The following is a 128,277-nucleotide window of genomic DNA, read 5'->3' as shown; positions in this document are numbered from 1 at the left end:
TAATCCATACTTAAAAGCTTTATAATATAATTTAATCCACTAAACTCCCAACATATTTCTCAAAGACACTTTAAGAAAAAGGTTAAACGTTGTTTGTGCTAATTAGGAGCCAAGCATGAAACAATTGTAAGTACCTCATGGTAGTTTTGTTGTGATCAACCAAATCAAGTTAGGTCATGTTATGTTTTCACCCTTGTGTCTAAGTGTGCAGGAACTTAGGAGCACAGGAAGTCGAGTGAAAGACCTAACTAGCGAGAATGATGGCACAGGAGAGAGTTGATGGGCTCGATGCGTCCAAAAAACGAGGTGCTGCAAAAGAGTACGCTAGCGGACGAGAAGGAGGTGCGCAGCGTTTCCAAGAGACGAGAAGTCGAAGCGGAAGGTTGCTCAAGAAGGCCGAAAAATAGTTTCGGGTGAGCCCTATTCTGATGGCTAAAATTACCCAAGCAAGCGGAGTAGGAGCGGAAGAACTACACCTAAGTGAGTAGAACCGGAGCGGAAGACCCAGACTTTTGGATCTGGGCGCCCGGATCACCTGGGCGCCTCGCTCAAGGGGGGTTGTGCCAACCTAGTCCGAGCCCCCGGACTAGAAACTTTATAGAAACGTGATGTGGTGCGATCCATTGCAACAGGGATAAAATTTTATCCTCCTCCAGACGCCTGGAGGCTGGAGCTCTTCCAGACACCCCGATCAGGGCTATAAATACAACTCTAATCCCAGTAGCTTAGAACAATCACTTGTAATTAATTCCTTTGTTTGTTTTACTACTGTGTGAGCTGTCAATGTTGTAAGAGACTTCTCCACTTGAAGGAGACTTTGATAGTGAGTTTTAACTGCCTTGGATTAGCAATCATCTGCAAACCAAGTAACCTCTCTGTGCCTCTTCTTTCTTTCTAATCAGTTTGCTAATTACTTTTTATACAAGTGTTAGTTTAATAAAGCTGTAAATTTCGTGAAGAATTTTTGTTTCTTTTATTTTTATGCAGGGTTATTCACCCCTTCTAGTCGGCCGCCAGGGGACTAACAACAATTGAATTTTGATGTCATAAATTGTATGTGTGCAAAAGTTCGGTTAAACCGAATAATCAAACCGATAGAATTTAAAATTTTGGTTCGATTTATTCAAAAATTCAGTTTTTTTCCCAAAAAAATTGGTTAATTTAGTTTGGATTGAGTTTTAAAATTTCTTATTTGGTTAAATAAAATAGACCAAAATTTTAAATCGAATCAAATTTTTAGACCCTACATTTTTAAACTGAACCAAATTTTTATTAAGCCAAATCAAATTTTTAAAAAAATGATTTGTTCGATTTTATTGAAAATTCAGTTCGATTTTTTTTTTTTATTATTATCAAAAGTCGGTTTGGTTTGGTTTGATTAAAAAAATTTGTTGATTCGATTCGATTTTAGCCGAATACTCATCCTAATGTGCAATCACAATGTCTTGAATGCAATTATCATTGTAGCCCTTATAATGAGCATATGATAACAAGGATCGTCCTATCTTATCCAAAACATATGGTGGTTCTTAGTTTATTTGCTTTGATTTAGAATACAGTTCTTTCAAAAAAAGGAAACTTTTAGCAAGTCATGACCTATAAACCATATTTGAAAACTAAATTTGTCTCAATTTGGATTGTACATGTTCAGATTTTTGGTCATAAAGTTGATAATTTGACAACAATAGGAACAATGCTTGTCAATTCTGTGATGGTTTTATTTATTTTATATTGTATTGAATGGATTATTATTACAATGATTGTAAAGAGAATGGTGGTTATTGTTTGTTGATGTAATATCTAATATATTAACATTTGAAAGTTTGTACCTTCTATACTAACTTTTTAGCTTCTAATTTTTAATTATATATATATATATATTTTAATTTACCCCTTATATGTGTATGGATCCCACCATCAGCTCTGGTCCTTCTACAGAGGAGATCCGAGGTCGAAAAAAAAGATCCAAAATAAATTTGGATCCCAACTACTCAAGACCCTAATTACATACTTAAAAAGATAAAAGTAAAAGACAATATCAAAAAATTCTGAAATATGAATTTGGGTTCAACTATTCAAGGCCCCAATTACATACCTATAATACATAATACTAAAAAAAAAAATTGGGCCCTCTCAAATCATGGGCCCAAGGCCATCGCACAGTGCTGCCCTCCTCCTGGGCCGGCCCTGCCCACCGTGTTGTTTTGCTTAGTTCACCAACTTAGTTTAACTTAGTTTTACCAAAGGTATATTATGTGATTGAATTCTACAAAGTTGGATTGTTGTATTGTTATATTGTAGGAAATTCTTAAATTTACGTTAACATCGACAAAAACCATCGAGTTATCACCTTTAGAGCAAAAGTCATTTGGGGTTTCAAAGTCATTTGGGGTTTCTCCATCTGCATTGAGTGGATCTATTATACCTGTAATAACCTGTTTGATTTGATAACTGATTAAAATTATTCTTGTTGTAATTTTGTAGTATGATAATTGTAAATTTTTGCTCTTTATAGTATAACATATGTAATTTTATTGGATGATTGTCATTGTTGAAATATTGTAGTGTATCTTTATAAATTGATATTCGATATGTTAAAAATTATCTCATTCTTTATTAGGAAATTTTTTTAGCTTGATCTATGTTAGAATTGAATTCATGTTAAGATTTTATGAGACGAGTACAGTTGTAAAATGATATCTTCAGAAAGATCATCTAGATTGCCTCCAACAAGTTAATACATGTATTAGTACGTTCTTTTGTGTTAGTGTTCAATTTTTGTATGTATTTGACACACAAAATTATAGATGTAAAAAATATCATTTGATGAATGACACATATGTGGTATCAGCCAATGATGTTTGAGGGCATGATTATGTTGTCTATGTTTTGTTTCTATATTCATATGTCTTTTATATAGAGATATCAATTGTGTGGGTTGGTATGTGTAATAAGACTGTTTTGAATGCAACCAAAATGTTTGAAAAATGGATAATGGCACCTCAAGGAAAGAGAGTAGATCAAGCATCTTAAATATGGTGTTTTTCCAGTGATTATCATCGTCGTATCATTCAGTGAGTTTCTAACATTTCTCGTGCCTGAATCATGTTCAAAAAATTACTGCTATCAATACATTGTATCACAATGATATTTGAGGGCAAGGTTACCTTCAGGACATTTGCTTGAACACATGGGATATTAGCCAATGTCAATTCGAGATCATTTGGTTCATCAGCCGATTTTAACCAAAACCAACTGATAGACCTTAGCAATTCAAAAAAAAAAAAATCAAAATTTCATATCTTCAGAAAGATGACACCCCAAGGATCTCGAATATAGTGTTCTTCAGTGATCATCATCGGTATATCATTCATATTGAGCTTCTGACATCATTTCTTGTGCCCGAATCTTGTTCAAAAATTTATTGCTCTCAATACATTGTATCACAATGATATTTGAGGGCATGGATACATTCAGGAGATCCGTCCGAACACAAAGGATATGGTTTCAGGTCAATCTAAGGTCGTTTGATCCATCAATCGATTTTGTACAAAACCGACTAATGGAGCTTAGCAATTATAAAAATATAAAATTTAACAACCTCAGAAAGAGGAAAGCTCAAGGATCTCAAATATGATGTAGTTAAGTGATTATCATCTTCATATCATTTAAATTAAGCTTATGATATCATTTCTCATGCCCGAATAATGTTCTAAAAATCACTACTCTCAATACAGTATGTCATGATGATGTTGAGGGCATAGAAACATTTAGGAGACCAACTCGAACACACAGGAACTGGTCTTATGTCAATCAAAAGTTATTTGATCCATCAGTCAATTTTACCCAAAACCAGCCGATGAATCTTAGCAATTCTAAAATTTAATATCCTCATAAAGAGGGAGACTTAAGGATCTCAAATATGGCGTGGTTATGTAATTATCATCTTTATATCATTTAAATTGAGTTTACGACATCATTTCTCATGCTTGAATCATGTTTAAAAAATCACTACTCTCAATATGGTATATCGTAATGATATTTGAGGGCATGAATACATTCAGGAGACTAGCCCAAATATATGGAAGAAACTGGTGTTGGAATGTATACTAAAAGCCTAGCTTTTGTATAAACATTTACTTAGAAATAAGAATCACATTGGTAAAAAATATCTACATTTATGCTAAGTGTAGTTGTTCAATTAATTTATATTGTAGATAATATGGTGTGTGGTGTCACACACAGAAGATCATGTTATCGGTTCTTTATAAATTATAAACGGTAGCTCGCAACTAAGATGGAAAGGAACAAACCATTGGAATAGTCGTAGTGTAATTAGGTATTAGTTTATCTTGACTGATAAATTACACTAGTACACTTTGAGTGTACTGAGCAGAACCATTTAAGGTAAGTTTTTTTTATACTGATTTGATAAAAGAACAACACCTTAGTTATTATGGAAGTGTGTGCTCTTAATCCTAATATAATAACAAGCACATATATTTAGTATTCATTTCTTTGACTTATCAAAGGGTGAGATTTAGCTCGATAAATCAATAGGCCCGATAAGTTGGGAAATGATATTACTTATAGTGTGCGTCGTTGATTATAGAAGGAAACTGTGTCCTAGTAATCTAGGTTGATAATGTCCCCAAGGGGAGCTCATAAGGATTGTCATGTTAAACCCTGCAGGTGGACTTAGTCCGACATGACGATAAAGTTGAGTGGTACTGCTCTTGGATTGAGATATTAATTAAGTGAGTTGTCAGTGACTCATTTAATTAGTGGACATTCGATATCTTAAACACAGGGAGACTAACACACTCATAATAAAAAGGAGCCATAAACCCTAAACCCTAATTTGGGATTGGTGCGGTAGTTCAATAATAATTCTTTAGTGGAATGAATTATTATTGATGAAATTAAGTTGGGTGTTCGGGGTGAACACGGGAAGCTTAATTTCATCGGAAGACCAAAACCAATTCCTCCTCTCGGTCCCTATCGTAGCCTCTTATTTATAAAGTATTATACCTACCTATACCCACCTTTATACTCATCCTAAGGTGGCCGGCCAAGCCTTGCTTGGAGCCCAAGCAAGGGGTCAGCCAAGTTAATCCTTGGATGAACCAAGTGGTGGTTGGCCCTAGCTTGAGTCCAAGTTTAGGTGGCCGGCCACATCATATTAAAAGGATTTTATTTTTAAAAATTTTCTTATGTGGATTCCATGGTTTTAAAAGAGAGTTTAAAATTTAAATCTTTCCTTTTTATAGCTTTCTACAAAAGATTAAGAAAAGATATGATATATTTCCTTATTTGTAGATTGAAAGGAAGATTTTAATTTTGAGAAAACTTTCCTTTTTTGTAACCATGTTCATGATTTAAAAGAGAGTTTTAAAATTATAAATTTTCTTTTATAAGTTTCTACAAAGGATTAAGAAAAGATTTGATATTTTTCCTTATTTGTAAATTGAAAGGAGATTTTAATTTTAAAGATAACTTTCCTTTTTGGAAATCATCCACATGTTTAAAAGAAAGATTTTAATTTATAAAATTTCCTTTTATAACCAACCATGAAGGGAAAAATTATTAGAGAAATTTTTATTAAAATTTCCGGAAATAAATTAGGAAGTTTTAATTCTTGTGTTGTTAAAACTTTCCTTGTTTGGAGCTTTAAGGTGGCCGACCATATGATTTAAGAAAAGGAATTTGATTTTAATTAATTAAATTTTCCTTTTCATGGCAAAGAAATTAAGGAAGGTTTTATTTAAATTTTCCTTATTTGTCAAGACCAAGGATTATAAAAGAGAGGGTAGGGGTGCCTTCATGGCTAACAACTCTATTCTATTTTCCTTCCTCTCTTCCTTGGTGATGGCCGACCCTTGCTTCTTGCTCTTCTCCTTTTCTCTTCCTCCTTTGTGGTCGACGACATCAACACAAGAGGAGTCCTTGGTGGCCGGTTCTAGCTAGGAGAAGAAGGAGAGAAAGGAGACTTTGTTTCTTGCATTCCTTGGAGCTTGGTGGTGGTGGCCGAACGTCACATCTCTTGGAGTTTTTGTGGTGGTCGAAACTAGCTTGGAGAAGAAGGAGCTTGGGTGGTTCTCATCTTGGTAGATCGTTGCTCACACAACGTCCGAGATAAGAAGAGGAATACGGTAGAAGATCAAGAGGTCGTTGCGTACAAAGAAAGGTATAACTAGTAATTATTTTTCGCATCATACTAGTTTTTCTTTGTATGAATTCCAAACACAAGAGGCATATGATTCTAGATTTTCGTATTAGATATTCGAAGTTGTGTTTTTTTTTTGTTTTTTGAATTTGTGATTCGATTGTTCTTTTTGGTTAAACCTAATGTTATTTTAGAAAATTAAATATTGAATTTCTATAAAAGGCTTTGTCGAGATAGTGATGGATGATCCCATACCCAAAAAGGTCAAGTGTCTCGCCATGTTTGATCTGGGAGCCGATTTTAGAAACAAATATTTAATCAATTTTGTAATATGAGTTGGACTTGGATCAATAGTGTTAAGTTCCGATTGCGATCTAAGTCTAAACCATTAAGAACAGATAAGTTAAATTTGAAATCAATAATGTTAAGTTCCGTTTGCGATTCCAAATTTAATTTCTAAAGAACACAATAGGTTGTTAGGAAAGGTTCAACACTTGTACAAAATTTTTGTACAATGGAACCGGTACGATCTTTCTAGGACCAACCAACAACTGGTCCTATGTCAATTTTAGGTCTTTTGATCCATCAACCTATTGTGTATTAACATCAACCAATTTTACATAAAATTGGCTCATGGACCTTAGTAATTATTAAAATTGAAACTTTAACATTCTCAAAAAGAGAGAAACTTAAAGATCTCAAATATGATGTGGTTGAGTGATTATCATCTTCATATCATTTAAATTGAGCTTACAATATTATTTCTCGTGTCTAAATCATGTTCAAAAAATAACTACTCTTAATGCAGTATATCGTAATGATATTTGAGGGTATTGACACATTCAAGAGACTAGCCCGAATACTTATCAGCAAGAACCTGAAAAACCAAAGCAAAGACAAGTGTCGTAGTTAATGAACAGTGACGTAAGAATTTCCATGAGACGCTGTTAATCATATAAATTATTAGTTACACATACAAGGATTTTTTTTTGGGAAAGAAAAGTAAATAATTTGGAAAATAAGCAAACATTACAAAATTTCCTATATTTGATATTAAGATGGTCCATTAACAAGACCAAGCCTATACAACAACATAGAAATTTACAGCTGATTGTCTTTCTGCTATAAGCTTACAACATAGTAGATATATAGATATCTAAAATTAAGTTATCCTTACAAGAACAACATAATCTATTATGATACTGGCTTTCTGTAATTAGTTCACTGGTAATCCATCACCTTAATTTTGGTAATTGTTATTCATTTTCCTCTTCCCAGTAACTTTACTCCTGTCGTTATGAATCTGTAAACTTTGTGACTAAGAATACATTAATACAGCGTTTTTTTATGAAATAATTGCCCTAACATAACAAAAAATGAAATTATGATAAGAAAAAAGGTTCCAACTTGAGGTTAACGATAGTCTATGAGAACATAAAAGAAAATAATGGAGAAATATGTGTGCCTTTTACCAAAGAGAACTGGTTTTAGAATTTGCTCATGGCCTCAGTTGTGTCATATAGATAAGTGAATTTAGTTTAAGATTTTTTATGGTTGAGGCATCAGCTAACTTAGTATAAACCACAGATACTGGTTGAGGCACTTAGCATAAACCACTGATCAGCTTGGTAGAACTCACTGATTTCTCATTCTATTGCTCAAAAAATTGTTCATGGAATTCCTTGAATTCACTAATATGGTGTTGTTAATTCTTTGATTCCATTGTGGGATACCGGTTAGAGCTCTACCGGGTTGTGATTATTGTCCTCATCTTCTCCTTTTTAATCACAAAGCTAATCTTCATCATGATCTCCTTTAGAACAGCCTCAAGATCGTCCATGAGAGTGATCTGACCCTTGACTCCTTAGGTGCCCAATGATGTGCCAGTGATTGTGAGTTGAGTGGCAGTAGCAAGGTGTTTGGTTAAATAAAAGGGTAAGGGATATATCTGCCATTTGGTTTTCGTTTCTATCCTGCTCCATCCTCTCTTTCCTATATCTCAAGTAGACAAGTTTTTGCTCCCATCTTTCCTCTCCCTCCCCCTCCCCCTTCCATTCCGACCTTCACCTCCCTTCCATTCAATTAGACTCCCTTCGAGCAAACATAGCCTTATACATTAAAACAACCACATTGTGTGGGATTAAAAGTTCAAATACCAAATAAGTGTTTGTATAAAAGCAGCAATAAACCCAATGTGGTATGACCCTTTATTGGAATCTCATATTGACGAAAGCTTCGTGCACCAGACTATCTTTTACAAAGGTAAATAGTGAACTGCACAAAAAAAAGACAGTTAGCATCGAACTTTCAGAAAATAGATCCACAATTGCTGGCATGACAATTTAATATTCAATAACTTTATTCCACCAAATAAACTTTTTTGACCTTTGGAAGGAAGAAGAATAGGAACTAGAATTCATTTCGTCACATTAAGCATATAGAGTACCTGTAGTAACTTCACAAACTCCTCTGGTTCTTTACTAGGCGCATTCCACGGCCTCCTCCACCTGCAGTTGCCTTCCAGAAAGTAGAAAGAAAGCGTATGAAACCACATCAAAGAATTCAAAATTTTTTAAGAAGATGAAAGGGTTTAATTTAGTTCTTCAAATATTCTTGGCAGATTATAACACAGTGAGCAACTGAGCCCAAGGATCAATATCACCATATGCTATGAGTTCTTTACGAGGCCTTCTATACCAAACAACATCATGATATAAAAGCTAAGAAACTTACAATGCTGATAAGGAAAACAATGGAACAGAGTGAACTTGAGAAGAACGAAAAGAGAAACTCATTTTCTATACCCTAGATGGGTTCATCAGGTGTTGGACTATGTTGGACCATGTGTTCAATCTTCAATGTGTATTTTCATATCATCAATAGTAAAACCAAAGAAACCATGCTCAGAATCATTTTCACATGAATTATCAAACACGAGTAATGATATAATGGTTTCTCTAGTAAAGTACTTTGCATGAAACAACTAGACCCTAAGATTAAAAAAGTTGTGGAATCTTGCACATACAATAGCAACTCCATGACCACCAACCTCCAACACGTGTGCCAAAAGATACGAAATGATTTTCTAAACATAATATTCCTTCACATATTAAGAAGTTGAGCAATGGGTAGAAATATCCACAAGAAAACTAAGTGTAGAGTTGTATTCCATTGCACAACAGTTTTCTAATAAAAGTACTCAGGCAACTCATAACTACTGTAAGCCCATCCCATCAGTCTCCCAAGATACAAGCACAGAGCTATTCAACAAAGGGATATGATCCATGCCTGAAATCCTCAGTCCATGTTATACAGAAAATCAAGTTATTGAAAAGTTAGTAGAGGACTTAGTTTTCACATTTGCTTTGCGAGAATTAGCATAAACCTAAGGATGCATTTGGAGAACAAAGTACCAAGAGTCATGTATCTGACCTAGCAAGACAAGGTGGATTGGACTACCCTGTCCTACCTACATCTATTCCAAAAGGAATACTTCTTAAACTTTCACTAGAAAACTACATTGACATTTAGGTGTATCCTTTCTTCAAGTTCATCATAATTAGATGTTACATCACTTTCAAATGTGAAATACTATTTTTGATCAATGCACTTGGCAGTTACAGCCATAAGTCCATAACCAGCTTATTATAAGAAACAGAGGTAGTAAGTATAACCAATGATGCAATCAAAAAATGTAGGTATTAAAATAATAAAACATGTCTCGTCTATATGAACCATCACAAGTTTTTATGAAGTTTCTTGATAGGAAGAGGAAATGTGATGAGAATTACAAATCAACATGTCTCATCTATATGTACACCAGAAAATAATGCCAAGTTACTGCAGTGGAGTATCTTGATCATGACTGGAAAGCCAATTTCATTGGCAAGCTTCACAGCTTCCTCTGTTGACTATAATGCTCAAAAGGATGCTAGGGATTAGTTCACCAAGTCAAAAAGGATTGTTCTTACAGATTACAGTCCACTAGCAATGCCAGCTACATTTCTAAAGCAAACTAACGTCCACGAAATGATGCTTTAATACCTTCTAGGAACACATGCATTCTTCATTGTTCACCTAATAGGAGATTTATCCCCCATTACTCTAATGCTGTCAGGCTGGAAAAAATTGCAGTATCACAGATCACTCAGTCAACAGCAAAACTTCCTAAGAGATTGATCAAGATAAGAGGTTGTGATTAATCTCAAACAAATAACCAAGAAAAATATCTTGATTATGAAACAAGCAGTCCCATAGGCGAACACTGTTCTCAGAGTTGCATCCTAGTATCCTTATATCTCTATAGAGCCAGTGAATGCATAAGAAATTGGAACATGATGATTGGAAAAGATCATTATACACTATGTAACTGATTCTGAATATGTGGATGAAAAGTACTGGTAAAATTCTTCATTCACAATAAAGACAACCCAATAAAATCATCATTTAACCAATGTAAATTTACAGACACCATCTTTCTAAAGACTTCATTGCACTCACATGGGAAATGATATCATATAATGTCAAATGTATGAAGTTGACACTCTTGATGCAAAATTATTTAAAAGAAAAATTAATCAAACAAACAATGTATATGTTTTTTCTAGGGTATAGATATCACAGAAAATTTTAATAATTTATAATGTCTAACATCTTAAACCCAATAGTTCACCCATCATCATAAAGGATTCTTACATTGGGGCCAATGAAGTTGATGGCATACTGTTTGCAGGTGTCAACAAAAGTAGCATTCTCGGACAGGAAGCCATAACTAGGATGTAACATAGTACATCCACGATTGATGGCAGCAGATAGGACCTTTTCAACCGCCAAGTACCTATCAAACAGTTAACAACATAGACAAAATAGAAGTGTGAGATTCTTTTACTGCACCAAATTAGTAGCACAGACCTTACAATGAATGGTTGCATCACTATTACAGCTACAAACCGCCATTTGAGCTACTTATTAAGATTTTTTTTCACAAAACTGCATGGAAACAACACTCACGATTGACTGCTTGGACCTTCACCAATGCAGATAGCTTCATCAGCTAGCCTCACATGAAGAGCTTCCTGATCTATTGTGGAATGTACAGCAACACAAGGTATTCCCATTTCATGTGCAGTTTGAATCACTCTAACAGCTATTTCTCCTCTATTAGCTACCAGAATCTTCTCAGCCTGACAAGTTGCACAAAAAGCTTCACCATGATTGTTTGATCTCCTGGTCACGCAAACAGTTCTTCTAGAAGACATATATTGCTGAAATTTGAAGCCCATCCCAGATTAAATCTGCAGCTCTTTTTTATTCCTCCAGAAAATCTTGGAAACAAACCCTTCAGATAGAGGCATCATGAATTAGGTGATAATAGGCCAAAATGTCATACCTTACAGACATGAGAGTTTCACAAGATTGTATTTTCATGTGGAACCGTCACATCAGCGGCCCCCCTAGAGCCGGTCCCACGGATATGGAGGGAGGTAAATGCAGGTACACAGGTGGAAAGTGCATGGCGGAGACGTTAACCTCAGACAGTGACACCCCGGGGATCGACCCCTGGACCTTTCAGCCACAGAACCATGTATTCCCCATCTGTGCTACGCCCTGGGGACCACAAGATTGTATTTTCATGGTCTATCTATAGATGCAGATGACTCTGGAAGATTGTAAACCAAGGTTTCAACTTTTATTCAAAACACAAAACAAGGAAAGGTGCAGCAAAAAAGTATGAACGATAAGCAGAATATACCTAAACAAACTAAGATGCATAGTTACTTAATTTTGTGGTGACTTTACATGTGTTAGAGTTTGGTGATCCGAATTCTACTTTGGATCGGCCCAGAAGTTTCGCGGTGTGACATTATGGATTTACAACCCATTAAATGGATCTGATTTTTCAATCCATATTTACACTTACTTAGCGCATCTGCAGTGGGAGATTTATAGGATGCAATTTATGCTATAAATCTCTTAATATAAACCCCTCCCCCACTACATAGGTGGGGTTTATAGTTTTTTTTTATAAATCTATATCAAAATCTTGGGACTAGGTTTATAAAAAAAATAGTGGAGAGAGGATAGAGAGAGAATTTTAAAAGAAGTGGAGTTTTTAAAAGAAAGAGGTTTTATGATAATAGAGAGTGATTTTTAAAAAAAGTAAGATTTTTAATTTTTGATGTGACAATGATGTGGCAGAGCATAAACCTCTTTAAGAGGTTTACGACTACGGATGCCCTTATAAAGTGTATTTTTAGGGTACAACAACATAACCTTCTTTAGCCATTGTTTTTCCCTTTTCTTTGATAATTGTACCAAAACTTGTTTGACAACAAAATATTCTCTTCTTTCTTCCTATGGTTTTTCCTTGTCAAGGGTTTTCCACGTAAATGTGCGTGTTCAAAATTTTGTTTCTTTTTGTGCTTCATTTTTCGTTTATTGTCATAAATTTCTAACAAATTGGTATAAGAGCCTGGTTTATTTTCGGAGTTATGTCGACCATGAAGTACGATATCCCACTATTGGATTGAAACACCATATTTTCATTGTGGCAAGTCAAGATGCGAGTTGTTCTAGCACAGATGGATTTGGATGATGCTTTGTTCGGGTTTAAAAAGATGTCATCTTCATGGACTAATGAGGAAAAGCCTTATCTTAGATTTATCTGCATTTGTCGAATCAAATTCTCCGAGATTGTTTGAAAGAAAAATCCATTGCGGTGTTGTGGTTGAGATTGGAGCAATTGTGTATGACAAAAAGTCTAACTAGCAAACTGCACTTAAAGTAACGTCTATATTCTCATCATATGGCTAAAGGTATATCTTTAGAAGATTATTAGACTATTTTTAAAGAAATTATCTTTGATTTGGAATCCTTGGAAGTTAAATATGACGAAGAGGATTTAGGTCTGATATTGTTGTGTTCGCTGCCTATCACATATGCTATTTTCAGATATACTATTTTATACAGTCATAACTCCCTAACTCTGGATGAGGTTTATGATGCTTTATTCTCTAAGGAGAAGATGGATAAGCTTGTCGGTGGATCTGAGGCCAAAGGTGAGGGTCTTGTTGCACGAGGGAGACTGCAAGAAAGAAATTCTAGTGGTAATAACAGAGGTAGGTCAAAATCCAGGAGTAATAAGGTTAAGGCGTGTTGATATTGCAAGAAAAAGGGTCATATTATGGCAGAGTGTTACAAGCTAGTGAATAAGAACAATGAGGCTGACGAAAATCAAAAGGGAAAACAACCTAAGAAATCTGGTGAAGCTAATGTTGCTAAAGATCAAGTGATGGGAAACTTCTAGTTGCGTCTGATGGTGGTTCTAAATAGAACGGCGAGCGGATTCTTGATTCTAGCTGTACGTTTCGTATGTGTTCCAATCGAGACTAGTTTCCAACATATGAAACTGATTCTAGAGGTACTGTTTTGATGGGTAATAATGCATCTTGTAGAATTGCAAGCATTGGAATAGTCAAAATTAAGATGTTTGATGGAGTTGTTCGGACACTAGGTGACGTGAGGCATGTCCCTGATATGAAGAGAAATTTGATCTCTCTAAGTACTCCTGACTCAAAAGGGTACAAGTACACTAATGAAGGTGGAGTTGTGAAGGTCAACAAAGGTTCTCTTTTGGTAATTAAGGGATATAGAAAAATTGCAGTTTGTATGTTCTATAGGGTTCTATAGTTATGGGTGATGCTGCTGCTGCTAGTCCTTTGTTATCTGATAATGACATCACGAGGCTTTGGCATATGCGTCTAGGTCACATGAGTGAGAACGATATGATTGAATTGAGTAAGAGAGGACTTCTTGGTGGGCAAAGTATTACGAAATTGAAATTCTGTGAGCATTGTGTTTTTGGTAAGCAGAAAAAAGTCAAGTTCTCGGTAGGCATCCACAACATGAAGGGAACACTAGACTACATTCACTCTGATCTTTGGGGACCGTCCAGGGTGCCTTCAAAGGGAGGTGCATTGTATATGCTCACTATTATTGATGATTTCTCTAGAAAGGTGTGAGCATTCTTTCTAAAGTAGAAGAGTGATGTGTTTCCTACTTTCAAGGAGTGAAAAATTATGATTGAAAAGCATACTGGAAGGCGAGTCAAGCGTCTTCGAACAAATAATGGTTTGGAGTTTTGTTATGATGAGTTTAATGTCTCATAACACAGTTCGACGTAACCCTTAACAAAACGGTGTGGCAGAGAGGATGAATAGGACTTTAATGGAGAAGGTTCGATGTATGCTCCTCAATGTTGGTTTACCAAAGTATTTTTGGGCCGAAACTGCTAGTTATGTTTGTTATCTCGTCAATCGCTCTCCGTCAACCGCTATTAACAACAGAACTCCACAAGAGGTATGGTTTGATACTCCTGCTAGTTATTTTGATTTGAGAATTTTTTGATGTTCTGCATATGCTCGTGTTGATAATGGAAAGTTGGAGCCCTGGTCTATAAAGTGTATTTTTATAGGTTTTAAGTCTAGTGTGAAGGGATACAAGCTTTAGTGTCCAGAGACTAGTAAAGTCGTCATCAATCGAGATGTTGTTTTTGATGAGACTAGCATGTTTGATAATCTCTCTTCCCTACATATTTCTGAAAGAGATAAACAAAAGTTGAACACACTGGTGGAGCATCAGATAGGATCTACACCTACTCTGGAGTCTAATTCAGATTTAGTGGATACTAGTAGCTCCTCACATGCATCTCCATAATATTCCATTGTGAAAGATAGGTCTTATAGAGATATTAGGCGTTCTTAGAGATATGCAGAGGTTGATTTAGTTGCTTATGCGCTAAATGTAGCTGAAGAGATTGATTCCAATGAGGAACCTGTAACATTCTCAGAGGCGGTTAGCTACGATGACTCTAGTAAATGGATGATAGCGATGCAGGAGATGAAATCACTTCACATGAATAACACATGGAACCTAGTGAAACTACCTAAGAGTAAGCAGGTTGTTCGGTGCAAATGGGTGTATAAGAGAAGAGAAGGTACACCAGGAGTTGAAGAAGGTACAAGGCAAGGCTTGTTGCAAAGGGCTACAGTCAAACTCCTGGTGTTGATTTTACTGATGTACTCTCTCCGGTTGTGAAACACAATTCCATTCGGGCTTTACTTGGTGTCATGGCATTACACGATCTTGAGCTTGAGCAGTTAGATGTGAAGACCACGTTCCTGCACAGAGAACTTGAAGAAGATATTTATATGCAACAACTAGAAGGTTCTGTAGTCTTAAGAAAGGAGGACTACGTTTGTCAACTGAAAAAGTCACTTTATGGTTTGAATGTAGAAATCTAAATGCATGAATCAAAACATAAACAGTAAACACTTATAACGATCTCCTGTAGATCTGCAATCGGCGACGGTGTGATCTTCAAACTTGTTGTCGGAAGAACAATTACAAAATTGAAAGTTCTCCGCAATTTCACAAATCAAATCCTGCAGCCTCGGATGCTACAACTCCTCAACTCTTCCACATCCCATCGATGAAAGACTTGGACGCCTTATATAATGGGAATACCAAAGGGTATATTAGTAAATTGCCCCTTGGAAATATGGACAACGTGGATACCATGGGTAGCCCACATTCCCACGTTCCGATTACCAACATCTCCCACTCGTCCAAGTCAAGCTATAATGACCAAATTAGAATCAAGTTACAAAGACTAAATAAGTCACATAGACTATATAAGAGTTTAGTTACAAAGACCATATCAGAGCATCCAACTCATTGGTTATAAAAGAGACCTTGATAACAGAAGATATGCTATGACACAAAATTAAACAAAAAATTAAAACTTTTATAAAATAAAATTTTAAACACAAAATTAAAACTTCCTAATTTGTTTCCGGAATTTTTTTAAAATAAAATTTCTCTTTTTAAAAATTCCCTTCATGGTTGGTTATAAAAGGAAACTTTTATAAATTAAAATCTCTCTATTAAAACATGTGGATGATTATAAAAAGGAAAGTTTTCTCCAAAATTAAAATATTTATTTTAACTACAAATAAGGAAAGATATCAAACCTTTCTCTTAATCTTTTAGAGAAACTATAAAAGGAAAGATTTAATTTTAAAACTCTCTTTTAAATCATGGCTTCCACATAAGGAAAGATTTTAAAAATAAAATCTTTTTTATTTTTATTGTGGCCGACCACCTAAGCTTGGGCTCCAAGCTAGGCCGGCCACACCTCAACCCATCCAAGCTTTATCTTGGCCGGCCCTTGCTTGGGCTCCAAGCTTGGCTTGGCCGACCACCTTGGGATGGGTTAAAAGGTGGGTTTAGGTGGGTATAAGACTTTATAAATAAGAGGCTACGACAAGGACCGAGAGGAGAATTGGTTTTGGTCTCCCGATGAACTTGAGCTTCCCGTGTTCGCCCCGAACACCTAACTCGAGTTCATCAATAATATCTCATTCCACTAAAGAGTTATTATTGCACTACCGCACCAATCCCATAATACTATGTGGGCTCCTTCTTATCACGAGTATGTTAGTCTCCCTGTGTTTAAGATATAGAATGCCCACTAATTAAATGAGTTACTGACAACTCACTTAATTAATATCTAGCTCCAAGAGTAGTACCACTCAACTTCATCGTCATGTCGAACTAAGTCCACCTGCAGGGTTTAACATGACAATTCTTATGAGTTCCTCTTGGGGACATCATCAGCCTAGATTACTAGGACACAGTTTCATTCTATAATCAACAACACACCATATAAATAATATCATTTCCCAACTTATCGGCCCTATTGATTTATCGAACTAAATTACACCCTTTTGATTTCGTAGAACAATAGCAAAGAATCATAACAATTTCGTAGAACGATTTGTCAACACAGAGGTAAGTTTTAGGGATTTCTCATGCTTGAACAGAGAATATAAACCTCATCATATAATTCAAACATGCATCATCATGCTTTAGAATGCATACTGCTCTAATACCATTATAGCAATCTAAATGCATGAATCAAAACATAAACGGTAAACACTTACAACGATCTCCCGCAGATCTACAATCGGTGACTGTGTGATATTCAGACTTGCTGTTGGAAGAGCAATTACAAAATTGAAAAGCTCCCCGTAATTTCACAAACCAAATCTCGCAGCCTCGGATGCGACAACTACAACTCCTCAACTCTTCCACACCCTGTCGATGAAAGACTCAGACGCCTTATATAATGGGAATACCAAGAGGTATATTAGTAAATTGCCCCTTGAAAATATGGACAATGTGGGTATCATGGGTAGCCCACATTCCCACGTTCCCATTACCAACATTGAAGCAGTCACTGAAGCAGTGGTATAAGAGATTTGATGCATTTATGACCACTCATGACTTTAGGAGAAGTAGTTATGATAGTTGTGTAGGAACTTTCAAGCCGCAAAAACCGCTTTTTACGTTGCGGAAAATCTCGAAGTTCTTGCCACAGATCCGTGCGAAGATAAAAATTTACATATACTTAGTTTTCTCCTAGATCTACACTAGATCTACATGGTAGAGATTATACCTTTGTAGCGAAGCCCTTCGCTTATCCCGCTCATCCAAAAGTTGCCGGATCTCGTAGAGTGTCAAGTGAACATTCCTCTATAAGTATCCACACGGACAAAAGGTGGAGAAAAATCACTTAGAGTGTGCTAGCACTCTTGGTGGTCACGACAATGGAGGATAGGGAGAGAGGAGTAGAGAGGAAGAAGAAGAGAGAATTAAAGTTAGCACACACTTGCACTTATTCCCCTTTTAAGTGGTTGGCCACTCATGGAATACCAAGAGTCATGACTCTTGGTCTTCCTAATGAGGTGGCACACACTTGATGTAGCCTTGATGATGTGAAATATCATCATTGGCCGGCCCCATGCCAAGTCACAAATGATGTGACATTTGGTCAAGTCAAACTTGACCCTTCATCTTCCCCCTCAAGTCAAGTCAAACTTGACCTCTTATCTCCCATGGTTGATCAAATCTAACATTTGATTCAAGTTAATGAATCTCTATTCATTGAATTAAATTAACTCAATGAATCCAAGTCTAAATTAGACTCATTTGACACATCAATCAAATTGAGTCCAACTCAATTAGTTTAATTTGGATTACTCTTAATCCAATTTGGTTCATCATATGAACCTAATCCTCTTGGTCCATCATATGAACCTAATCTCCATCTAATTGCCCTTTGTGTGTGACCCTATAGGTTCTTGTAACGTTGGCAATGCTCCTAAACCCATTTAGAAACATAAGTAATGAGCGGTATCTAGCAACACATCATTACTACCCAAGTTACAAGAATGTTGAGATCCAACATCACCTTTGTGACTACTAATTGTGACTCTCACAATATATGATAATGTCCTTTTATCATTGACATCTAGATTGATTAAATTGAGGCATAGACCGTGTCATCCTCTAATTAATGTATGTCTTGAACTCCAAGTAGACTCACTCTAATCAAATAAGCTCAATATCTTATATTGACTCATTTGGGCATGACCATGCACTTAGTGGTCTCACTCTATCAAGAATCATGATGTCACTCCCGTCATATAGGAGGGATAGATCACATCTACATCACTCACATCCCTCCACATAATTTGTTGCACACCCAGTAATCACCTTTATAGTCCACCCAGTTACGGGTGGCGTTTGACGAAACCAAAGTATGCAACTCCTTATGTAGGGAACCATAGTGACTTTAAGTCCAAGGACTCATAGTCATACTAATAGTCACATGAGAAAGTATATGACACTCATATAACGATTCATGATACTTTCTTATGGCGGGTCATTCAGTATACATTCTCCAATGCATGTCCATGTGTCAACTTGATATCTTTATATTCATGACTTGTGAGATCAAGTAATCGAGTTGACCTATATGCTACTCTCATCGCATTAACATTGTCCATAAATGTTAATACTTGACTAGAAATGATTAAGAGTAGTGTTCTCTATATCATCTCACTATCAATTCAACCAATCGATTGATATAGATAAGAACCTTCTACTCAAGGACGCTATTATACTTAGCTATTTGGCACCAATACAAGTAAGTATAATAACCATAAAGAAATGTCTTTATTAGTATATAGGAATATGATACATCGAGTTCATACAACAATCATCATATGATTGACTCTAGGACTCTAACTAACAATTTCCCACTAGCACTAGTGCCAATCAGTGTAGGCTTTATGACCCAATGACCTAGTGTGACCATCATACTTTCTCTGTGCCAAAGCCTTGGTCAAGGTATCAATGACGTTAGCCTCTGTAGATACTCTGCAAATCTTCACATCTCCTCTATCGATGATCTCTCGAATGAGATGGAAGCGCCATAGTATGTGTTTGGTCCGCTGGTGTGAGCGAGGTTCCTTATTTGTGCAATTGCTCCATTGTCGTCACAATAGAGCTCTATAGGATCGACTATGCTAGGAACCACCCCAAACTCAATAATGAACTTGCGGATCCAAACTGCCTCCTTTGCTGCTTCTGATGCAGCAATATACTCGGCCTCTGTTGTAGAATCAGCAACTGTGTCCTGCTTCGAACTCTTCCAGCTCACAACACCACCATTCAAGCAAAACACGAACTCAGACTACGATCTATAATCATCCTAGTCAGTTTGGAAGCTGACATCACTGTAACCCTTTACAGCTAGCTCGTTATCGCCTCCAAATATCAAGAAATATTCTTTAGTCCTTCTTAAGTACTTAATAATATTCTTGACCGCTATCCAGTAACGCTCACCTGGATCTGATTGGTATCTGCTCGTCATGCTCAAAGCATACGAAACATCAGGACGAGTACATAGGATGACGTACATGATAGATCCTATGGCTGAAGCATAAGGGATCTTATCCATGCGGTCTCTCTCATCTCTAGAAGAGGGACTTTGAGTCTTCGAAAGACTCACACCACGTGACATCGGCAGAAATCCTTTCTTGGAATTCTACATGGCAAACCGTAGTAATACCGTGTCAATATATGTACTTTGACTTAGGCCAAGCAATCTCTTAGATCTATCTCTATAGATCTTTATACCTAGAATACAGGTTGCTTCACCTAAGTCCTTCATTGAGAAACAATTCCCCAGCCAAGTCTTTACAGATTGCAGCAAAGGGATGTCATTTTCAATGAGTAGTATGTCATCCACATACAATACAAGGAAGACAACTGTGTTCCCAACAACCTTCTTGTAGACACAGGGTTCATCTTATTCTTGATGAAACCAAACTGTTTGATTGCATCATCGAATCGAAGATTTCAGCTCTAAGAAGCTTGCTTTAGTCCATAAATGGACTTATGCAGCTTGCATACTCTGCCAGTATGCAGTGGATCTATAAAACCCTCAGGCTGTGTCATGTACACATCCTCGAGCAAGTTTCTATTCAGAAACGCGGTTTTGATATCCATCTGCCAGATCTCATAATCGTGATATACTGCAATAGCAAGCATGATTCGAATGGACTTAAACATCGCTACTAGAGAAAATGTTTCATCATAGTTAATACTATGAATTTGCTTGAAACCTTTAGCTACCAAACGACCATTATAGGTAATAAGTCCATCCATGTCAGTCTTTCTCCTAAAGACCCACTTACACCCAATGAGTTTGACGCCTTCAGGTGGATCAACCAAAGTCCATACTTGGTTGGTGTACATGATTCCATCTCGGATCTCATGGCCTCTAGCCATTTCTCAGAATCTGGTCTCATCACAGCTTCCTGATAGGAGGTAGGCTCATTCTCAACGAGCATAACGTCATCATGGTCAGACAAGAGAAATGAGTATCTCTCAGGCTGACGACGTACCCTATCAGACCTGCGAAGAGGTAGGTCTACTTGAACTGGCTGTTGTTCCTCAACTCCTTGTGGAACAATCTCATCATCCACAACATTTTATGGTTCCAGTTCAACTTCCATCAATGCTTGAGTGTTATGGTCCATATCTTGAACTTCTTCAAGACCGAACGTACTCCCACTAGTTTTTCTAGAAACAAAAGTCTTTTTCTAGAAATACTCCAGTCTTAGCCACAAACACTTTGTGTTGACTGGGAATGTAGAAGTAATATCCCTTCGTTTCCTTAGGATATCCTATAATATAGCACTTATCGGATTTGGGTCACAGTTTGTCCGAGACTTGACGTCGAATGTAAGTCTCACAACCCCAAATCCTCATAAAATATATTTGGGCATCTCTCCCCGTCCATATCCTATATGGTGTCTTTATCACAACTTTGGATGGAACACGGTTAAGTGTAAAGGTTGTTGTGTCTAGAGCATATCCCTAAAAGGACATAGGAAGATTTGTGTGACTCATCATAGACCGTACCATATCTAATAAGGTGCGATTCCTCCTTTCGGATACACCATTCCACTGTGGTGTTCCTGGAGGAGTGAGTTGGGATAGAATCCCACACTCAGCTAGATAGTCACGAAACTCATGGCTAAAGTATTCACCACCTCGATCTGATCGAAGTATCTTAATACTCTTGTCTAGCTGGTTTTGTACTTCATTCTTGAATTCTTTGAACTTTTCAAAGGATTGTGACTTATGTGTCATCAGATACACATAAACATATCTACTGAAGTCATCAGTAAATATAATGAAATATCTATAACCATCTCTGGCAGTGACATTGAAAGGGTCACATACATCACTATGTATAAGTCCTAACAAGTCAATCGCTCTTTCGCTATGTCCACTAAAGGGAGTCTTGGTCATCTTGCCTAGTAGGCATGACTCGCATGTCTCATATGATTCGAAATCAAATAAGTCCAGCAAACCATCTTTATGGAGCTGGGATAAGCGATTCTCATTTATATGACCTAAGCGACAATGCCAGAGATAGGTTCGGTTCATATCATTTGACTTGAACCTTTTGGTACTTATGGTATAGATGGAGTTCTCTAAGTCTAGAATGTAAAGTCCGTTCATCAGAGGTGCACTACAATAGAACATATCGTTTAGATAAATGGAACAATATTTGTTCTTTATTATAAACGAAAAGCCTTTCTTGTCTAAACAAGAAACTGAAATGATGTTCTTTCTAAGAGCAGACACATAACAATATTCATCTAATTCTAGTACAAGCACAGAGGGCAGAGATAGAAAGTAAGTTCCTACAACAACAGCAGCAACCCGTGCTCCATTGCCTACTCGTAGGTCCACCTCGCCCTTCGTCAATGCCCTGCTATTTATCAGCCCTTGCACATTAGTACAAATGTGAGAAGCACACCCGGTATCCAATACCCACGATGCAGAAATAGATAGATTGACTTTTATAACATATATACCTGAAGTAGAAGTCTCACTTCTCTTCTTCTTAAGATCTTCCAGGTATCCTTTGCAGTTCCTCTTCCAGTGCCAGGTCTGACCCCAGTGGAAGCAGGTAGCATTCTTGGCAACCCCTCCTTTAGGTTTCATTATCTTGCCTTTGCCCTTGGCTTGGGACTTTCTCTTATCTTTAAGCTTGCCCTTGCCTTTATGCTTTTGCACCATCAAAATGGAGTTGGTCTTTACCTTCTTAAGGTTGAGCTCAGGTTGAGCCCAGCAGTTCTCAACATGCTTAGCAGCTCAGGCGTGACTTGTCAATTTCGTTCATGTTGTAATTCATGGAAAATTGACTGTAGCTCTATGGCAAGGATTGCAAGATCAAGTCAGTGGCCAGTTCTTGGCCAAGTGGAAATTCCAACCTCTATAGGTTTTCTATGTACCCAATTACCTTGAGCACATATGGACCTACGGGAGTCCCATCTTGCATCTTGCACTGAAACAGTGCCTTGGAGATCTTGAATCTCTCGTGTCTCGCTTGTCCTTGATACAGTTGATGAAGATGTTTAACCATATCATAAGCAGACATCAACTCGTATTGTTTCTGAAGCTCAGAGTTCATGGTCGCGAGCATGAGACATGACACATCTAATGCATCATCTTGATGCTTCTTATAAGCATCTCGGTCAGCTCACGTGGGAATGGCAGGAGGTGCCTCCGGAATAGGTTGATCCAGGATGTACAGTTTTCTTTCTTGCGTGAGAACAATTCTCAGATTCCTGTACCAGTCCAGGAAATTAGTTCCATTGAGCTTGTCCTTGTCAAGGACAGAACGCAGGAAGAAAGTGTTCGTGTTTGTCGACATGACAATCTACAATAGAAATAATGCAGAAAGTAAATATCATATTTCACTTATCATTTAATTATGCCTTTAACTAAATGATGCTTCCACTGAATTATAGGGCTTTTGTAGAATCAAGTTATGGATGTGATCAAATCACACTACTAGATTCTTACCAATTAGTTATAATTCTCGTGGGACAAGATCCACATCATACTATGACTTGAGTTAGCTTTGGCTAAATCGCCCAAGACTTAGTATGATCGGTAGATAACGAATTATCAATTACATCTCTATGCAACTCTTGTTTATAGGACCAAGATCCTCATTTATAAGAAAACTTGAGTTAGCTTTGGCTAAATCACCCAAGATTTAATATAAATGTGATTTTTTATCCTATCTTCCAACCGTTGGAAAATGCCTATAGTTATACCCAATCAAATTGAGTTAACTAGTTATACTCAATCTAATTGAGTTTGTACTCACCCAAGCTTTGATAGGCGGGACCAAGATTGTCCCTCCGCACTCTACCCAGATAATATGCGTTGCTCTGCTTTGACAGATTCAACAACAACAAATTAAATGATCGAGGTAGTGATGGGTATTAAAATATGGTAGGCATTTCGAGTTGACTCGTTTAAAATCTAATCTAATCGTTAATGTGTATCATATACGCATCAAGGCACTAATTACTCTACAATAGCATGCATCACATACACACAAAGAATATATCAATATTCAAAAAATAATGTGACATGGTTATGGCCCTACTACGATCCTCTCTAGCCAAAGAGAAGATCGAATGGTCAACCTAGGGATAACACATTCTCTAAGGTCTTCATTTGACCACCTTGTGTTGTCGGCTCCCTTATTGTAACTCCATCTTTGATTGTTCATTACAAAAGTGAAACTCGAGTTACATTCGAGTCTAAAACTATTTTACAACAGGAATATTAAAATAAAGAGGGCACGACACACAGGTCGTGTAACAAAATACAACACTCACAATCAAATGACGGCTCGCAGGCCGTATTATAAATTACAACACATAATTTCCAATCATATTGGATTTTTTGGGCCATAACCATGAACACATCTCACACATATTCAAAATATGCATTTTTCATAAATTTTCATAAATTTACTACTATTCTAATAACTCTTTATGAGCCGCAACTTCGCGGCAGTCTAGTTTGTTGATTTTCGGCCGAGGTCAAGTAACAACTCCCCTTGCGGGGTTAGGGGCAGTACCCCTACTCACAAAATTAATTTTGTGAGTGTTACATAGACCTTACAGTACCTAAAATCATTTAGATCACCGATTTGGCCGAGACCAACTCGTTTGCGAAAATTTTCTCTTAGTGGCCGAAACCTCCAAGTGACTATACACTTGTTGTTTTGCCCTCAAGAGAAAAATACTCATAAAATGTTAAAATTTAGTAAATCTACAGAAATTTACAGATCTGCAAATATCCAATAAAATGCAAATAAAACTAGTATATGCTTCGCACGTGGCTCTGATACCACTGTAGGAACTTTCGAGCCGCAAAAATCATTTTTTACATTGCGAAAAACCTCGAAATTCTTACCACGGATCCGTGCGAAGATAAAAATTTACATATACTTAGTTTTCTCCTAGATCTACACTAGATCTATATGGTAGAGATTATACTTTTGTAGCGAAGCCCTTCGCTTATCCCGCTCATCCAAAAGTTGCCGGAACTCGTAGAGTGTCAAGTGAACATTCCTCTATACGTATTCACACAGACAAAAGGTGGAGAAAACCCACTTAGAGTGTGCTAGCACTCTTGGTGGTCACGACAATGGAGGATAGGGAGAGAGGAGTAGAGAGGAAGAAGAAGAGAGAATTAAAATTAGCACACACTTACACTTATTCCCCTTTTAAGTGGTCGGCCACTCATGGAATACCAAGAGTCATGGCTCTTGGTCTTCCTCATGAGGTGTCACACACTTGATGTAGCCTTGATGATGTGGAACATCATCATTGGCCGACCCCCTGCCAAGTCACAAATGATGTGACATTTGGTCAAGTCAAACTTGACCCTTCATCTTCCCTCTCAAGTCAAGTCAAACTTAACCTCTTATCTCCCATGGTTAATCAAATCTAGCATTTGATTCAAGTCAATTTAATTTAATGAATCTATATTCATTGAATTAAATTGACTCAATGAATCCAAGTCTAACTTAGACTCATTTGACACATCAATCAAATTGAGTCCAACTCAATTAGTTTAATTTGGATTACTCTTAATCCAATTTGGTTCATCATATGAACCTAATCCTCTTGGTCCATCATATGAACCTAATCTCCATCTAATTGCCCTTTGTGTGTGACCCTATAGGTTCTTGTAATGTTGGCAATGCTCCTAAACCCATTTAGAAACATAAGTAATAAGCGGTATCTAGCAACACATCATTACTACCCAAGTTACAAGAATGTTGAGATCCAACATCACCTTTGTGACTACTAATTGTGACTCTCACAATATATGATAATGTCCTTTTATCATTGACATCTAGATTGATTAAATTGAGGCATAGACCGTGTCATCCTCTAATCAATCTATGTCTTGAACTCCAAGTAGTCTTGAACTCCAAGTAGACTCACTCTAATCAAATAAGCTCAATATCTTATATTGACTCATTTGGGCATGACCATGCATTTAGTGGTCTCACTCTATCAAGAATCATGATGTCACTCCCGTCATATAGGAGGGATAGATCTCATCTACATCACTCACATCCCTCCACATAATTTGTTACACACCCAGTAATCACCTTTATAGTCCACCCAGTTACGGGTAGCGTTTGACGAAACCAAAGTATGCAACTCCTTATATAGGGAACCATGGTGACTTTAGGTCCAAGGACTCATAGTCATACTAATAGTCACATGAGAAAGTATATGACACTCATATAACGATCCATGATACTTTCTCATGGCGGGTCATTCAGTATACATTCTCCAATGCATGCCCATGTGTTAACTTGATATCTCTATATCCATGACTTGTGAGATCAAGTAATCGAGTTGACCTATATGCTACTCTCATCACATTAACATTGTCCCTGAATGTTAATACTTGACTAGGAATGATTAAGAGTAGTGTTCTCTATATCATCTCACTATCAATTCAACCAATCGATTGATATAGATAAGAACCTTCTACTCAAGGACGCTATTATACTTAGCTATTTGACACCAATACAAGTAAGTATAATAACCATAAAGAAATGTCTTTATTAGTATATAGGAATATGATACATCGAGTCCATACAACAATCATCATATGATTGACTTTAGGGCTCTAACTAACAAGTTGTGTATATTTTAGAGTTAGTGGTGATGGATCATTTGTTTATGTACTCTTATACATTGATGATATAATATATATTGATTGCAACCAAAGATCAGAGAGATGTAAGAAAGGTGAAAGCCCAACTAAGCAATGAATTTGAGATGAAAGATTTGGGTGCAGTAAATTAAGAAGATACTTGGAATGGATATTGTGAGAGGTCGGTCAGCAGGTAAATTGTACCTAAGTCATAAAGGGTGCATTGAGAAAGTCCTCAATAGATTTAATATACATAATGCCAAGTTTGTAAGTACTCCGTTAGTTGCTCATTTTAAACTTTTATCTGCCTTGTCACCATAGTTAGATATTGATGTTGATTATATGTCACAAGTTCCATATTCTAATGCGGTTGGTTTCCTTATGTATGTCATGATTTGTTCATGCCCTGATTTAGCATATGCAGTGAGTGTTGTCAGTAGATATAACCTTGGTAAGGAACACTGAAAAACAGTTTAGTGGATTTTCAGATACTTACGTGGTTCTACTGATGTTTGTTTACAGTTTGGGACAACTATAGATGGAGTTGTCAGTTACGTGGATTCTGATTTTACTGGAGAACTTGATAACAGAAGATCTCTCATTGGTTATATTTTCAGTATTTGTGATTGCGCTATTACCTGGAAAGCTACGTTGCAGGCTACCATTGCATTGCCAATTACAGAGGTTGAATACGTGACCATTACTGAAGCTTGTAAAGAAGCAATTTGGTTGAAGGGGCCTATTTGATGAGCTTAGTGAAGACTTACAGACTACTACAATCTATTTTTCTCACGAAGAATCAGATGTTTCATGAGAGAACGAAACACAATGATGTGTGATATCATTTTGTGTGTGATGTGATTGATCGTGGTGATATTGTTGCGAGCAAAGTTAGTACACACAATAATCCCACTGAGATGATGACCAAGTCACTCCCTTTTGCCAAGTTTGAGCATTGCATGAACTTGGTTGATCTTCATTGTTGAGTTTTGCCCGTAAGGGGCTTTCTGTGGAAGAGGTGAAGAGTTTGCGTTCTCTTATCGAAGAATTGAAATTTGTTTCAAGGAGGAGATTGTTATAGTTTGGTGACCCGTATTCTACTTTAGATCAGCTTGGACATTTCATGGTGCGATATTATGGATTAACAACCCATTAAACTGATCTGATTTTCAATCCATATTTATACTTACTTATAAAGTGTATTTTTAGGGTACAGTGACATAACCTTCCTTAGCCGCTGTTTTTCCTTTTGATAATTAAACCAAAAATTGTTTGACAGTAAAATATTCTCTTCTCTCTTCTTGCCGTTTTTCACTTTCAAGGGTTTTCCACGTAAATTTGAAAGTGTTCAAAATTTTGTTTCTTTTCGTGCTTCGTTTTTCATTTATTGTCATCAATTTCTAACAACATGCAATATTAACTTCCACCTCGTCGAGGATAGTTTAGGTAAGACATAAGTAAAGTGACAATACATATTTGCATTTTACTCGGTCAATGCCGGGAAATGCTCCAATCTTCTTCTTTCTGCAAACAGTGAAAGAGATCTATTTCTTCTATTCAATGAAAACGCTTAGCTACCAAGCAAATGCAAGAGAAATCATACTCCTAGAGAACATGTGACCATGCTTGCAGTAGAAAGAGCTCAGCACTCTAATCACAGTTCAGAAGTAAAGAGAGTCGTAGCATGACTTACAATAGGCAAGCACGGCGACTTGCAGTATACAATGGAGTCCATGATTGTACCCAAAACCTGCAAACACGAACAATATGCAATGCGAAAGGATGTCTATATCAAATTCGAGGATTGGAACGGAAGATGCACCTGAAGAGAGTGCAGATCAGCTAGAAGACAGAGAGAGATGGCAGTGGCTAATGAATGAGAACGAGGCCGAGTTTCGTAAGCTCCGCCCTTCAACTTGATACCGAACTGTAGTCCGATCTCCAGCGAACCGCTCGATGGTGGGTCGCTTTGCGAGAGGTTACGGAGTTGACGTCATCACGAGCCGGTGGCTCGCGGTTGGAGTTGACGTCATCACGACCAGAACTCATTATACGGTGATGATATTTCAAAGTCCGATGTTAAATTTCCATACGGTCTAAAAAATATCATTGTGATTTAGTAGGACATTCGGCTTGTCATTTAGACATCGTTTGATTCTAAATTATAATATATTTATAGAAATTTTTCTTCTAATAAAGGACATAATCAAAAAATGCTGAACTTTTATGTTGACTGTCGCATACATTTTTGATTTATCCTGATGATCGATAAAATTCTTTTATAATAATAAATTATCATCTAGGGATAATCAATGAAATTAATTAGAATTATTATTTTTTAAAAAAATAACATTACGAAGATAAATAGGGATGAATTTGAATAAATTTTAAGTCAAAAAATTTCATTATTTTAAAACTAGGAATCTTCAAATTTATATTTTTGAACACTCGCAAACAATCAAAATATCCATTAGAAAAATCAACTAAGTTCATGTCCCGACTATATTTCCAATTTCTTGCTGTTGGTGATCTTTCAACTTGAATTATATCTACACGCCTATCCGTCCGATGAGAATCAGACGGTCTAATTCGCTAATCAGGGATCGCTCGCTCGCTCGGGCACCTCAGAGAGACCCACAGGATCGACGGCTATCCACAATCGTCCCTGCACGTGTCCTTTTGGGTAGAACGTGGCTCTCTAGTCGTTCTCACAGAGACACCGGTACTCAAACGGCAACGATTTCGCTACCCACGGCATCCACCTCATCTCCATGTGGGTCCCGCACACGTCACCAATAGACCGTCGGGTGATTGTTGATTGGGCCGGGATGTCAATTTAAAAGATAAATATGGTCGCAGTTGGCCTCCATTCCCTTCTGCTTCGCATAGATTCTTACCTCTACAGGAAGACTCGGAACTGCTGGGTCCCGGTCGGACTTGATGACTCTGCTCGAATGCGCTCAGCTACCCAGAAGCAGGTAATCCTCTGATTGGTTCGAACCTAATTTCCTATTAAATATCGACGGCGAGAATCAAGATTCATTTCCTCCCTCGCACGGTTGCTCTCGTCACCTTCCGGCGCGGCAAGGATCGATCTCTAGTAGGGGAATTGGTTTTCCTGTTTATGAGGAGGAAATCCTCGATAATGGTGGCTTCGAAATTGCTGATCGCTTCAATCGCCATCCTCCTTTTGTTCGTGGGGGCCTGGGCGGACGCGCCGACCCAAGAGGAGGTCGTGGAACCCGAAGACTCGGATTCAGGGCTGAGACTGGAGTTGGAGCAGCTTAAGAGGAAGATCTTTACCTTAGGTCAGCGTGGTCTTCGATATATGAATCATATTTCTTTCAAAGCTAGTGTTTTTGATATAGTTATTTGGTTACTATTGTATTGAAATCTACTTATGAGGGTAGATTCTATTTTATTTTCTTTTTTTTATTGGTTATTTATGGGAATCTGCCTATAAGCCTACCCCTTAGTCTTGTTTCTCGTAAAGGTGTTTTCTTTGTCGCACTTTTGCTATTATTATCAATTTGATTTTACCTTCAAGGAACTGCTTTACCGTGAATTTCACTTCTTGTCTTTTCAGTGATTATTTAGTCATATGCTCCTAATTTATGTCTTTGTCAAATGGAATCTGAAAAAAGTATGTTTTTTTTTGTATGATTGATTTCTGTGATTTTTGCCACCACAGAATCTAGTAATTTGGGTAAAGTGCAAGAATTGAAGAGCAAAGATGAGCGGATCACCTATTTGGAGAATATAGTGAAAGAAAAGTCGATGACCATAGCATCATTACAGAGTGACATTGCATTGATCCAGGTGAGCAAAGTTTATGATGAGCTCAGTAACTCTGTTACTTGTTAACGAGCAACTTAGCCATTAAGTTTTCTTCTGACCGTGTAGAAAAGGGGTGATCTAGATGCAAAGGAGATTGTTAAAAAGGCACGAGCTCGAGTTGATGAACTTGAGGAGCAGGTCTGACACCACAGATTCTTCAGTTCTGAAGTATTCAGAATTTGAACGATTCTAATGCGCATTGTTGTGGCAGGTGGAAAAACTAAGAACTGAGATTAAATTAAAAAATTCAGAGAGGGATTCTTTGGATGCTCGGGCCAATGAAGCTGAAATGAAAGCAAAAGATCTTAGTTTGAAGTTGGAAAGTGTGAGTTCTTGTTGCTAATTATTTTTGCTTGTTGCTGCCTTTTGTTGAGATATTGTTCTTTCATGTTTCACATCCTTCATTTTAATTTTCCTTTAATGTGTTGCTTGTCCCTACCAACCTTGCTCAAGTCATTGTTTGTTTTACTCGTTCTACCCTGTTTCTGGATTCTGCATTATTCTTATGGTCTTTCACTGCTATTTCTCAGGATAGTTTCTGACATTAAGAATGTTAGTGGAGGTCTGTTCTTGCAATGTGTGTTGCTAAGGCACAAAATTTTCATTTTCTAGGTACTATCCAATTTGTCTAGGATTGTGGTTTTCACTACCTTCATAAATTTCTCTCATAATTTTTTCTCCAAGGATTAACTTCCAGTAGAATGAAAGGTGCTTGATGGCAGCTATTATGATTAGCATGTTATGTTGGACTATTACACTAGGGTACTACCTAAACAAAAACAAAAGTGCAAAATGAGAAATGAAGCAGGCAGTACAAAATGAGAAATAAAATAGCCATGAAAATCATATCTACTAAAACATTGATGCACATATATTACAAATCTGTTTCAGTATGCATCGTACTCCATCGTACAACCATTCTTTCCAACAAATTGCATCACTGGAGTGAAGAGGCCAGATTATCCAAAATATTCTCCTTTTCCACCTTTATATAAAACGCCCCAACATGTTGAACTAATTTTTATCCTAATGATCAAGACTACATCTCAAAACACAATCAATATGGATAGATGATTATGCTGTTTCTCTTTTGTTTGAGGTTGGTTGTTGATATGTTACAATGCATGCAATATTTGACAGTGTATGCGTTACACAAAAGAGAGGACCTTGTTGTTAGATAATACAATCATGTATCAGATTGTAATTCGAGTCCTGGTGATTGCCTTTTAGGAAAATAGAATTAATTTTGTTTACCATTATAATATGACAATTATTAGTTAGGAATTGCTAGGGTTAGTTGAATAATGCTATAATATTGTAGTTCTGAACCCAAAATTTAGCGATTGAGCTATGATTAGCATTTTGGATCATGTCTCTTCAATATTAGTATGCAATCTGCAATTCATGAGACCAATATGTTATTTGTTAACAAGGTTGGACATGAAATGTCACACAAACACGATACAACAACACAAGTTAGAGAGACAACCAGATGATGGCCCATAACCTTATGACAATGTGACATATTGATTCGACTCATTTGTCAAATAATCTTTTCTTAATGCTTTAACAACTGTTTACATCATACATTCAATTTATTATTAACTCATTATAAATTTGTAAAACTATTTCCAAATAATTAACTAGATTTATATTGTTTTTACATGGTTCTATGAAACCAATTATAATTCGATCAGCATAACACAAATTGCTAGACTACTTTTTCATAGGACCATATCTGTTGCTTCAAGTATCTATAATTTCTTGCTCAAAGGATAACAAGTCCAGCAAAAGGTTAGGTTTGTTCTAGTGTGTCAAGGTCAAAGGTGAAGCAGTTTTATCTCTTACAGCCATGAACTTGTGCATACAACAACAACCAAGCCTTTTTCCCACTAAGTGGGGTTGGCACAACCATGAACTTGTGCATCATTTTTAGAAAATAGGCATAGAAATAACGCAACTTTCTCATATTCTATTTTTAATTGACTGTGAAAGGTCCTTTTCTTGTCTGCTACATATTCTGAAAGATTCTTTATATGCTTCCTGTACATATCAACAGATATAGTAATTCCGTATTATTTCCAATCACACGGCTGTAATTTTTCACCATTGGCCCTTGTAGCTTCAAAAGACAAACGATGAGCAATACCGTAGAATTCAAAAAACTGAGCATGCTCTTCAGGTGGCAGAGGTTTGTGCTATAAACAACTATTCTTGAAAATACATTGTTACACAGGCTTATATTTACATAAATCATGGAACCTTCTTTAGGAGGAGCTTCTAAGAGTACAATTGGAAGCAACAGCTAAGTCAAAGGAATTATCACAGGTAAGAAGTCTTAGTAAATCGTAGTAGAGTTAATTCTCAGCATTTCTTTTGCTTACTTGTCTGGCTACATGATGAGTTCAATCAACAAGCTTCTTAACCTGCAATTTGCACATGATCTCATCTTTCTTTCTATTGGAATATTTGACACAATGACTTATATTGTTAAGAATATTTTGCTTGAGGGAGATGTCTTCCTGCATGACTAATTGAAAAGTTCAGTCGGGGCTGGATAATATGATTTATGCTTGAAATCTGTTAAACTGCTGCTAGATATGATGTCAAGAGTGGATCTTGTACAAACTCATTGAGTTTGAAGATTGATTGATATAAACCTCTTTCATAATAATGTGAATTCTTGACAAGACTTCATCTGGGGCTTAATATTATCCTATAATGTTTATTTTTTGTCTCTCCAATTTACCTTTGCATGATAATTCACTTAAATGGAAAAGTGGTCAGCTTTGAGTCTATTCAGATGAAATTTGATTTGGGTTCTTGTGTCAAAAACTGGACATATTTTTGTTGTTGTTGGTTTTGTGGCATATCATTGATGTACTGCTTGTGCAAGTATGCATTCTGTGGTACACTGCCATGTCTCACATAAGGCATGGGTTTGGCATTCAGTTATTTAACATTTGTAACTTCTTTTTAGTCAATTTATTCTATATAATAACAAAATGTTATAATTGAGCTGGAGTCAAAATTTTGTGTTTCTTGTTTTTAGGCTCATGGAGCATGGTTTCCTCCTTGGCTTGCTACTCACACCAATTACTATAAGGTGATTGTCTTAGAAATTTAGATGGAGTGTTAGAGAGATACCATATACATGTTAAGAGACTCCAATATGTCTTTGATATGTGCCTTTCAGGAACTTGCAACAACTCACTGGAAGGAGCATGGAGAACCAGTACTAGATGTCTTACTTCAAAAGGTGCTAAATTTTCACCTGTACTATTTTTTTTTTCTATTGAATTTGTTTGTCAGTTCTTGCTTTATCACCATGAATGCATGTCATATTATCTTACAATTTTAGTTTAATCTTGCATTGTACTTATCAATTTTGTGAAAATGTTTCTCAAGGTATCAGAGAAATCGATTCAAGCACAACAATTTATGGAACCACATTTTGAATCTTCCAAAGCTGTAAGTGGCCAACCAATGACTATTTTCAGTATCTGAATTATGTTAATTATTCATATATTTCAGTGTTGCTTGATTGGCAATCCATAAGCAAATTATATAAATTTGGTTTAATTTGCATTTGGCTTTGGTTTGGATTATATATCAGTTTACTACTTTACCGACTTTCTTTTAAGGTAGTTGATATTTTAGGCAGAATTTATTATGTTTCTAAATTATTTCATTTCCTTGAATTTCTGAAGAAATGGATGTTTCTTGTGTCAAGCACTGAACCTTATGTGCAAACTGTGTCAAGTAAAGCAGCGGAAGTTTATCACACATCTAAGAGTGCCATGTCCAGCCACATAGCCAAAGTACAAGAAATTTCAGATCCTTATTTCCAGGTACTCATGGTATTATTTCAACCAGGATGCATATATAGACATGCCTCTGTATCAATTTGTCATTACATGTTCTATTTTTTTGTTTGTTGATACACCGTGCTATGCAAATTTCCGTACCTTGTATCAGGCTGCCAAGAGATTTTCTCAACCATATGTAAAACAATTTGCTACTATTACCAAACCACATGTTGAAAAGGTGCGAGTTGCTTTTAGTCCCTATAGTGACTGTGTGATTCATGCTTATGGAAAATTTCTCGAATCAGCCACAACTTATCACCAGCAGGTAATTTCTGCTTACGACAATTCATACTGTTTTATTTAATTCGTGTCGTTAAAAAAATGACTGCTTACCAAAAAAGGTAATCTTATTTGCTTAGCATAGACGCATTCGCATTCCGTAAAATGGGCTAGAATGAACTGAAATTGCAATTTTGTTTATATATTTGCTTGTTTGTGTGGTTTATAGTGTCTCAATCAGAATTTAAGCTTAATTTAACCTAGATACTGGAGTTTTCTTTCTACTAATCAGCTTATTAAATTAGCAATAATTTATGAGAATAAGACGAGCAAACAAGTACCTTAACAGGATAATGTTCCTTCTCACTTACCCAATGGCATTTCCAATATCTGGGATCTTTCATGATCTATTTATTTTATATACTTCATTTAGTGCAATAGGGGATAAAATGAGTTAATTTGTTAAATGTACCCATGGCCATAATCACCACCAATTCCATGTTTTTGAATCATATATATTGTAAGGCGATATCATATTAGATGATGAATCAAATTATTCTCTTCTTGAAACCTCTCTTCTTTTCATGTTATGTTCTCTTCTATTTTTTCCATTCCCTCTTCTCTTCTTCCTTTCTCTATCTTCAATCTTCATCGGTTTGATGCCGGAGCCCATCACAACCCTCATCAGCTGGCCATCACAGACAATTATCTGCTTCTTTGGCTTTGTACCATGTTCACCTTGATTCCTGCTCACCGTAATTATTATTCACCCTTCTCTCCTTGTTTTGTCTGCTTCTCCATCCATGAGACAAGGTCTCATCATCCTAGATGCCACCATCCCAATTTCCTCCAAGGTTTTGTTAGTATGGGCTCCATAGTTCATAAGAGCTACATACAGCAGAGATTTGGATATGGATAAAACCCAACACCATATCTGTGTTTTCACCCTCTCAAGGTCCTTGATATTAGTTAGTGTAAGTAACCATTAGCTGTGTTCCTAGATATTCTACTTTTGAATGGTTAATGCATTTATATGGACATCTTGACATCTTTCTTGAATCAATAGAACCTTCAAAGACATTTGGGCCATCTGTTTTGCTCTCACACATTGCTTAAGGTTTCCTGCTTTTCTTTCATTTACAACAATGTGTTTATTTATAAGCAGATATGCACACTTCTTTTTTGTTCTGTTTCACTGCCCAGATGATTTATTCAATCCTGTTATAGGTCCAAGTTGGCATTCAAGAAAACTTAAAGAAATATGAATTAATAAAATTTCTTGCTACCAAAGAGCTGGTGTGGTTTATGGTACATCCTTTTCCTGATTTCCACTTATACTTGAATTTCTTGCAATCAAAAGAATTTGTTGGCAGCCATGTAACAATAATTTGGATGTGCAGGCCTCTACTCTTTTGGTATTCCCTGTTTTTCTGGCATACAAACTTTTGTCATATATTTTGAGGTCAGTTTGATCTTTTGCATTCTTCCTTATCCAGTCCCTTACATCCATCTATTACATAGTTTAAATGACAACAATTTTGTTATCTTATATATTCTTTTTTTTTTCATAATCAGTTCTAAGAAAAAAAAAACAACAAAAAGTTCTCATGCAACCCGACCACAACGCAAGCCTAAGCATAGGCATGTTGAGAAGTAAAGTTTGTTCTGGGCTTCTTATACTCATAAGGTAAATCCCCTGGTTCCTTCATGTTGATGCATTTCACATACTGAAGTTGGGTAAATGCAATTTATTGGTATCAACTGTTTGTAGCTTCTCTTTATCAACAAAAGTCTCCCATATCTCATTTTTAAGCAGTGACAATTATCTCTCTCTTTCATTATGTAACAAGTGACCGCAAATAACTTAGTAGTAGAATTTACTCAAGTTTCATCAGACATTCCATAAAACAATTTGTTTTATATAATACTCTTCCACTGTGCCAGAATGCTTTTGAGTTGGAACTTGAAATTATGTGACAAGTATCTGAAAGCTTATGAAACTGTAGAAGTATTATGAAGATTCGAGATGTTTGAGAAATAGATAAAGTATGAGATGAGAGTACACAAGTTTGAGAAACAGAGATAAACCTTTGGTAAAGACTTTGTCAAATCTTTTCCTTTCGCCGCGATTGTAACAAACAAACTAGAGGATAAGTGATGACTGAAATTTTGAGTCACAAATCTGGAGATGATGATGATTCTGTATTAATGGAAAACAGTGGACATTTTCAAATGAAACATTAAATTGGTAACTTTCCCATAGCATGGTTGTCAATATGGTATTGGCAATGGATGCTATAAAAACTTACTGTATCAGTTACATTGGATCAGTAGGATCAATGGGATCGAAATCAAAGACAAACAACAACAACAACTCATTCAACCATTCCATACTCCTACAGACATTCAAAATTGGACACTTTACCCACACTGCCCACAAAATTCTCGTTAATAAAAGAGAGACCCCAACCTCAAAGGGACTAAACCAAACCATGGATCATCCCAAAACATTAGCCTGACAGGGGTCTCAGAATTCAGAATTGACAATTTTCTCACATTCAGAGAGGGCTACTACTACAGTGGCCAGGTTACATACATGCACATTTAAAAGTTGTTCGTCCAATGAAATAACTATTACTTTCATGCTTCTTTTCTCATGATTACTTTTGGACTCAACTGTGGCAAGCTTTTCTTTTCTCCAGAACGAATAAATCTCAGTTAGAAACTTTTTTTGTCTGTTTGTGTACAGTTCGTTTGATCCCAATGTTGGTATCAGCTGTTCTTTTTATTCTTATTTCAGGTTAGTTCCATCAGATATTTTATAAATTTGTGGATAAAATTTATCTATTTTTCCATAATAGATACCTAAGCAAATTTGAATTCGTGGATTAATTTCCATTCAGGCCCTGAATTTATCTTCCGTCTCTATATGCTTAAAAAAGTTTCTCTGTTTCTATGCAGATGGACAAATGACTCGTAGTTGGTCATGTACCTTATTCCTATTTGATATCCACCGAAAATTATCAGGAGTTAGCAATCCTATTTTGCAGATGAATTAAGATAATACATTAAAAATTTTGTTGCAAAGATGACCGAGTGCATGATATATTCGGTCATTGGATATTTACACATTCATTGTTGCTCTTGGATTATATGTAAAGACTTTCAGCCAAGAGTTCCTGTTCTTATGATCTTATGTTGGATTATCACTGAAGTGTCCATTCAGATGAATATATATTGAGAAGAAAGTATTTTGATATGGGTCACATCAACTGGCTTGATGCTTTATCTACCTATTGGTCCATTCTTTGGTAACATTTACTTGCATGTTATTGTTATATACACCTCGTATAAAACTGAAGCAACTCTTCCTAGCTGCATGGCACGCGATGACTTAGGTGGGAAAAAATAACTTATGGAGGTGACATTTTTTAATATTTTTCGTTAACAAGATTAAAGGTAGTTAAAAAAAAGGTTTGAAAACAAATTAATAAGATATATAGGTTGTTCTTTTAATTAATACAAAATAACCTTATTTAAGTATCTATCAATTGGTTTATTAATTTAGTGCACGAGCTTTGCCATCTACACACGTAAGGGTATCAATTTAGATGAATTGAATGAGTTTAGTCGGATTAAGGAAAAATTTTATAAAAAAATCTTAACTTGGACTCGACTTGAATACAATTAGGAATCCTTAAACTTTACCCTAAATAATTTGATTAAAATTAAAATTTTTTTTCTATTTTTCTTGATTTTTCATTTTTATCTCAATATTTTATCATTATCATTGATATTAATATATAAAATTTTTAAAATAAAAGTTAATTTAATTCTAAAAAATCTATTAACTCTAAATTTTTTAAATAAAATTTAATTCAGATTAATCCAATTCAACTTACATCTGAAACCTTCCAATCTGCATTTGATCCAAATCTCTAATCTAAATCTGATAGTTTTCTTGGATCGGGTTGACAGATTGGGCTCATGACACCCCTGCCTACACATTAGTTAGTTGTGGTAGATGCATCACCATGCTTTATGGACATTCCAACATTTTTTTAATTTATGGAATCTAACCTACCACACGCACCAGTCATCAAACTTAATAATAGAAGGGAGAAAAGACATTTTAAGAAAAATAGTTTGAAGGAATTTTTCAATAATTTTAAAGACATTTTAAGAAAAACCACAATGCCCTATTTCTAATTGCAAAATTTGTGAAATAAGAATAAGAAAACCTCCATGATCCTGTCCGAAAGTCAATGAGATAGAAAGTTGAAGATGTGGTATTTCCGTTGATCGCTTATAGACTCCGCTCAGACCTGCAATACAGATTACGTTAGTACCAAGTCAGGGAAGGGGTCCCCGGCGTTGGTCCTCCGACGCTCAAGTTAGTCATCGGCGATGAAATAGAAGGCGAAGCAAAAATGAACAGTAGAGTACACAGTATCTCACGTATTGCGTATCTCCGCCGATACTTATACCCGCCTTATATAGAGTTCCTGTAGTGCGCATGCATGCTCCCCAAGAGCATGCTTCTCAAGGTTTTCCCTGAAAGGACTTGTTAGTAAAGTGTCCCTGACATAGTGCCTTAACGGGTCGAGTATATTTCTGAAGTGACAGTAGAGTGCACAGTATCTCACGTATTGCGTATCTCCGCCGATACTTATACCCGCCTTATATAGAGTTCATGTAGTGCGCATGCATGCTCCCCAAGAGCATGCTTCTCAAGGTTTTTCCTGAAAGGACTTGTCAGTAAAGTGTCCCTGACACAGTACCTTAACGGGCCGAGTATATTTCTGAAGTGACAGTAGAAACTTTCGTCGTATGATCTTCTGGCTGTCCATGCCCGGTGTTAGCGACACCAACTCCCAAAAGGATGTCGATGGATATTAAAGGGAGTATACTGCTAGACCGAGCGGGTTGACCGCACAATCGGAATTCCGTCGCTCTGGTGTCCCGTCCAGTCGGCCAAAACCTCGCTACTCCTGTGCATGTATCCGCTCGACCAAGGTTCCATTCTGCCACTGCCGAGATCTGTTGCCAGGCCGAGTGGGGTAGCCGCTCGACTGAAGTTAAATTCTGCCCATATCAAGCTTTGCTGTCTGGACGAGCGAGGTAGCTACTCGGCCTGACTTCTATACCTCGTCTCCTCCTCCGTTCGACGTCCAATAATCCATTAAACGTCGATCATTTGACACCTCCCCATATCGAACGTGAGATCGACCGGAACATTCTCGCCCCGATCGGGACATTGTCGCCCTGATTGATCGATGATATCTGAACGTTAATCACCTTAACTTTGACTTCCACTGTGACAACTATCTTCCGCAGGATGAGACTCCTCCTCATCACCGCATCACTCCGTGTATCAAGAAGGTTCTAAATCCATGATTAAGCAAACTAGAATTTTGGGTTATTGCCTACAACGTTCATAGTGAAATCGATATAAAAAGGAAGGAAAAAAAACCTTGAGTATTTTATATTAAGATCTTTTTCAGTGTTCGATCCAAGCAAATAAATTTTAAAAATCAAAATAATTTCAACCGCTAATTGATTCGAAAAAGAAGTTTACAAACAGATTGGCTTGTTCTGGCTTGTTCTGTTGTCTCTTTCTCGTGCAACTCCATGTTTGCAATACGACAATGTGACCAACCAGCCAATTATCAAAGTTATTAAATCAACCACTGAATGGAAACGTCACGTTATCTTTTTTAATTCTCCGACCCATTTTCTCTGCTTACAAAAAAACACTTCAACTTCGACCTTGTCAATTTTTGCCTCTCACAGATGCAATGGCCTCAGGCCATGAAATCACTGGCTTTCTTCTTCAATTGCCGGCCAGAGAAGGGATGTACTAGTCAAGAACCTGCCCAGAAATTGGAACACAAGCCAATCGTGTATCAGAATCAAGTCATAGAAGCAATGAAATCCACAATTTACACAGTATAGTTTAGAGATCAAACTGAGAACAAGCATGCATGAAGCTAAGAGCAAATGAAATAATCACTTTTCCATTTAGTGATGTTAGTTCTAACTATTTAGGTTTATGCTATATAAGTTTGTCTCTATGTTGAACTAACAAAACAATCAGTGGGAGAATCATAAATAAAGAAGAAAACAACTATTACACTTGCCTTCATCCCAGATTGTCGATCTGGGTTCACGATCACAGTGAGAATCGTAAATATAGAAGAAAATGTCTAAGTGCCTTCATCCTAGGTTGCTGGTCTGCACCCACAATCAAAGTATGAGAATCATAAATCATAAATAAAAGAGAAGAAAACAAATTCTTACATTTTTTTTAAATCCAAATATTCAGCTCTTTACTAATAACAAATTCTTACACTTGCCTTCATTGTAGATCATTGGCCTGCATTCATCTTCCTCACATGGTACCTGACCTTCTTAGAGAAAAGCTGGCTCCTCCGTTTCTCTTTGGACCTTGTAACACTTGCATCCCTCACCCCATCAGCCTCTGGAAGGAGATCAAGGTCTGATAACCTAGCCTGAAAGAAAAATGCATAACATAATGTCTAACAAGAAAAGTCTTTAACCAGATAATCGATAACTCTGCTCTTCATATCAAGTCCTTAACAAGCAAATGATAAAAGTTCAGAATTCTTTTTCAACTGAAGTTTGTTATAATTCTAAACACCAAAACTCTGTGGTTCTTCCTAGTGTTTGCAACATCCAGAAAGTTGCAACATCTCACTGATCACATAGTGATAGTTGTCATATTAGCTATAGCTTAAACTTCAGCACAAGGATAAAATTTTGTAAGGTTCTTTTGACTATTTTTGCTTTAAAAGTTTCAGCATCATGCAAAGTGCAATACAATTAAACACCAAAACTCTTGATTTTTTTTCCTTCTTCACTTTGATTACTTCATTTTTGCCCTTACCTTTGCTTTTCATCCCACCTTCCTACTTTCTTTCTACTTTAATCATTGTGATAAAGCAATAAAGGAAAGAAGCTCAATTTGCAATCGATTTATGCTTCACAAGGTGGATTTAAAGCATTTACCAGAGCATCAGCAGATGAATCCAGTGAGTCAGCCACGTCGAGGAATATGGAGCTGCGGTCAGACCATTCCTTAAAGACCTCCTCATGGTTTAGCTTGAGCCCCAAACCAGCCTTCAATTTCTCCTTTGGAGTCTCAGTGGAAATTGTTGTGTTTGCAATCTTCTTACAGCTCACTGCCACCTTCTCTGGCTTCTTTTTCTTCTTATCTGTTGCTGCCTTTGCTGCCGGAGGCTTGAAGTTGGGTAGAATATTTTGCACCGGCACCGTCGGAGTCCGCCACCATTCGCAGTTGTCCTGGGCCTTCAAAGCCCACTGCAAGTTATGACTGAGCCGTAGCCTGAGCCCCAGCTCAAGCTGGCCGCCACCGCTGATTCTACATCCGACTAGGCTACGAAGAAGGGGATTGATAGAGGAACCACCACTACTTAGTCCATTGTTGTTGTCCTCCTCGGAAGGGGTGTTGACGCTGAGGTTGCCCATGATGCTGTCGATGCCCTCCTCAACATCCTCGTCGAGGATGGACTCGGCATCAAAGTCGTCGTTCAATGAACCTGGCGAGTTAGGCTCCAAGGAGCATGACACGCTGCTGCTCACGGGCCTCCTGTAATCCTTGTCAGCAGCGAAATTGTGCTTGAGCTCGATCTGTGCTGCGGTGGTTGGCTCCTGCCGGTGGGACTTGTGGAGGAGGAATGCAGCATCGCTGAGCACCGGAAGGGGCGGCAGGAGGAGGTCGGATGGTTCCGGAAAAGAGGAGAAGGGCCTCGTTGCGCTCCTGGAAAGCTTCTTGAGGCCCTTAGTTGAGAAGACGTTGGGGTAGATGGTGGAGAGGAGGGCGGCGGCCTCGTTGTACGTCTGGTTGGGCCGCTTCCGGGACGTCCTCGTCTTCTTGATGGAGATTGCCAGCGCCGAGTTGCTCGATTCGGAGAGCGTGGAGGAAGGCGAGGAAGTATGCGAAGAGCGGGACGACGCCGCAGGCGGAGGCTTCACCAGGTCGAGGTCGAAGCCGTAGGTCCGGCCGCCCCCGCCACTGCTGAGGCACGACGACATCGCTCTTGGAGAACGGAATTCCACGGCCTACACGCCTTAAATTTGCAGAAATTTCGACAGAAACCAATCAAAACCTTGCCCCACAAAACCCAAAACCTTCAAGAAGTTGCCGTATAGAAAAATGATTCGAATCCAAACGAGGAAAAATTTGGCAAGCAATCAAAAACCCTAAACCCCAGACCGGAAAGAGAGAAGCGTAGCTCCGAAATCCAGATTCAAACCTGTGCAAAAGATTAAAGACGAAGATCGAATCGAAATCCAATCTATCACAAGGAAGCAATAACAACAACAGCTAGCGGAGCGAACAGGACTGGAAGTAAAATCCAGGCCAACAAGTCCAAAATTTTCTATTCCGATGATTCCAAAGCTTCAACCTCGCTTCCGCCGCTCATCCGGAAACCAACAAAATCACTTCCTTTTTTTCTCCTCAACGCGTCAGGATGGAACCCACTTCCAGTTCAACGAAAAAGGGAAACCTTTTGCATCAGGTTCGATCTAAAAATCTCTCAATAGGATTAAAACACGAAGGAAAGGGCAAAGGCGCTGGCAATCACGAGAAGAACCGTTGACATAGTTCAGATAGAAGAGCCGGTAACGGAGGAACTAGGAGGTGCTCCTGCTTTAAAAGGAGAGAAAGAGGAACATCGTCATCCGCTGCGCCATTGGACCACTCCAGGCCACGAGCGCCCTCCTCACTCTGCTATTGATGCTCCTCCTCCTCCGTTGGTGCTGATTTGGTCCTATTCTGGACTCGTTTGCCTGTTTTGTTCTGACTCTTTTGCCCCAGGGTTTCTCGCCTTTTCTTGATTGCAATGCCAACTCACAGAGTCAACACCTTGACGTTGCTACGATCAAATATATATATTTATCTTATATAAAGATTTTATTCTAAATTTAAATAAAATAATTAAAAAATCTTTACATCCATCACCATAATCATCCTCTAAATTTTAGATTTACAAATAATATTTTTTAAAGTTTAAAGAATAAATTCTATTCCTTAAAGATGATAGAAGAGAGTGAAAAAATAGAAAATCTAGTGAAAAATAGATATTCAAATTTAATAAAACAATTTTTTACTCTAAATTTTATATATTTTAGATAAAGGAATTGATATAAATACTATGATGGATAATCAATTTCTAACTCAAAAGGTACTTTCAAACCTTGCCATTCAGTCCAGATCCTTTGATCTATTTTTTTGGATCAAAGAATGAGCCACTTGTATCTAATAGTGGAGAGTCATGACCCCACCTATAAAATAGACGGGGTTATGATTTTTTCACTAATACATGCAAATATTTCTCTCCTATCCAAAAAAAAAAAAAAAAATAGACCAAGGGATCTACCTTCCTTGACATTACCTTTTCTGTCAAATCCTCGTTATAGTTTAAGGTCGCTAAATTTGACTTTCAATTTAGTCATAGAGTTCTTGCTCTTTACTCTCACCTAAATAAAAAAAGATAAAAACTAAGTTAGGTAATATCAAATCTGGATGATCGATCCAATCTTAAAAAAGTTTTCTACTTTCCTAAATCAAAAAGTACATATGAGGATTCATCCTAACCGTCATAATTACTCTTTACCATCACCTAGCTTGCAAATGCAATTAATTTTGAATGAGAGACGGAAGTTATTAATTGACAAGAGATTAGAAGGCTGTCAAGTATAATTTTATAATCATCAAGCTATGTTTAATTAAATACCAAAATTTTACAAAATAGATACTTCAAAAGGTTATAAATTCTTGTATTTTCTATCCATTTCGTCCACTTCTCTCGCATAAACAAATTTTTCTATATTGCCTTAAAATTCAAATCCTAAAAAGTTATTTTAGCTCTCAAATTCACATCTAAATCTTGATTTTATCATGTTTCTCAAATTATTCATGCTCATCTGCTGACATGGCAGTCTCTTATTGGTTAACCTAGATTTTAAAACCCGGTTTTGTAAGCTAAGGCAACACGAGGAATATTCTCTCGAACTCTATTTTGTGAGGTTCATTTTGCATACACGTAGGGTTTCTTAGATTCAATCATTTAACCACGATAAAATTCTTGTGGAGTATGAGAAAAGAGAGGTGTTCTTGGCTATCTTTATAGCCATCTCAAATCTTAGTAAATTTATCTTTTATCATACGTGTCTTTAATAATTACCAAATCACGTATATGGTCCCCATTTTACCCCTCGTTCCGTTCTGAACTAAAAATTTATGCGAACCACTCGTCTTTTTCCCGTGAAATTTCTTCTCTTTTGCCGTCAGCGTTCTTTTGCCGTCAGCGTGCATTTAATTGATAGTTATTCTTAAGCATCTTAATTACTCATCGAAAATTATCAACAGAAATTTTATTTAGATAATCGATAATTCTCGAGTAATATTTCATATCCGATATATCAACAAAAAAGACATACAATTCGAAATCGAAAAACTTTAGAAAATTAAGGGTGCATTTGGTACGCGCGTTTTTCATTTTCATTTTCTGAAAAACGCTCATTTTCTGAAAAATGATGTTTGATTTACATTTTTCATCCCTGTTTTCTAAAAAAAATAGACAGTATTTTTTAGAAAAACAGAGAATGATAAGAAGTCATTTTCTGTTTTCTAGAAAACGCGCATTTTTCAGAAAATGAAAATGAAAAACGCGCGTATCAAACACACCCTAAGATTTTTCTTCATTTCGGGATTAACGAAATTTTTTTACTCAAAATATCCTCAAATAAAATAAAATTGTAATAAAAAAGAAAAAAAAATGTAAAAGCAAAAATAAAAAATTAAAAAATATTTTAAAAATTTTAAAATAGAAAAAAATAGAAAAAATTTTAAAAATAATAAAAAAATAGGGAAAAAATAAAAAAGACGTAAAATAATAGGAAAAACGTAAAAAAAATTTAAAACGTAAAAATAAAAAAATGTAAAGAATTAAAAAAGAGAAAAAACATAAAAAATTAAAAAACATTAAAAAAATAAAAAATAAAAATAATAAAAAATAAAAATAATAAAAAATAAAAAAAATTTAAAAAACTTTATAAAATTTTAAAAAATAAAAAAAACTTTAAAAAATTTTAAAAAATGGGAAAAAAATAAAAAACAACAAATAAAAAAAACAAAAAAACACAAAAACGTGAAAAAAAAAATATAGTTTAAAAGATATAGAGAATTGATTTTATAACTAAGAGTAATATAGTAAAATATTAAATTAAGTTATTCATTAAAATTTTTAAACAAATATGTTTTTGTTACATTACTTAGGTTGAACGAAATAATATTTAATTATGTTTTATTCCCCATAACCTTGGTTATGAGATTACTTGGTAATCACATAACTAAGGTTATATATGATAACTTGAACCAAACACACCCTTAAAGTTTCCACTAGTCCTCCGACGAGTGCGAAAGATGAAGGCAATGACGAGGAGGTCAAGGTCATCGATGCATTTACGGTCGCGGGGCAAAAGTGATTCCTCAGTGAATGGAATAAGACTCCTGACAGTCGCCCCCTTTTCGTCCACACCGTGCATCTTTTCGTCGTCATGACCCTACTATTTTTCCTCAACTGTCGCCGCGGTGGCATTTGTCAGAAGACTCCACGGCCGATGTCGATATCGTCACCCTCATTTGCTCGTCGTTGCCGAACCATCCACTGTCGTCATCGGCCTCCTCGTCGTCTTCATCGTCCGTCGAGGAATAACTTTTGCCTCACGACCGAAAACACATCAAAAACCTCGACCTCCGCATCACTGCCTTCCTCCTTCGCACCCTCGGAGGACCAACGGGGAAAACCCTAATCATGAAAGAGAGGAAATTTCATGGGAAAACAATAAGAGCGTTTTGGATAAATTTTTTGTTCGGATACATTTTTGATGAGGATGAGAGGTACAATGGAAACCACTTATGTGATTTGATAATTACCAAAGCCATGTACATGATTTAGAAAATAGGCAGTCCTCTTAGGACGATTTAATGACTAACACATAAGGTATTGTCATCATGAGATTTAGGTTCGAATCTCGATAAAATCGAGATAAATACCTCCCTTATGTATTAGTTACTATCACTGGCGGAGCTAGCCCGGGTGATCTACCCGGGTTGTGGGTTACGTCGATATCGTCATCCGAGCTGCTCCCTTCTTCTCTTGTGTGTTTTTTTTCTTTTTCTAAGATAAACTTCGTATTTTTTCTCCTTGACTACCATAGACTACCCGAGCTATAACCCGGGTAGCTTAAAGCGTGGCTCCGTCCTTGGTTACTATTCCAAAGGCTAGTAGTCATCCGTAATTTAACTCTTCTGTATTGACTCTGGGACAGATTGATGAAGACACTGGGATTATTTATTCACCTTTTGCGACAATAATTTAAAAAATAGGCAAACTTGTCCAGTAAAATAAAGCTGTTGTAACTTCTTTAGTTGGCCTGGTGTCCTTTTCATGCTGGAGGACCTTATTTTAAATAATAGAAAAAGGACTATAACGTTCTATATTCTTTTCCAAACCATCTTCGGGCGGTTTCAAACCTTCACTCATGTATATGAAAACCCTACCAAACTCGAAGAAGCATCCAAACAACCCACAAGTAGTAGAAGAAGAAAATTAATCCCATTCTTCTCTTATGTGGTCAAGACTAAACCTCAAACTATTTTTGCTATCTCAAGCTAGCATCTCCTCAATAATTCATTTCGTCTGTGGTGGTGAACTTCCTATTACCTTTGTGATTTAGCTTCGATTCATCAAAGCTAATTAGCAACCTATTGGACAAAAATTCACTATGGATCCCACAGGCCAAGCCTTCACCTTATCGCCTTCGGTGAGCTAGTGAGGCCCAAAGGATGGCCACGTAGTGCCATGCACGTCTAGTGTTGGATTTGGACCATCTCTGGCAAGCTTCCAAGTGGCAAATCCACACCCAATGGATCTTCTTCGAACAGAGACAAAATCTAGCCAGTAGATGTTTCTTATCTGATTGATTACCTTTCTATGAGGCCAAGATTGGTGTGCGTTGGCCTAATTGTCATCGTCCGTAGGTGATAAGAACGGTGGTATCAGATTACTCACTGCATGCCTTTCGCATTTCACGTGAGTGCCTGGTACATGCAGATAACCATTTGAAGACTGATATTGTGCATTTAGTTTGATCTAGAAGTAAAGCAAGAAAACAAGCTGGAGTAAATATTCATTCACCACCTGAATGACTTACAAAGACGTTTGTTGCTTCTCTGTCCAGATTGTTTTATTAATAGAACCCAAATGAGGATATTAGACGTTGGTGAGGAACTTGTGCAGAAGGCAGTGGAAGTGATGCATGGCCATCTCCACTGCCGGTGCATATCTTCCACTGCAGTAGGCTGGTGATTCCAAACCGCGCTGAACTCCTTCGCATAGTGCAATGTCTTCTAACTACACCGATGAAATAAACTTCGCATCAGCAGCCTCAACCTTTCTGATCAATTGACACATGACATAACCAAGAAAGAAGTGATTACTTACCTGCACTCTCTCACTCTCTTCTAAACTTCTTTCAATGAAGGCCTTGTCATCCTGCAGTACATTTTACATGGTTTAGTGACACGAACATTGCTGGTACTGCTTCAGACAATAAATATATGCGCTATCTCGGAAAGCCTACAAAGCGTCAGGCTGGTGAAAAACTTAAATAGACAAGTAGCAAGTAGTGAGTTTTGGTTGGTAAAAGTAAGACTTGGCAATTGAACTGGTGAAATAAATCATACACCATCTGCCTGGTATCAACTACAAAGAAATTCCACACAGCTTATGTTAAGGTTTTGCATTGAGATGTTGGAAGTCAGATTGGTTCAGATGAACTCCTCCACAACACAGAATATGATTAGAAAAAATGACACGCCATCTGCATCTAATCAATGTCTCTATCAAAGTAAAAAAAAATATAGTAATAAAAAAATGAACAACGCATAATTATCCAAATGGTCATGAATTATTATTTGGTAAATCTACAATAGCAGACATGATATTGAGAGAGAGAGAAAAAATCCAATATGCTACTGCTAAGAAAAGAAAAAAAAAACAGAAAATATTCTCATTGCAAGATGAGTACTTTGGTGGCAATTAGTTATTAGAGTGAATGAGCATTGGAAAACCAAGCTACTTGGAAGGTGGTAATCAGGGTTAGAGACAATAAGGCATTAGATAATTGACCAAATGGACTCTTTTCATTTTCTTAAGCAGTGATTTTCCCATGCAAGAAGTGATTGACCAAATTGACTCTATAATTTCTTCACTTCATTATCACCTGTGAATGCAATTTCTAATATAGATATGCAGTAAAAGGCTCTTTCCTCCAAGAATTAAGTCTGAACCAATATGACCAGCAAATAATTCATTTTTACTTAATATATTATGCATTAAAAGAGTCAGTTTACCAACCAACACCAACAAGTGTACTATCGAAATTTAGATCAGCACCTTTGAACAAATTTTTATCAAAAGGAATCTGGATGACCAGCTAGGCAGCCAAAACATTCACAACAGCAGTGGAACAAAAAATATATCAAGAAGGTAAATTTAAGCAGGAGCTGGCCTGGTACCTAGCTGCATACATATTTCTTCTATGTTTCAACTTGTTATTAAGGAAGTGCTTCTCATCTCTCATGCTACTCCATGATAGGGGACTCAATCGCACGTTTTACCACATGAGTTTTCTCCCACTTTTACAAATCAAAACACCTAGTCAGTTCATTATTATTGTGACTACGGGGAGGAATCACTCTTCCACTATAGTTTTCACCGGAATCACTCTTCCATTATAGTTTTCACCATCTAGGATAACCAATACAGTTAACCAATAAAACGATGAAACTAACAGTCCAATATTTCTTTGAAAATTTTACAACCATACCAGCATATTTGTTTATGATTTCAGCCATAACTTATAACATAAACTCCAACCTTCCTGTTAAGTCACCTAAATGACGATTGATTCAATTATGAATCATCGGAGAGAGGTTCCACAGAATGAGTACAAATGTAAATTCAGCTCAACTCACAAATTACTCACCACAAGAGAGGTGTCCAGAAAATAATCAAACACAACTTGACATTTGGTTGTGGTCAATGGAACAACTAAATTAGTGTCCATCCATGGACCATACCTGCAAATATTCAAAGTCTTAGACATTGCAAGAGCTTCTAGATACCAGAGTTCATACATTTTCTACTTAAGTAACCTGGAGTTTTGTTGACTGCTAGCGTACCTGTTTATCATGAAGTTAGGGTATACAAAAGCATACAATGCCTTTGAACCAAGCCGATCAAAGCTCTGTTCAGCTGAAGCACCTTCACATCTTTGAATACTAACTTTCTCATACATCTGCTTAACACCAGTGAAATCCCACAAGGGATCATAGTATATGAATCATTAAATACATTAGAGAGGAATTGGAAAACATTAGTGCACAAGTCACTTTGAAAGAATATTCTAGCACGTACATGAAATAAAGATTTTTGAAGGAATACATAAAGTGAAGATTAAGTAGTTTGACAATAGGGTCAGATAGATTATAATTCAAAAACTAGCAACACAAATACTGTTGCTAAATGAACTGTCAAAAATCTTCTTTATTTATTCTAGTGCATTTACATTGAAAATGCCATTACAAACTAAGAAATAAATGCTCTAATAATAGAACACATGCCAAGCTAAAAATTGAATGATGAAACAGATGATAGAAGATACAACAATGGCAATCATAAATATAAGTTAACATACAAGCGTAGAGTAAGAATCAAGATTAAGACCGGATGCAAGACCTCCATGAGCATAAGGAACATGATAACCACCATCCAAGTAGTTGTCACAGAAAACCTAGATGGAAGGAAAATATGAAATAGTCAATGTACAATGTAATGTAAAGGGCCACACCTATTTTCTTGTGAATACTAATACTATTTCCCAACAGATGGAAGGATGAAAAGATGATTAACTAAATCAAACCTTCCAATTACACTGGAGACTATATTCACGTCTACAGACATGTTTCAGAGAAGAATCAACTCCATTTGTGCTGAGGATATTGGAAGAACTCCCAAGCCATTCATTTCCTACCATTTTCATAGAACCTCTCTGTTGAGATGAGGGATTCCCATCCAATCTAACAAGAACAAATGGTCCCCAAGTAGTCACTTCCAAAGGTACAAGTCTGAATTCCTGCTCCCAAGATAGGATAAGTTCACCTTTACATCATGGAATGAACTCATACAGAAAGATTCAGCAAACTTGCACAAAACATACATCCTTGTTGAAGTTCTTAATTCCTGTGATTCTAGTGGCCTTCAAGAGTGAGCCATCTAAAGCATATGTCCAACCCTGAATAATAAGATATTAGCTATGTCTTATACCATGCAACACGAAGTAGTGAGAGTGTAATTGATAAAGGAGTAACAGTCTATCTGAGTGCCCATGATATACTTAGACTTTAGATTATTCTTTCATATGACACCAGCTCTAGAAGTTGACATGGTGAGAGCAAAAATTGTATTACTACTACCAATATACCAAGGAAAGTAAAGAAGATGGTGTTGAATAGAAAAGCCTTCACTTCTAGTTACTCACATGGTAAGGGCATATAAAGCATGACTTCTTCCCACTTCCGGAGGCAAGTATTGAGGCATGGTGGCGGCACACATTGTGGAAGGCATGAAGATCCCCATCAGCATCTCGGCAGATGACAAACTCAACATTCCCTAACCTGATGTTGCACTTAATTAGATAAAAATGTAAAATGTATATATATCAGAGTGGACATGGCATGTATAACCACGAATTCTGGAAATATATAGGTGTAGTGACTACATTGTTTATAGCTGCAAAAGTTTATGACTCTGAAATTAGTTCCAGAAAGTTAAAACATTGTAACCATTGGTTTAAAATCTTTATATTCTGACAATGCCTGACCTAATTAGTGTTCTAGGGCACTCATGCATCTTACAATCCCAAAGTCGACCCTATTCTCTGAAATATGCATTTATATTCAGGTCAAGCAATACAATTAGTATGAACCATGACATGAACCACCGCACAAGTCAAAGTCCCACACGATTACTCATGGGTGAGAGCACCAATTGTAGCAAAAAAGGTGATTACACTAAACCCAGGCGCCCCTCACAGCCCGTCATCAGGTTATGTGAAGAGAGGTAAATCACAGGGTCAGCTTATAGCCGATCACCAAGTAGCTAGGGAGTGAGAGAAGTTTTTTTCCCCGAGGGCATGCATTGTAGCAAATTTGCCACCCTCTAGCCAATTGGGCACCCCGGCGGGGTCATGGGTGAGACACTAAGCCACTATGAGTTCATGACTTCCAAATCCTTTATTATGCATTCTCATTACATCAAAAAAAGTTCACTGCCAGCTAGGAAAACCCGATTCTAAGTTTTCAGGACAGCATTTTGGACAATTGAAAAACTTGGCATAAACATGCAAGTGCTTCTTCAGTGAAATAGTTCAAGTATTTAAACTTCCAAATATTCCGAGGTTCAATCAAATAACTTAGCAATACAATACAGCGTTGTACAATTCACATATAGACCTACCAAAGAAGAATTCGATCAGAAAAGAAGCTTAATACCTTCCAGTGAAGAAATCATGAGGACGCTCGATTTGCTCAGTATAGCCTGCATATGATAAGATCAAAGAATCATTTAGAAAACAGGAACCAAAAAAATAATAATAAAAAATCCAATGATAATTTTCCACTTCCACTGGCCCGTTTGACCAAAAGATGATTGTTTAACAGAGGAGCCATACCCAATTAATCGAAAACAAAATAACGAAAGGGTAAATACAGAATCAAACTTGATATGTTTTCAAAAACAAATAATATCACGCTCTAGATCGTCGCTAGCGGAGAAAGATCATCCCTTTATAGATTTAGAGAAGACGAATTACCAACAGCCTGCCACCCACGGAAAAAGACGCGCTCAAACTCGAGGTCAAGAAAGGAAGCGTCCGTGTACCACGAGCTGGGAGGGGTGATAGCTTCAACAAGAGGAATCTTTGGATCGAACGCCTCAACCATTCGGAGCTGAGCCTGCGATATCCCGATTTCCGTGGAAGAAGAGGAGGAAGATGAAGATCTGCACACGACGCTGACGGTACAACTACGGGTCGAGCAAGAAGAAGATGAGGAACGAAGGAAGCCGGCATCTATGAAATTGGTAGAGCTCCAGATGCCATGCTTGGCGGCCATTGCAATGGATTCCGAATAATTGGAAGATCCAAAGTACCATGTCCGACAAGTTCTCTCTCTTTTATAATGGGAGAAACGAGTTGGCCTACCAAACCTTACGGATCAAATCATAATATAATCTTTGCAAAAATAAATTAAAAAAAAAAACAGACGTGTCGATCTATAAATTAATTATTATTGAATTTTATTATATGTATTAAGTGAGCTTATTTATAAATTGAATATTTGACTAGAATTTGAATCCTTTAAATGATCTAATATTTGTTTATTAAATTTTGAATTATTAGATGTGAGTTTAATTTAATTTATTATTATTTATGTGTTGATAATAGATTGAATTTCTATATAAAAGAGATATCTTAAAAATTTAAGGTAATCTTGACAGAGTTTTTGATTTTCTATTGATCTAGAGATTTTCGACTCCGCCACCTCCTAAGTCTCTTGGAAGCTACATCTTCTTCCACAAAAATCAAGCCAACGACGCTATGATAAGAACAATGACTCTTCCATTAAATTTCTTGTCTTTATATTTATGTATTACTTTCTTATGTCAAGCTCATAATAATGAAACTAGATCTTTCTTGTTCTTGTTTCCTATGTACAAATTCTTATATGCTATTAGGTTATGTTTATGTATTATTTTCTTGTTCTTTGCATTTTATGGTTTTCATGACTATTAGGTTAAGTTTTTTTTTTTTTTTTTGATTTGTTATTTATATGCTAGATAGAGTTTTCTTAATATAATATAATTTTTAATCATCAAAAATCATGTAAGAAAAATTAGGATAAGCTTTTTCTTTTTTCAACTTTTTTATGTTTTTGTGAAGGACACGAAGAACGATGGAAATTATCATTGTTTAACTTAATTTTAGATCAAAATTATGATGATTTAACCGATTGTCTTGATGTCAAGTCAAAAATAATGAACAAAATTTTCAGATTCAATTGACTTAACTGATCAGTTGACTCTAATCAATTGTATTGGTTTGGTAATCGATTCGCTCAATGAAAATTGAATACATAATTAATTTTAATTGATTACATATTTGATCATGGTTACCTAATCCTTTAGTGATTTTCATCAATCAATTGAATATTTTAAAATCTAACACAGAAACAATTTAAATCGATTAAATCTATCCTGATCAATTGGGAATTTTTTCCAGTTGATTAGTGTTTTTAAATTACGACAAGATTAATTATTAATCAATTAAAATTATTTCTAATTGATTAGAATTGTTTTAATTAAAATTATTTCTAATCGATTAGAATTGCTTTATAATAGATTAGAATTCTTTTCTACGTGAAACAGTGAAAAAAATGATATTAAAAGGCATTAAATAATGTTGCAGACATGAGAATCGATTTAATGTACGTTTGAATCGATTGAGTGTAATGCATGCTATGAGAATCGATTTAGTGTAGGTTTGAATCGATTGAATGTGAATGTAATGCATGCATGGATGAGAATCGATTTAGTGAAGGTCTGAATCGATTGAATGTAATGCATGCATGCAGGAGAATTGTGAATGTTGGAGAATGGGCTTAATTGGTATTAAATAATAATTCAATAATAGAAGTCAAGGAGCTTCCTTCTGTTTAAGGATGGATTCCATATATGATCTCATATATATATATATATAGTAATTTTTTAAATCGATTATGGTAATTAATTAGGTAAAATTAATTAATTATCATATGATATCAATCAATTGATAAATCTAATTTAGAGTTATTAAAATTGATTAAGTAATTATATATTTGGTTAAAGTTTCTAATATTTTCTTTAGTATATTTACACAACATACTACTAAATTGAACCATGTGTCGGTTCAAAGGAAGACATATTAGATATGTTTAGTGCATTTATGTTAGTAAACGTGTATAGCTATACTAAGAGTAATCAGCCCAAAGGAGATTACTTTTATGTCAGATATATACTCAAGATAGCTTATAAACTAAAATATAACTCGTATAATGTATCATATTATGTGCACAATGGGTCAACCCAAAAGAAGGTACATTGTGTGGTTAATTAAAATTTAAGTGATATAAGAGAGTTCTGCTAATAAATTATAGCTTAGTCCATGAAATAAAATATAATGTTGTATTTGGTATATATCTCATAAGGAGCACATTCATGTGTTAAAATTTTATTTTATTTGTATAATCTTGTGTTTTATTGCTTGCACTTGTATATGTTCTTCGCTTTGGTTAAATTGTGAGTTTAAATAAATTTCTCTCATTAATTTCAGTACAATCTGTAACTACTAGTATTAATAACATCTCAATATCAACTAATTCAAATTTTAATGAATGGAAAGAATACGTGATCGTAGTGTTAAGCTGTATGGATTTAGACTATGCATTAAGCAATGCTCACCTCACACCTCTAACCAGTGCTAACACTATAAAGTAAAGGACTGAATTTCAACTATGGGAGAAACCAAATCGCATGTAGTATCATGAGGCTTTTTACATCAGCATCAATAAAGGACTCAATAATAGAGGGAGGAGATGCTAAGAGTTTCCTGAACCAACTAGTAGACCGATCATCTTAAATGAAAAGGTTGAGACTACAACACTTCTTACAAAGTCGGTAACTATGCAGTACAGTGGTAAAAGAAACATAAAAGAGTACATTATGGAGATGTCCAATATAGCGATAAGACTGAAAGTACTAAAACTCAATATGTCTGAGAGTATGTTAATGCATTTCGTTTGATATCTCTACTAGAACGGTTCTCTCCTTTTAAGATATCGTATAATACTCAAAAGAAAAAGTAGATATTGAATGAACTCATTGCTCAATGTGTAGAAGAGGTGGGGAGAGTAAAGATTGAAATATGTGAGAGTACTCACTTAGCATTGTTGGACCCCGTGGTAGTTTTGATGTGATCAACCAAGTTGGTTAGGTCCTGCTGTGTTTGATCCCTGTGTCTGAGTGTACAGGAGCTTAGGAGTACAGAAAGTCGAGCAGAAGACGCAGCTAGCGAGAAGGACGACACGGGAAGGGAGCCGACGGGCTCGGTGCGTCCGAAGGACGAGAGAGCTGCGGAAGAGTACTTCGGTGGAGCGAGAAGAACGTGCGCGGCGTTCGAGGGACGAGAAGCCGGGCGGAAGCCTGCTCGAGGAGAAGGCCGAGAATTGGGTTCGGGTGAGCCCTATTCCAGTTGGCCGGAATCACCCAAAAGAACGGAGCATCGGAAGCCCACGCAAAGGAGCTGGAAAAAGGAGCTGTGCTGGAAAATCCAGCTCAAGGCGCCTTCAATAGTCTTGAAGGCGCCTTCAACTTAAAGGCGCCTTCAAGGCTTGTTCAAGGCGCCTTCAACAATCAAAGTTGACCATTTGCGCAGCGGATAAAGTTTTATCCGCTGACCGAGCTGGAGGCGCCTTGAACCCAGTTGGAGGCGCCTTGGACTCTCGGGATAAGATTTCCAGGACCTATATAAAGGCCCCTGGAGCTAGGAAAGAAACAACAACTCAAGCAATCAACTGTGTACTCTTTCCTAGCAATAGTTCTAAGCTTCCAAAGTGTAAAAGGCTTATCCGCCTTCAGCAAAGGAGATTTTTTTACTGAGCTTTTTCTACTGCCCTGGATTAACAACCTCCTTGGTTGTAACCAGGTTAAATCCTGTCTACTACTTAATTTCTATTTCCTTGCTTATTTTAATTTCACTATTGCTTTTGTGAGGAGGGTATAGTTAATTTTTGTTTGCAACAATTCACCCCCCCTCTTGTCGGCCTCCGCTGCATCTACATTATTTGGTATCAGAGCCTGATCGCCTCAGAAGGACTAACCGCCAACTGAAGCACTACGATCAAGACAATGGCTGGAGCGAACATCCATCCCCCGAAGTTCGACGGAGACTTCGCCACATGGAAGCGCAAAATGGATGTATTTTTTAAAACGGATTTTGATATTCTTATTACAATGAAATATGGTTTTGCAACGCCGAAAGACAAAGAAGAAAACACATGGAGCAAGAAGGAGCAAGCCGATTTCGTCGCCAACGGAAAGGCTGAGTTCCATCTACTCAGTGTACTACCACCTCAGGAGGTAAATCGGATCGAAAGCTACGACTCCGCGAAAGATCTCTGGGAGAAATTCCTGGAGCTTCACGAAGGTACCTCCGAAGCGAAGCTAGCCAGGCGTGACATCCTCCAGACCAAGTTAACGAACCTCCGGATGAACCAAGGCGAGAAGGTAACGCAACTCCAAGCAAAGATCAAAGAGCTGATCACGCAACTAACCAATCTTGGAGAAGAAGTCACGAACCGGGACTCAATCCGATACGCGCTCAACGCCTTTCCCAGAACTCCAGAGTGGGCCTCCTTAGTAGATGTGCACTACATCTCTAAGGACTTCGAGGTAAGTACTTTAGAACAGTTGTTTTCTACTTTTGAACTTCACGAATCTCGAGTTTCAGAGCCCAATGGAGTAGAGAAGACCAGTCAGAACATTACCTTAAAGGCAAAAATGAACAGTTCAGACTCTGAAGCCTCAGTCGACGAATCAAAAGCGGCACTACTGGTAAGACGCTTCAATAAATTTTTTAAATCTAATAAATTTAGATCGCAGAGGCATGAGAGAAAAAGAAGAACGATTCGTTGCTACAACTACAACGAAGAAGGGCACATCAAGGATGACTGCCCGAAATTGAAGAGCAAGCAAAAGGAGAAGACAAAGACCAAGTACAAGAAATCAGAATCCTCTAAGCACAACAATCTGAAGGCCACGTGGGATGACACGTCGACCTCCGAATCCGAAGTCGAAAAATTCTCGGGACTAGCACTGATGGCCAACCATCAGCTAAAAGAAGCGTCTAGCTCAGAAATGAGCATGGATGAAGGGGGAGGATCATCAGAAGAGGAAAGCTGCAGTGAAGGGGGAGACTCACCGAGTCAGGTAAGTAAGGTACGCACTCTAACCCCGACTCAGTCCTTTCGATTTATTAAAGTTCTTTCTAAAGAATTAGATAAATTAGAAAATGAAAATGAAAATTTGAAATCAGAAAATTATAAATTAAAATTAGAAATTGAAAAATTGAAGTCTAATGCATGCTTAAATAAATTCCCTATATCAAAATTAAGAATTTATGGAAAATTAAATTGGTATATTAGAAAACACTAGGGTCAACTTAGAAAAGTGCTTAAAAATCAGGTACCCCCTAAGTTTTTGACCAACCCTGTAGGAAGGAACCTTTATTGGGTTCCAAAATCTCTACTAGTTTAAATTTCTCTTTTAGTTAAAAGCTTACAGTGAGAAAATTAAACATTGAAATTCTTTATGGAAGCTTTGTCTAAGGAAGTGGTTGTTGCTCCAATAACCAAGAATGTCTAGTGCCTCGCCACGACCTGGAAGCTAAAATATTGAAAGAAAATGTTTAATTAACTTTCTGAAAAAATATTAAAAATAAGAATTAAATAATGCTTTGAAAGTTTATCAAACATTTTTTCATACTTAGAAACTTTTCTTGAAAATTCTAACTTAGAAATTTTTTTTGTTAGAAATTTTTTTCCTGGAGAAATTCTAAATAACTTCATTTGACTTAGAAATTTTTTTGGGAACATTCAAACAGTTTACTTAGAATTTTTTTTAATTGACTTAGAAATTTTTTTGGAAAATTCAGTTTAACTTAGAATTTTTTTTGTAAAATTCTAAAAATTCACTTTTGCTTAGAATTTTTTTTTTAACTTGGAATTTTTTTAAAAAAATTCATTTTTGCTCAGAATTTTTTCTACCTTAATGATTTGCTTAATATTCTATTATTGGTACCCCATTTTTGTTATGATCAAAGGGGGAGAGATTAGTACAAGTTTAAGGGGAGTTAGTAAAATTAAAGTTTAAAATTTTAATGGGTTGCAATTTTATTTATTGCAAAACTTATGCTTAAACATGTGAGTTTAGTAATTTTCTTTAAAAATTACTTTTTGTGTCTGTTTTTATCCTAACTTGAACTTGGGTTGATGCATATCAAAAAGGGGGAGATTGTTGGACCCCGTGGTAGTTTTGATGTGATCAACCAAGTTGGTTAGGTCTTGCTGTGTTTGATCCCTGTGTCTGAGTGTGCAGGAGCTTAGGAGAACAGGAAGTCGAGCGGAAGACGAAGCTAGCGAGAAGGACGACACGGGAAGGGAGCCGACGGGCTCGGTGCGTCCGAAAGACGAGAGAGCTGTAGAAGAGTACTCCGGTGGAGCGAGAACAACGTGCGCGGCGTTCAAGGGACGAGAAGCCGGACGGAAGCCTGCTCGAGGAGAAGGCCGGGAATTGGGTTCGGGTGAGCCTTATTCCGGTTGGCCGGAATCACCCAAAAGAACGGAGCATCGGAAGCCCACGCAAAGGAGCTGGAAAAAGGAGCTGTGCTGGAAAATCCAGCTCAAGGCGCCTTCAACAGTCTTGAAGGCACCTTCAAGGCTTGTTCAAGGCGCCTTCAACAGTCAAAGTTGACCGTTTGCGCAGCGGATAAAGTTTTATCCGCTGACCGAGATGGAGGCGCCTTGGACTCTCGGGATAAGATTTCCAGGACCTATATAAAGGCCCCTGGAGCTAGGAAAGAAACAACAACTCAAGCAATCAACTGTGTACTCTTTCCTAGCAATAGTTCTAAGTTTCCAAAGTATAAAAGGCTTCTCCGCCTTCAGCAAAGGAGATTTTTCTACTGAGCTTTTTCTACTGCCCTAGATTAACAATCTCCTTGGTTGTAACCAGGTTAAATCCTGTCTACTACTTAATTTCTATTTCCTTGCTTGTTTTAATTTCACTATTGCTTTTCTGAGTTGAAATCCGAGGAGGGTATAGTTAATTTTTGTTTGCAGTAATTCACCCCCCTCTTGCTGGCCTCCGCTACACCTACAAGCATCTGATTCTCAAAGTATAAGCTGTTAGGACCAAAAGTAGCTAGAGGGGGGGGGGGGTGAATAGCTCGTCGCGTTCGCTCGTTGCTCGGCGTTGCTTGTTTCTTCAAAGATGTGCAGCGGAAATACAAAGAAACAATCACACAACGCTAACACGGTTGGTTTACTTGGTATCCACCTCACAAGAGGTGACTAATCCAAGGATCCACATCAACACACACACCCTCCACTAAATAAAACTCTCCTTTATGGTAACTACCAAGGGCGGAGAAGCCCTACAAGACTCAATACAAGAAGAGAGGGAAAGGATACAAGAAATACAAGCTTACAAGCTTACAATGAGTATAAACCCTAACCCTAGCTTCTCTTCTTGGCTTTGATCCGCCTCTTGACTTGGAGAACTTCCAAGATCCTTCAAGAACTGGCGATCTGAGCTTTGTGAGTGCTGTGGAGGAGCTGGCGAGAGATCTGGAGTGAATCGGAGAAGCGATACCGAAGGAATCATGCGCCTGCGGCCTTTATCGACGCCAACGGTCGGATCCCGATCGATTCGAATGTTCCCAATCGATCGAGGAGGCTTTGGATCGATCCACGGATCGATCCAGAGCGCCTCTGTGCTCTGGGAAAAACGCCTGGATCGATCCAGCGCTTATCGCGCGAAGCAGCCGCGTCCCAATCGATCCACTGATCGATTGGGACATCTGGATCGATCCACGGATCGATCCAGAGGCTCTCTGTTCGCTAGGAAAGGCTTGGATCGATCCACTGATCGATCTAGCTCCTGGATCGATCCAGTACTTGGTTTTTGCCCAAAACCAAGTCCCAAGCCTACCAAACCAACACCCGGTCAACCTTGACCTGTTGGTACACCATGCCTAGCATCTGGTCACTCCTTTGACCTGCTAGGACTTCCCACCAAGTGTTTGGTCAATCCCTTTGACCCACTTGGACTTTTCTATTCATGCCAAGTATCTGATCACTCCCTTTGACCTACTTGGACTTCCATCAGATGTCTGGTCAATCTCTTTGACCTATCTGTATTTCCTCGTGCCAAGTATCCAGTCAATCCTTTGACCTACTTGGACTTCCCAACACCAGATGTCCGATCATCCTTGATCCATTTGGATTTTCCCTTGCCTGGTTTCACTCACCAGGACTTTCACCTAGCTTCACTCACTAGGGTTTTCCATCTGCCTAGCTTCACTCACTAGGGCTTTCACCTAGCTTCACTCACTAGGATTTTCCATCTGCCTAGCTTCACTCACTAGGGCTTTCACCTGGCTTCACTCACCAGGACTTTCATTCTACCTAACATCCCAGTTAGGACTTCCCAGTCAAGTATCCGGTCAACCTTGACCTACTTGACTCTTCTTCAATCAATTTCTTATTGTCAAACATCTAAACTCAAACCAAGACTCAGCTTGGTCAACCATGTCAACCTTGACCTGAAGGATGTTGCACCAACAATCTCCCCCTTTTTGATGTTTGACAATACCATAATAACACTTACAATACCACATGTAAGTTAGGCTAATCCTATAGCCTCAATCTTCATGCCACTAGGTAATGAACACATAAATTAAGCTCTTCATTCTCCTCCTAAGAGGGCACACTCCCTCTAGGTAATGAAAGCCTAACTTACACCCATTCACAGGTCCTTTCATTCTCCCCATATTGGCACACATCAACCCATCTTTGGGCACACATCAACCCATGCCCCAATTTTGGGTACACATCAACAAATCCATTTGTTGACGACTCTCCCCCTGAAGAGTTGCTCCTCGTTGTTCACAACATCACTTGTTGTGATCAACACGATAATGAAGGTCCCATACCCTTCATTTATCCTTAACTTCTCCCTCAATGTAGACAAATACCCAACCTTGAGCATTTTCTAACCACTTGAGTTCCCACTTGAAATAATGAGGATATCCACTCCCCATTTCAAGTTCAAAAACTCATACATGAGCATTTTCTTTAAAGAAGGTTAACCACCTTCCAAGGTTTATGAAAAATAATTTTTCATGTCTTTAAAGAGTCCCTCCCCCTAAAGACATGGTGGTAACTTCCGTCATTGCACCAACAATGACTTGGAATCCCTAAACCTTTAGGAAACCCAAATTTAGAAGTTTTGAGGTTCAAATACTCAAAATTTGAAACAAACCTCAACCTAAACTTCAATGAAGCCTTCCTTAACCAATCCATCCTTGTTTTCACATGAAAACACTCTTGTATGTATACAAATGTATTTTGGGGGGTTTAGAATGGTTACCTAGACTCAAAGGGGTTCAAAGATGCTGAAATCAGGCCTTCCCAGCCAAAATCAGCAACTTGGATCGATTGGAGTTGGGTTCCAATCGATTGAACCTTTCTGAATCGATCCACTGATCGATTCAGACTACCTGGATCGATCGGCTGATCGATCCAGCGAGCTTCTGCTCGCGAGATTTGCCTTCTGAATCGATCCACGGATCGATTCAGGCACTCCAATCGATCCATGGATCGATCGGAGCTCTGATAGTTGCTGAAATTCCATTTCAGTCAACTTCAGAAACTCCTAGAAAATTCTACAAAAATCCAAAAATCATGAAATTTCGTGTAGACATTATTTAGGGCATACTTATTCATGGAAAAATAGTTTTCTACGAAAATACATCATATTTTCAAAAATTGACACAAACTTGAAAACTTGCTAAAACTTTAGCGTTTTCTTCAAGTTTGTGTCTAACTATTCAATGGTGATTACTATCAAAAGATAGCCTTCACCATGGTTTTCCAAAAGCATTTTTTAAAACATTTTCAAAACCAATATCCCATCATGTTCCTTGGGCATAATGCACATGACTTGTACATTAGCTTTCCCAATGATGGGAAAACACATAACTATGTGTTTTGATGAACCTAAAAACTCAAAAGAATGTACTAAATCAACATCTTGAGCTTTGTTCATCATCCTAACATCTCACTTGTATCTAATGTGCACTAAAGCACATACAAGTCACCTTATAGTCTTTGTGAGATGTAGATTTTGGTTTTGCCCTAAACTAGGGATCATGCATATCTATCTAGGCATTTTAAAGATATTAGACATCTACCTAGGATGTCACTTGTTAATAAGTGTTGTTAAATGTCATTTGTCCTTAATTACAAGGAATTAAACTTAATGCATGATACTGTTATGGCATACATCAAAAAGAAATAATTTTCAAAAGAAAATATCCTATAACTACATGATGTATGAGTGTCATGACATGGTATTTTTGGATTTTTCATAATAAAACATGAATGCAAAAATAGACATGATGTCATGACATATGATGGGCAAACAATCATGGCAAGATTTAGCATAACTAAAATATACCTAGATTAACTATCTAAGTATCCTTAAAATCTTAGCTAAACTTACAACTTAAACCTAGATTGCCCTAAAGTGCTTCATGAAAATGCCAAAGCCTAAATTGGCATTTCTAATTCCCTTGATTAATTTGTGCTAGTCGAAATTAAGCATATCCTCAAATGTTGGCATATTTCATTTTTCACAAGAGTAGCACTTTTAAAATAAGGCCCGGATTGCCTTCAATTTCCTAAGAACATACCACACTCCCAACTTGGTAGTTCTTATGAATTTCCCAATATGTGCCGTTTAAGATTAAAATCAATTCTTCCATCATTAGGCACATTTTACTCTTTCAAGGAGTAAATAATAATTTCATTTCATTTTCAAAGGTTAACAAAACCTTGAAAATGCTTCTTGAGTGTCAATTTCCTCAAAGTTGGGTTAACTACCCTTCTAATCGGAGTTGACACTCTCTAACCCATTTATGGGGTAGAGAAAATGCTCCTAGGAACCCAACACCTATTGGTGCTCCTTGGATGCTCTAGGTACTCACTAGGGATAACTTCCCTAGATACCTTCCTAGTGACCTTGTTAGGCTTCTTAGAAGCCTTGGTCACATTTTCTAGGTCAACTCTAGGGATAGCCTCCCTTGTGACCTTGTTAGTGACTTTCTTAGACTTCTTAGAAGTCTTAGTCACTTTGGTTACAAAGATACTTCTAGGGATATCTTCCCTTGTATCTTTGACTTGACCTCTAGACTTAGGGTTTGTTCCATAGCTATATGGAACCCTATGATAACTAGGCACATCCCTTTTTGCTTTGGGTTTGTATCCCAAACCTCTATGGCCATTGGATGGCTTTTGTACCCCTAACCCTAGGTTATGCTCATTTTGCCATTTTAGGATATTTTCCATCCTTTTTAGGGTCTTTTCCATTTTATCAAGTCTTGATCTCAAGACTTGATTTTCTATCATTAAATCCTTAGATTTTGATTTTTCATTACACTCATGAGCATTTTTGTTTTTGGGCTTGTATCTATTATCCTTAGTGTTCTTGCCCAAGTGTCCATCTACCTTCCTAACCTTAGGTTGGGTAGTTTTGGCATGTAGAGCCACATGCTTTTCCTTAAAGCCCTCATGCTTCCTATTCTTATGGTAAATCGCATTAAAATGATAAAAATTAGAACTATCATGCTTTTTACCATAATGTAAAGGGGTAGGCTCAATAAAAGATACCTTCTTCTTTACCTTGGAGGCTCCCCCTTGACTAGTGCCTCCTTGAGCCTTGACCACCTTCTTCCCCTTGGGGCATTGACTTCGGTAATGCCCCTTTTGATTGCAAGAGAAGCATATAATATGCTCCTTGCTCTTCTTTGTGTTGGGGATGATCTCCTTGGGCTTCACCTTGCCTTTTTGTGCCACTTGGCCCTTTTTCTTGGCTAATTTAGGGCACTTGCTCTTGTAATGCCCATGTTCCCTACACTCAAAACATATAATATGATTTTTATTATTAATTGAAATATTTATACCTTTGCTTGTAGGGGTGACATTTTCTTTGGATCCGGAGGTAGAAGTTTCCTCTTCTTTGTCTCTTGACCCAGATGTAGAAGCTTTTCCTTCTTCTTGATCCGGTGTCACCAAGGATTGCTCCCCCTCAATCCTAGAGGTGGAGGCTTCACCATCTTGAATATGAAACAAGGAGTATGCTCCCTCCTTGTTCCCTTCGTTGCATTCCCTTGAGGATGAAGCTTCTTGGATTTCCTCTTCTTCGGAGGTTGAGCATCTCTCAACCTCGGAGTCCTCCTCTTGGTCTTGCTCCAAAGAGTCACCCTCTCTGGATACTTCTTGCTCTTGTACAGTGGAGGGTATCTCTTCATGAAGCTTGGCCAATTTGCTCCATAATTCCTTTGCATCTTCAAATTCTCCAATTTTGCAAAGGATGGTGCTTGGCAGTAAATTGACCAAAAGCTTGGTCACTTTGTCATTTGCATCGCACCTTTGGACTTGCTCCGAGCTCCATTTGCTTTTCTTGAGAAGCTTGCCCTTGGAGTTTGTTGGAGCTTCAAATCCTTCCATTAGAGCAAACCATTGCTCTATCTCCATCATAAGAAAGTTTTCGATTCTTGATTTCCAAGAATCGAAGCTCGTGGAAGTGTATGGTGGAGCCACCCTTGTGTCAAATCCAAGTCCATCTTGGAATTGCATCTTGAAGTTGAGCTTCTTGAAATCTTTGACTTTTGATGAATTTGCTTCAACTTCTTCACCCTCTAGCTTTTCTTGTTATGCTTGACCCTTCCGGCGATGATTCCGGTGAAGAGCGGCCTTGCTCTGATACCACTTGTTAGGACCAAAAGTAGCTAGAGGGGGGGTGAATAGCTCGTCGCGTTCGCTCGTTGCTCGGCGTTGCTTGTTTCTTCAAAGATGTGCAGCGGAAATACAAAGAAACAATCACACAACGCTAACACGGTTGGTTTACTTGGTATCCACCTCACAAGAGGTGACTAATCCAAGGATCCACACCAACACACACACCCTCCACTAAATAAAACTCTCCTTTATGGTAACTACCAAGGGCGGAGAAGCCCTACAAGACTCAATACAAGAAGAGAGGGAAAGGATACAAGAAATACAAGCTTACAATGAGTATAAACCCTAACCCTAGCTTCTCTTCTTGGCTTTGATCCGCCTCTTGACTTGGAGAACTTCCAAGATCCTTCAAGAACTGGCGATCTGAGCTTTGTGAGTGCTGTGGAGGAGCTGGCGAGAAATCTGGAGTGAATCGGAGAAGAGATGCCGAAGGAAATGAACGCCTGCGGCCTTTATCGACGCCAACGGTCGGATCCCGATCGATTCGAATGTTCCCAATCGATCGGGGAGGCTTTGGATCGATCCACGGATCGATCCGGAGCGCCTCTGTGGAAAAATGCGGATCGATCCATGGATCGATCCAGCGCTTATCGCGCGAAGCAGCCGCGTCCCAATCGATCCACTGATCGATTGGGACATCTGGATCGATCCACGGATCGATCCAGAGGCTCTCTGTTCGGTAGGAAAGGCTTGGATCGATCCACTGATCGATCTAGCTCCTGGATCGATCCACTGATCGATCCAGTACTTGGTTTTTGCCCAAAACCAAGTCCCAAGCCTACCAAACCAACACCCGGTCAACCTTGACCTGTTGGTACACCATGCCTAGCATCTGGTCACTCCTTTGACCTGCTAGGACTTCCCACCAAGTGTCTGGTCAATCCCTTTGACCCACTTGGACTTTTCTATTCATGCCAAGTATCTGATCACTCTCTTTGACCTACTTGGACTTCCATCAGATGTCTGGTCAATCTCTTTGACCTATCTGTATTTCCTCGTGCCAAGTATCCAGTCAATCCTTTGACCTACTTGGACTTCCCAACACCAGATATCCGATCATCCTTGATCCATCTGGATTTTCCCTTGCCTGGTTTCACTCACCAGGACTTTCACCTAGCTTCACTCACTAGGGTTTTCCATCTGCCTAGCTTCACTCACTAGGGCTTTCACCTAGCTTCACTCACTAGGGTTTTCCATCTGCCTAGCTTCACTCACTAGGGCTTCCACCTGGCTTCACTCACCAGGACTTTCATTCTACCTAACATCCCAGTTAGGACTTCCCAGTCAAGTATCCGGTCAACCTTGACCTACTTAACTCTTCTTCAATCAATTTCTTATTGTCAAACATCTAAACTCAAACCAAGACTCAGCTTGGTCAACCAGGTCAACCTTGACCTGAGGGATGTTGCACCAACATAAGCAAGAAGTGAAAGATGATCAATAACAAAGGAAAAGAAAAACGAATTGCAGATTCTGGAAACAATGGTCATAAGGAGTACAAGAAGTAGGATAATGAATTCACTTCTTTCTTTTGCAAGAAGAAAACCCATATGAAGAAAGACTACCTCAAGTACGCTAACTGACATGTAAAGAAGGGTAAACTTCTCAACTTTGTTAATTCAGAAGTCAATTTAACAATTGTGCCCACTAACACTTGGTGGATAGATATCAGTGCTACTACTCACATAAGTGTCACTGTACAGGATTGTCTCAAGAGCTAACTTCCGCTTGATGATAAAGATACATCTATACGAGAAATAAAAAGAATGTTGCAGTCGAGTCTATTAGTGTTTTTAGGCTTTATTTAGGAACTAATATCTATTTAGATTTAAGAAATACTTTTATTGTATAGTCTTTCAGATCAAACTTAATTTCAATTTTTTGTTTAGACAAATCGAATTATTCTTATTCATTTGAAAATGGAATATTTAGTATTTTTTTATTCAGTTTTGATTGGCAATGATTTCTTGATTGATAAGCTTTATAAATTGAACATTTTTACTCCTACGGTTGACAATGTAATAATGCATAGTATAGGTATAAAATATAAATTGACTGACAAAAATTCTTTCATGTTGTGGCATAGGTGTTTAGGACATATATCCAAATAACGCTTAGAAAGGTTAATGTCGGATGGAATTCTTGATTCCCTTGATATGTCAAACTTTGATGTCTGCATAAAGTGTATTAAGGGAAGACCACTAACAAAAGCAATAAGGGGGCTAGCCATTGTAGTGATATTTTGGAGTTAATACAGATATTTGTGGATCATTCCTTAAGGCATATTGGAATTGACATGCATATTTTATTAGCTTCATAAACGACTATTATAGATTTGGTTATCTGTACCTTATTCATGAGAACTTGTAATCTTTGGACATGTTCAAAATTTTTAAAGTTAAAGTTGAACTTTAACTAGATAAGAAAATTAAAGTTGTCAGATCTAACCGTGGAAGAAAATATTATGTAAGTACCTCGGGTTAATTTTGATGTGGTCAACCGAGTTAAGTTATATCCTGTGGTTTTGATGTCTTGTGTATAAGTGTACAGGAACTTAGGAATACAAGAAGTCGAGCAGCAAATATAATGTAGCTACCGAGAAAGATGACACGGGAAGTGAGTTGACGGGCTTGGTGCATTCAAGGAACGAGGTGCTGCGGAAGAGTACATCTGCAAACGAGAAGGAAGTGCGCGACACTTCCTAGGGATGAGAAGCCGAGGAGGAAGTTTGCTCGAAGAGAAGACCGGAGATGAGTTCGGGTGAGCTCAATTCCGGATGACCGAAGCATCACCCAAATAAGCGCGAGAAAGAGTTAACCAATTAGAGGTTAACTGGATGCCCTAAAGAAGCTTGGAGGCGCCCTCATGCTCTTGATGGAGGTGCCCTCATGGTTTGATGGAGGTACCCTCATTCTTTGATGGAGGCGACCTAGAGCCTCCCTTGGAAGCACCTCCAAGCTCTTATAAAGGCACCGCCAATGAACAGTAGTCGTTAGGCTATCATTGAGAAGAGGATACACTTCTATCCTCTTGGAGGCACTCTGGATCCTCTTAGATGTGCCTCAAATAATGATAACTTTTTTTTTAGAGGCCATAAAAAGCCCTTTGAAGATAGGAATTGCATAACAATCACTGTATTCATTTCCTAACTAGTTTGTGAGCTTTTAAAATCTATAAGAGACTACTCCGCCATCAACGAAAGAGAATTTCTAGTGCGCCTTCACTTGCCTTGGATTAACAACTACTTATGTTGTAACCAAGTAATTCTTATGTCCTCTTACTTATTTTATGCATTTTCTTTTGATTGTTTAATTAATATTGTGTTCTTGCAAAGTTTGAAAAACAAGAGATTTCTAAATTTCTTTTCAGGACATTCATCCCCCTCTAGTTGGCCTAACGCAGACTTATAATTGGTATCAGAGTAAGGTTACTTCAGAAGGACTAATCACCGTCTAAAACATAAATGGCTGGAGCGAGCATTCATCCACCGAAGTTAAAGGGAGACTTCATTACATGGAAGAAGAAGAAGATGAAGGTATTTTAAAATAGATTTTGATATATTATTTACAATTAAATATGATTTTGCAACACCCAGAGATCAGCAAGGAGCCAAAAAAGAATAATTTTGGATCAAGAAGGAACAAGCTGACTCTGTGGCAAACGAAAAAGCAGAGTTCCATTTGTAGGTCCCGGTGAGGCCAACTAGAGGGGGTGTGAATAGCCTACAGGTTAGATTACCAAATTCTTTTTCTTTCCAGTTTTAGCAAAGACAAACACAAGTTAGTTGAACAATAAAAACATAAACTAAAAGAACGAGAGGCAATGAATTTTACTTGGTTACAACCGCAGAAGTTGTTAATCCAAGACAGATAAATGCATACTATCAAGCTCCTTCGTTAAAGGTGGAGTAGCCTCTTACAACGTTCAAGAATAGAAAAGAAACTACAGAGTATTGAAATGAAAGCATAGTGTTCATGGTCAAGTGTTATGGACCAGGGCTCTATTTATAGCCCATTGATTGAAATAATCATTTAATGACACAGTAGTCTCTGGGCATCTGGACCAGATCCAGACGGCTCCACTGGTCGTCTCAATCCTCTTCGCAATATCTTTGTGATAAGACATTTATCCTTGCTTGGGTGTCTGGACTAGTCTAGGCACCTCGATTGGTGCTGATGTGGACTCCAAAAGTTATCCTCACCGTAACGGTTGAAAGGGGTGCCTATTCTGACCCAAGCTGGTCCGAGCGCCCGGACTTCATCTAGGCGCCTAGACAAGTCAACTTCGTGTTGACTTGTCTGACTGCTGCTGCTCTAGTCGCTTAGGTGATTCTCTTACTATCCAGAGTTGAGCTTGTTGGGACCGAAATGTAGCTAGAGTGGTGGGGGGGGTGAATAGCTCGGCGCGATCTCGTGCTTGTCGTTGCTTGCTTCTTTCGATGATGTGCAGCGGAAAATACAAGAACACAAGTACCACAACGCTAACTCGAGGATTTACTTGGTATCCACCTCACAAGAGGTGACTAGTCCAAGGATCCACACACTCATGCATCCTCCACTAATAAAACACTCCTTTACGATAACTACCGAAGGCGGAGAAGCCTACAAGCTCACAATACAACAACAAGAAAGAAGGAAGCAAAATACAAATGAATCTTACAAGATTACAGTAAAACCCTAGCTCCTTCTTCTTGTTGTATTCTTGCCTCTTGACTTGGACGTACCTCCAAGAACCTTCAAGATCTGACGGTGAACTTTGTGGAGAAATCACCCAAACTCAAGCTCTGGTCGTGTGTGTCGAAGAGAGGAAGAACTGCTGAAGCAATCGCACGCCAACGACTAAATCCTGCGCCAACGATCGGATCCCAATCGATTGGATTGCTTTCAATCGATTGTGTAGGACCGTTGGGCCGGCTAGAAGGGGGGTTGAATAACCCTGTAAAATCAAAAACAAAAGCAACCTTTCTCGAACTCTTAAACTAACACTTGTATAAAATTAGCTAAGCAGAAATACAAGAAAGAAACGAGGCACCGTGTTTGACTTGGTTACAACCGGGGAGGTTGTTAATCCAAGGAAAGTAATCACACTAAAAATTCCTTCGGACGGAGAAGCCTCTTACACCGGTGAAAGCACAAAAACAGAAGCTAAACTAGAACAGTGAGCGCACAAGTGTTTGGAATGCTAATTACTGAGTTCTGAATTGATGAAAAGCTTCTGGACCAAGGCTATATTTATAGCCTTGGTCGGGGCGCCTGGAGGGTTCTGGGCGCCCTGGGGGGATAAAACTTTATCCCCCAATGTTCAGATCGCGTAAATCGCGATCCTGGTCAAAATCAGGGTCCAGGCGCCCCGGATGGCTCCGGGCGCCCCGGACTGTTCCGGGCACCCCCGAGCCCAAAGTCAACAGCGTTGACTTTTTTGTCCGGGACCTCTTCTCTAGTTCAGTCCCTCCTCGGTCCGGTTCTTCTCCTCCGGATCCGCTCGCTTGGGTGATCTCTGCCATTCGGAAAAGGGCTCACCCGAACCCAACTTCCGGTCTTCTCGAGCGAGCTTCCCTCCGGCTTCTCGTCCCTCGGAATCGCTGCGTGTTTCCTTCTCGTCCGCCGACGTACTCATCCGCAGTCTTTGTCCCTCGGACGCACCGCATGCCGTCCTTCTCGCTAACTGCGTCTCTTGCTCCCCGAGCAATCTTCCGCTCCAGCTTTCGTCCCTCGGAACCACCGCACGCTTCCTTCTCGTCCGCCGGTATACTCTTCCGCAGCACCTCGTCCCTCGGACTGCTGTCCTTCTCGCTCGACTACCTGTGTTCCTAAGCTCCTGCACACTTAGACACAAGGTTAAAACAAACAGGACCTACCTTAACTTGTTGATCACACCAAAACAACCTTGGGGTTCCAACAATCTCCCCCTTTTTGGTGTGATCAACCCAAGTAAAGCTAGGGTTAAAATAGACATAAAATTGAATTAAGTAAATTAACTTAAATTACAATTTAAGTGCAAAAAGATAGAAAAAATTAAATCTATCTACCTCCCCCTAGACTTATACTTTCCCTTCTCCCCCTTTGATCACAAAAAAATGGGGTTCCAAGAAAAATAATCTAAGGGTTAAAGACTTAGAAAAAGTATTTCAAAAAAATCTAAGTTTTTAAGAAAATTAGAAAAATTTTCTAAGTAATTAAAGCTGAGATTTCTAGTTTCAAGACAAAAGTTCTTAACTTAGGAAAAAATAATTTTTGAGAATATTTCTAAGAAAAAAAAATTAAAAAAAAATCCTAACTTACATTTTTAAGTATTTTTTTTTAAGTGACTTAGGTAAAAAAAAATTTTCTAAGTAGGTAAATTTCTAATTTGAAATAAAATGTTTTGAATAACCTTTTTCAAGCACTAATTAATTCTTGTATTAATGCTTCATTAGTAAGTTAATTAAACATTTATTTCAATATTTTGGCTTCTAGGTCGTGGCGAGGCACTAGGCCTTCTTGGTTATTGGAGCAACAACCACTTCCTTAGACAAAGCCTCATAAAGAAATTCTTTGTTTAATTTTCTCACTTAAAGCGCTAATTTTACTTTTAAAATTAATTTAAGCATGATTTAGGAACCCAATATAGGTTCCAACCTACTGGATTAACTAAAAAGTTTTTAGGGACATATTTTCTTGAAATGTTCCTAATTTGTCCCGGGTGATATTTAAAGTACCAATTTAAATTATTAAATCTTCTAACATTGGTTTTAGATGAACATGCATAAAAGTTATCTATTTGAATTTTCAAATTTTGATTTTCTAATTCCAATTTCTCATTTTTTAATTTTAATTTATCTAATTCTTCTAAGGGACAAGACTTAGCTAGAATTACTTTTAAATTTTTATTTTCACTTTCTAATTTACAACAGTCTTTTGTTAAAAGTTTAACAAACTTAAACATTTTATCGGGAGGAAGAGATCGTACCTGACTTACCTTGTCGATCTCGTTGTCCGTTTCTCCCCCTGAGCTGCTGCTTTCTTCTGACGTGTCTCCCCCTTCATCGATGCTCTCGATGCTCATTTCGGAAGAGCTTGAATCGCAGTCGTCGTCTTGATGACTCGCCATTAGTGCGAGTCCGGAGAATGCTTCGACTTCCGATTCGGACGAAGTATCGTCCCACGTCGCCTTCAGGGCCTTTCGTTTCTGGATAGGCTTCTTACCCTTATCCTTGTCTTTGTTCTTCAGCTTGGGGCAGTTGTCCTTGACATGCCCTTCTTCGTCGCAGTGGTAGCAGCGGATTGTCCTTTTCTTTTTCCCCTGCAGATGGTTAGTAGATCTAGATTTACAAAGTTTCTTGAATCTTCTTACCATCATTACCATTTCCTCGTCGTCGAGAGAGGATTCCGACTCAGGTTCGTCTCTCGAAGCTTTGAGGGTGACGTTGTTCTTGGACTCCTTCATTCCTGCACATCTTGACTCATGGACTTCAAATGTTGAAAAAAATTCTTCTAATGAAATTTTTTCTAAGTCCTTAGAAATGTAAAAAGCATCTACTAGTGATGCCCATTTTGAATTTCTCGGAAATGAATTTAACGCGTACCTGAGCGAATCTCGGTTACTTACCTTTTCTCCGAGATTCGTGAGTCCGGTGATGATTTCTTTTATTCTGGAGTGCAGATGTGCGACTGTCTCGTCTTCCCCAAGTCGCAGGCTGGTGAGCTGATTGCGAAGCAGATCTCGTCTAGCGAGCTTGGCTTCGGACGTACCTTCATGCAGCTCGAGGAACTTCTCCCAAAGTTCCTTTGCGGAGTTGTATTTACCGATCCTGTTGACTTCTTGAGGCGGAAGAACGCTTAGCAGATGGTACTCTGCTTTGCCGTTTGCCACGAAGTCGGCCTGCTCCTTTTTTGTCCATTTATCTATTTCCTTGTCCTCTGGAGCTTCAAAGCCAAATTTCATTGTTAAAAATAATTCAATATCTATTGTAAGAAATACCTGCATCAGTTTTTTCCAGGTAGCGAAGTCCCCTTCATATTTTGGTGGGTGGATGCTTGGTCCGGCCATTGCGTTGCTTCGTTCGGCGGTTAGTCCTCCTGAAGCGCCTCGGCTCTGATACCACTTGTAGGACCGTTGGGCCGGCTAGAAGGGGGGGTTGAATAGCCCTGTAAAATCAAAAACAAAAGCAACCCTTCTCGAACTTTTAAACTAACACTTGTATAAAATTAGCTAAGCAGAAATACAAGAAAGAAACGAGGCACCGTGTTTGACTTGGTTACAACCGGGGACGTTGTTAATCCAAGGAAAGTAATCGCACTAAAAACTCCTTCGGGCGGAGAAGCCTCTTACACCGGTGAAAGCACAAAAATAGAAGCTAAACTAGAACAGTGAGCGCACAAGTGTTTGGAATGCTAATTACTGAGTTCTGAATTGATGAAAAGCTTCTGGACCAAGGCTATATTTATAGCCTTGGTCGGGGCGCCTGGAAGGGTTCCGGGCGCCCTGGGGGGATAAAACTTTATCCCCCAACGTTCAGATCGCGTAAATCGCGATCCTGGTCAAAATCAGGGTTCGGGCGCCCCGGATGGCTCCGGGCGCCCCGGAGCCCAAAGTCAACAGCGTTGACTTTTTTGTCCGGAACCTCTTCTCTGGTTCAGTCCCTCCTCGGTCCGGTTCTTCTCCTCCGGATCCGCTCGCTTGGGTGATCTCTGCCATCCGGAAAAGGGCTCACTCGAACCCAACTTCCGGTCTTCTCGAGCGAGCTTCCCTCCGGCTTCTCGTCCCTCGGAATCGCTGCGTGTTTCCTTCTCGTCCGCCGGCGTACTCATCCGCAGTCTTCGTCCCTCGGACGCACCGCGTGCCGTCCTTCTCGCTAGCTGCGTCTCTTGCTCCCCGAGCAATCTTCCGCTCCAGCTTTCGTCCCTCGGAACCACCGCACGCTTCCTTCTCGTCCGCCGGTGTACTCTTCCGCAGCACCTCGTCCCTCGGACTGCTGTCCTTCTCGCTACCTGCGTCTTCCGCTCGACTACCTGTGTTCCTAAGCTCCTGCACACTTAGACATAAGGTTAAAACAAACAGGACCTACCTTAACTTGTTGATCACACCAAAACAACCTTGGGGTTCCAACAGATTGGGGAGGCTTTGAATCGATTGACCGATCGATCCAGAGCGCCTCTGTGCTCCTGGGAATTGCCTGGATCGATCGGCTGATCGATCCAGCCCTTATCGCGTGAAAACAGAACCTCCTAGTCGATCAGCCGATCGATTGGAGGCTCCCAATCGATCGACCGATCGATTGGGAGGCTTTCTGTGCGATCGACGTTAGCTTCCCAATCGATCCACTGATCGATTGGGAAGAGGACTTCTCGCGGGTGCTCTCCCAATCGATCAACCGATCGATTGGGCTTGAGCCAATAGATCGGTTGATCGATCCAGCTCCTGTGGACTTGCCTAATCAAGTCTAAAGCCCCCTAAAACCAACATCCGATCAATCCATGACCTGTTGGTTCATCGTGCCTAGCATCCGGTCACCCTTGACCTGCTAGGACTCACTCACCAAGTGTCTGGTCAATTCTTTTGACCCACTTGGACTTTCCTCCTCGTGCTAAGTATCCGATCAATCCCTTTGACCTACTTGGACTTTCCAACACCAGATGTCCGATCAGCCTTGATCCATCTGGATTTCCTTGTGCCTGGCTTCACTCACCAGGACTTTCCCAATTGCCTGGCTTCACTCACCAGGACTTCCAACTGCCTAGCTTCACTCACTAGGACTTCTCATCTGCCTGACTTCACTCACCAGGACTTTCCCAATTGCCTGGCTTCACTCACCATGACTTCCAACTGCCTAGCTTCACTCACTAGAATTTTCCAGTTAAGTATCCAGTCAACCTTGACCTACTTGACTCTCCTTCACAATCTCCCACATGAACAATTGCACCTGCAATCTCCATGTGTTGTCTACATGTATTGTCAAACATCGAAACCCAAACATCATGACTCGAGCTTGACTCAATTCAAGCTCAGTCAACCAGGTTAACCTTGACCTAGGGAATATTGCACCAACAGAGCTCACCCAAATCCAACTTCAGTCTTCTCCTCGAGCAGTCTTCCGCTTCATCTTCTCGTTCCTCAGAAGTGTCGCATGCATCCTTCTTGTCCACCAGTGTACTCTTTCATAGCACCTCATCCTTCGGATACACTGAGCTCATCGACTAGCTTCCCGTATCATCCTTCTCGCTACTCGTTAGTTGTGTCTTCCACTCGACTTTTTGTGTTTCAAAGTTTCTGCACGCTTAAACATAATGATCAGAAACAACAAGACTTAACTTAACTCGGTTGACCATATTAAAACTATCTCGGGGTACTTACAATTTTTTTTTCATGTGCATCAATCCGAGTTAAAGTTAGGGTAAACAAAGACATGATATTTTATTTTGTGAAATAAAATAACAATTAAAGCATGAATTGCGTGATAAAAAATATATAAAAAATTTCCTAATTTTAATCCCTATATTATTCCTCCCTTGATTAAAAAAAATAAGAAAAATAGTTTAGAAAAATATTAAAAATATTTATAGGGGTATAAGATAGAATTATCAATTATATGCCTTTTATGATAATTAAATTAAAAAAGAAATACTTTTTAATCAATTAATCAGAAAATTTTTAAAAACATAATTTAAAAATTATTTTAATGTCTCAAAAAATCTTGAAATTTTTTATCAATGATAATCGTAATAATTTAAAATCATGATACAAATTTTAAGTATAAAATATTTTTTGTTTTAACTAAAAAATATTTAAAACAGATAAAGTTATTTTTAAAAATAAATATAAAAAATGGTTTTCAAGTCCTAAAAATCTAGTTGATTTTTTTAGACATTCAAAATACAATGGTAATTTCCTAAAAAATCAAGTTTTTTTCAAAATTAATCTCTGAAAAAAAAATTTTAATTATTTTTTGGATAAAAATTACATAAAAAAATCAGATAATTGTCAAAAAAAAAATCTAAAAATATTTACTCTAATAGATAATATAACTTATGATTATAGAAAAATTATGTTTTTGAAAATAATTTTCTAAATAATTTTTTTTATCAAAATTTACTTTTTGAAAGAGAATTTTAAAAAAATATATATAACAAACGAAAATTTTTGAAAATATTTTTGTGAGTAGGTAATGTTTTTATGCTGGAAAAAAAAATCAACCTAAATTATGAAAATTAAGTGTACAAAACAATTAAATTTTACAAGAAATATTAAAATTAAACTAAATTTATATTTGGAGCATGCATAAATTAATTTAATTTAAACTAAATATGATTTAGAAATCCAAAATAAATTCCTTCCTACTATATTTATCAAATACTTTCTATAAATAAATTTTCTATTTATTTTTATAATTTGACTCATATGGTTTCGTAAATATCTGTTAAGCCCACCATGATTTCTAGAATTTAGATTTTGTGAAAAATTTAAACATGCAAAATTTTTAAGATATTCTATTTGTTATTTTAATTTTGTATTTTTATTTTTAACTTTATCAAATTCTTCTAGTGGGCGCTTTAGCTAAGATGGTTTTAAAATTTACATTTTCCCTTTTCAATTTATTATTCTTAGACTTGAGTTTGCACATTGATCTAGACATTAAGGTTATACCATAATATAATTGATCAGGAGGTAGAAGACATACCTCACTTACCAGATCTGATCTGAAGCTGAATTCTTTATCTTCATTGCTACTTTCTTCATATGTAACTCCCCGTTCATCGATGCTCTTCTCTTGGTGACTTGTCATTAGTGCTAGTTTGACATGTTCTTTTTCAGCTCCGTGCTAATCTACAGGTGTTACAAAATCATATTTTATAGTAAGTAAAATATCAAAGTCTATTTTAAAAAATACCTCCATTTTTTTCCAGATCACAAAGTCCCCCTCGAATCTTTGTGGATAAATGCTTGCTCCGGCCTTGTGTTTCAGTTGGCAATTAGTCCTTCTGAGACGGTTGGACTTTGATACTAATTATAGGTCCGGATGAGGCTGACTAGAAGAGATGAATAGCCTGCAAATTATATTACCAAATTCTTTTGCTTTTCAGTTTTAGCAAAGACAAGCATAAGTTAGTTGAATAATAAAAACATAAACTAAAAGAATGAGAGACAATGAATGTACTCGGTTATAACCAAGGATGTTGTTAATCCAAGGCAGATGAATGCACACTATCAAGTTCCTTCATTGAAGGCGGAGTAACCTCTTATAATGATTAAGAATAGAAAAGAAACTACAGAGTATTGAAATGAAAGTACAATGTTCATGGTCAAGTGTTGTATTTAACTAAGAGGATCAGGACTCAATTTATAGTCCACAACTAGAAATAGTTGTTTGATAACGTGGCAGTCTCCTGGTGCTGAGACTAGGTCTGGGTGCCTCCACTGATCGCCTCAATCCTCTTCACAAGGGGCGGTTGTTCTGACCCTCGACCGGTCTGGGTTAAAAGGGGCGTTTCTTTTGACCCAGATCGGTTCGGGCTCTTGGACATTGTCTAGGCACCTGGACATTGTTCAGCTATTGCTCTGATCGCTTGGGTGACTCTCCGGTCATCCAGAGTTGAGCTCATCTGAATCCAACTCCAATCTTCTCCTCGAGCATTCTTCCACTTTGGCTTCTCATCCCTCGGAGGCGCCGCATGTATCCTTCTTGTCTGCCAGTGTACTCTTCCACAACACCTCATCTTTTGGATGCACTAAGCATATCGACTCACATCCCATGTCATCCTTCTCACTAACCGTGTCTTTCGCTCGACTTCTTGCGTTCCTAAGTTCCTGCACACTTAGGCACAAGAATCAGACACAACATGACCTAACTTAATTCGGCTGACCACATCAAAACTATCCAGTGTACTTACACCATCTGCTAAGCATTCTGCTGCTGTAAGAAGTCAACTGGATCGACGCTTATGACTTCGCCAAGAAACTCTGGGAGAAATTCTTGGAGCTGCACAAAGGATCATCAGAGGCTAAGCTAGCAAGATGAGACTTGCTCAAAAATCAGTTGACAAACCTTCGGATACAAGAAGGAGAAACGATAGCCCAATTACAGGGAAAGATCAAGGAGCTTATCACCAGATTGACGAACCTTGAAGAATTGGTAACAAACCGAGACTCAATCCGATATACTCTCAACGCCTTTCCGAGAACACCCAAATGGACCTCGATAGTAGACAACTACTAAATTTCTAAGAATCTCGAGGTAAGTAGTTTAGAAAATTTATTTTCTACCTTTGAATTACATGAATCTAGATGTACAAGCATAAGAAAGGACAAGGAGTGAAACAACAACGTCACAATGAACACAAGAAAGGTCGAATCAGATTCCAACACATCCCTCGACAAAGATGAAAAAGCTTACGTGGTAAATTTTTTTTCAAAGTTCTTTAAAACTAATAAATTCAACAAGTTTTAGGCTAAGAAGCTTCCATGGAACCAAAAAAAAAAGTATAATACTATAACTACGATGATGAAGGGCATATAAAAGAGAACTGTCTGAAATTAAAAGTCAAATAAAAATGGTCAAGAAAGCCTAAACTAAAGAATCTCAAAGCAATATGGGACAAGTTATCATCAAAAGAGTCCGAGCTGGAAGAGTATGTCGGACTAGCACTAATAGAGAGTCACTAAGAGGAGAGCATCGATGAAGGAAGCAGCGATGAAGGGGGAGAGTTAAACTTCAAGACCGACATGGTAAGTGAGGTATGCCTTCTCCCTCCTAATCAACTTTATAAATGTATAAAATTAATGTCTAAATATTTATGTAAGCTTAAAACTAAGAATATCAAATTTAAAAAGGAAAATATGAATTTGAAAATTATCTTAGCTAAAGCATGCCCACTAGGAATTTAATAAAGTTAAAAATAAAAATACAAAATTTAAAGAACAAATAAAAATTATGAAAAATTCCATGTATGCTCCAAATTTTAGCAGACTTAATCGATATATTAGGAACCATAGGAGGCAAATTATAAAAGCATCTAGAAGTAAAATTTTTCGAAAATACTTGATAAACTTAGTAGGTAGAAACTTATTTTAGGTAACAAGACATTCCTAATTTGATTAAAATTATTTTTTTGCGTGCCTAGATTGAATTTATTTTAATTTTTAATATTGTTTACAAAATTAATTATTTTGCTGCTTTCTTTTCATATTTTGTGTTAACTTTTTTTTCTACAAAAAATAAAATTATTATTTGTTAACAAATTTTTTTTTAATTTTTTTTTTACCTCAATATTATTTTTTATGAATTGTCTAACCAAAAAAAATTAGATTTTTAAAATTAAAATTATTTAGAAAATTTATTTTTGAAAATTTTAATTATCTTGTAATAATTAGTTGGGTTTTCTGATAAAATAAAACTTTTTGAGGTTTTTTTTTCTTGGTAATTATCTGATTTTTCATGAATTTTTTATCGAGAAATGTTATTTTAAATTTAAAATTTTTGGAGAGATAAATTTTGAAAAATATGATTTTTAATATAAGGAAATTATATTTTGAATGTTGAAAAAAATAAGAAAGATTTTTTTATTTAAAATTTATTTTTAAACATTTAACGTTGGGAACTTGTCGAATTGCCTGAAAATAAGAAGTCCATTGGTTGTAAATGAATATTTAAAACTAAGCGGGATTCAAGAGACAATATCGAAAAGTATAAGGTCCGTCTTGTTGCCAACGGATTCTCAGAAGGAAGATATTGATTACATGGAGACTTTCTTGCTTATGTCGCCAAATGACTCCCTTAGGAAAATCACGACACTTGTAGCTCATTATAATTATGAGTTATACTAAATAGACGTAAAGATTTTATTCCTCAATGGAGATATTAAGATATATATATATATATATAGTGCAATTGGAGAACTTTGAGTCCTCGGACTCAAAACACCTAATATGCAGGTTAAAGAAGTCCATTTATGGTTTGAAACAGAGTGACACCTCATTTGGATTTAAGAAAAACTCCGTTGATCAGTGCATATATGTCAAGTTTAGTGAGAACATGTTTATTATACTTGTTCTCTACGTGGACGATATATTGCTTATGAGCAATAATAAGGGTTTGTTGCATGAAACCAAGTCATTTTTATTTGGTAATTTTGAAATAAAAGATCTTAGTAAAACATCTTTTGTTTTAGGTATACAGATTTGTTATAATCGTTCAAGAGACATTCTTGGACTTTCACAACAAACTTATATCGAAAAGGTGCTTATGAGGTATGTCATGTAGAACTGTACACCTGGTGACACACTTATGTCAAGAGATAATAAGTTCAACTTGCAGCAATGTCCACGACTTGAACTTGAAATAAAGGAGATGAAACAATTCTCATATGCGTCAGTAGTGGAAAGTCTCATGCATGCACATGTTTGTACATGACCATATATAGCATTTATAGTAGAGATGTTAGGTAAATATGTTAGTAATCCAGGACTGTCACATTAGAAAGCGGTTAAGAGAGAAATGCAGTATTTGCAAAGAACTAAAGAATATATGCTCACGTATCGGGGATCAGATTATCTAGAGGTGATTGGATATTCAGACTCTGATTTTACTAGATGTTTGGATAGTAGGAGGTCCACTTAGGAATATATTTTTATGCTTGCTTGAGGGGATACGAGTAGCCCCTTCTACTATGGAGGCAGAGTTGATAGCATATTATAAAGCATCTAATCACAAGATTTGGCTACGGAACTTCATCACAGTATTGCAGATCGTTGATGGCATTGACAGACTACTGAGGATCTATTGTGATAATAAAGTCGTATAACTTTATGCCAAGAATAACCGCAGTTTATCAAAGTCTAAGCACATCGACATTAAATTTCTAGAGGTTAAAGAAAGAGTTTAGAGTCATCAAGTCATGATAGAGCAAATCAACATAGATTCCATGTTGACTGATCCACTCATCAAAGATTTGGTGCCTAAGATCTTTCATGCACATGTTGTAGATATGAGAGTCCTTATGAAAGAAAAACTTATCTAATGAGAGTCCGTATTTATTTTATTGCTCTATATTTGATAATAAAAACAATCATTTTGTTTTGATATTATACGTACTTAAAGTTCAAAACATTTATGAGATTTTATTTGTTTGTTGGACACTTTGAAATACAATATCATGATTTACTACTATTGTTAAGTATTTGGTGTTTGTAAATGTAATATAAATTTCTTTTGGAATAATAAAGTTTAGATCATGATTTTTCTTACAATTTAGCATAATGTATTTGCAAATATGATCTGACATATTTTGAGGTCACCTTAGGATCAGTTGGAAATTGACATGTATTGATCACATTTTATATAATTTCCATATTATACATCTACATCTTGATATATGTCAGTAATGACATTAGTATTATGATTACTGTTGGAACTTATTACGATCATATATAATAATTATGACCTCTTTAATCCTATACCAATGAAATTAATGGACCAGATTACTTACATGGGTATCTTATACCCATAAAGTTTTATATTAATTAAAGTTTTATTTGTATTTTACAAACAACTCACATGTAACCTAAGTAGGAGATTGTTGGATTTTATTATTATTCCTATTAAGTGAGCTTATTTGTAAGTTGAACATGTGAATACAATCCAAATCCTTTAAAGTGATCTAACTTATGTTTATTGAGTTTTGGGTTATTGGATACAGGTTCAATGTGTAGAACCCTTTAACTCAATCCATTATTACTTATACGCTGATAACAGATTAGATTATGATATAAAGAAGAGATTTCCAAGGGTTTAGGGCAATCTTGATAGAACTCTTGGTTCTCTATTGACCTAAAGATTTTTGGTGTCATCTCCTTCTAAGTCCTTTAAAAGACCTTTCTCTTTTTTTTTTTGCTACATTTTCTTTCATAAAAATCAAACTGACGACGCTAGGACAAAGATCATGACTCTTCAATCATATTCTTTATCTTTATATATTACTTTTCTTGTCTTTATGTATTATTTTTATATATTACTTTTCTTGTCTTTATGTATTATTTTCTTATATCATGAACTGTTCATCATGAAATTAGATATTTGTTGTCCTTATTTTCCTTAGTTCTTATCCGATGTTTAGAATTCACGTGGCTTAGACCTTTACAATAATTAACATTTTAATTAAGATGGATAAATTTAGAAAATTGGGTAGGTCAAGCATTCTGGCAATGTTATACATGGTACTTTGAAATTAAATTAATTGGTACCAGAAAGAAAAGAAATATTTCCTTTTAAATTTGACCGAAACAACTCTATTACATAATACAAACAGTGGTAGTTGCATTTAAGTTACATGAACCTGTATATGGCCCATTCACTCTGCCTTTTGGGAACCTAAACACATTGAGAAGAAGAAAAGCTAATTAGAAGCGATTCCAGAACAAGCTCTTTGCTGCTTTTAGTTCATTCTCCAAACAACTAACAGAAACATGAGTATGCTATATGGTTCTTCTTGGAGACATAAGTTGAGATGAAATCAGTGGCAACCAGAGAGGAACTGAGGACCTTGGACGGAACAAGTATTTGCGTATGACCTGAAGCTATTCTTTTACCAGCTACATTCCCGTAAAACAGACCAGAAATGGCAGGCACAAAGACATCACTCTTGGAACATATTTGGAAGTCCAGACCTCTTTGTAGTTCTGCACTTCCTGATTGGAGAAATTGGCCCTTCTTTTCGGCAGGGATTAAGTCATCCTGCAACATCACAGAGGCATAACAAAAATTCTAGCTCAAAGTCATGAAATTTAAATCTTTTCAAAAAAAAAAAGAGACATAAATGGTGAAGTTTGTAGTAATAAATCATTGGCAAAACTGCAACTCACCTTGGTATAAGTTTTTGGAAACATCTCCTTCAAAGGGTTGAGACTTTCATGCCACCAAGTCTGAGTAAGGTAAATTGTGCTATCTGCATTGAAACCAACTTTTCTTAAGAAATCTCTGATCTCCAGAGGAGAGTAACAAGGTTTTTTCCCATTTGCTTTTTCTTTACAGCTCTTTTTCTCTAGCACATCAACCCTGAGGTCAACTGAAATAAACTGACTTCCTGTATTGCGACTAAGTATTTTTAGTCTCTCAACCATTCGATCAGCCACTTCCAAAATCTCATGCTTCATTTCAAGGCTTCCAAACATAGCCAAGCAAACAGTTGAATCCAAATCGGTAATTGGTTTACCATTTCCTTTCAAATTGATTTTTGTGAAGACACTTGCGAGTCGCAAATAACTTTTGCTTTGAAAAATTGCTTCAACATTGTTCACAATGTATTCTCTTGAAACCCTATTGGGTACTTTGACAACAGCTGGAGTTTCAGTAGTTAATTCAGCAGGAAGCTCCCTTGCTACTTTTACGACACCGTTCAAGCTTGTAATGAACTTATCAGCATCATACATATCTTCAAAATTCCTGCAAATATGTAATTTGATGGCAAAAAATAAAATGTAAGCTTAGGAACCAATGGTGTCTATTTGGGTTTAGAATCAAAATATGTTTGTCTATAAGCTGTTAAATAAGTGTTGAGATATGGAAACATAAACCATGATAAAGTTGCCCAACTAACCTTTTTTGGCCAAGCTCACTCCCTCTGATGTCAGGAAGTACTAGAGTAGCATCCAAATACCTCACAATAACAATCGCATCAGTGATCTGACCAAGAAAAATTAGGAGATTAATAAAACCAGTGTTACATAATGCTCATTGATCTTATCTTTTGTTTGTACTTTTTTTTTTAAACTTCGCCATCATATTACCTTTCAATATCATAAGATCCAAGAAAATCAGTACTATAAGGATAATATCAAAGTTAAACACTACCTCTCTTTTGACAAGATATTGTTAACTAATGAAACATATAAGAGTATAAGCTAGATATTGTGTTGTAAGAACCAAACGCAAGCTATATATTAGAACATAAAAAAATTCTTGAATAAATAGTTGTCTTGGAGAATGTATCATCAAGCTAACCATTGACATTATACTTTAACTTGTCTGAGTGCCAACCAAAAACCTATACAACAAATAGTTGTCATACCAATAAATCAAAACATAGTCCCTACCTGTGAGATATGGTGCTCAGGACCTCCAGTTAAGGACAAAGTAATGTACCCTTTTGACTGCTGTACTTCTTCTACAGATTGAAATCCAAAGGGAAAAGTAAACAAATGATCTCACTGTCAATTAAGAGTACAAAATCTCCATCTAGCATAGCAATGAATCCTGAGACACTCCATTCACTTACTTGGAACTGGCTTGGACCAGCAAGGTTTAAATTCTTGGATGCTCTCTGTAGACTCTTGGACAAGAGACTTCTGTTCTTCCTTTAATGCATCAAATTGTATGACTGAAGTTTCTTGCAGTGTTACCTAAAAATATGCAAGTACAATAAAAGAATTCAGAAAAAAATATATAGTTAAGATACATATAAATGATTTACCATAGCATGACAATGGAAGCAAATTCAGAGAACTAGAGGAAAACAAATTATTTAATAGTGTGCTTGCATTATCTAAGCATTCATGAACTTCATAAGGAACTAATAGAATTAGCAAAATAACAAGGACTTTAAAAGTAAAGAAGTTTATATCATCCCCCTCTTCACAGAGTCAATGGTAACAGAGTTTAATTTCATAGAAGCAGAGTTGTTTAATGCAGTAATGCGTGTTTCAAATAGAAAATAGGTATACAAGGATATTTATTACTTAACCACACCAACACACACATGGAGTATAAAATAAAGAGAAAGACAACAGGATATCAGCATTCTTTCAATTATTATCATGTTCAAATGCCTTTAGTATCTCAAAGTATTAATATCTCTTCAAAGCCAGACAAAGATATGCATATTCATATGCTTCGGGATCATGAATCAGCAGAGAATCTTCTACTGATAATGATAAAAAAAAAAAAATCAGATCCAAATCATACATAGATAAAAAAGAAAAGAAAATCCAAAGATCATTAAAGGCAAGCATATCTGAGAAAATCGACTTCTAAATTTGAAAAATTTTCGGGGCCAGAAATTCCTTTTTATAGACAACTCATTGATCATATTGTACCAATGTCAAAGTTATGTGATTTAGCAAATTCTAAGCGCCCCTCCATTCCCTTCCCAAGGCAGACTTAGCAAATTCTAGATCTTGCTTGTCTAGGTCTATCATGACGAAATTGATACAAATCCAGAATGGATTAGATGACCTTGCTTTTTGTTAAAATTATATTTAATTGTACTACTGCCAATATGTAAACTAGTGTACTCGATGCCGTGAGATGACAATTTGCTGCAAATTCTCCTTATGGAATTAAGATCCAAGTTCCAAAATGTAGGAAGAGTATAAAAATTAATGCAGATGTAATGCACGAACCTACCACAGAAAACTAGATCAGGGGACAAAAAGGGGATCCGGTTCATTTAAGTCCATAGTAATCGAAGATAATTTTTTTGCCTAAAAAAACGTACTATAATACTTCAGTATGCATCCAAAATCTCGTGACAACAAACTAGTCTGAATCAGTGATGCAACATACAACTTTGAAGGCGAGATCTACCAATCTACTTATCATATAACACTACGAAGAGAGTTTCCATGAATTACCGTAACCGAATCAAAATGGTCCCTCTTGATCATGTTGCCGAGCATGGCAAACATGGCCATGGTGAGAAATCCAGCGAGCACTTGCCTGGCATCCATCGCCATTTCACACCGACCGCCTCCAATCCCACGAAAACCCCCGAAAAAGGGAAAGTCGGGAGCGAACAGCAGGCTACCTCAACCGCAATAGAAACTAGAAGAGGCGAGAGATCTGCTAGGCATTTCGATACATATCCCGAGAGGAGCAAAAGGGAAGCCAAATTTCGCCTCTGGCACTCAGATCCGCGCAAAGGCAGATGGCTCGAGCCTTCCGAAGTAGGAGAAGCCGGAAGGAGAGAGCGGCGAGAGTCGCCCGAGTCGGAGCTTTGGGGCGAGCTGCGCCCCCTACCGACAGTCGAGCAGTTAAAGAGCAACTCCGAACTTGGAAGCTACTGACTAATGGTGGCAGTTTGGATATATATATGCCATTACTTCTTCTTTAATTATCACTAAAACTTCTGTTTTTATTTATTTTTTCAGTTTTCTCAAATATAAAATTATTTACTTTAAATTAAATTAATAATATATAAAACAAGGAATAATTAATCACTTGCGATTAATGATGTCTTAATGCCAAAAGCAGGGCACTAATGATGCTTATGATCGGTGGTCGGAAGTGGACTTGCAGTAATTAGCAATCAAAGGAGAGAAATGCGGAGGAGTTATGGCATCAATTAAGGCGAGGCCGGAGACGGCCTGACGAATTTTCTTTATTTCTTTCTCCACCAAAAGCCTTCATGTTTCGCTGACTCTGCGAGGCGGGAAACACCGGCTTGTGCTTTACTTGTCGTGCGAGGATGAACAATACGGAGGGCCCCGCGGGAGCGTCGGTGACACGGGTGCGTGAGGCACACACGTGGTCGAGCTCACGTGCAACCGACGTGAGTTGATATACGTTAGATTATGTGGTTTGGTCCACCGAATAATTGAAATTTTACTTGAATTCAATTAATTTAATTTGCAACCATCACGTGGCGGGCCCGGAAAAAACAGAAAATAAGAAGTATAAAAAATAAAAAATAAAAAATAATAACAGAAAATCCTATCTGTACATTTGTTTTGTAAATAGTATTTCTACCTCATCACATATGCATCATTTTAGATTTTGCGACTATTTACAAAATACTTAACTTACTGAAGTATTATTATTATTATTAGCACATTTCTAAGTTATATTAATACAAAAAATACACGGGCATGATACTTTTTGCAGCACTCTGATTAATGAGGATTTAGTGTTTTTTTTAATTTTTAAAAAATGGTATAATTTAGCACAAAATTATGTTTGGTGTTTGGCATCTTCACAGGCGATCCGGCATCTACCTGGTCGTGGAATCGAAAGAATATTCCTTCCATGATTCGCTGCCTGAAATATGCTTATTGACGTGTTCATTGAAAAAACAATGAGATTAAAAAGGTGTGGCCTATTTTTTTTAAAATTTTTTTAAAAGTAAATGTTAATAAAATAAAAAAATAAATTTAAAACGATATAAATATAAATTTTAAAATATTATGATTTTTTTTTTATAAAAAATGTCTAATAAAAAAAGAAAATTATGCACTAGTAGTATTTTTCTTTCTAAAGGATCTCGCCTATATAATCAAGAGAAGATCCTTTGGACCACTTTTTACGGTTCAGAGAATGCTTCCTATACATATATTAGTGGAGATGTATGATCCCTATTTGTAAAATAGGTAGGGACCATGTATCCCCATCAATGTATGAAAAGGGAGCATCCTCTGGACCGCAAAAAACGGTCCAGAGGATCTCCTCTCGATTATATAGGTTAGATCCTCTGGACCGCTTTTGCGGTCTAGAGGATGCTCCCTATACATGTATTGGTGGAGATGTATGATCCCTACTTGTAAAATAGGTGGGGACCATGTATCCCCATCAATGCATGAAAAGGAAACATCCTCTGGACCGCAAAAAGCGGTCCAAAGGATCTCCTCTCGATTATATAGGTCAGATCCTCTGGACCGCTTTTACGGTCTAGAGGATGCTCCCTATTCATGTATTGATGGAGATGTATGATCCCTACTTGTAAAATAGGTGGGGACCATGTATCCCCATCAATACATGAAAAGGGAGTACTCTCTGGACCACAAAAAGTGGTCTAGAGGATCTCCTCTCGATTATATAGGCCAGATCCTCTGGACCGCTTTTGCGGTCCAGAGGATGCTCCCTATGTATATATTGATGGAGATGTATGATCCCTACTTATAAAATAGATGAGGATCATATATTTCCACCAATGCATGAAAAGGAAACATCTTCTAGATCGCAAAAAACGGTTCAGAGGATCTCCTCTCCTGATTATAGGTTTCTAGTCACCTCATATATAACATATATTCTTGTGCCTAAAAAAATTATTTTGATCAATAATCCAGATGCACATTGACTTGTTCATATTTAACTATTATGAGTAGTTTAACTGAAAGATTAATATTTCTTAGGCCCAATCAATTTTTTTTTATAAAAAAACTAAGTTGATTTATAAACAACTGGTGCCATAATAATGAATGGGAGTTATTAGGGTGTTTTCTATTAAAAAAATATTTATTGAGGCGTTTCTCTAGCTTTGTTCAACTTCAAGTTTGTGCACGTCTTTATTCCTTAATTCGAGCTCCGTCCGGTGTTGTTGTCGTCATGATAAGTAAACTAAAACAATCTCTATAACTCTATTCTCTGATAAAAAAGATCAATAGAAACTAATAAGTTCCGCGTCTACAGTTCAGTGGCCTGTGATCGTCGGCGATCAGGGTTTGTTAGAACGGACATGAACGGGCGTTCGGAACACGGCGTGTACAAATTGCTGGTAAAAAATGTTATTGTTATGGGACGGCATTCTCGGACATTATAACGGCGCAAAAAGGCATGCAATGGCACGGAACGACGATTGATGATAATTCCTCTTCAGCGGCATCTTCTCCTGCTGCGGATCACGGTGGCAGGCTATTAGCGGAGGTTATTCTCCTGCTCTCGCAATGAAAAAGAACGAGGAAACTATATATTTGCGGTGGCGATCGGTGATGATTGGCATTGCTATCTGCTACTCATGAGCAAAACCGCGCCAGGTCAGATGGGGCAGAACAGCGCTGTGTGTACACGAAGAGACGCAATTTTAATCGAAACTTTAATTAAAACTATATATCAATAAATCAAATCATATCAACTCTCATCCTAAAAACACATCCAATCAAAACCTAATAGAATTATTCTCTGAAAATATTTTATAAAATTTATTTAAATTTTAAAATTTTCTAAATAAATTATATTTATATTTATTTTAATTAATCTATTGTTAATAATTAAATTATTATTATTATTATTTGATACGGTGATGAAAAAGAGATCCACCAAAGATGGGTCAAAGCAGGGAAGAACGACTTACGTGGAAGTCAAAGTCAAAAAGATATAGTTCATAGATCAGGCAAGGTCGATCGAGCAGTGCAGCAAGGCCAGACGAACGACATGCTCGGTCCAAGCTAACAAGCAAGGCCGAACGATACTCCCAGTCTCTGAAAGCCTGCGACGGAACGATAGAGACAACAATAAGATCCTCAGACCATGCTGACCATCAACCCGTTTGACCGGACGGCACGCCCAGTCGGATGAAAACCAGCCCTCCAGCAATAGGAATAGCCGAGTGAAGGGAGATTGCTCTGTTTAGCACGACCGAGTGGGGGCGTCAGTGGCGGACCGACCGGGGGGGGGGGGGCGCGGGGCTGGTGCCGGCGTGCCGCGACGGCTGTGCCTGTGCTGTGCCGCTGTGCGTAGTGCGTGCGCCGGCCTGTGAAGTGTGTGTTGTCTGTGTCACTGTGTGGCTGTGCCGAAGAAGACGAAGTTTTGTTCTATTTTTTTTAAATTTTTTTTACCAATTTTAATTAAGCAATAATAGGTGGGGCCCATTGTTAAATAAATTAAATAAAAAAAAAAAAAACATTAAACAGGGTTGGTAAAAGCCCCAAATTGCTTTGCAGCTGCTGCCTGCTGCTTCACATTTCGCAGACGGCGGTTCAAACCCTAAGTCCCTAACTCCACTTCTTCCTCCTCAGTCCTCAGCTCTTCTCCCACTCCCACTCAAGTTACTCAACTCTCCTCCAAGTTCCAACTCTAACTCTCCAAGCCTCCAACCAAGATTCTAGTCTCCAACCAAGATTCTAGAGACTAGAGTCCAAGCCCAAGGAGTAAGGACCAAGGTCTCCAGCCTCCAACTCCAACTCGCAGTCTCTCTCGACTCTAACTCTAAGCCTCCAAATCCAAGCTTCAACACCATTTCTTCACAAGGTTAGAACTTAGATTTGCTATGTTTTAAATTTTTTTTATTATTTGATTTTTTTTGAAAATGTACCGTCCATATTACAATTTAGTGAATTTACCATAGTTTAGTTTTCTATTAGATTGGTAGTTTTCCATTATTATTTATTTTATTTTTTTGTAAAATATGCAGAATTACATTTATAGTTTAGACTATTTAGTTTTCCATGAGTATTCTATATTTCTATTAAATTGGCAATGGTACTGTGGTCTATGGTAGTTTATTAAAGTTTTAGTTCAACATATATTTTTCCATTACATTTGTAGTTGTTCATTACATAATTTATTTTTAGTTATTTATTTGTGTAGGATATGGAGAGATTTTTTAAACGAACTCGTAGTTCCGGCTCTAGCTCCTCTAATGAGCCGAATGTGATTGAACAAGTAGAAAATCAATCCCGTGTAGAATTGAATTTGGATGATATTGTTAGTGATCCGGGATTACGAAAACCAATTGAAGAATTTGATATTACTATTCGAGATCAAGCTCGAAGAGAGTATGCGCTCCGAGGGCCTTGTCAACCAAATGGTCATGTGTATCCGAAAACAACTTTTGGTAATCAAGAAAGAAGTTTTCAAGGAACTTGGTATAAAAAATATACATGGCTAGAGTATAGCATATCAAAAGATGCTGCATTTTGTTTTTGATGTTATCTCTTCAAACCTTTAAATAAAGAAAATGTAGATAATGCCTTTATAAAAGATGGATACAACAATTGGAAAAGGGCATTAGAAAGATTCAATCGTCATATGGGGACTGTGGTCAGGGTACGTTCTCAGTTCATATTCTATGCATATTTTATTATTTTATGACTTAGTCTTGTACTCATATATTCGTTGGATCTGCCTCGACTATCGGGGTACCGGGGGCCGGGTTAATCCGGTCGTTGGCTGCAGGATAGCGTTGACCAGAGGACCTCCGAAGACTTGGTCAACACGGGAGCCATCTCAGCACACCCCCCCTCCGGGATGTCGCGACTTCGTCAACATTCTCACCTGACGATCCGTCTGACTCAGTTTCCGGACGATATATATATATAAACACACCGGTCTGAAGAATACTGAAGGTCGCTTGGAAAGAATACGGTCAAAGAAGTAGCGTCAACAGAAGCGAAGTCTCATTGACCCATCATCAAGAAATGCGCAGATAAGTAAGTTGAAAGTCAAATTGAAAGACGATAATGTTAACTCGCCGAACGACGAGCATACAGACAAAACTTCAATACATAGACAGAGACAAGTAAAAGACGCTCCTCACTCCAGTGGATCAAAGATGGGCTCGGGAATGGTCTCTAAAAGGCCGGCCATGTCTTTGGGAGGTATAAAGGCTGTCTCCTGGAGGTGACCCTTAGCTTTCAGATAAGTCGTTGTCGCCCGAATGGCTTCTTCGAAGGATATAACTAGCCGATCGCTAGACTTCTCGCCGAATTCGTCTGAGCGGAGATAGTTTTTCTTCATCGCCTCGAAGCGGCTTGATTCACCATCTTGATATTCTTTTAGCGCGGCTCTCGGGAAGTGTCAAGAGCGTCTTGGAGATCTTTCTTGTCTAGTTGCAGTTTAGCTTCGGAGGCCGATCGGCCCGCCTGCTCAGCAGAAAGCAGATCAGCTAACTCCTTGACACGTTGCTCCAGCGCTCGGGCCTGCACATTCTTGGCCTCTAAATCGGAGATGGCTGTGTTTTTTCTGTTGCTCGCCAGCTTCATCTCCCGGTCGTGAGACTTGACCTGGGCTTCAAGGCCCGATACCTTGGTCTCCAGGCCAGAGGACTTGTGCCGTTTAGACCTGACCACGGTTCGGAACCGACGGTTCGACGGTTCGGAACCGCCGGTTCGACGGTTCCAGGCAGGTAGACCCTTAACCTTAACCGCCCAAGACGGTTACGTTTCACGGTTCAGAACCGCCGGTTCACGGTTCGGTTCACGGTTCGTCACGGTTCGTCACGGTTCAAGATTAATATGCTAATAAAAATTAAAAATTAAAAATTAAACATTAAACATTAAAAATTAGAAATTAAAATTTATTAAAAAAAGGGCTTGCACTTATTTAAGTTGCCTACGTATCCCTTTAGGGGAATCAAAGCCCACGTAGTTCTTTTACATTTTTATCCTTTTACATTTTCTTTCACTTCCATTTCCTGTTCCTGTCGTATTTGTTCCTTCAGTATCAAAATCTTCAACTTCGTCATCTGAAAGTTGCATTCCTTGGATTCTTTTCTCCGCTCTGGTCCAATCGTCCAAGAATGCTTGGGCTTCCAATGAGTCGAGACAAAGTTGATCGTCGTTCATCTAATATGTTGCTGTCAGCATTGAACGTCTGCTCCACAACAACAGTTGACACTGGACAAGCTAAAATTTCTTTTGCGATCACGGAGAAGACGGGAAAGCTTTGAGCCTCATGACCACCACTTTAAGATATCGAGTTTTTGCTATCTGCTTCATTAAAATCAAAAGAAGTAAAATAATTCTCAAGTTCTGTGTGGAACTTGAGGATCCCCGTGGACGTTTTGTCCGTTCTTTTAATAAGAGTTGTGTTTTGTAAGTTTTAAATTACTACTAGTAGTTTGTTGAATTTCAGAAATATTAATTTGTGTTCCATATTTTGCATAGTATTGATTATAAATATCATATAAATAAATTCTAATATTATACATAATATTAATTGGATCAGAAGAAGAAGAATCTTTAATTAGAATTAAAGCATCATAATATAAAGTTAACATTTCTTAAACTTCTAATCTAAATCTAGGATCTAAAGCAAATGCAATTAAATAAATTTCAGGAATTATAAAAATATTTTTTCCATTTAGTTTTCATACGCAAGAAGATAAAATTCATTATTAATATGTTCATTTAAAATTAATACTATATTAGAAAATTTTTCTAAAATTAAATGAGTAGTAGGATAATAAACACCTGAAAGTTGTTCGATTGCATTGTTAAATACTTTTAAAATTTCATAAATACTACTACAAATATTCCATTGTTGTGAAAATAAATATATATTAGCATTAGTGTTTTGTGCAAAAATGAACATAATAATTCTTTATATTGAAATGAATCTTGTAATAATTGGTATGTTGAATTCCAACGTGTTGGTACATCACGTGGAAATTTTTTAGGTCTCATTCCATTAATTTTACAAAACCTACCCCATTGTTTCATTATAGATGGATGAGACCATAAATAAGAAATTGCAATTCTAATTGGTTTAATATAACTTTCTAAAATTTTTAAACCATCTTGAACACATAAATTTAAAACATGGCATACACAACGAATATGAAAAATAAACCTCCAATAATAGGTTGACAAACAAATTTTAGATCATCTATACAAGCGGTATTAGAACTAGCATTATCTAATGATATTGAAAATATTTTATGAGTTAAACCATATTCTTCTAAAATTAAACATAATAATTGTGCGATATTATGAGCATTATGTGATTCATCAAAACTCTATAAGCTAATAATCTTTTTTGGAGATTCCAAGAGTTATCGATCCAATGGCAAGTCACACCCATATACGAATGTGTTTGCCAATTATCACTCCAAATATCGGAACATAAAGAAACTTTATTATCTAATTTACTAAATTCATCAATTAAATTCTTTTTCCTTGTTTTACTAATTTTTAATTGTACGAGTAAGTGTAGTCCTAGGAACACGTTTAGCACATGGATTAAGAGATTCTTTACAAAAATCTTCAAATGTGCATTTAGATCCAAAACTAAAAGAAAGATGTTCTACGAAACAAATTTAGCTAATGATTCTCTTAATTTATTATCCGAATATAAAATAAACCGGAATCGGTACTACCGCTAGTTGAAGAAAATCTTGATAATTGTGTTTGAGAACGGTCGAGTCCATATTCCGTCGGGTGCTTCGTTTCTACATGTCGTTTCAACGACCCATAGCCCCGGCTTGGAATTTGTAGGAAGCATTGCAGTGCTTACATTTTGCACGCATTTCTCCCGACGGAAGAGTGACCTTCTCAAAATGTTTAGTAAAAATAGAAGATTTTAGAGGAGGAAGTTCCGAACCTTAGAAGTAATTGCATCGGTACTTCCTTGTGTGTCGGGTGTCGGATTCGGAAGATGCTCGATCTCATCATCGGTGGATTGAATGTTGGGGTCCTCCTCCCGCGGATTCATTATTTCCCCGAGCTCGAGATGATGCACCTCCACGGCCTCCTTCCATTGTAATTGAAAACGAAAGCGTGTAGAGATTAGAGAATACGAAAATGAGATTAAGAGTAGAGAAGATGTGTGTGAAAAATGATGAAATAAGCTCTCTATTTATAGAGTTTTGATAGTAACGGACACTAAATCATAGCCATTGATCAAAAAACGGTCAAATGATCCTAACCGTTGAAAAATTAACCGACGGTTCGCCGGTTTTACAACTAATGAACCGGAACCGGCCCGGCAAGTTGCCGGGCCGGTTCCGGTTCCGGTTCCGGTTCGACCCGGCGAACCGGGTCAACGGGCAACCGGCCCGTTGACCCGGTTACGGGCCCGGGCCGGGTCCGGGCCAGACCCGGCCCGGGGTCGGGTCTAGTGCCGTTCGGCCGCCAGTAACTTCTCTGACTTGCTCAGCTCGGCTCGGAGCATGACATATGAGGGCCCTTAAGCTGGTGCCCCTCCGGAAATTTGAAGCCTTTTTAATTCTTCCTCCAGTGCAACCAGGCGGTGGCTAACCGCGATGTTCTCTACCCAAGTCTGCGCACAAAGGAAACAATATCATGGACCAAGTCAAATAAGGACGTATGGTGTTGAGAAACATACCCCGGTAGCTTACTGCAAATGGCTGTCGCCGAGCTGACCGGGAGTCATCAAGGCGACGCGGGCTCTCGCGTCCTCCCATATCCTGGCAAGCGGTCCACGTATAGTAATCTGATGCTCAGGGGCGACTGGCCGATCAGCCACCAGAAGAAATTCTTCCGTTGGGAGGTGGAGGATGGCCTTAACCACTCGACGGTCGCTCAGATCAGATTGAGCCGAGGTTGCGCGCCCGGATGACTCGCCGAGCGGGGCAGATACTATGCCAGACCACCTGAGCCGAATGAAAGCTTGTGGCTGGGAACTTACAGGCGGCGCTCCAAGGGAAGCCATCGGCAAATCAAGCTGGGAAGGAGTTCGGTCCGAAGAAAGGGCCTCGACTGGAGCGGAGGTCGGGGTGATTGCTACAGCAGGGGATCGGTCGACTCAGTCACTGGCTCCACAGATGTGGCTGACTGGGTGTGGAGGTCCATCCGGCGTCGTTTGCGTATTATCAGTGGGGAGTCCTCGGTCGAGTGCCCCGCTTCGTCCGAGGCCGGTTGTCCGGTGGACGAGATAGCATCACCGACCGGTGCAGTTGCAGAAGTCCAAGCGGCCGACTCTCCAACCGTAGGTGAAGCTTCCGCACTTTCCCCTTCGTGTGAGCCGACTGGTTCAATACCCAGATCGGCCATCTCCTTCGTGGTTGCCACCTCCACCTCGGCAGCTTTCAACTTTAGCTGATCGGCAATCTTGGCGCGCCACATGATGTCAGCTGCATAAAAGAAGAATAAATCAGTTAGACCAAAAGGAAGGGGGACAAGGAAAATACTTACCCATGCTGCTCGGGAGCTTCGTTCTGATCGGGCTCAGTCCGAATATATATAGTACCCCTTCGTGGAGCAGCTTGTTGATGTTGAATCTCTGCCCAGCTAGCAAATTGGCTGCGTGAAGGTAGTCTAGCTGGCTCTTATATTTACCAAGATCTGGCGGGCTCGGCACAGTGGTTTGCCATTTAGTGCGAAAGGACGACCGCTCGGGAAAACGAAGATAAAAATAGTTTTCTTTCCAATGCTTGTTCGAGGTCGGCATCTTGTCGAAGAAGACTAAACCGATCCGAGATTGGAAGAGAAAGGTTCCCCACTCGGACTGTTTGGGGTAGTAAAAGTAGTGGAAGGTCTTAGGGACTAAGGGGATGCCGTGCAGCCTAAAAAGGACAACCACCCCGCACAGCAACCTAAAGGAGTTGGGGACGAGTTGGCCGAGCGGAAGGCGGAAATAATTACATACCTCAAGGATGAACGGATGAATAGGGAAGCACAGACTAGCCATGAACTGGTCTCGGAAAAAACAAACAGTGCCGGTCGGAGGGTCGTGTGGCCGATCGGAAGGTGTGGCTAATATCAGTTCGTGGTCAGAGGGAAGTTCAAAAGTTCGGGTAAGGCTCAGCGCATCCCTCTCATCGAACCGACTCTCAGTGGTGGTATACCAGAGGCCGGGGGCGTGGTCGGATGGGTGAGAAGAACTAGCCATTATCAAAGACAAGGAACGACATAGAGGAAATCGAAGTTTGGCAAACAGGATGGTCGGAACAGTGTCCAAACGAGCACGAAAACAGCGAGAAGTGCGAAGAAAAGCACGAAGGAACTGAAAAGAAAAGGGTGAAAGGGCCTTACAAAGGATAGGACCGAAGGAGGCGGTGGTGGATCACCAGAAAGCAAAGCAACGAGCTCGCTGGAGCGTTGGACGAGAAGAAGCAGAAGCTGTCGGATGCGCACGTAATGTCGTGAAGCGGCCGAAGAGGAAAGATGCTTATAAACATTGGGCTTGATCAACCGGCGCCGTCCGATCCAGGTTACGGGATCCAAGGAGGGGATCTGACCGTCAAATTCAAAAAAGCCAAAGGTCACATCAGACCTGACAGCTCGAGTGAACGGTGATGAATGCGCGACCACGTGGCGCTCGCTCACGAGTCACATTTAATGAGCACCATCATGCGAGCATGGCTGCGTGCTCGGCATTAATGACGGTGATTTACACAAATGCCGAGGAGTTTTCTAAGGATAATCAGCGTGACCGATGCCGGAACGGCGGGACAACGGCAGGCAAACGAAACTATCCAAGTACCAACCGGGGACACGCCGAGCGGCGTTACCTACTTGCATAGTCCCCGGACGGCCGTACACTAATCTCGGTGGATGAGCGGCAGACACATCACCCAGACGCAGTCCAGTCAGTCGGACTTAGCGCCTCCTTCGACTAGACTTGAGGGGGAGGCATGTGATCCGGTGGTAAGGACGGGGGACCCTCATTGACGGGAGGTCAACGACGCGTGGAGGTCAATGGTCAAGAAGGTCAACCCCAAGGTCGTGCCGAGCGGAGTAGCAGACCGACCGAGCATCCAGCTGATCGGTCAACCGACCAGGGGTCTCCCGGACCGGATGAAAGACAGCCCGACCAGGGGTTGGGTTTCCGATGCTCAAGTAGAGTCTATGGGCAGAGCGAAACGCTCGGCCGAGCCGCATGACAATAAGGTGCAATTCCATCCGAGCACATGACCAGGGCTTCACCGCCCCGACCAAGGTGGGCGCATTCCCGGAGACCATGAGCGCCGAGCGGTTGGTCCGCTTGGCCCAGGAGCAGGTGAAAGCGCTAGGAGACAAAAAGGACAGCTGGTAGCTTCATCCTCGAGACACCTGCCGCCGACAAACAGCACGGTCGGCGGCCGGAGCTGACAGAATATCGTACGGCGGAAGTTTCCACCGTCACATCCGAGATATGCTCGGACGATTGCGGAATGGCGTCAGGCATGCTTTTCTGACACAACCCTATTGAGGTATGTTTGGAGAAGCGTGCACGCATCGGGAAGTGTGCCCGCGCCTCCCCGGGGTCCTATATAAGGACCCATCACTACAACAAAAACTGCAAACGACAACACCCCTACGACAACGGTTTTAAGAGAAAGCGTTGCGTATTTGCTCAAAGACAACGGTTTTTGCCAAAACCGTTGTCTTTGAACTCCCCATTAAATATAAAAGACAACGGTTTTGGCAAAACTGTTGTCATTGAGCAATTTTTTTTTAAAACGACAACACTTTTTACAACGGTTTTATAAACCGTTGTCTTTATCCGCGTTTTTAGCGACTACGACAACAGTTTTAAAAAAATCGTTGTCGTTGACTTTATTCGTTTCGTCATTTCCCCCTCGCAGTTTTGCTTTCCCTCTCTCCGCAAATCTTTTCGGCGCCTTCTTTTCCCCTTTGTGCTCTCAAACCTAAGTCATTTTTCTTTCCTCTCCTCATACAATCTCTTCACGCCATCCTGTCGATCGCTGGATCTTCCTCCACGACGAAGCGAGCACCTCCCATGGCTCGCTTTCTTCTTCCTGTCAGAATCGAATAGTTGCATCCGACCAAACAAACCACATCCATCGTAAGGTCAAGGTACAAGGTGAATCGGAAGTGATGAGGCGGAAGAAGATGGTGGTGTTGCTCCTTTTGTTCCTATTTTTCTCGGTGTTTTGCTGCGTATCTGCTGCATCCCTAGCTAGTGAGCGCGGATTTTGATGTTTGTGTGTGTGTGCGCGAGTGTGAGGGAGGGGAGAGGTTGTGGGTTTCACGGGTTCCCTGTTGAGCTTTGATCGTTCTGTTTTACTTTTTTTTTTAGGGCTGGTAAGCGTGTTGTTCTTCAACCTCTTTTCTGCCCTTCTACGGCGGCTTTGGTCGGCGACGTTGGATTCGAGGATTGGTAAGACTCGAAGATTGATTTCTCTCTCTCTCTCTCTCTCTCTTCTTTTTGTTTAGTTGATTTGGTGTTTTGGATTAATCAGCGATCTTGAGCCCCTCGATTGTGAGGATTGAGAGTGGATACGGCATCGAGACTGTTTTTGATGGGAGTAAGCATGGAATCGAGTTGTTCTAGGTCGAAGTCACGCCGGGAGGGGAGCTTCTGGTATTGGATTCCAAGAACAGTAACATCTACAAGGTTTCTTTGCCCTTGTCTAAATGTGAGTGTGTTTATCCTCTTATAAAGATCGAAGTGTCCATTTGCATGACACAAATATAACCAATGATACCACATGAAACACCATGAATGAGGCCTACAATGTGCAATTTCATAAGGATTTTAATGCTTAGACTCTTCATCTATCTCCTCAATATCCATGTTCAATGCTTTAAGTAGGCATTCAAACTTTCTATTGATGTGAATATAAATTAAAGATGTTAAATGGTTTATGTAAAATACTTACTGAATCTATTAGTCCCAGGGACTTATGACTGATACTTGTTTGATTTTGTCCGATATGAGATTGATATCTTGACAGTGGAATATTTGAGTGTTCTTAAAGTTACTGGATGTGAAGCCAAGTGATGGTCTAGAGGAGCAGCCTAAGTTGTTCTGAAAAATATCAGCAATAGTTGTTGGTTGGTGATGATGGTTTCACTGTTCTGATACCATGACGATCCAATTTTGTGATTGTCTTCCATTAGAAAGGGGCAAAAGAAGATAACTACTAATAAGTAACACGATGTGTTTGATTCCAGAATTTCTATGCTGATGTTGGCACTTTGAATATGACATTGTATTTTTAATCTTTTAATTTAGTTAATCTTTTAAGCATTTGTTCCAGATACATTCTTGAATATGATTGTTCTAAATGCGCTCTTATTGTGGTTTGTTGAATAACTAAATCTCTTTGATATTATCACTGACTTCCACTTTGAATTTTTTGGATAAACAACAGGCCTAAGCATGTTGCTGGTTCAGCTAAAGGTTGGAGCGGTCATGTTGATGGCAAACCACATGAAGCAAGGATGAACCATCCAACAGGGCTCACAGTCGATAGCAAGGGTAACATTTATGTTGCTGACACAAAGAACAAAGCAATTAGGAAAATCGTTGATGGCCTAAGCATGTCATTTTGTAACTACAAATCTTGTAACTTTGTGAGCTCAAGTTCATCGAATTTGTTATTGTTCCATTCTGTGCAATCAAAACAGTCCTTATTTATCAATCATGTTTTAATCACTTTCTACATGCCAGGTAGCGTGTATTCTAATGTTCAAGCTTCAGCAAGATGATTTCCCAGTGGATACTCATGTGTGCTCTTTTAACTAATCTCAAATTCTAGCAAAGTATCAACTAATATATGCAGAACCATGGTACTTTTGCAGGTTTTTAGGATAATGAGGGACATTGGTTGGATCCCCATTAAAGCAAAAAGAGAGCAAGCATATATCCACCTCAATAATAGAATATCTAATCATTTAAAGTTTGACCTGAATTATCTTCTTGTAACTCATGGAAGATTTTTGTCACAGGTGTTCTGTTAGAAGAGGTAATTAGAACACGGGAGATGGTCCACAGGTTTCCTGCCCTCTCACTCAGTACTGTAAGAATACAACGAAATAAGCTAATCATTTCCAGCTTGCATCTCTATAAATCTGCATCACTTGCTATCTTTCCCATAAATATTATGAGTGAAGCACTGAAGCTACTGTAGTTTATCCTTATGTTGGTTGCAACTTCTGCCTTCTTTAATTGCCTGAGCTGTAACACATTGAACTCTACCTAGTCTGTACATCTGCTTGTCATAGTTGGGCCTCATTGGTCATCTCTTAGGGTGCTTGAATACTCTTTGACCTAAATGAAAGTTACTGAAGATGAACTCATGAAACTGTACTATGATAATTAGCTATCTTGAAATATTGCTTTGAATATAGCGCTCCATGAATACATTTAACATACTGAAGTTGGTTGTCCTTTTGTGAGTTTAACATCCATGAATACATTTAACATACATTTAACAATCGAGTTTAATATTCTTGAAAATTTTATGTTCAACTCTTATTCATTGGCTTGTCTTTGTCTATCATAGAGCTTAGCAACCAACTCATAGGCAATCCTTTGCTTTTGGTTCTAAAGAAGATATTTTCTGATATTATCAACATTGTTAATACTTGCTTACATCACTACCCACTCATTATATTCTCTTTTTTTTTCGACCAAAATTAGGTTGTGTACCTTTAAGTCACTCTCTTGTAATCTGCATTTATAATATTCATACTTCTTTTCCTCTTTGATTCACACTCATGTGTGTGATTATGCAAATAGCTGCATAAGTACTATTATTTCTCTAACTTTACTAGGTACGAGGCCAATCAACCTGCCGTAGTAGACCAGTGCTTCAAGATGTTAAGCATGGTAAGCAAAAAACAAGTTTCTTTCCCATTTTTGTTTTATATTGAATTGGTAGGACAAAGTTGTGGAGCTACACAAATGCATCACTAGCTTTCCACCTTTTAAGATTTCAAGTGATATGCTCTCTTATTCTCACGTTTATTTGCAAACAAAGTTGGATTTTCTGTTAAGTGGTACTAATCTTGTCCTCCTTTTGTTATTAGTATTTTTCCACTTTGTTTATTGAAACACTGAAACTTCCAGAGCATGCTATCATGTAGAAGAAAAATATAAAACAAAAGTTGCAACCACTTGGTGATGCTCTTTGTATTTTGATTTTTTTTTTCCTTTGATTGACTCTAGCAATGCATTTGCTATGGAGAAACATTAATTTACTGATGAGAAAAGTCATGTCAGCTTAATATAAGGATGAGTTTGATCCAACATTGACTCTTCATCCAATATCCCTACTAAAGAAATGGAAACTGGTGTGGCAGCACAAGGTTCTGGTTCCAGGGAGTTGAAAGCCAACTCTCTCTATCCAGACAAAGGAGAAGAGAAAAAGATTCTCTTGTGTGGCTTTGAGTTCGATCCAAATTGGGATGGGGAGAGTGGAAACAAGGAGGATGGTAATTTTTGAGTTCCAAGAATAGTTTAACAATTTTGTTACTGATTATACGTCTATTAAATGCTACTACATTTTGATATTTTCTTTCTCAAGTACTTAGAAAATGATATACTAATTTTGGATGAGAAGAAAAGAAACCTTCTTGTTTTCTCTGGTTACAGTTCATGCAGTTATTACAATTCTCTTTTCTGTTATATTTTATATTTTTCTTTGATAAGTTTTGTTTAATTTTTCTCTCCTTCTGACTTTGTTTGTATTAAATCAATGGTTTGAGTTTTAAGTATTGATTAATTGACTTTTCTCTTGTAGGTACGTAACACAGGGGCAATTCATGAGGATTGGGATTTTTGATGCAAGGAGTGAGCTTTCTTTAGTTTCTATATGGCCTTGCTTATGCGAAGAAGCCATTTGACGAACTGGAAAACATGTGATTTATGGTTTGATACTACTAAGGTTAATGAGTGTACAACTCTTTTTGTATATTTGAGCTGGCATATTTTAGATTGAATATAGTAAATATTTAGTTTTGTATTGGTGGTCATGCTTATATTAAAAAAAAGATTGGTTGTTTGTTATTATCATGTTACAACATGAACATTAAAGACAACGGTTAGAAATGTTGTAAAAAGTACGTAATTACAACGGAATTTTTTTTGTGAAAAGTGATAAAAGACAACGATTTTATCGATTGTAAATTATATTAAAATTATATACCACAACGGTTTATAACTGTTGTAAAATTTAAAACCGCAATGTTTTAAATTATCTACCACAACGGTTTATATCTGTTGTAAAAAGAGTCTACCACAACGGTTTGTTTTTGTTGTTGAAATTATCTACCATAACGGTTTTAAAACGTTGTCGTATCCTTTGCAAACAAATTTTGAGCATATAAACAACAACGGATAAAAACCGTTGTCAAATGTCTACAAAGACAACGGATTCAAAACCGTTGTCGTAGGGCAATACATTCTACAACACCCTCAGTTACAACGATTTTTTGACCCTACGACAACGGATAATATCCATTGTTGTTTGCAGTTTTTGTTGTAGTGCATAGACTTCGACGGAGGTATGCAATCTTGATCACTGTAGCCACAGTAGCGTAGCCTTGTTCTTCTTCTTCTTCGTTGCCTGACTTGAGCGTCGGAGGGTCGTCGCCGGGAAACCCCTCCCGGCTCGGCTTCTTTGTAGGTTCGCCGGAGATCTATATCACCAGTCGAAGACAGCGGAGAGCACCACGTCCCCAGTGTCCATCGACGCAGTGCTTAGACAAGATCAGTAGACGATTCTAATCCATCGGTGGATGACTCCCTGAAAAACCCCGGCTAGCTCAAACTTCCTTCTCAGTGGAGAAACCTTACCACAACCTTGATCCAAAAATCCTTAGATCACAAGAAGATCTTGGAGCACTTAAGAGACTTCTAATAAACTTTAACCAAGTATATTTGGTCAACCTTGGCCAAGCTCCCCGAGCTCTCTTAAATAGAGCCCGAGAGGAAACACCTAGCTGTCTTTCTTTCCACTAGTCGACTAGTCCTCTATGGAATTTGACCATTGCATACCAACGGCTAGATACAGTCGACTGATGGAAGCACCAGTCGACTGCTCCACATGAGTTTAGCGAACAGAAGCATTCTGTTCTCTCCCCAGTCGACTGATACAACTATCAGTCGATTGGTCAAACCCTAACCCTAGGGTTTGACCCCCCGAGTACATTCACTCAGCACTCGCCCTCGCCCGATCAACCTAGACCTAGCTTTCTAGCCTTCTCCATCAGCCTCGCGTCCCTCAGATGTCTCCCCATCCTTCACACCTTGCCTTCTAGAGCTTCCTTCGGCTTCGTCCTAGTTGTCGGATCTTCCTTTTCCAAGAGGCTCCTCACCTCCGGAATTTCAACTATTGCCAAGTCACACTTGGACTTACACCTTTGCCAAGATCACCTTGGACTTTACTTTGTTGTACCTGCATCTTGCACACTCAAAGTGCATATCACATACAAATAAACCTAACTTAAATCTTTGCCCAAACATCAAAACCTATGACACCTAGATTACTCTAACAATCTCCCCCTTTTTGATGTTTGATAATCCGTTTAAGTTAGGGAAATGTAAATGCAATAACAGTGAAAATAAACATGTATATCTACTCATGCATAAGTCATGGAACCTAACCCTAGGCTCCCACTTTGCCTAAGCTCCCCTTGAGCTAGGATTTCTCGCAAAAGTAAACTTCTCCCTCTTTGCCAATAAATGAGCAATCACTCCCACTTTACCTAAGCTTCCCCTTTACCTAAGCTCCTCTTGAGCTAGGATTTCTCGCAAAAGTAAACTTCTCCTCTCTTTGCCAATAAATGAGCAATCACTCCCACTTTACCTAAGCTCCCCATTTAGCTAAGTTTACTTGCAAGGATGTGTAGGTTTCCCACTTAAACCCAACACTTCTCTCCCTTTGTCATACATAAAAAAGAGCTCCAATAATATCCCAATTATTCGACTCTTTAACCTCTAATGACCATAAAAATCATGTATTAATCCCCCATAAGATTACATACATGTTCACCACTCTCTTGGTCATTTTCTAATGCTGAAAAACATTCTCAGACTGTATCAGTAGACTGCCATTTATTCCAGTCAACTGCCCTTATCAAACAATCTCATAGCACCATTCTGTGTTCGATGAACAGTGTTATTAGTCGACTGGTAACTGTATCAGTCAACTGACACACTACTTCTGCCCCAGACAACATTTCTGATCCACTTTTAGAAATACATTAAAAATTCTACAAACCTCCAAAAATATCTAAATTTTATGGAGAGATCTGTTTTACCAATATTTATTTGGGAAAATACATTTAAAAATATACATATCTCAAATCCCAAGATTGACACAAAACCCAAAACTAACTAAATGGTATAATTGAACCTTGACCGAAAGTCCTAATTTTGGCTTCCTCTTGATGTATCTGCCTATACTAAACTATAATGCATTTCTAGCATTAGTTTATATGACATCTACACATACAAAACCAAATTTCTTGCAATATGAACCCAATTCATATTTCCATGCATGAAACTCAACCTAATTGTGCCAATTCCTTAGATTTGAGAATCAAATTCGTCTTCAAACCACTTTGGCACATTTGATGACCCATCTTGAGTTCCAAGTATGGTCCGCTTGAGATCCATTTACCATATATCCCAAAGACTCTTTGAGCTCCTCCTAGATCTCTTATCCTTAGTCACCTCTCTAGGTGACTCATTCACTATGGCTAGGCCACTTTGGTGCACCATGGGTGACACTTGGCCTACAAACTTGACTCTCTTAACCTTAGACACCTTGTCTTTGGTTAATTTCATCTTGTCCTTAAGTTTGGATGCCTCATCCTTACTATAATTATATGCAACCCTGACATATTTCTTCTCATTGACCTTGGATGATCCTGCTTTACCCTTGGTCACTCCTCCATTGCCATTGTCATGTGTCACCCTAGCACTTAACCTCCTTTTGGTCTTGGAGGGACCTAATTTATCATTTTTGGATCTTTGATCACCCAAACACATATCAAGTTATCTAAGTCCAATAATGAACCTATCTAGGACTTTTTCCAACTCCTCAAACCTTGACTTCAAGGTTTGATTTTTCAATTCTAGGGTTCTAACCCTAGAATCACCATATCCACATTGGACATTCCTAGACCTATGCACTTTTCTAGGCATACGTCTCCCCTTCTTGGGATTAATGTCTTGATCATTTACTACCTTCCTTCCCTTACGCATGGTAGTTTGGGTTTTGTTAAGTCTAACCTTAAATTTTGATATACTAGGGTTATCGACCATGTTAACTCTATTTCTATCATTATACGTAGATCCATAATTATGCATTGGTAATACTTTTCATTATTCCTAATAAGTATGAAGGAATTTGAACTTGGATTAAACTTTAAATTAGGGATTACCTTCCCTTTTACTTTTGGAGCTCCCCTTTGACTTGAGCTCCCCTTTTTCTCTCATTTCTTTAAGTGTGTCAATTTCTTGAGCTCTCCTCTCCTTGAGCACTTTGTGTAGTAATAACCCCACTCACCACATGTGAAACATCGAATGTGCCTCTTCTCCTTGACACCATCCCTACAACCCACGTTAGTCTTCAAAAGAACTTTACTAGGTTTAAGGTTTACCTCTTTTACCTTCTTGAGCAAAGGACACCTACTCTTGTAGTGCCCACTTCATATGAGCTTTAGTTCTCTTCTTGGTGGGTGCAGTTGAAGGTTGAGCTTCTAAGACCTCCTTTTCATTGGATTACACTTCTTCTTCTTCTTCTTTCGAAGATGTAGACGATTCCACATCCTCCTCCCTTAAAAATGTAGATGACACTTCTTGATATCCCAAGGTTGTTTTGATGTGATCAAATAAGTTAAGTTAGGTCCTATTGTGTTTAACCCTGTGTCTAAGTGTGCAAGAAGTTAGGAGCACAGGAAGTCGAGCAAAAGACGCAACTAGTGAGAAGGACGGCACGGGAGAGAGTCGACGGGCTCGGTGCGTCTGAGGGATGAAGTGTTGCAGAAGAGTACACCGGCGGACGAGAAGGAACGTGCGATGTTTCTGAGGGATGAGAAGCTGGAGCGGAAGATTGCTTAGGGAGCAAAAGATGCAGCTAGCGAGAAGGTCAGCACGGGAGAGACCTGACAGACTCAGTGTGTCCGAGGGACGAAGCTGCGGAAGAGTACACTGGCGGATGAGAAGGAAGCATGCGATGATTCCGAGGGATGAGAAGCCGGAGCGGAAGGTTGCTCGAGGAGAAGATAGGAAGTTGGGTTCGGGTGAGCCCTATTCCGGATAACCGAGATCATCCAAGCGAGCGGAGCTGGAATGGAAGACCCCGGACCGAGAAAAGGAGAACCGGAGCAGAAGGCCCGGACCGAAAAAGTCAACATTGTTGACTTTCTTGTTCCGGGCGTCCGGACTAGTCCGGGGTGCCCGGAACCCTTTCGGACGTCCAGACCTGGATTTTATCCAGAACGCAGTCAAAGATGATCTATACAAAAGGGATAAAATTTTATCCCTTTCTATGTGCCTGGAACGCTTCCAGGTGCCCCGAACAAGGCTATAAATATAGCTTTGGTCCAAGAAGCTAAATAGAATAAGCAATTTCATTTACAACACTTATGTGCTTTCCATTTTTGTTTAGCTTCTTCATTTTTGTGCTTTCACTGCTGTAAGAGGCTTTTCCGTCTAAAGGAGTATTTTAGTGCGCTTCATTTTCTTGGATTAACAACCTCCCAGGTTGTAACCAAGTAAATCTGTGAGCCTAATCTTTTTAGTTCTTTTATTTATTCTTATACAAATGTTACTTTAATCAAGTTATTTGTCTGAGAAAGGTTTTTTTTGCTTTTGTGCAGGGGATATTCAACCCCCCTTCTAGCTGGCCCAACGATCCCAACAAGTGGTATCAAAGTTAGGATGCTTCAAGAGGACTAACCGTCGATGGAAGCAAAGACGATAGCTGGAGTTAACATCTACCTACCAACGTTCGAGGGGGAGTTCGCATTTTGGAAGCGACGAATGGAGGTATTTCTTAAAATAAATTTTAATATTTTATTAATAATGAAATATGGTTATGAAGCACCAAAGAATACGAGCAGAGAAGAAATCGAAAAATGCCTTTGGACCAAAAAGCAGCGTGACGATTTTACATCAAATGGTAAGGCTAAATTTCATCTCTTAAGTGTACTTCCGGTTAAAGATCTTGATAGAATCGACAACTACCAAAGTGCAAATGAACTTTGGGAAAAGTTCTTGAAGCTCTACAAAGAATCAGTTGAAGCTTATTCCAACTCCTCGATGGACACCGAGTCGTCATCAGAAGCTGAAAACCAGGAAATTACCGAAACAGCTCTCATAGCCGAGTACCAACCAGAAGACGAAGTCAGCTCTTCCTCAATGAGCATCGAAAGCATTGATGAAGGGAGAGCAACGTCAGAGGAAAGTAACTCTATAGGGGGAGGATCAGAAACTGACAAGGTAAGTTAGGTACGGTACCACCTGACCAAATGTTTAAATTTGTTAAATTATTAACTAAAGATGGTTGCATGCTAGAAAAAGAAAATAAAAAGTTGAAATTAATTTAGATAAATATTTTCTATTAGAAGATTTTAAAAGATTAGAATTATAAAATGATAAATTAAAATTAGAAAATGATAATTTGAAAATACAAATAGATATTTTGAAAAATCATGCATACTCAGATAATCAACATATTAGAAAATTCTATGGATTAAATTGGTACCTTAGATACCATAAGGGACAAATAAGAAGAATTTCAAAGAAATATATTGCTAAGAAATTCTTGGTTAATCTTGTAGGAAGGAACCTATATTGGGTTCCAAAGTTTTGTCTAACTTGAACTTTAATTTAGACTTAGCGCTTTTCAGTGAAAAAAATTAAACTGCTGAATTTCTTTAAGAGGCTTTGTCTAGAAGTGGTTGATGATCCAATAACCAAGAAGGCCTAGTGCCTCGCTACAGCCTGGAAGTCAATTAACGAAATAAATTATTTAATTGACTAACTGATAAAGCATTAAATTTAAATTGAAATTGAAATTAGATAATGCTTTAAAATAGTTACTCAATTAAAAAAAAAAACTCTCAAATTTTTCTTTGCAAATTTGTTTAACTTAGAAAAATTTCTCATCTGTTTAACTTAAAGTTTTTAAGTTATTATATAAATTCTGCCTTACAAAAATTTATTTTATAAGTTGCAAAAAATTTTTAAATAAAAAAAACTTAGAAAATTTTTTTTGCTTGAAATTTCTTACTTAAAAATTTTTCTACAACACTTAAAATTTCAAAACTACTGTAAATTTTTTTTGAATGACCCTTAGATTTTTATGAAACCCTATTTTTTATATGATCAAAGGGAGAGAAGAAAAATATTAAGTCTAGGGGGAGGTAGCTTAAAAATCAAATTTCCTACTTTTTGTGCTTTATTGCAAAATTTATTTTTTGCTTTAATTTTATTTGTTTACCCTAACTTAACTTGGGTCGCTCACATCAAAAAGGGAGAGATTGTTGGTACCCCAAAGTTGTTTTGATGTGATCAAACAAGTTAAGTTAGGTCCTGTTGTGTTTAACTCTGTGTCTAAGTGTGCAGGAACTTAGGAGTACAGGAAGTAGAGCAAAAGACACAACTAGCGAGAAGGATGACACGGGGGAGAGAGCCGATAGGCTTGGTGCGTCTGAGGGACGAAGTGTTGCGGAAGAGTACACCGGCGGACGAGAAGGAACGTGCGATGTTTCCGAGGGATGAGAAGTTGGAGCGGAAGATTACTCGGGGAGCAAAAGATGCAGCTAGTGAGAAGGTCAGCACGGGAGAGAGTCGACGGGCTCAGTGTGTCTGAGGGACGAAGCTGCGGAAGAGTACGCTAGCAGACGTGAAGGAAGCAGCGACGATTCAGAAGGATGAGAAGCCGGAGCAGAAGGTTGCATGAGGAGAAGACCGGAAGTTAGGTTCGGGTGAGCCCTATTCCGGATAGCTGAGATCACTCAAGCGAGTGGAGCTGGAACGGAAGACCCTGGACCGAGGCAAGGAGAACCGGAGCAGAAAACCCGGACCGAAAAAGTCAATGTTGTTGACTTTCTTGGTCTGGGCTCCCGAACCTGGATTTTATCCAGAACGCAGTTAAAGACGATCTATACAAAAGGGATAAAGTTTTATCCCCTTCTAGGTGCCTCGAACGCTTCCAGGTGCCCTGAACAAGGCTATAAATATAGCTTTGATCCAAGAAACTAAATAGAATAAGTAATTTCATTTACAACACTTATGTGCTTTCCATTTTTGTTTAGCTTCTTCATTTTTGTGCTTTCACTGCTGTAAGAGGCTTCTCCGTCTGAAGGAGTATTTTAGTGCGCTTCATTTTCTTGGATTAACAACCTCCCAGGTTGTAACTAAGTAAATCTGTGAGCCTCATCTTTTTAGTTCTTTTATTTATTCTTATACAAATGTTACTTTAATCAAGTTATTTGTCTGAGAAAGGTTTTGTTTGCTTTTGTGCAGGGGTTATTCAACTCCCCTTCTAGCAGGCCCAACAGTCCCAACAACACTTCCTCATCTTCCTTCTCCTCCTCGGATGTTGAACATGTGTCAACATTTAATTGGTCCTTCTCCTCTTAGACCAATGAATCATTCTCCTTGGGCCCCTCCACTTCTCATTCTTGTGTTGGGTTTTCATGAAGAGTGACCACCTTGCTCCATAGGTCATGAGCATTGTTGGGACCTTGACGTCCGCTAGAAGAGGGGGTGGTGAATAGCGTCTCACCCAAAATGTCGCTTCCTACAATAGTTAGTACGCATAGCGGAATACAAAAATAAATACTAATAATAGAAACTAAACCTAACACGTTGATTTAACGTGGTTCGGAGATAAAACTCATACTCCACAATTGTTTGTAAGGTGAACGATCTCGATCCGTCGATAGATGATTCCCCGGAGAACTTCCAGCTAGCTCGCATAACTTCTTGTGGGTGGAGAAACCTCACCACAACCTCGTACAAGCACGCTAGATCACTTGGGCACTTGGAGACTTTAATTAGGGTTAACCACCACTAATTTCGTCAACCTTGGGCAAGCACCCCAAGATCTATTAAATAGAGCTCGGGAGGAAAATACTTACTATTTTCCCCGCCACCAGTCGACTGGTACAACCACCAGTCGACTGGTCCTAAGTGAAATTTGACCGTTACAAGTCAACAGTCGGCTACCAGTCAACTGATGAAAACACCAGTCGATTGCTACAGTGCCGCTACAGTAATGCTTCAATACTGCTACAGTGATGCTACGGTACTGATACGATGACGCTACAGTAAAACCCTAATCCTAGAATTTAACCCCCGAGTTCATTCACTCAGCACTCGTCCTCACCTGACCAACCTAGACCTAGTCTTTTAGCCTCCTCCATTAGTCTTGCGTCCCTCAGATGTCTCCCCATCCTTCACATCTTACCTTCTGGAGCTTCCATCGGCCTTGTCATTATTGTCGTGTCTTCTTTTACCAAGAGATCGCGCCTCTGGGACTTCATCCATTGTCAAGTCACACTTGGACTTACGTTGCCAAGACTACATGCTTGGACTTACACCTCCAAGACTCATCGTTGGATTTTCCTCCTTTGCCAAGATCACCCTTAGACTTTCCTTGTTGTACCTGTATCCTACACACTCATAATGCATATCAAATACAATAATAAACATAACTTAAACCTTTGCCCAAACATCAAAATCTAGGGTACTCAGATTGCTTCAACAATCTCCCCATTTTTGATGTTTGGCAACCCGTTTAAGTTAGGAAAATAATATAGCAATACATATGCAAATAAATATGCAAATCAACTCATGCATAAATAATGGAACGTAAATCCCTAGGCTCCCCCTTCACATAAGCTCCCCCACAAAGGCAAACTTCTCCCCCTTTGTAAATAAATGAGCAATCACTACCCCTTCACCTAAGCCCCCCCTTGAGTTAAGATTTCTTGCAAAGGTATGTAAATTTTCCACTTAAACCTAAACTTCTCTCCCTTTGTCATACATCAAAAAGAGCTCCAATAATATCCTAATTATTGAATTCTTTGACCTATAATGACCATAAACATCATGCATTAATCCCCCATAAGATTACATACATATTCACCACTATTTTGGTCATTTTCTAATGCTAAAAAATATTTTCAGACCGTATCAGTCGACTGCTATAAGTCTCAGTCGACTGCCATCGTTAAAATGAGCTTATAGAGATATTCTGTGTTCAAAATTACTATTACCAATTGATTGGTAACTGTACCAGTCGACTGATACTCTATTTCTGTAAAAATTAGCCTTTCTGACCCAACTTCAGAAATCCATCAGAAATTCCACAAACCTCCAAAAAATTCTAAATTTTATGGAGAGATCTATTTTATTCATGTCTACTTGGAATATATATATATATATATATATATATATATATATATATATATATATATATATATATATATATATATATATATATATAAAATTCAAAACTAGCTAAATGGTTCCATTGAATCTTAACATAAAGTCCTAATTTTGGCTTCCTCTTGATGTATCTACCCATACTAAACCACAATACTTCCCTAGCATGAGTTTATATGATATCTATACATCAAAAACTAATTTTCATGTAATATGACCCCAATGTCATATTTTCAGGCATGATACATCCTAATTGTGCCAACCCGCTAGGTTAAAGACTCAAGTCCGTCTCCTAACCACTTGACACATTTGATAACTCATCTACCATGGGTCCCAAAAGCTCGTCCTAACCTTAGGAATCTTAATCTTAGTCACCTCCCTTAGTGACTCATCCACTATGGCTATACCCACATGGTGCTCTATAGGTGACACTTGGCCTATAAACTTGACTTTCTTAACCTTAGACACCTTGTCTTTGGTTAACTTCTTCTTGTCCTTAATTTTAGACATCTTATCCTTGCCATAATTATATGTTACCCTAGCATATTCCTTCTTATTGGTCTTAGATGACTCTCCCTTGCCATTATCATTTGCCACCCCAGCATATGATTTCTTCCTGGCCTTGGAGAGACTAGATTGGTATCTCAAACTTAATCTATCACTTTTGGGTCTTAGGCAACCCATAACATTATCAAGTCCTTGAGATCCAACAATGAATCTACTTAGGACTTTCTCAATTTCTTCAAGCCTTACCTTCAAGACTTGATTTTCTAATTCTAGGGTTCTAACCCTTGAATCAACATATCCACCTTGGGCATCCCTAGACCTACCTATCTTTCTAGGCATATGTCTCCCCTTCTTAGGAGTTATGCTTAGGTTTCCATCCACTTTCCTTTCCTTAAGTAAAGTGGTTTGGGTCTTATTAGGTCTACCCTTACTAGATTTAGCATGAATAGGTCTCCTAGGGTTATCACTGTTGGAATCTCAAGGTGTTTTGATGTGATCAAACAAGTTAAGTTATGCCCTATTTGTTTTAACCCTTGTGTCTAAGTGTGTAGGAGCTTAGGAGCACAGGAAGTTGAACGGAAGACGAGGCTAACGAGAAGGACGACACGGGAGAGAGCCAACGGGCTTGGTGCGTCTGAAGGACGAGGTGACCGTAGAAGAGTACAACGGTGGATGAGAAGAACGTACGCGACATTCGAGGGATGAGAAACTGGGGAGGAAGGCTGCTCGAGGAGAAGGTCGGAACTTGCGTTCGGGTGAGCCCTATTCCAGATGGTCGAGATCACCCAAGCTAGTGGAGCCGAAGCGAGAAGCCCAGACCGAGACGAGCTGAACCGGAGCAAAGATCCCGGACCGAGAAAAGTCAACCCTGTTGACTTTCTTGGTCCGGGCGCTCGAACCTGGATATATTCCAGATCAAGGTCAAACCACTATCTGTATGTTGGGGGATAAAATTTTATCCCCCTAGGGCGCTTGGACCCTTCGGGGCACCCCGAACAGTACTATGAATATAGCACTGTTCTGCACAGTTTATTCAATTCACTTGTAATCCATTTTTCTGTGCTTTACTTTTCTGTTTGTGCTGTTAACGCTGTAAGAGGCTACTCCGTCCGAATGAGACATCAGATAGTGCGCCATATTTTCCTTGGATTAGCAATCTCCTGATTGCAAACCAAGTAACTTCCTTGTGTCTGTTTGCTTTTTATTAGTCTCTTTATTTTAATTACAAATGCTTTTATTTAAGTTGAAAATCTGAGAAAGGGTTGTTTTTATTTTGTAGGGCAATTCACCTCTTCCCTCTTACCGACCTCCAAAGGAACCAACAATCACCTACATTAACCCTATTCCTATCATTGTACTTAAATCCATGATTATGCTTGGATAAATAATCTACATTACGTTGGTACGGGAAGCATTCGATGATCGAATCTAAGTTTTGATAATGGAAAAGAGTTCAAAGTTAAGGTTATTTGTTATCTAACGTGTTTGAATGAGTTTACAGGAAAGTCCTAAGTGTACTTAGGTAAAAGTCCTAGCTACGATTAGGCAGGTGGAAAACCCTAGGGGAGATAATCCTAGGTCCTAGGGGGTGGTAACCCTAGGCGGGAAGTCTTGGCGGGTCGAGGGCTTCAGGCAAAAGTCCTAGAATCGAGGACTCTAGGTGGAAAGTCTTGGTGTCGCGAACCAGGTGAAAAACTGATGGGTTGTGGAGCGGACGTTAGCGGAAAGTCCTGAAGCTTCGGACGTTGAGCAAAAGTCCAGTTGGTCTGGAAGATCAACTGCAACAGGTATATTCTCCTGAGTGGAGTAGGTGAGGACGCGTTCCCCGATAAAGGAACAGTAGGCGTCAGTTCGATCTAGGGTTTTCGATTGGAAATCTGAAGTCAGAACCGGACAACTCGGTAACTACCAAAATATTATGTTTAACTTATTTTGTTGTACTAAACTCTGTCTTGCAAGATGTGTTTTGTGTTTTGGACTAACCCATCTTGCAGGGGGTAAAAAAGTAGCAAAAGCCTCGGATGAACAGTCCTGAGGCGCCCTCCATGGAGTTTGGAGGCATCTCAGGTCACTAGTTAATGACCTCCGCACAGCAGGGCAGAGGGCACCCTCATGGAGCTTGAGGGCGCCCTGGACGCTAAGTAGAGGGCACCCTCATGGAGCTTGAGGGCACCCTGTGTTGGAACCCCAAGGTTGTTTTGGTGTGATCAACAAGTTAAGTTAGGTCCTGTGTGTTTCTAACCTTGTGTCTAAGTGTGCAGGAGCGTAGGAGCACAGGTAGTCGAGCGGAAGACGCAGCTAGCTAGAAGGACGGCAGTCCGAGGGACGAGGTGCTGCGGAAGAGTACACCGGCGGACGAGAAGGAAGCGTGCGGTGGTTCCGAGGGACGAAAGCCGGAGCGGAAGATTGCTCGGGGAGCAAGAGACGCAGCTAGCGAGAAGGACGGCACGCGGTGCGTCCGAGGGATGAAGACTGCGGATGAGTACGCCGGCGGACGAGAAGCCGGAGGGAAGCCCGCTCGAGAAGACCGGAAGTTGGGTTCGGGTGAGCCCTTTTCCGGATGGCAGAGATCACCCAAGCGAGCGGATCCGGAGGAGAAGAACCGGACCGAGGCGGGACTGAACCAGAGAAGAAGTCCCGAACGAAAAAGTCAACAACTGTTGACTTTGGGCTCCGGGGCGCCCGGAGCAGTCCGGGGCGCCCGGAGCCCTCCGGGGCGCCCGGAACCCTTCCGGGCGCTCGGACCAGTAAAGTTGACCAGAACGCGTCTTTCGCGATCTGGACGTTGGGGGATAAAGTTTTATCCCCCCAGGGCGCCCGGAACCCTTCCAGGCGCCTCGACCAACGCTATAAATATAGCCTTGGTCCAGAAGCTTTTCAATGAACTCTGAATTGTAATTCCAAACACTTGTGTGCTTCTGTTCTAGTTTAGCTTCTGTTTTCTGTGCTACATTGTTGTACGAGGCTTCTCCGTCTGAAGGAGATTTTTAGTGAGCTTAATCTTCCTTGGATTAACAACCACATCGGTTGTAACCAAGTAAACCTTTTGTGCCTCGCTTTTTCTTTATGCTTTTAATTTATCGTCTTACTTTATTATTTATGCAAGTGTTAGTTTAAAAAGTTCGAGGAGGGTTTGTTTTTTTGTGTTTGCAGGATATCCAACCCCCTCCTAGCCGGCCGCAACGGTCCTACACCCTGGACGTAGGTGGAGGGCGCTCTCCATGCGGTTGGAGGCGCCCTCAGGTGGATAAGCCGCGAAGTGGTCAGAGCTCATCCACGCTGCGGATTCGGCGCAGATGAGGGCGCCCTCCATGGTGTTGGAGGCACCCTCAATGAGCTTTATAAGGCATCTTCGAGCAGTAGCAAAAAGCAATAATGAATCACTATCTGTCTTCTCCGTGCTGCTCAAAAGATGATCCAGAAAAGCTATAGCAAGACTGACAACCAGGAGCTTCAAACTTAGTATTTTATGTTGTCGGTATACACTTTATTACTGCTTTAATTGTACTTCAAACTATAATATTCACTTTCTTATAGTGATTGCCCAAAGTAAACGCTCAACGAGCGTGTGCCTTGGAGTAGGAGTCGCCCCAGACTCCTGTTGGAGTGTATACTGAAAGCCTAAGCTTTGTAAACATTCATTATGAATAAAGAATCACATTTGGTCTAATTATCTACATTTGTTTGTAGTTGTTCATTTAATTTATATTGTAGATAACATAGTATGTGGTGTCACATACAGAAGATGATGTTATCAGTACCTTATAAATTATAAACAGTAACTCACGACCAGAATGGAAAGGAACAAACCATTAGAAAGTCGTAGTGTAATTAAGTATTAGTTTATCTTGACTATATAATTACACTAGTACACTCAGAGTGTATTGAGTAGGACCATTTGAGGTCGTTCCTTTTATACTGACTTTATAAAGGAATAAAGACCTCAGTTATTATGGAAGTGTGTGCTCTTAATTCTAATATAATAACAAGCACATATGTTTGATATTTATTTCTTTAATTTATCAATGGGTGAGATTTAGTTCGATGAATCAATAAACCCGATAAATTGGGAAATGGTGTCACTCATAGTGTGTGTTGTTGATTATAGAAGGAACCGTGTCCTAGTGATACTAGGTTGATAATGTCCTCAAGAGGAGCTCATAAAGATTGTCATGTTAAACCCTGCAGGTGGACTTAGTCCGACATGATAATAAGGTTGAGTGGTACTACTCTTGGACTTAGATATTAATTAAATGAGTTGTCAGTAACTCACTTAATTAGTGGACATTCGATATCTTAAACACAGGGAGACTAACACACTCATAATAAGAAGGAGCCCAAAAATGTAATTTGGGATTGGTGCGGTAGTTCAATGATAGTTCTCTAGTGGAATGAATTATCATTAATAAAATTAAGTTGTGTGTTCGGGGTGAACACGGGATGCTTAATTTTATCGGGAGACCAAAACCAATTCCTCCTCTCGGTCCCTATCGTAGCCTCTTATTTATAGAGTTCTATACCCACCTATACCCACCTTCTATACCCACCCAATGGGGGCCGGCCAAGCTAGCTTGGGAACAAGCTAGGGCCAGCCTAGGTATGATTTTGGGTGCTTGAACCCAAGTTAGTAGGGCCGGCCAAAATAAATTAAAAGAAATTTAATTTTAAATTTTATTATTATGTGGAAGATATATTTTAAAGAGAATTAAAATTAAAATATCTCTCTTGTAAAGATTTACAAAGATTAAAGAAAGAGATTAGATCTCTTTCCTTATTTGTAGATTGGAGAGATTTTATTTTCTCTTTAAAATTATTCACATGTTAATAAAATTAAAATTATAGATATTTCCTTTTATTAACCATGAAGAGATTTTTAAAGAGAAATTTTATTTTAAAATTTCCGGAAACAAATAAGGAAAGTTTTAATTGTTGATTGAAACTTGTCCAATTTGCTTCCTCTTGATGTGGCCGGCCATTAGAGTTTATTTGGGAAATTTTATTTTATTTTTCTCAAATAAATCATGTCAAGGAAATTAAGGAAATTTTATTGTAAATAAATTTCCTAATTTGCCTAGGCCAAGGAATATAAAAGAAGGGGTAGGGGTGCCTTCATGAGATACAACCTCTATTGTTTTCTCTCCTTTTTTCCTTGGTGTTGTGGCCGGCCATTACCCTCTCCCTCTCTTCATCTTGTGGTGGCCGAACCTATTCATCTCCTTTGGAGTTCTTGTGGTGGCCGGATACTACTTGGAGAAGAAGAAGAAGAAGGAGAGAAAGCTAGCATCTCTTGGAGCTTGGTTAGTATTTTGATTTTCTTCTTTGGTAAAGTTCTTCCTTTGTGGCCGAACCTTGCTTGGAGGAGAAGAAGGTGGTTGGTGGTTTCTCATCTTGGTAGATCGTTGCCCACACAACGTCCGAGGTTAGAAGAGGAATACGGTAGAAGATCAAGAGGTTTTTCTACAAGGTATAACTAGTAATTTCTATTTCCGCATCATGCTAGTTATTTATGGAAATAATACCAAATACAAGAGGCTTACGTTCTAGTATTTCGAATATGTTTTTTTGAAGTTGTGTTCTTTTGTTTCTTTCTTTTCCTTGTGATTTGATTGTTCTCTTTGGTTAACCTAAAGTTATTTTAGGAAATTAAATATTAGCTTTCTATTAAAGGTTTTGTCTAGTCGGTGGTGGTTGCTCCTATATCCAAGAAGGCCATGTGCCTCGCCACGTCAGTACTGGGAACCTTTTATGGAAATTAATATTTAATGAAATTAATAACTTAAGGAGACTTGGGTCGAACGTGTTAAGTTCCGCAGAGATCCAAGTCAAAACCTAAAAGAACAAATAGATTAAGTTTTGGATCAAACGTGTTAAGTTCCGCAGGAGATCCAAAATTTAATTTAAAAGAACACATGGTAGCTAGGAAAGGTTCAGATCTTTGTACAAAATTTTTGTACAAAGGAACCTATAGGCTTTCCGAGTAGCAACCAACAATTGGTATCAGAGCTAGGGTTTGCCTCTGTGTATTTGGTATTTAGTTTAATTATGCACATGTCATACATAATTTAGGCAGGTTAATAGTAGGATGTGCTAACTCTATGGATGCAGGCGCCAACTGTGATGGCTTTTTGTTTTTGTGTGTGATTGGACCCTTGGACATGTCAAGGGCAATTTATTGTGTGTGCATGATTGTATTATAAAATAAAGCAGGAGCTGTATTTAGTTTTAGGATTTTATATTTTGTTCGATCTAGATTACATGTACATTCCTTTATGGAATATAGGATCAAATGTAAAATTCTATTTATGTCGCGGATCGAATCTTGCAAAGCGTGGAACCTTCTAAGGACCAGAGGCGCAGCTGAACTCGGAGCAAGATGGATGCGACAGCTAGACCCGATGGCGGTGGCTAAATATGGCAGCAGCTTGGATGACAACACACTGAGGATAATTAAAGATAAAAGCCATAATAGTTGAAAATTAGATTTTCTATTTATTGCTTTTATATTGTGATGTGCATGCCTGTTAGTTTACAAGTTTAGTAGGCTAGCATAGTTAAAATTCCTCATTTATAAATAACTAAGTGGGAGAGGGATTTTTAAGTAAATCCCATGGTCTCCATTACTGGTTTGTAAGTGATGCAAACAAGCTTGCGCGTTGGCTCTGAGTGCCTTCCTCCATAACGGATGAGCTTGTTTGCGGATCACTAGAACAGACTTCCATTTTTGGATGACTATAGGAAGTTAATTAAGAGCGTGTGATCTTCCCCAACGGAAGAGGCATAATCTTATTAATGGACTTAGTGTCAAGTAATGGTGTACACTTAGACACATCTAATAGTATCCTCCCAATAGTCATCGCTATTATTTGTGTGACCAAATAATACCAACTATTAATTTTATTTGTCAAAAAGTTAGGTTGACAAGATAATAAAATTAATGGGTTAAAACCCTCCTTTTACAAATGTTGAATTTGTATACGTCCACACTAACGTGGCATACAAAATTCACGGTGTTTTGAGGTGTTGGTTAATTTAAAATAGTATTGTTTGAGGAATCAATATTATTCTAAATTTAGAGTTCTGACCAAAAGTTATTTGTGATTCTTAGGATGACTTTCAACCCACTGTCCATCATACTTCAACAGAATAGACTTACTGGACCTAATTACATAGATTGGAAAAGAAACCTGGACATTGTCCTTACTGCTGAAAGCTATAAATTTGTACTGACTGAGCCTTGTCCTGAAACACCTACTGGTGAATCTACCCAAGAGGAGATTGAATATCATAGGAAATGGGTAAATGCAGATGAGATGGCGCGGTGTTACATTTTGGCTTCAATGTCAAATGTATTGCAACATCAGCATCAAGATTTACCAACAGCTTATGATATTATGAACAATCTCAAGGAACTCTTTGGTCATCAGGATAGGGCTTCTAGACAAGAAGCCATGAGAAAGATAATGACAGCCACCATGCAAGAGGGTACTCCTGTAAGGGATCATATCCTAAAGATGATGGCTTATCTGAACGAAATACAGATCCTTGGAGGAGAAATTGATGGGGAAACCCAGATCGATATGATCCTCCAAACACTACCTAGAAGTTTTGAGCAGTTCCGCCTGAACTATAATATGAATAAAAGGATTTATTCATTAGGGGAACTACTGACAGAACTTCAAGCAGCAGAAGGGTTATTTCGTCACAATGCTCAAATTCACTATGCTGAAAATGGTTCTACTTCTAAACCGAAAGGAAAGAAGAAGAAGAAACAAGCTGGTTCAGCAAAGAAAGTGAATAAATCTCAGAGTACGGGATTTAAAGCTGGAATGAAGAAGCCGAAGGGCAAGTGCTTCATCTATAAGCAGGCAGGACATTGGAAGGCGGACTGTCCTCGTAAGAACCAAAACAAAGGTATATCTCATACTCTAGTTGTTGAAACATGTTTAGCGGTGTTATCTACCAGCACCTGGTGTGTAGATACGGGAGCCACTGATCATGTCTGCAATTCCTTGCAGGGGTTCCAGGAAACCCGACGACTATCTGAAGGAGAAATTACCGTCTACATGGGCAATGCTACTAAGGTGGCAGCTGTTGCAGTGGGAGACGTCTACTTATCTTTTAGTAGAAATAAAAATTTGGTTTTAAGAAATTGTCTTTATGTACCCAGTTTTAGAAAGAATTTAATTTCAGTTTCTAAACTGTTTATAGATGGATATTCAGTTTCTTTCAGTAACGATGTAGTTATTAAAAGAAATAAAGTGATTATCTGTTCTGGTGCATTAGTTGGCAATTTGTATATATTAAATCCAAATTCTTCCACAAAGCAAAACATGGAAATTTATAATTCATCTTCTAATTCTAATAAGAGAAAAGAACCTTTAAATGAACCAAGCATATCTTTGGCATCTAAGGCTTGGTCATATTAACTTAAGTAGGATTCAGAGGCTTATAGCCGATGGACTTTTAAGTTCATTTGAGTTGGAAAATTTTCCAACTTGTGAATCTTGCTTAGAAGGTAAAATGACCAAGAGGTCGTTCAAGGCCAAGGGGTATAGAGCCAAAGAAGTGTTAGAGTTGGTTCACTCTGATTTGTGTGGTCCTATGTCTGTCCAGGCAAGAGGAGGTTTTGAATATTTTGTCTCTTTCATAGACGATTATTCAAGATATGGATACATTTACCTAATGCGTCGCAAGTCCGAATGCTTTGACAAGTTCAAAGAATACAAGGCTGATGTGGAGAAACGATTAGGTAAAAGTATCAAGACACTACGATCTGATCGTGGTGGCGAATACCTCTTAGGAGAGTTTAGGAATTACTTATCAGAGGCTGGGATTCAATCCCAATTGTCTGCACCTGGAACACCCCAACAGAATGGTGTAGCAGAACGAAGGAATAGGACTCTTATGGAGATGGTTAGATCGATGATGAGTTATTCAGAATTACCAAATTCGTTTTGGGGATATGCTCTGGAAACAGCAGTATACGTTCTGAACTTAGTACCTTCTAAATCAGTTTCTTCTACTCCCATAGAATTGTGGAATGGGCGAAAACCCAGTCTAAGACATATTCGGATTTGGGGTAGTCCGGGCTGAAACCAGATGCTGATAAGTTAGAATCTCGTACAGAAGTTCGCGTGTTTGTAGGATATCCCAAAGGAACGAAAGGTGGTTTATTTTATAGTCCTAAAGACCAGAAGGTCATTGTTAGCACCAATGCCCAGTTTTTAGAAGAAGACTATATAATGGATCACAAGCCCAGTAGTAAAGTCGTTTTAGAAGAACTTAGAGAGGACATGTCTACTTCAGTACCAACAGTACAAGATGAAGTACCACAAGAGACTGCAACACGTGTCACACATGATACACAACCACAGACAGTGCCTCGTCGTAGTGGGAGGGTTGTGAGGCAGCCTGAAAGATTCATGTTTTTGGGAGAGTCTTCGGACTTGATCCCGGGTAAACATGAACCTGATCCCCGGTCATATGACGAAGCACTCCAAGATATAGATGCAGCATCTTGGCAAAAGACAATGAATTCTGAAATAGAGTCCATGTACTCTAATAAGGTCTGGGAGCTTGTAGAACCACCTGATGGTGTAAAAGCCGTTGGATGCAAGTGGATATACAAAAGGAAAAGAGGGACAGACGGGAAGGTAGAAACCTTCAAAGCAAGGCTTGTTGCGAAAGGGTACACTCAGAAAGAGGGAATCGATTATGAGGAAACCTTTTCACCGGTAGCCATGCTTAAGTCTATCCGGATACTCTTATCCATTGCTGCTCATATGGATTATGAGATTTGGCAAATGGATGTCAAGACAGCTTTCCTTAATGGAAGTCTTGAAGAGAACATCCATATGAAGCAACCAGAAGGATTTATTGAAAAAGGCAAAGAGCATCTAGTATGCAAGCTCAATCGGTCCATTTATGGACTGAAGCAAGCTTCAAGGTCTTGGAACATCCGGTTTAATGAAGTAATCCAGTCATATGGATTTATTCAAAGTCCGGATGAGTCTTGTGTATATAAGAAGTGTAACGGGAACGTGGTGGTATTTCTTGTACTATACGTAGATGATATTTTGTTAATTGGCAACAATGTCAAGGTATTATCAGACGTAAGGGTATGGTTGTCCAAATAATTTGATATGAAGGACTTAGGAGAATGTGCACACATTCTTGGGATCAAAGTTATAAGGGATCGCAAGAAAAGAATGTTGTGTCTATCCCAAGCTTCATATATAGATACAATCCTTGCTCGTTTTAGCATGCAAGACTCCAAGAAAGGTTTCTTACCTTTAGACATGGAGTAGCTCTATCTAAAGAGATGTCTCCAAAGACATCAAAAGAGATAGAGGACATGAAAGCAGCTCCTGCTCGTGTAGGAAGCCTAATGTATGCAATGCTATATACGAGACCGATATCTGTTTTGCCGTAGGCATGGTCAGAAGATATCGAGTAACCCTAGGACATTGGACTTCGGTAAAGCATATATTAAAGTACCGAGAAGGACTAAGGATTATATGCTAGTTTACCAAGCGATGATTTGCTCCTGTGGGTTACACTGTTTGATTTTCAATCGATAGGGACAATAGTAAGTCTACATCGACTATGTGTTTACTTTAGGAGGTGGAGCCATTTCATGGAGGAGTGTTAAGCGGAAATGCGTTTTGGACTCAACCATGGAAGTCGAGTATGTAGCAGCCTCGAGGCGGCTAAAGAAGCAGTATGGGGAACTTTCTAATGGACTTAGATGTGATTCTGGTTTGCCCAAGATCATCACAATTTATTGTGATAATAGCGTTGTTGCAAACTCGAAGGAACCACGAGCTCATAAGGCAGTAAACATATAGAGCGCAAGTACCACCCGATACGAGATATCGTGAAGCGAGGAGAAGTTGTCATCGCCAAGATTGCATCAGCGGATAACCTGGCGGATCCTTTCACTAAGGCCCTTCCTCAAAGCTCAATAAGGGTGAATCGAATGGTAAAAATAATGTCAAAAACTTTAGTATTATAAGTGGGAGATTGTTGGAGTGTATACTGAAAGCCTAAGCTTTGTAAACATTCATTATGAATAAAGAATCACATTTGGTCTAATTATCTACATTTGTTTGTAGTTGTTCATTTAATTTATATTGTAGATAACATAGTATGTGGTGTCACATACAGAAGATGATGTTATCAGTACCTTATAAATTATAAACAGTAACTCACGACCAGAATGGAAAGGAACAAACCATTAGAAAGTCGTAGTGTAATTAAGTATTAGTTTATCTTGACTATATAATTACACTAGTACACTCAGAGTGTATTGAGTAGGACCATTTGAGGTCGTTCCTTTTATACTGACTTTATAAAGGAATAAAGACCTCAGTTATTATGGAAGTGTGTGCTCTTAATTCTAATATAATAACAAGCACATATGTTTGATATTTATTTCTTTAATTTATCAATGGGTGAGATTTAGTTCGATGAATCAATAAACCCGATAAATTGGGAAATGGTGTCACTCATAGTGTGTGTTGTTGATTATAGAAGGAAACTGTGTCCTAGTGATACTAGGTTGATAATGTCCTCAAGAGGAGCTCATAAAGATTGTCATGTTAAACCCTCGCAGTGGACTTAGTCCGACATGATAATAAGGTTGAGTGGTACTACTCTTGGACTTAGATATTAATTAAATGAGTTGTCAAGAACTCACTTAATTAGTGGACATTCGATATCTTAAACACGGAGACTAACACACTCATAATAAGAAGGAGCCCAAAATGTAATTTGGGATTGGTGCGGTAGTTCAATGATAGTTCTCTAGTGGAATGAATTATCATTGATAAAATTAAGTTGTGTGTTCGGGCGAACACGGGATGCTTAATTTTATCGGGAGACCAAAACCAATTCCTCCTCTCGGTCCCTATCGTAGCCTCTTATTTATAGAGTTCTATACCCACCTATACCCACCTTCTATACCCACCCAATAGGGGCCGGCCAAGCTAGCTTGGGAACAAGCTAGGGCCGGCCTAGGTATAAAATTGGGTGGCCGGCCCTAGCTTGAACCCAAGCTAGTAGGGCCGGCCAAAATAAATTAAAAAAGAAATTTAATTTTAATTTTTATTATTATGTGGAAGATATATTTTAAAGAGAATTAAAATTAAAATATCTCTCTTGTAAAAGATTTACAAAAGATTAAAGAAAGAGATTAGATCTCTTTCCTTATTTGTAGATTGGAGAGTTTTTTTATTTTTCTCTTTAAAATTATTCACATGTTAATAAAATTAAAATTATAGATATTTCCTTTTATTAACCATGAAGAGATTTTTAAAGAGAAATTTTATTTTTTAAAATTTCCGGAAACAAATAAGGAAAGTTTTAATTGTTGATTGAAACTTGTCCAATTTGCTTCCTCTTGATGTGGCCGGCCATTAGAGTTTATTTGGGAAATTTTATTTTATTTTTCTCAAATAAATCATGTCAAGGAAATTAAGGAAATTTTATTGTAAATAAATTTCCTAATTTGCCTAGGCCAAGGAATATAAAAGAAGGGGTAGGGGTGCCTTCATGAGATACAACCTCTATTGTTTTCTCTCCCTTTTTCCTTGGTGTTGTGGCCGGCCATTACCCTCTCCTTCTCTTCCTCTTGTGGTGGCCGAACCTCTCCCTCTCCCTTGGAGTTCTTGTGGTGGCCGGATACTACTCGGAGAAGAAGAAGAAGAAGGAGAGAAAGCTAGCATCTCTTGGAGCTTGGTTAGTATTTTGATTTTCTTCTTTGGTAAAGTTCTTCCTTTGTGGCCGAACCTTGCTTGGAGGAGAAGAAGGTGGTTGGTGGTTTCTCATCTTGGTAGATCGTTGCCCACACAACGTCCGAGGTTAGAAGAGGAATACGGTAGAAGATCAAGAGGTTTTTCTACAAGGTATAACTAGTAATTTCTATTTCCGCATCATGCTAGTTATTTATGGAAATAATACCAAATACAAGAGGCTTACGTTCTAGTATTTCGAATATGTTTTTTCGAAGTTGTGTTCTTTTGTTTCTTTCTTTTCCTTGTGATTTGATTGTTCTCTTTGGTTAACCTAAAGTTATTTTAGGAAATTAAATATTAGCTTTCTATTAAAGGTTTTGTCTAGTCGGTGGTGGTTGCTCCCATATCCAAGAAGGCCATGTGCCTCGCCACGTCAGTACTGGGAACCTTTTATGGAAATTAATATTTAATGAAATTAATAACTTAAGGAGACTTGGGTCGAACGTGTTAAGTTCCGCAGGAGATCCAAGTCAAAACCTAAAAGAACAAATAGATTAAGTTTTGGATCAAACGTGTTAAGTTCCGCAGGAGATCCAAAATTTAATTTAAAAGAACACATGGTAGCTAGGAAAAGGTTCAGATCTTTGTACAAAATTTTTGTACAGTGGAACCTATAGGCTTTCCGAGTAGCAACCAACAACTCCGAACTAAGTAAATCTTGGAGTTCGTGTGTTTGTTTATTTATTATTTCCGCTGCATTTTACTTTGAATTTTTTGAAAGGAAAGTGAAAGCCATGAACGCTATTTACCCCCCCCCCCCTCTAACGCTTTTGATCCAATACATTATTTCTAACAAGAATATAAGAATTAGAGCTTGGATTAAACTTTAAAATAGGGATTACCTTCCCTTTTACCTTTGAAGCTCCTCCTTGACTTGAGCTCCTCTTCTTTTCCCATTTCTTCAAGTGCGTCAATTTCTTGAGCTCTCCTCTCCTTGGGCACTTTGTGTGGTAGTGACCCCACTCACCACATGTAAAGCACCTAATGCGCTTCTTCTCCTTCTTCTTCTTCCTATAACTCACATTAGTTTCTAAATTAACTTTAGTAAGTTTAGGGTTTACCTCCTTTACCTTCTTCAGCGAAGGGCACCTACTCTTGTAATATCCCATCTTACCACACTCAAAGCATTTGATGTGGTCATTTGTGTTCTTCTTGGTAGTTGAGGTGGAGGGTTGAGCTTCCATGATCTCCTCTTCCTTAGATTGCTCTTCTTCCTCTTCACTTGATGATGTGGGCGGTTTCACTTCTTCCTCCCTTGAAGATGTAGATGATACCTCCTCATCTTCCTTCTCCTCCTCGGATGTTGAGCACGTGTCAACAACTGATTGGTCTTTCTCCTTTTGAATCAATGAGTCATTCTCCTTGGGCTCCTCCACTACTTGGAGTTTTGTAGAATCCTCATGAAGCGCAATTACCTTTTTCCAAAGGTTACTTGTGTTCTTGTATTCACCTACATTCAATACCAAATTAAGAGATAATAAATTAATCAAAATTCTAGTTACCTCCTTGTCCGCCTCCGATTGCTCCCTTTGCTTCTTGGTCCAATATCGAGGTCGGAGGCGTTTTCCCTTCTTGTCCCTTGGAGCTTCAAACAGTTCCTCCAACACAATCCATTGGTTCTAATCCATTTGGAACCAAGTCTCCAACCGCTTCCTCCAATACTCGAAATCATCTTGATCGTATGGAGGTGGGATTCGAATATCTCATCCTAGAGGTCCTTCGGACTCCATCTTCCTCTAGCGCTTTGCTCCCTCAGTGATTAGTCTGTAGAAGAGCGACCCACTCTTATACCAATTGTTGGGACCTTGACGTCTGCTAGAGGGGGGGGGGAATAGCGTCTCACCCAAAATGTCGCTTCCTACAATGGTTAGTACGCACAGTGAAATACAAAAATAAATACTAATAATAGAAAGTAAACCTAATCGTTGATTTAACGTGGTTCAGAGATGAAGTTTCTACTCCACGGCTGCCCATAAGGTGGACGATCCGAATCCATCGGTAGATGATTCCTTAGAGAACTTCCGACTAGCTCGCGTAGCTCCTTGTAGGTAGAGAAACCTCGCCACAACCTTGTACAAGCACGCTAGATCACTTGGGCACTTGGAGACTCTAATTAGGGTTAATCACCACTAATTTTGCCATCCTTGGGCAAGCACCCCAAGCTCTATTAAATAGAGCTCGGGAGGAAAACACCTATTGTTTTCTCCGCCACCAATCGACTAGTACAACCACCAGTCGAGTGGTCCTAAGTGAAATTTGAGCGTTACAAATCAACGGTCGGCTACCAGTCGACTAATAAAAACGCCAGTCGATTGCTATAGTGCTTCTACAGTAACGCTTCAGTACTGCTACAGTAATGCTACGGTACTGCTACGGTGATGCTATAGTAAAACCCTAATCCTAGGATTTAACCCCCGAGTACATTCATTCATCACTCATCCTCGCCCGACCAACCTAGACCTAGCCTTCTAGCCTCCTCCATCAGCCTTGTGTCCCTCAGATGTCTCCCCATCCTTCACGCCTTGTCCTTTGGAGCTTCCATCGGTCTTGTCATTGTTGTCGGGTCTTCCTTTACCAAGAGGTCACGCCTCCGGGACTTCATCTATTGTCAAGTCATACTTGGACTTATGTTGTCAAGACTACACACTTGGACTTACACCGCCAAGACTCATCCTTGGACTTTCCTCCTTTGCCAAGATCACCCTTGGACTTTTCTTGTTGTACCTATATCCTGCACACTCACAATACATATCAAATACAGCAATAAACCTAACTTAAATATTTGCCCAAACATCAAAACTTAGGGTACCCAGATTGCTCCAACAATGAGCACACTTGTATTTACCTACACGCGACACAATATTAGAAGGTAATAAATTTAATACAATTCTAGTTATCTTCTTATCCGTCTTCGATTGCTCACTTTTCTCCTTGGTCCAATGTCTAGGTTGAAGACGCTTTCCCTTCTTGTCCGTGGGAGCTTCGAACGGAACTTCTAATGCGGTCCAATGGTCCTAATCCATTTGGAACCAAGTCTCCAACCGCTTCCTCCAATACTCAAA

At 38.4% G+C, this 128,277-nt stretch overlaps 4 protein-coding genes and 1 long non-coding RNA gene across 9 annotated transcripts; 2 read left to right on the top strand and 3 right to left on the bottom strand.

The window, feature by feature from the left end:
• Nucleotides 1-29,523: 29,523 nt before the first annotated feature.
• LOC121967716 lies at nt 29,524-37,825 on the top strand. Of its 3 annotated transcripts, XR_006107832.1 has the most exons (17): nt 29,524-29,619; nt 29,730-29,949; nt 30,333-30,460; nt 30,545-30,616; nt 30,690-30,803; nt 32,601-32,669; nt 32,750-32,806; nt 33,531-33,584; nt 33,675-33,737; nt 33,887-33,949; nt 34,189-34,329; nt 34,457-34,612; nt 35,794-35,874; nt 35,967-36,028; nt 36,142-36,253; nt 37,316-37,366; nt 37,528-37,825. XR_006107832.1 is itself a non-coding variant. In XM_042518116.1 (16 exons), exons 1-15 carry the CDS (start codon nt 29,596-29,598, stop codon nt 36,221-36,223), a joined length of 1,386 nt encoding a protein of 461 aa, XP_042374050.1. In that variant the 5' UTR covers nt 29,524-29,595; the 3' UTR covers nt 36,224-36,253; nt 37,528-37,825. The 3 variants fall into 3 exon arrangements, 1 of the variants encoding a protein (XP_042374050.1); XM_042518116.1 differs by lacking the exon at nt 37,316-37,366; XR_006107833.1 differs by having other exon boundaries at nt 29,619-29,949.
• Nucleotides 37,826-40,304: 2,479 nt separating this feature from the next.
• On the bottom strand, nt 40,305-43,449 carry LOC121967715 (protein CHLOROPLAST IMPORT APPARATUS 2-like). 2 transcript variants are annotated; one of them, XM_042518115.1, is made up of 4 exons: nt 41,596-43,449; nt 40,917-41,078; nt 40,707-40,800; nt 40,305-40,438 (listed from the first exon to the last, which is right to left on the bottom strand). In XM_042518115.1, exons 1-2 carry the CDS (start codon nt 42,640-42,642, stop codon nt 40,935-40,937), a joined length of 1,191 nt encoding a protein of 396 aa, XP_042374049.1. In that variant the 5' UTR covers nt 42,643-43,449; the 3' UTR covers nt 40,305-40,438; nt 40,707-40,800; nt 40,917-40,934. The 2 variants fall into 2 exon arrangements, with proteins under 2 accessions (XP_042374049.1, XP_042374048.1); XM_042518114.1 differs by having other exon boundaries at nt 40,923-41,078; nt 41,596-43,448.
• Nucleotides 43,450-47,274: 3,825 nt separating this feature from the next.
• LOC121967714 (choline monooxygenase, chloroplastic-like) lies at nt 47,275-52,907 on the bottom strand. Of its 2 annotated transcripts, XR_006107831.1 has the most exons (11): nt 52,555-52,907; nt 52,235-52,280; nt 51,223-51,358; nt 50,902-50,976; nt 50,605-50,817; nt 50,380-50,475; nt 49,865-49,980; nt 49,669-49,762; nt 48,123-48,173; nt 47,833-48,032; nt 47,275-47,719 (listed from the first exon to the last, which is right to left on the bottom strand). XR_006107831.1 is itself a non-coding variant. In XM_042518112.1 (10 exons), the coding sequence occupies exons 1-10, from the start codon at nt 52,853-52,855 to the stop codon at nt 47,892-47,894; spliced, it is 1,269 nt and encodes a 422-aa protein (XP_042374046.1). In that variant the 5' UTR covers nt 52,856-52,907; the 3' UTR covers nt 47,785-47,891. The 2 variants fall into 2 exon arrangements, 1 of the variants encoding a protein (XP_042374046.1); XM_042518112.1 differs by lacking the exon at nt 47,275-47,719 and having other exon boundaries at nt 47,785-48,032.
• A 29,729-nt stretch (nt 52,908-82,636) lies between these two features.
• Nucleotides 82,637-86,447, bottom strand: LOC121967713 (protein MANNAN SYNTHESIS-RELATED 1-like). The gene is made up of 6 exons (XM_042518111.1): nt 86,015-86,447; nt 84,661-84,784; nt 84,479-84,549; nt 83,983-84,068; nt 83,249-83,828; nt 82,637-83,120 (listed from the first exon to the last, which is right to left on the bottom strand). The coding sequence occupies exons 1-6, from the start codon at nt 86,114-86,116 to the stop codon at nt 82,842-82,844; spliced, it is 1,242 nt and encodes a 413-aa protein (XP_042374045.1). The 5' UTR covers nt 86,117-86,447; the 3' UTR covers nt 82,637-82,841.
• Nucleotides 86,448-99,938: 13,491 nt separating this feature from the next.
• On the top strand, nt 99,939-100,343 carry LOC121968620. Its single transcript, XR_006108239.1, has 3 exons — nt 99,939-99,980; nt 100,173-100,229; nt 100,304-100,343. It is a non-coding gene; the product is annotated as an uncharacterized LOC121968620 (long non-coding RNA).
• The last annotated feature ends 27,934 nt before the right edge of the window (nt 100,344-128,277 follow it).

The sequence above is a fragment of the Zingiber officinale genome, chromosome 3B (genome assembly GCF_018446385.1).
Source record: "Zingiber officinale cultivar Zhangliang chromosome 3B, Zo_v1.1, whole genome shotgun sequence".
Classification (NCBI taxonomy): domain Eukaryota; kingdom Viridiplantae; phylum Streptophyta; class Magnoliopsida; order Zingiberales; family Zingiberaceae; genus Zingiber; species Zingiber officinale.
Note: the sequence above shows the minus strand (reverse complement) of the source record. Positions and strands in the feature narration are given on the sequence as shown.

Bases quoted from the DNA above. Each gene is read 5' to 3' on its own strand.
- LOC121967716 (XM_042518116.1), top strand. From the start codon at position 29,596: ATGCGCTCAGCTACCCAGAAGCAG. The intron at 33,738-33,886 runs GTGCTAAATTTT...ATGTTTCTCAAG, and splicing joins TAGATGTCTTACTTCAAAAG to GTATCAGAGAAATCGATTCA. The intron at 34,613-35,793 runs GTAATTTCTGCT...ATCCTGTTATAG, and splicing joins CCACAACTTATCACCAGCAG to GTCCAAGTTGGCATTCAAGA.
- LOC121967715 (XM_042518115.1), bottom strand. From the start codon at position 42,642: ATGTCGTCGTGCCTCAGCAGTGGCGGGGGCGGCCGGACCTACGGCTTC. The intron at 41,079-41,595 runs GTAAATGCTTTA...TTTTTCTTTCAG, and splicing joins ATTCATCTGCTGATGCTCTG to GCTAGGTTATCAGACCTTGA.
- LOC121967714 (XM_042518112.1), bottom strand. From the start codon at position 52,855: ATGGCCGCCAAGCATGGCATCTGGAGCTCTACCAATTTCATAGATGCC. The intron at 51,359-52,234 runs GTATTAAGCTTC...GTGCAACATCAG, and splicing joins CATGATTTCTTCACTGGAAG to GTTAGGGAATGTTGAGTTTG. The intron at 50,476-50,604 runs GTTTGATTTAGT...CCTTCCATCTAG, and splicing joins GTCTCCAGTGTAATTGGAAG to GTTTTCTGTGACAACTACTT.
- LOC121967713 (XM_042518111.1), bottom strand. From the start codon at position 86,116: ATGGCGATGGATGCCAGGCAAGTGCTCGCTGGATTTCTCACCATGGCC. The intron at 84,785-86,014 runs GTAATTCATGGA...GCATATTTTTAG, and splicing joins ACCATTTTGATTCGGTTACG to GTAACACTGCAAGAAACTTC. The intron at 83,829-83,982 runs GTTAGTTGGGCA...ACATATTTGCAG, and splicing joins AGTGAGCTTGGCCAAAAAAG to GAATTTTGAAGATATGTATG.